At 28.7% G+C, this 142,825-nt stretch overlaps 14 protein-coding genes and 2 long non-coding RNA genes across 25 annotated transcripts; 5 read left to right on the top strand and 11 right to left on the bottom strand.

Moving 5' to 3' along the window:
* Positions 1–961: 961 nt before the first annotated feature.
* LOC149892551 (uncharacterized) lies at positions 962–1,641 on the bottom strand. Its single transcript, XR_016450146.1, has 2 exons — positions 1,427–1,641; positions 962–1,053 (listed from the first exon to the last, which is right to left on the bottom strand). It is a non-coding gene; the product is annotated as an uncharacterized LOC149892551 (long non-coding RNA).
* Positions 1,642–13,593: 11,952 nt separating this feature from the next.
* Positions 13,594–16,136, top strand: LOC145188628 (5-hydroxytryptamine receptor 1B-like). Its single transcript, XM_080065106.2, has one exon. It carries the CDS (start codon positions 14,500–14,502, stop codon positions 15,469–15,471), a length of 972 nt encoding a protein of 323 aa, XP_079921232.2. The 5' UTR covers positions 13,594–14,499; the 3' UTR covers positions 15,472–16,136.
* Positions 16,137–16,765: 629 nt separating this feature from the next.
* Positions 16,766–19,334, bottom strand: LOC149892550 (uncharacterized). The gene is made up of 7 exons (XM_090079903.1): positions 19,172–19,334; positions 19,052–19,080; positions 18,712–18,796; positions 17,889–17,945; positions 17,598–17,792; positions 17,311–17,474; positions 16,766–17,072 (listed from the first exon to the last, which is right to left on the bottom strand). The coding sequence occupies exons 1-7, from the start codon at positions 19,218–19,220 to the stop codon at positions 16,980–16,982; spliced, it is 672 nt and encodes a 223-aa protein (XP_089936029.1). The 5' UTR covers positions 19,221–19,334; the 3' UTR covers positions 16,766–16,979.
* Positions 19,335–20,397: 1,063 nt separating this feature from the next.
* On the top strand, positions 20,398–25,252 carry LOC149892549 (uncharacterized). Of its 3 annotated transcripts, XM_090079897.1 has the most exons (3): positions 20,546–20,570; positions 22,345–22,425; positions 24,406–25,252. In XM_090079897.1, exons 2-3 carry the CDS (start codon positions 22,418–22,420, stop codon positions 25,187–25,189), a joined length of 792 nt encoding a protein of 263 aa, XP_089936023.1. In that variant the 5' UTR covers positions 20,546–20,570; positions 22,345–22,417; the 3' UTR covers positions 25,190–25,252. The 3 variants fall into 3 exon arrangements, with proteins under 3 accessions (XP_089936024.1, XP_089936023.1, XP_089936026.1); XM_090079898.1 differs by lacking the exon at positions 22,345–22,425 and having other exon boundaries at positions 20,398–20,570; XM_090079900.1 differs by lacking the exons at positions 20,546–20,570; positions 22,345–22,425 and adding an exon at positions 24,089–24,222.
* A 2,938-nt stretch (positions 25,253–28,190) lies between these two features.
* On the top strand, positions 28,191–31,305 carry LOC149892548 (uncharacterized). 2 transcript variants are annotated; one of them, XM_090079901.1, is made up of 6 exons: positions 28,191–28,339; positions 28,550–28,575; positions 29,792–29,879; positions 29,974–30,159; positions 30,552–30,715; positions 31,093–31,305. In XM_090079901.1, the coding sequence occupies exons 1-6, from the start codon at positions 28,270–28,272 to the stop codon at positions 31,249–31,251; spliced, it is 693 nt and encodes a 230-aa protein (XP_089936027.1). In that variant the 5' UTR covers positions 28,191–28,269; the 3' UTR covers positions 31,252–31,305. The 2 variants fall into 2 exon arrangements, with proteins under 2 accessions (XP_089936027.1, XP_089936028.1); XM_090079902.1 differs by lacking the exons at positions 28,191–28,339; positions 28,550–28,575 and adding an exon at positions 29,287–29,407.
* A 296-nt stretch (positions 31,306–31,601) lies between these two features.
* On the bottom strand, positions 31,602–42,057 carry LOC145181187 (uncharacterized). Its single transcript, XM_090079905.1, has 6 exons — positions 41,845–42,057; positions 40,496–40,623; positions 40,112–40,159; positions 39,546–39,637; positions 39,376–39,448; positions 31,602–31,795 (listed from the first exon to the last, which is right to left on the bottom strand). Exons 1-6 carry the CDS (start codon positions 41,936–41,938, stop codon positions 31,751–31,753), a joined length of 480 nt encoding a protein of 159 aa, XP_089936031.1. The 5' UTR covers positions 41,939–42,057; the 3' UTR covers positions 31,602–31,750.
* Positions 42,058–44,460: 2,403 nt separating this feature from the next.
* LOC145184309 (retinoid-inducible serine carboxypeptidase-like) lies at positions 44,461–46,271 on the bottom strand. The gene has a single exon (XM_080059945.2). It carries the CDS (start codon positions 46,139–46,141, stop codon positions 44,831–44,833), a length of 1,311 nt encoding a protein of 436 aa, XP_079916071.2. The 5' UTR covers positions 46,142–46,271; the 3' UTR covers positions 44,461–44,830.
* A 3,371-nt stretch (positions 46,272–49,642) lies between these two features.
* Positions 49,643–51,943, bottom strand: LOC145187566 (deoxyribose-phosphate aldolase-like). Its single transcript, XM_090079896.1, has 6 exons — positions 51,673–51,943; positions 51,168–51,383; positions 50,896–51,081; positions 50,246–50,400; positions 49,948–50,135; positions 49,643–49,842 (listed from the first exon to the last, which is right to left on the bottom strand). The coding sequence occupies exons 1-6, from the start codon at positions 51,881–51,883 to the stop codon at positions 49,809–49,811; spliced, it is 990 nt and encodes a 329-aa protein (XP_089936022.1). The 5' UTR covers positions 51,884–51,943; the 3' UTR covers positions 49,643–49,808.
* Positions 51,944–67,930: 15,987 nt separating this feature from the next.
* Positions 67,931–71,097, bottom strand: LOC149892547 (synaptotagmin-7-like). 2 transcript variants are annotated; one of them, XM_090079890.1, is made up of 4 exons: positions 70,902–71,097; positions 69,665–70,530; positions 69,389–69,503; positions 67,931–68,423 (listed from the first exon to the last, which is right to left on the bottom strand). In XM_090079890.1, exons 1-4 carry the CDS (start codon positions 70,924–70,926, stop codon positions 68,116–68,118), a joined length of 1,314 nt encoding a protein of 437 aa, XP_089936016.1. In that variant the 5' UTR covers positions 70,927–71,097; the 3' UTR covers positions 67,931–68,115. The 2 variants fall into 2 exon arrangements, with proteins under 2 accessions (XP_089936016.1, XP_089936015.1); XM_090079889.1 differs by lacking the exon at positions 70,902–71,097 and adding an exon at positions 70,671–70,841.
* A 3,217-nt stretch (positions 71,098–74,314) lies between these two features.
* On the bottom strand, positions 74,315–81,235 carry LOC145184999 (uncharacterized). Of its 3 annotated transcripts, XM_090079877.1 has the most exons (8): positions 80,249–81,235; positions 79,904–79,984; positions 78,367–78,557; positions 78,035–78,225; positions 77,185–77,322; positions 76,955–77,004; positions 74,844–76,824; positions 74,315–74,412 (listed from the first exon to the last, which is right to left on the bottom strand). In XM_090079877.1, exons 1-8 carry the CDS (start codon positions 80,720–80,722, stop codon positions 74,405–74,407), a joined length of 3,114 nt encoding a protein of 1,037 aa, XP_089936003.1. In that variant the 5' UTR covers positions 80,723–81,235; the 3' UTR covers positions 74,315–74,404. The 3 variants fall into 3 exon arrangements, with proteins under 3 accessions (XP_089936003.1, XP_089936005.1, XP_089936004.1); XM_090079879.1 differs by lacking the exons at positions 79,904–79,984; positions 80,249–81,235 and adding an exon at positions 79,130–79,260; XM_090079878.1 differs by lacking the exons at positions 79,904–79,984; positions 80,249–81,235 and adding an exon at positions 78,819–78,959.
* A 916-nt stretch (positions 81,236–82,151) lies between these two features.
* Positions 82,152–83,101, bottom strand: LOC149892546 (uncharacterized). 2 transcript variants are annotated; one of them, XR_016450148.1, is made up of 4 exons: positions 83,021–83,101; positions 82,819–82,918; positions 82,619–82,690; positions 82,152–82,274 (listed from the first exon to the last, which is right to left on the bottom strand). It is a non-coding gene; the product is annotated as an uncharacterized LOC149892546 (long non-coding RNA). The 2 variants fall into 2 exon arrangements; XR_016450147.1 differs by lacking the exon at positions 82,152–82,274 and having other exon boundaries at positions 82,567–82,690.
* Positions 83,102–84,239: 1,138 nt separating this feature from the next.
* On the bottom strand, positions 84,240–92,901 carry LOC145181131 (exosome complex component RRP45-like). 2 transcript variants are annotated; one of them, XM_090079891.1, is made up of 15 exons: positions 92,689–92,901; positions 92,344–92,438; positions 91,541–91,660; positions 90,158–90,260; positions 89,764–89,861; positions 89,507–89,546; positions 89,296–89,378; positions 89,041–89,173; positions 85,798–85,886; positions 85,604–85,707; positions 85,434–85,458; positions 85,113–85,137; positions 84,784–84,910; positions 84,631–84,691; positions 84,240–84,401 (listed from the first exon to the last, which is right to left on the bottom strand). In XM_090079891.1, exons 1-15 carry the CDS (start codon positions 92,758–92,760, stop codon positions 84,293–84,295), a joined length of 1,284 nt encoding a protein of 427 aa, XP_089936017.1. In that variant the 5' UTR covers positions 92,761–92,901; the 3' UTR covers positions 84,240–84,292. The 2 variants fall into 2 exon arrangements, with proteins under 2 accessions (XP_089936017.1, XP_089936018.1); XM_090079892.1 differs by having other exon boundaries at positions 89,296–89,373.
* A 560-nt stretch (positions 92,902–93,461) lies between these two features.
* On the bottom strand, positions 93,462–110,811 carry LOC145181093 (trifunctional enzyme subunit alpha, mitochondrial-like). Its single transcript, XM_090079888.1, has 25 exons — positions 110,587–110,811; positions 109,196–109,237; positions 105,532–105,602; positions 105,285–105,326; positions 104,866–105,096; positions 104,235–104,354; positions 103,186–103,288; positions 102,564–102,633; positions 100,121–100,301; positions 98,533–98,589; positions 98,315–98,377; positions 98,128–98,223; positions 97,919–98,007; positions 97,717–97,804; positions 97,206–97,346; positions 96,990–97,107; positions 95,916–95,968; positions 95,536–95,685; positions 95,213–95,271; positions 94,922–94,977; positions 94,489–94,535; positions 94,180–94,235; positions 94,011–94,101; positions 93,853–93,907; positions 93,462–93,726 (listed from the first exon to the last, which is right to left on the bottom strand). The coding sequence occupies exons 1-25, from the start codon at positions 110,660–110,662 to the stop codon at positions 93,575–93,577; spliced, it is 2,307 nt and encodes a 768-aa protein (XP_089936014.1). The 5' UTR covers positions 110,663–110,811; the 3' UTR covers positions 93,462–93,574.
* Positions 110,812–111,560: 749 nt separating this feature from the next.
* Positions 111,561–113,726, top strand: LOC145186292 (eukaryotic translation elongation factor 1 epsilon-1-like). Its single transcript, XM_080062406.2, has 5 exons — positions 111,561–111,753; positions 112,333–112,530; positions 112,681–112,776; positions 112,916–112,975; positions 113,112–113,726. The coding sequence occupies exons 1-5, from the start codon at positions 111,640–111,642 to the stop codon at positions 113,178–113,180; spliced, it is 537 nt and encodes a 178-aa protein (XP_079918532.2). The 5' UTR covers positions 111,561–111,639; the 3' UTR covers positions 113,181–113,726.
* A 93-nt stretch (positions 113,727–113,819) lies between these two features.
* On the top strand, positions 113,820–115,604 carry LOC145186281 (U11/U12 small nuclear ribonucleoprotein 35 kDa protein-like). Its single transcript, XM_080062399.2, has 2 exons — positions 113,820–114,046; positions 114,268–115,604. The coding sequence occupies exons 1-2, from the start codon at positions 113,864–113,866 to the stop codon at positions 114,739–114,741; spliced, it is 657 nt and encodes a 218-aa protein (XP_079918525.2). The 5' UTR covers positions 113,820–113,863; the 3' UTR covers positions 114,742–115,604.
* A 2,815-nt stretch (positions 115,605–118,419) lies between these two features.
* LOC145181065 (two pore channel protein 2-like) lies at positions 118,420–136,003 on the bottom strand. Of its 2 annotated transcripts, XM_090079882.1 has the most exons (30): positions 135,790–136,002; positions 135,076–135,283; positions 133,756–133,814; positions 133,429–133,505; positions 131,790–131,855; positions 131,563–131,674; positions 131,364–131,480; positions 131,066–131,134; positions 130,499–130,536; positions 130,239–130,350; positions 129,837–129,957; positions 129,464–129,529; positions 129,255–129,319; positions 128,996–129,099; positions 127,817–127,904; positions 127,305–127,391; positions 126,988–127,107; positions 126,820–126,870; positions 124,131–124,172; positions 123,813–123,860; positions 121,703–121,741; positions 121,505–121,560; positions 121,087–121,201; positions 120,747–120,818; positions 120,458–120,552; positions 120,168–120,240; positions 119,989–120,074; positions 119,647–119,728; positions 119,007–119,087; positions 118,420–118,929 (listed from the first exon to the last, which is right to left on the bottom strand). In XM_090079882.1, the coding sequence occupies exons 1-30, from the start codon at positions 135,874–135,876 to the stop codon at positions 118,786–118,788; spliced, it is 2,580 nt and encodes an 859-aa protein (XP_089936008.1). In that variant the 5' UTR covers positions 135,877–136,002; the 3' UTR covers positions 118,420–118,785. The 2 variants fall into 2 exon arrangements, with proteins under 2 accessions (XP_089936008.1, XP_089936009.1); XM_090079883.1 differs by lacking the exons at positions 118,420–118,929; positions 119,007–119,087; positions 119,647–119,728; ... (7 more) ...; positions 123,813–123,860; positions 124,131–124,172 and adding an exon at positions 126,343–126,545 and having other exon boundaries at positions 135,790–136,003.
* Positions 136,004–142,825: the final 6,822 nt, after the last annotated feature.

The following is a 142,825-nucleotide window of genomic DNA, read 5'->3' as shown; positions in this document are numbered from 1 at the left end:
TGAGCTTTGTTGCCTAAAAAGATGGCATCAAAGTTTATGACGTCAGAAAAACCATCTTGAACTTTTTTAAAATGAATAAAACATTAAAAGACTAAAGATGAATTTTTTCGCCTGTTGAAACAAATCGGTGAAATGAAAAAGATGGAATAACATTTCGGTCCCAAATGAGTTAAAATTTTTTTGACAAGGTTAAGAAAACAAGTCGTTCGTTTAAGTATTCTATCATAAGCTTAAATCTTTAGGTGAATAAGATCAAAGTATTTTTTTTTTAATGAAATTTTTTTAAAATAACATGTAAAGCATTTATAATTCTTTCTCGGTGTATATAATTCCGATAAAGGCTTTTTATGGTTTAAAAGTTACTTATAGATACTCAAACTCTACTTTTGAAACTTTCAATATAAACATAGCAGCTGGATAGCTTTTCGGGGGGGGGGGAGCCACCTATATACGCTACTAGTAGATGACGAGATACTTTCCTTTTAAGATGATAATTGGATGTGATTTGTAACCTCAAGAGAACATATAATGACGTAAATATTTATCTCAGCGCATGTGTATCTTGCTGGGGGATTAAGTAGTTTCATTAAGATTTATAGACGCATTTTTCACTACGCGGTTGAACGCAGGAGTAGAATTTTTCTGCTTGATATAATAAAAAAAAACGCATGCCGAAAAATGCGTGTAAACATTTCCCAGTACTTGTTCGTATTTCTATACGTTTGAATGTAAATTAGGCATTCGCCAATTTGAAAGTTTGAAATAAAGTATTTCATTTTTTCAAATAAAAAAAAAACTTAAAAAATATTAAATAAAGAATTTAAAATTTTTTATTTTGAAAATATGAAAATCTTTATTTTTAAAAAATTTCATATTTGCATAAAAAAAAAAAGAGTTTCAATTTTTTTTTATTGAACGAGTCTTAAAAAATATGGAAAAAAAAATATTTCAATTAAAAATGTCAAATAAATATTTCTCTTCGATTTGATACTTTTTTACTGTGTTTAGCGTCTGACTTCAATCACCAATCAACTCGAAATCGTCTATCACATCCTTTAAGAAGAAAATTAAATTTTGATAGAAATAATATAGATATAATTAATATTAAAAAATTTGGCTAGAAATTAACTTTAGTTATAACTAAAATAAGTTACAACATTCAAGTTATTCATAATTAAAGTTTCAACTAAAAGTTTTGAAATATCAATAATTTTAATAATACAAATAAAAATGATACAAATAATTTTTTGATAGAAATATTAAAATAAAGTTAAAATAAAATATTAAAAGAAAGTTTTAAAGTGTCAATCATTTTAATAATACAAATACTTCTTTGATAGAAATGTTAAAATAAATGTGTAAAAGCGTAAATAAAAAAAGTAGTTAAAATATTTAAGATGGATGTACAAAAAAAAAAAAAACATACCATCACCATTGACGTCAATTTTTCGGCAACAATGCCAGCAGCTCTTTTGTAGTCCGCTTCTTTTTTCCTACCGTAATTCCAAGTTTTGTCAATGACACAGTTTACACATCCCAAATAAATGAGGGAAACCAAAAGGAAAAAAATGAAGCGCATTCTTGTGTTATTTGAGTGGTTTTATTTCGATTATTTGCTGATAAGGTGAATGAATATTTTTCTCTGACTTTCTTAGTAATAAGCTGGCTAATCTAAGAACAGAATTATCTTAATCCACTTTTTAAAAGACTGCGATACGATTGGCTAAAATGAAAACAATCAGGTGAAGTATGAAAAACCGGATTGAATTTATTTGATCTCAAAGAGAGGTTGGTTTTATGAGGTTTTTTTGAATATTGTTGCATGATACCTTGCAGAGACTAAAATTCATCGGTTTAAAGACTTTAAATAATGTCATTCAATTCTTCACTCTTTTAGAAGACGCTTTGCCGCCATTTTTCGCGCTTTAACTGTCATTTCAAAAAACTTACAACCCGAACAAAATCATAGCAATAAAATCTGCTCTGATATCAAAGCTATTTCCTGATTTAGATATCCTATTTATTCACTCACGGATGTTGTTTTTTTTTTTATTACATTTTATATGCACTTTAATGCTTTTTATCATTACTTATTTATAATTACTTATTTATCTGCTTTGTTTTATTGGAGAGTTAAAAAAAAAAAAAAAAAAAACTCGGAAAATAAAAAAAACTTTTAAAATAATTTTCTTTGTTAACTTTATGTATTTTAAAAATTTTCATCCTATAATCGGGCTCAATGGCGCACCCCTCAAGGTACAGACTTGTGACTTATTTTACTTTTCGTGCTTATTTTATTTCATGAAAATGCTGAACCATTTTACTTTACATTCTAAAAAATCCTTTTAAAAGCATGATTCTTAGTTGCATGCTTCTTTTATGGTTTGAAGTTGACGACCCTATTTTAACTTACCTCACCGGTACTTCCTTTAGTGTAAAATATGATAACTTTTAAATGTCTTCAACAAAGTATAAATTATTACTTTTCTCAGCGTTGAGATTTTTGCCAAATTCGATTAAAATCAAGGATTCCTTCTCAGGATTGCATCGTTTAGAATTTTTTCACTTCTAGTTATCAGAAAACGTACTGTTGAATCAATTTGTTTCGTATCTTAAGTCATTTTAACATTTAACGTTACTGAATTTCATTATTTTTCCCTAGCATAACAACTGAGGGTCGCTCACACGAATAATATTAAATAAATAGTTTCTGTTTTATTCAGGCCCTTATGTGCTGGCTAATCTTTAAAAATGAGACAGTTTGCATAAGATGAAAAAGAATTAGACCTTAATTTATTGATAATCTTAAATCTGTACATCCGCTTTCATATATTTTCTTTTGTCAAAGATCATGTTATTGATTGAGAACATCATTGAGTAAACTTTAAAAGGAACATTCATTAAAGCTTTAAAAGATGACAACATTTAAAATAGCGATTTTCACAGCCATTTCTTTTAAAACATTAGTTTGGACAGTGACGTCGCGAGCATAACTATCGTGAGTAGGACCCGGGGCATGAAAGACCCTTCCCACCCCTCGCTACGCCACTGAGTGGGGGATTAATATATTTAAGACAATAACAAGCTAAGACAAGGGCTAATAACCTTTTTTTTTCAAATCAGCTTTTGAAAATTGAATTATAGCAGGTTTTACTAAAGCACCAGGTTTTCTTTTTAAAAACTTGACTGAGGCTTTAAACAGTTTTTTACGACTTTCGCAACATTCAACACTTCTCGGTAGAAAACAAAAACTAGATGTAAAATATTTAGTTGCGTGAGTTTCCGCTTTTGGCTTATATACTTTTATATGCAATTTTTGTGGTATATAAGTAAGAAAAGAATGAATTCAACGTCAGCCTATAAAACAATAGACAGAAATAATAAACGTACGCAGTGCATACATAAAGATAAAACTTATACTAAATGCGCTGAGACAAACTTATCCGTAATATAAATTAAGAATTAAAAGCATATCAACCGTTAAAAAAACACACAAGAAAAATTATTTAAAGCATTTGAAGGAAATTTCTAAGCGAAGAAATTCAAGCTGAATTTGAGCAATTGTTTGTAACCACAAAAGCACGTGTGCAAAAATAAAATCACAAAGACGGACGATTAAAAGTCGTCTTTTAAAACTTTTTTTTCTGTAGGATCAACGTTCTTTTGTCTTTTGAATGGTGCTCACTTGCGTTAAAAAAAAGTTTAAACTAACACTTTGTTAAAACAATAAAACAAGAGATGTGAGTTAAATTGATCAGTTCCATAACGTAAGTAAGCGTGATTAAAAAAATGAACACCGTTTTTTGAAATTTCCTTTAAAAATGTAACTTTACTTTTATTATTAACTGTTGCTAAAACTTGTTATTAGGCAAATTCATAATGTTGTATAAAAGTTCAGAACTAATTCACGTACTTTGACCTTCAAAGTTAAAAAAATCCAAATGTGGATTTAGTTGGCTTGTGAACGACTCATTTACGTAATTGTACATTTATGTGCATGCAAGTAAGTTTAAATTGTACATGGTTGTTAATACAGTATGACTAACAACCGACATGAAACAATTACAATATAATTTTCTAGCAATTAAGGTCTTTTACTACAAACATTTCTCAGGTTAATGGAAGACCTCATTCACAGCAGCATTATTATTGCCATTGTATAGATATGTTGTAGGATCTACAGTTTTATTTGTATATATTTTGAAAAATATATAGGGGAGACCGCGGCTAGCTGGCTACAGTTTTAGTTTTTGAGCTTTGTGCATTTCTGGGTGAACTTTTTTGAGGATATCAAATTGCACTTCAAAAGAATGTGAATTCGGCACGCATGTTCAAGTGTCAAACATTACAAAAAAATAATTGGTGGCCCAAAAAGGGCCTCCAAAAAAGAAAAAAATATGTGCCAACTTACCCCGGCCCGGGGTAAGTTGTCTATACTCTCAGGGTAAGTTGGCACACCATATAAAAAGAGACAAGTTTAGCAACATTAAGCATATATTTCAAAGGCATCTTTTATATAAAAAGTCTCGATGATTTTTATCCAACAATATTTTTTGACATTAACTTTTATTGCCCTTAAGTCAATTAAATAGACTTTCCCTCTATAAAAATAGCATCAAACAACATTTTTTGTAACATTTTTAGAATTTACAGGCCTGTCTATTTTTTTTTTATAATTTCGCATGTCTGTAGATCTGTAGTGTTATATAACTTAAGTGAATTTACGGCTAATGCGAAAAGTTGTAAGTTGGCACATGTTGCCAACTAGCCCGGCGATCATTGTGGCAACTAACCCCAAAAGCTCTTTGTTCACAAAATGGCTTATAAAACCCCAAATACACAAAATGTGATTGGTTAGCGTGAACCATACAATGCCTAAACCTATTCGAGTTTACTTGTAGCTAATGCTATTGCTTTTTAAAATTGAAAAAGTAATCTAGTAACAAAAATTTTAAAATTAGTTAAAAAACACAAAAATCGCTCTAGCTTTTATGCGCATACGCATATAGCCCTGATACTACACTAAAAGATGAACTAGTTAAGTGGGAAGGTTTCATGTGAATTTTGGAAATTTCTGGGTGGAAAATTCCAAAGTTAAACGCAGTGTGTCAACTTACCCCTGTGACCAACTAGCCCCGGTCTCCCCTATATAGAAATTTAAAAAAAAGACTTACAGGGGAAAAATTTGTTTACGGGAAAGAAATTTATCCAAGAATCCAAATTTGCTTTCAATAAGTAGAGCCCCTAAGAATTGCCATTTTGAAGAGGAAGTCATTCAGGAAACTAACGAATCAGAAGACCCATATATTTCCTGGGTATCATAATCTGCATTGATTAAAAATTAAGAAAATGATAACTAATCATACTACATTTTTTACTCTTTGCTATTTAGGAAGTTATGTATGAATCCTCACCCTTTTTTGAATTTTCATTGTTTTAATCACAAATGAAGATTTTCTTTGTAAAATGCGGAGCGTTTTTATTGCAGAAAAATATGCAGATTTCATTGAGTCAGAAGTTGTAGTTCCTTGAAACGACATATATGGAAAAAAAAAATGTAAATGTTAATAGTAGGGGAAGCACTGAACATTTTGATCCTGTGGAGATTTAAGACATTTTATAAAAAAAAAGCTGATTTTGTTAGCGCTGGACACTCCGGTGCAGAATGGATGAAGGATCGGACAATGTCATCATTCCAATTACTTTCGGCTCCCCCCCCCCCCCCTCATCTTCGGTGCTTCTGTCAAATGCTCAACTTAGTTGAGGGTGAAGTCGTTGCCGGTTTGCAAAAAAATCCTCACTCTTCCAGGTATTCAGACTTTTAAAAAAAGACCGGTGCAGATCATTTAATGACAACAAAACAATCGGCAAATTCATATAAAGTACTGGTGAATTGGAGAGACCGGGGCTAGTTGGCTGCAGCGGTAAGTTAACACACTGCGTTTAACTTTGAAATGTTCCACTAGAAATTCACATTGAACCTTCCTACCTATTCATCTTCCAGTATAGTATCAGAGCATAGAAGCTATTGATATAATATTTTATAGCATATAGCGATTTTTGTGTTTTTTTACTAACTTTGCAACTTTTGTAAATATATTACTTTTTCCATTTTAAAAAGCAGTAGCATTAACTACAAGTAAACTTGAATAGATGTAAGTGTTTTATAAACCACTCTAACCAATCACACTTTGTGTTTTTAAATATTTCGCGTTTTTGGGGATTTGTAGGCCATTTTGTGAGCAAAAAGCTTTTGGGTTTAGTTGTCACAATGATCGCGGAGCTAGTTGGCAACATGTGCCAACTTACAACTTTCCATATTGCTAGCAAATTCATTGAAGTTCTATAAAACTGCAGATCTAAAAACATGAAAAGTTATGAAAGAAAAGTAGACAGGCCTGTAAATTCTCAAAATGTTGTAAAAAATGCTGTTGATACTATTTTTATAGAAAGAAAGTCTATTCGGTTGACTTAAAGGCAATAAAAGTTAAGGTCAAAAAATATTATTGGGTAAAAATCATCAATAGTTTTTATAAAAAAAGATGGGCTTGAAATAGATGCATAGTGTTGCTAAACCTCTCTTTTTATATGGTGTGCCAACTTACCTAGAGGGTATAGGTAACTTACCCCGGCCCGGGGTAAGTTGGCACATATTATTTTCTATTTTAGAAGCCCTTTTTGGGTAACCAATTTTTTTGTTTGTTTTTTAAATGTTTGACACTTGAACATGCTTGCAAAATTCATATTCTTTATATTTTTATTGGGTTTTTTTATAGGGTTTTTTTTATGGGTGTTTTTATATTTGTTTTAATTTAATGTCAATGAATTTTTGGGTGTTGTTTGTTAAATGATTTTTTGATTTATTAAATTTCTGTAAGTAAATAAAATTCGGATTATTTTGTATTTTTATATTTTCATTGCCATGAATTGGTCAGTGAAAATGCAGAAGGCAAAGAAAACAAAAAATGTGAACAGCTCTGAATTAATAAAGTCAACTATCTTTGATGGTTCCATAACTTTTGATGACGAAGATCTTCTTTTGTCAGAGAGTTTTACAGCGTCATTAGGTTTTTCCTATGCAATAGATAGCATGGTGAATAAGGCGGATCGACATGGCCATGTTTGAAAAACGGTTTCACAATTTAAAATCTATTTGCATTATCTCTCATTTTAATTTTAACAAACCTTTAAATTCTGACCTTAAATTCAAACCGTTAAAATCTGTAAATCCTTTATCTGTAAATCCTTAAAAAAAAAAAGATTTATTAACCGCTAACAGTAATTAAGCTCTCTTTTACTTCTAGCAGCTTTTTACATTCTTAGATGAGTATATTACTAAAACAAGTTCTGAAAAATTATTACTAATGGTCATACTTCTAAATCCTAAAAGTCTTAAAAGTATAATTCTAATCATTTGTAAATCTGCTTTTTTTTTTATTTATTTATTAACTTATTACTTACGGTTAATTTGTCAAATAATTTATTTTTAGTTTCAATTTCTTATACACAAATTTAAAATAAAATTTTCGAAAATTAGATTCTAGCCCACTGCGAAAGGTGACATAACACGCGTTGATAAAAATGAATTTTGAAAAGGAATGTTATATCGCAAGCTCAAAAACTTTTTGCCAATACTTTTTTTTTAGCGCTGATGTAACTCGGGGGAGGGATTTTGAATTAGCACTAGCAAATAGTCTTAGTAAAAAGCACTTCCAAAAGCACAAGCAAACAGTGGGTACAACCCCTTGGTAAGGATGTAGTATATTTACACAAAGGCAATAAAAACGAAATAAAAACGAGGTTTTTATTTACAATCCTTGCCACAGATGACATCATTTTGATAAAAAAAACTAAGGGTACGAAATTTATGTACTTAAAATCAAAGTACGAGTATGTGAGCCTTCCTCTTTTTTTTAGCTTGTATTTCTTGGGTATTGGCAGTATAAACTTTTTTTTTTTTTTTTTTTTTTTTGATCTGGAGTAAATTTCTCATCCCGACAAACGAATTTTTTTTGTCATCCCGACAAATCAATCTTTAAAAACTCCTTGCTAAAAAAGTTTGCGATTCTTTTCGTCTCAAAAATGTTCCATAGAGTTTAGGTCTAACAGCTATAAAGGTGAATAGAGTTGTTTTGATAGATTATACCGTATCCGCTCCTGCACTAACTATGTTTCGGATCATTGCCCTGCTATAAATGTTACTGCAGTCCAAGGCACAACGTGTTAACAAATTTCTGTAGACTGCCTCGCATAATCTGAAGGTATTGGCAATAGTCCAGTAATTCTCAATGCTATCCCTAGAAGCAGCCATTCATCCTTAAACCATTACACTTCCATGCTTGACGAAGGCAAAGAATTTTTTCGGATTAAACTTATTTTTGCATCGCAAAGCATTATTGTAAAAATTCTCCGTCAGCCACTTCAAAAAAAAAAAAATTGTATTTTCTTTTCATCATTAAACAGAACACTTTCCCAAATACTTAACTCCTTTATCGGCGTTGCATTTTTCACTTTTTTTTAATACACAGAATTGGGTTGCATTTTTCAATTACCTAAACTGTTCTCTGCAGTTTTTCTGTCGGCATGTATTCTGTAAAAATAAGAGCGGATAATTAGAAATTAAATTTTTAGAACAACAGCGCTATCAGCTCTGCTACTTAAAGTCTCGGAATGACCACAATTTCGTTTGTTAAGCTTATTTCCAATAGCTTTATTATTTTAATACTAGTCTTGACATAGGAGCAGTCTTCTAGAGATTTTTACAACTTTTTTTTGAAATTTATTTTCCTTCCTTAGCTGAATCAAATGATATAGGACCGACATTGCCTTGAGTGTGATTTAGACTTTTGTGGTGGAAATAAATACAACCTCACACTTTTTGCATAATAATTATATTATATTATAAATTTATATGCTAAGTTGTATTATAAGCTTAGTAAATTTATCAAAATATTTGTAATATTTGTAATAGTTCTCACTTGGGAGTGTTTTATCAATCTTATTGAATTTCTTTTCTATGAATTTTTTTGCCGAATTAAACGATATTGTCATAATATTAAGATAAAATCAGGATAAAATAATAAAATAATTGATAAAAAATAATAAAATAATTGATAAAACTATTGTGAATCAACTTTTTATCTGAAAGTTGAAGCATAAATAATTAAAAATTAAAGCAGAATACAGTTTATAAATTTAAAAGACTTTTTTTGAAAACTATTCAAATACCATGAACAGAAAAACAACGAATAAGTGATATTATATTTTTACAACAATAGATAAAGCAGCTTGTTACATATTGGAGTTGATGTAGTTGCCCAAATAAGTATAAGCTTAGAGAATGATATGCAGTAGATATACAGCAAACGATTCAAAATTTGTTTCCTGTTTACGTATATCAATCTAAATTCGTTTCTATGATATTTGCAAATAAAAAAAACTCTTACAAAAAATTCACAAAACAAGTAATTACAACCCATGGTTTTTTTTTTTTTGTTTTTTTTTTTTTACAAATAAATGCCCTTTGAAGTGGTTTGGGTACTAAAATACCAAAGGAAATAAGTTCTGAATAACAATCTGATCGACCAGTGTTTTTGGATTATGTAATACTATAACTATAATCTTAATAAAGCAGAAAAAATATTAAATTTTTAGTTTTATATTGAAAACTCTCTCTTATTGTGAGATTTGATAATTAACCCATTGAAAACTTTAATGAAATTTGATATGTGGAACTGTTCACCCAGAACAATCTATTCCATTCCCTGAGTAATCTATTCCACGCCCTGAGCGAATCCTCAAGGCGAAATATTTTTTTGAGAAAAAAATTTAACCCATTTGAAATTCTAAAAACAATTTAAAATTTAACAAGTTATGCGTAAGGATGCTTTATATTTAATTAATCAAGTTTCATCAAGAGATAGAAAAAGTTCACTTTTCCTTATTGGGTCTTTCCATGTCAAAATAATCAGTCTTCTTCAAATTTCTTCATTTTTCGTACAATAACAAGGTCAAATTTATTTGCGTCGCTTCAAAGATGTTATAGGATAACGACACTTTAAATTTTCCTATCGTTTTTAATTCTGTACAACCATTGTAAAGCCTCAGTATCCTAAGTCTTGTCAACCAATTAACGGTAAAATTAAGAGTAATGTTAACCATAAAACTGGTAGATTTTTGAATACTTAATTAAAAAATTATACTTAAAAATTATACTAAAAACTACGAAAAGTAAATTTGTGTTCTTATGAGCATTAGTACAAAATGAGTATATTTTTAACAATTTTATGTTAACGTTTTTTTTTTTTGAGAAGAATTACACAAAGAGCAAAAACTTATTCAAATTTCTCAAATCTCAAAATGTTTTTTTTTTTTTTTTTGTATAAGTTGGTGTTCATACCAAAATAATAGGTTAATAAAAAAAAGTTTTCAGCTACTTGGAAACTTCTTTTAACGTTGCAGCACACGTTAAAAGGTAACTAATACTACTAAAATTTTTTTTCGTTTGTTTGGTGTGACTGACAAAGTAAATTGAGAAAATCGTAAAAACTGCAAAAATATACGATGTAATTCACACGCAGCATTTAGTGGATGTGGCTAAGAAGTTTTTTTGGCCTATCAATTAGTTTTTTGTTATAAACCTGCTCAATTTCAGCGCTGTCAACAAGTGAGATTAAATCCTTTTATCATAAACATGATATTTGTAGTTTTAGAAATTTTTTTTAGTTGCTGGTTTTAGAAAGTTCACTACTTGAGCAGATTTCTACGAGCAAGACATAATAAGATTTCTTTTTTTTCCCGCAGAAATCGTTAATAGCAACAAAAAGTTGAATTTATAAGTTGTTTATTTGAAACGAATTTTCCACTGTTAAAAAACTACAACACATTTTTACATTCCCTATAGATTTCTAAATACGATACGGGGGTGTTCATTTTTTAAATTGGGACGTTCATTTAATAAATTGCAGTGTTAAATTTTTAAATCTTATTTTAAAAAAGAAACATACTACCCACTACTTTATAGTAGTATATATATGTAGCACATATGTAGTATATATATATAGTACTATATAATGTATATACTATACTGTACATACTAATATATAATGTAGTATATACACTTCTCACCTGATAGTTGATAGAATGGTCAAGTTTTATTAATATTGACCAAGTAAAGTTGATAAGTGAGATTGAAAACTCATTAACAGCTCATAAAAAAAATTGCTCTCTGTCGACAGATAAATAGTTAAAACTCATGATTTTAAACTTCTCATTTTGAAGTTAAAATCATAAATTTTAACAATTTATCTGTCTAAAGGGAACTTGAAGTATGAAATTTAACACGGCAATAATAGTTTGAAAGTGGACTTCAATACGTAGTCTCTTGACGTAATCGTACATTTAAAAAAATATATATCAACAATTTATATCTAAGCAGTCTCAGATCTAAGCTATAACTATAAATGTTCGAACCGAGTAGGTTCTTAACAAAGAAATTCTTTTGTTTTTTTAATTTTAATCTTTTGCGTTGAGAATTTAGACTTTAAGCTCAATAACTTCAAAGGCCAACTTTATTTCTTATGTCCATACTTATTTAGGATTTGGCATTTGTGATAAAAAAAAAAATGGGGGAAAAAAAGTTAATATCCGTAGAAAATGATCTGCCAATAAGTTCATCAAGCTTTGGCGATTGGAATATTAAAGATTATCATTTCAATGAAACATTGCAAATTAGATTGCGACAATATAATTTGTATATCTTTTTTTCTTTTGTAGTTTACATTTCTATTTTTTATTATTATGTTGGCTCTTAGCTGCGTAATTAGTTTATTGTTTCTAAGTAAAGAAATTCCTTGGTTCGAACAGTTGTATCTATATATAGTGAAGGCCGGTGGCTGCTTAGATATGAATGGTTGATATAATTCATAGAATATGCAGTTACGTCACGAGGGTACATTTAGCAAAACAGTCTAACTTCATTGTATGACTCATATAATTTACCTTAAACTTCTAATTTTTTTATACATTGCTTAAGTATCAGCATTTAACAATGTTAGAATTTTAGAAAAGACTTTTAAAAAAAGTTTACACCTATTTCTAATTTATTTGACATTATTATTTCTAATTTATTTGACAACAAAAAGAAAAATAAAGTAAAAAGGGTCCAACAAGCTGATTGAAATGCGTTATGATAACTCAATACAAAAATTTCAAAGTTTTTGAGCTGCCATGTTTTTAAAATGCACTGCTTACAAAAGATGAGATTTAACTTTTGTAATAAAATGAGTAAATGAGAAAAAACATAAATCCAAAAGCATCATTTAAAGTATATTAAACCCTACTATGTTATTTTTTACTCAGAATGAGATTGAGATTGTACATATTTACTTATTATTTAAAAAATTCAAAATGGCCTCCTTGTGCTGCATAAAAAATGTCAAGTTCTTATGCATTTTTTCTCATGCTTCTTATTGGATTTGCCAGTAATCTCTTCCTAATGATCTGAATGACTCTTGGTACTAACTGAACGCTTTCTTCCTGGGATTGGATTGCACAAGGTTGATTCCACCTTCTGATAAATTTTCCATGCATTGAAAACTGTTTTTCTGCAGAAATTTTTCTGTTTCATAAAGCACTTTTTACTTAAAACATCTTCAGAGAAACGATTTCAATGCGTTTTGTTTCAGCGGATATGTTTTATTGGATTTAAAATATCAAAACAAAACTTTTACCTTATTGAAAGTGCATCACAACACTTTATGGGTAAATATATATGCCACACACTGTAAATATTGAAATGATTAGCCTCTTTGGTTTCTTAAGGAAATCTTGCGAATGTATCTTTGAACTTTTTTTTCTTCTATTTTTTTTTATGAATGGGATTTTTATGTACCTGTAGACATTTTATTTGTATTATATTTTATTGTATCAGTAGACATTAAAAGCAGAGATGGATGAAGAACTGGTACAAAAGAAGCATATTGTTGTGTATCCAATGTAAAAAAGTTGTGTACATTGGTAGCTATTCATCTTTCATGTAGTCTAACTTGTTCTTTAATACCCGTGTCACATAAACCGTATTAACATTGATTTTTGCTAAAATGGTTTTGGCTTTTAAAGAAGAAGCATTACTTTAGTTAGCGAATTGGAAGTTTCTCTTGAATATAAGCATTTGAGATATTATTTAGTGAAAAACAAAAAAATCAATCCCGTTTGTTTTAACAAGAATAAGAATTCACATGTAGTTAATGTCATGAAAAATGAGCCTTAAATCCTTTTTCATATCAAATTTTTTGTTATACTTTGGATTTCTTCCATGAACTTTCTACCTCATACGGCTTCTTACTATAAAAAAGCAACATACTTAAAATAATGCTAACAAGAGAAAAATAATTATTTTGGTAAATTAATAATTTACAATTGTATAATTAAACTTATTTATATAATGCAATTTTCAAAAAATTATTTTTAAAGGTCTTGTTTTAGTGTTGGCTTGTATTTTGCAAATGAAGTACAAAATTTACAACCAGTAAAATCCTTTAAAAACTATTGCCTCCCATCAGCCGTTTCTAGCCATTTAGTTTAGTTACAAACGTTTATGATAAAACCACGAATGACATAGTCAATGAAAAATAACAAAGCTGGAAAGAAACTGTTGAAGTTTCGTTGTAAAGTAAATGACGTTCGTGATTCTTTTTCTCTTATCTCTGTCATTTTGTTTTTAATAACTTTTTTCTGTTTGGCAAATAAAATATAAAATTTTGTTTTGAAGACTTCAAATCCTTCTTCAGCTAACGCCTAAATCAAGTTTCTTTTAAATCTCTATATTTATCAGAAATAAGATTAAATCAGAAGTGATTTTAATGTCATTGCTATATTGTTAATCATTCAATGTGCTTCTCAGTGAGCGTTACAGAGAACAAAAAGCAACAATTGACAGCATCATTAAAAATAATGAATAATTAAAGCAAACTCCTGTTTCTTTACGTTCTTGTTTTAACCAACGCCGAAATTTACTGGTGAATCAAATTTCTTTTAAAGGCCAACATTCGTCAGAAGAAGATGAAATTAGAAAGTCATTTGAATGCATTCTTCAATGAGCGTCACGAAAAATAAAAAGCAACAACTGACAGCATAATTAAATAATAAATTATTAATTCAAACCTCTGTTTCTTTACGTTCTTCTTATTTTAATTTCGAAAAGCAATAGAGTTTTCCTAAAACTTTACAAAATGCAAAATAAAATGTATAAATAAAATCTGCAAATAAAAAACCGTTAAAATGATAACTTTCAATTTCGACGTTGTTATTCAAATAAAAACGAAAGTAAATTGCATCACAAAAAGTTTTCATTTTAAAAAAGTTCGTTTTTTAGCTTTGAATTACACATAAATAAATAAATACAAAAATTGTATATAAATTAATGTTGATTGTTTACATGTAGCTTGTAACCTTTTACAAAAATATCGTAAACTTGAGGGGGAAAAGAAAAACGAAGATATGATTTGCTGGCGTACAAAATTACTTCAATTGCCAAATATATCGCTTTTTGCAATCCTTCTTTCTCTTGCAACAGTTTTGGCAACTGCCTGCAACATTATAGTAATCATCATCATTGTTCAAATGAAGAAAAGATCGACATCTAATTATATTTTACTGTCACTTTCTGTATCTGACTTGCTTGTTGGATCGATACTTGGTCCGATCACCATAACACAAGTTTTAGATACTCAATTGCTATCAAACTGCACAGCGCATTTCATACGTGGATACATACTCGTTTTACTTGTTGGTTCATCCTTGTTAACATTAGCAGTGGTTTCTTATGACAGATACTTGCTGCTGACTAAGCTATCTAACTACAATCAGTATATGACAAAACAAAAGGCTTTCTTGCTAATTGGATTTTCGTGGCTTTTTCCTGGATTGATACCTATTGCTAAACAGTTTAATATGACAACATATGTTACTTTGCGTATCATTAACTGCACCCTCCCTTTGGTTGCTTTAGGCACTTTTTATTTTCTAATAACCATAGAGATTCGTAGAAAGGAAGCTGAGTTTTCCCACCACAGAGAAGTTCCACATATATTCAGCAACAACATTATTCCTATTAACGACACTTCTGGTAGAATAAGCACGTCACCGGAATCGGGTGTTATTTATTTACATGACGAGAATTCAAGAAGTCATAAGAAACACGTGCGTTTAGCGAAATCTGTAACGTTTTTAATCAGTTGTTATTTCACATGCATTTTTCCTTTAAACGTATGGATGATCTTAGAATTGGCAAAAGTAGAATATAGCATTTTGGCTCATCAAGTATTTTATTTGAGTGCAGTCTTCCTGATGCAAGTTAATTCCTGTATAAACCCTATCATATATTACTTAAAGCAAAATGACATAAAGAAAGGTTTTCGCAAAATTTTTAAGTTAACCTTATCAAAGCCCAATATCCAGAAACAGATTTAAGAGAGACAAGGAAATTTAAAAAGGAACAGAGAACATGTTTTTCAACAAATCGATAATAATAGCAATAGCTTATTGGTATGAACCACGATAATACCACTTTTACATAATAAATTATGTTAATATCTATCTATTTACCAAATAAATATTGGTCAGGAAAAGGACTTTTTTAAAAATGGTTTGAAGGAATCAAACGCAATTTTTAACCTTTAAATAGCTCAATGATGCGCCATGTTCGCCAGGATAGAGATAAAAGTTTAATAAAATTGTAAAAGTATCAAACAGATTATATGTGACAATTTTCGTATTATTGACGGTTTTCTCTTGAATTATTATGAAAGTACTATATCCTAACAATATAATGCACCTATTGTAACATATTATACATAGCTTTCATTGTTAATAACCTGAGGTTTGCTGTTTTTTTTTAAAAAAAAAATCAAAGATCGAAGAGTAAAATAAAATTTTGAAACAATCTTTAAACTCTAATCATGAAATTTTTAAGTTATGTGAAAAGTGGGTTATAAAACTTGTTAATATCAAACACTTTTTTCTGTTTTTTCTTTTAAAAAAACATGCGATCATTAAATATGCAATCCTCTATTTTTGGAATATTATAAACAGTTTTTAATATGGTTAGAAATATGTGAATTAAAAAACCGCATCAAGATCTCTTTTTTCGGAACAAACCCTTGAAGGTTTTTTTGTTGTCGACGACAAAAACAATTTAACGTAAGCAAATTTTTTTATTTCGTCAGGATTGCGTAACTAAGAAAAAAAATACTGCTTTATTATTCCTCTGGGAAATATTTTTTTCAACACAGATTTTTAATATTAATGTTTCGATAATATATTAACGACCGATTGCGACAAGCGAAAAAACATGTCTTTATATTAAAGTTTGACTGGAAAACAAGTTCCTATAGAAAACAACATTTTCGAAGTATAGTTGATGGTGGTATATGAGACTTCCGAGAATCTGTTGCTTATTTAAGATGAGTTTTAAAAAGTTTTCAGTTCACAATTTTTGATTCAAAAAAATGTCTATTTTTGATCCAAAAAAAGGATTATTAAAACTACTGTACACAGCAAAAAATAAAACTTAATTTCTTTTGGATATAAAATGTAGGTTTCTATTTAGAAAATAAGCTTTCTATTTAGAAATGAAGATTTCTAAGAGGCCATTCAAAAATTATGTTCGCCCTAAGAAAGGATTTATGAAAATAAAATAAATGTGAACAAAGGGAATGGGTATATGCATCACAGAGAAAGTTTGTTCAAAATCAAGGACAAAAGCTTTTGCATTTAAGGTATAATCATAAATTAGAGCAAAATATATGAATTTCTTTCATTTTCTCTCTTACAAACTTTTGTAGTTTTGAGACTATGTAAAAGATTTTGAATCCATGTAAATGATAAGTAAACGAGTAGACGATTTGAAGGAACCTATTACAAGTTTTACTTTTATCTTGAGATTAAAAAATTTCTCCTTTGCTTTTAACTGCTATTTATCACACACATTGACAAGTGTTGCTGTTCCGAGTTCTTCCTCCAGTGCAAGGATTTGAATCGCTGCAAACACAGTCACACTTAATGTTTGACCACTAAAAATAAGAAAAGTTTTATATGTGGCTAGAATGGAATTTTGATTTTTATTCATCATTTTCTTAATTTTCACTTCTTAATCTTTACTTCTTAATGTTCACTTCTTAATGCTCACTTCTTAATGTTTTTATTTCGTTCATTATCCAAGAAAGATTAAGTGTTATAGGCCGCATAATGAGTGAAAAAATAAAGCATTGGTTTAAAAGTTTGTATATTTAATTGAAAATCAACCCAGACCTGTTTTTTGTTGGGACATATTTTTGGCTTTGTATTACATACGCACTCGCAATTGTTAGGATCATACGATTGATTTGAAGAACAATGCTCCTGCTTAGTTTTGCATTGACAGCTACAAGAATCATGATTCCAGTATTCCACCCGATGCAAGTATGGCTTTTTACCTAAATAACGCCTCATGGGTATAAATAAACTAAATCAAATGAGACTTAAATACCAAGTATTTATTTTATCCAAAAAAAAAAGCCATTTTGCTAGTTAGGTTTTGCAAAAACATTTTTTCTCACCATCTGATGGTATTTTGTAAACGTCAATCGAATGTAAAGACTTTTTCAGCGCCACACATTCCATCAAGTCAGTATTACAACAGCCATCGCATCTGTTGACTTGTATGCAAGGGGGATAAAACATAAATGGATCTGTAGTTTCCTTAGGAATTGGTTCAAACTTTTGGTTTGGCTGACACGTTAAAATATCATCCACTAAAATAATGGAAAACTGTTTAAATAGTGATATGATCTTAATAGGTACATAGAGAAACATGTTTACAAGCACATAGTTTGGAAAGAACATCATACTAGGACTCGTTTCTCCATCCTCTTCTTCAATCATATCTTGTGTCAATGTGTAAGAATCTAAAGAAATATTTAAACTTGCTACACCGTATTAAGTGAGCAAAATGTTCACTTAATGTGGTATAAATTTGCATAATTTTAATTACGTAACTGCGAATAAATTTAGTTGATTACGGGTTTGAATTCATTACATTGATGATCATAACAGTTAATGTTAATACGTTTAACAATATCATTCGTTTAAATGCCGTAAAGACGTTAATTTAATGAAAAATAATTTAAATTAAAAACATTACAAAGATAGAAATTTCAATGGCTATTGCGTTAACATGTGAATTTAATTCAAGAAAAGCAAATATTTATGAGACATTATTTTAGAATTTCTAAGATTTTGGCATATTGGTTGGTTTTCAATTTTTTTTTTTTTTTTTTTTTTTTGCAATCCTCTTGATAGTTTTTTGTTTTTAAAACGGATTACTTCTCCACACCAATATAAACTTTTTTCCTTATCAATACTTATTTTTAAGGCTTAACAGTTTTTACGTATATAATCAACTAAAATAATTGCATGTGCAAGAAAATTTACTTTTTCTTTATTTACACTTTGCTAATATTTTTTTGAAGTTACTAACTTTTATTTGGATCCAAAAAAATTTAATTAAAAAAATAAATCAAAGAATAAAGCAAAAAAGTATTGAAAAACTTTTCCAGAGTTAAATTGTATTTATTCAATTTTTAGACCGTAAATCATAACAGCGCAGACGTGTTAAAACAATTATAAAGAAATATAAATATAAAGAAAACACATTTTAAATCTTTTCCTTACATCCTGACGTTTCAATGTCAAACTCTTCCAAGAATTGCGCCATTGTTTTAACTCGGTTTAATTTCTGGATTATAAGCCTGGAAATCTACAGGAAGATTTTAATAGGGAAGCTTTTTAATAAGAATCGCGACACAAAGACATAAAAACAAATACAGAAAATAAAATTTTTAAAAAGAAAGCGGTTTGTTCCTTCGACCAACTTGATTTATTTAAATAATATTTATGAAGTTTTGTTTGATTTTTGCACCGAAATCCATCTTTCAACAAGCCAAACATAAAGAGTTGGGTTCATTTGGTTTACACTTTACAAAATGATTGGCTAATTCGAATTCATACTTACTGTTTGGTTGGATTCTAACCGGCTGATTGCTAAAATAAGTAAAAAAAACAAACAAAAACAATAAATAAATAAAAAGTTTCTCTCATCTTCAAATCAATAAGAGGATTTTAAAATTGTGACCTGCGGCAAAAATAATCACAAACAATACTACTCCATTTCCAACATTCATTTCTAACAGTGATACGATGACCGATAACGCTGTTTTAAAAATTCACATTTAATGGTTATTGGCCGTTACAATATTTACCCAGATGAACATATAAGAGATTTCAATTCACATTTAAACAACAGACAAAGATTATCTGCAATTTTATACTAATCGGTTACTTCATTAACCAAATAGACGAGGTCATTTTTTTAAAGCAAGGGCTCACTCCAAAAAAATATCATAATGTATCATTACTAATTTTTATGCATGATTTTTTTTTTAAAGCGTTTGTCATTTTTTAATTTTTTGTCATGTTTCATAAGCACTTTGTGTACTTGTAAAAGAGACCTCTAAATATATTACGCTAAATATTTTTTTGCTTTTTGATTGATCATCGAGAAACGAACAAGTATGTTACTAATGGTAAACCTCAAGACCTTCAGAAATGTTGGTAAACTAAATAAGAAAACAAACAAAAACGTTAAGAGCAAGTTAAATAAAGCTGCCGAAGAAGAGTTTTAGTTGCTAGGAAACTTTTGTAAGCTTAAGAAAGAACTTTTTACAAATATTTTTTAATTATTTTAGCTTTTTTAAGAGCAGTTAAAATGATTTACTATGAGTAAATTATTTTAAATTTTATTCACTATTAGACTTCCCAGTTTTGCAGATAAAAAAAACTTTCAGCGCTAAACATAAATTGTAGTTTTGTGGTTAAAATTCTGTCGAATATGTGGTAAATATTCTGATCGTATTTTCAGAATTTGCTAGTTCCGGAAGAAAGTTATGGACAAAAAACTGAAATAAAAAGATTTCCTGCTTAATTGAATGCACCAGTTATTTTACTTATTTATATAATTATTTCACTCATTATTAACTAGAGTTAATTGCACATCTAGTCCTTATATAAATATGAGTCAACCACGTAAATTAATAACTTAAAAAAACAATTACTCACTTTGTTTCAGTCAATAAAAAGTGATGCACAAAATGATAAACAAAAAAATAAGGAATTAAACTGACGAGTTATGCTGCAATTGCACAAATAAAATATGCTGACTTATCATTATATAAATCATGATTTATGTATGGCATTCCAAAGGCAACTTATTCATTCAGGGTAAAAAACCCTGCAAGCTCTATTGGTACTGGAACAGTCGTCATTTTTAGTACTTTTACTGAATTTACATTAGTTGAAATGCCAAACTTGTTGATCGGGGTATTGGTAGAATCCGCAAACACAAGTGCTTGAACTTTTTGGTTAATTAGAACTTATGAAATAAACTCATTTATTTACGAATGGTAAATCAGGAAATGCTTGGAACTATGTTTTTATCAAGCGTTAGAAACATAGATTAAGCGAGAGAACTGCAGGTAAAATTGCATGTGTTTGATATACTTTACTTTAAAAATGTAAGCTTGGCGATGAGTTCTTTTGTACAAAAAATGTAGAGTGATATTGACTTTAGCTCCTAATCTTTGTAGTTAGTTGTATTAGCTAATCTATTTAATTGCTTTATTTCTACTAATTGTATAACTTTAATTGTATAGTTAATTAACACGTTTAACTTAAAAAGACAATCATTGTATAATTGAACATTTCTTTACATTATTTTAAATGTTTGTAACTTAAAAACTAAATAAAATTGTAAAATAAAATTTATATATTCCAGTCGAGCGGATGTTTCTTAATAAATCTAGAAAAATATATGAAAACTTTTTTCTAAAAAAAATTTTAATTCAATTTATTTGAAAACTGTACAACTAGACCTGCTTTTACTCAAAAGAAATTGAAAAACCCACAGAAAATACACACCTTGTTAATACCACATTCTTAGTTGTCTATTTTTAGTTTTTTTTTATTCTCGTATGAATCATGAGAAAAAAAATTGTTGTAGTTTTTCTTTTGGATTTTTTTTAGCATTTTCTGATAAAGCTCAAATTTTAATTCATTAAAGGCACTAACACCTGAAACAGAAATTGTTTAAGTTTCTTAAAATAATAATTTTGAAGGTATGTTCCCGAGATTCTACAAATCTTCTTCCCCCCCTTCCTCATACTAACAATAAAACCCGATTTATTTACAATATTTCAGCTTAAAATACTAGGATTAAACCGCACTTTATCATTTGTATATAAATATTTCTCAATTAATACATACATACATACATACATACATACATACATACATACATACATACATACATACATACATACATACATACATACATACATACATACATACATACATACATACATACATACATACATACATACATACATACATACATACATACATACATACATACATACATACATACATACATACATACATACATACATACATACATACATACATACATACATACATACATACATACATACATACATACATACATACATACATACATACATACATACATACATACATACATACATACATACATACATACATACATACATACATACATACATACATACATACATACATACATACATACATACATACATACATACATACATACATACATACATACATACATACATACATACATACATACATACATACATACATACATACATACATACATACTAGATAATAATTTTTTGCATCATTTTATATTTATTTTTAAATATGCAATGCATTTTTTATATAATTTTGATACTTAAAAATTATGACGTTTAAACATAAAAATTTTATCTTTAAATGACAAAAATTAAAAAAAAAAATGTTTTTAAAATGTGTTATTATGAATTAGAACTAAAGATTTCAAAATATTTTGAAAACTTTAATCAGAGTTTTGAAAATTCAAAGTTGCTGAAAAAAACTGATCTTCCGGAATGTTTTGATCGCAAAATTACGTACATAAGTTTGAATTACCAATCTCAAATTCCAATCTTTTAAAATAGTAAAATATCTTTTAAAATATAAGTCAAGGCTTAGATATTATTCTGATTATCAAAATAATAGCTTCTCACAAGAAATAATAATGCCTTCTGTTTTTTTATTATGATTATTGTTAAAGCGCCCATTATGTTTTTTTATCAAGAATAATTTCTATTCTTTAGAACTAATAATATTCAAATTTTACTTCTATTAATAGCAATAATTTAATCAAAATAGTTTTATAAATTTTTTTTGCAACAGGTGAAAAATATGCTTTTTTAGCTGGTTTGCTTTTTGACTAATTTCTGTGGGCAAAGGAAATCCTTTTAGAAACATGAACTTGTAAGTAGCGCCAAAAATATTTAAACTTTCTCATTTCGATGTTGAAAACTTACTAAAATTAAGTATTACATTTGTACCCATGTAACATTACTAGTAATATTACTATTTGATATTATCATTAGCATTTTTTAGTATTAACATTTATGCATCAATTTCTTTTTTCAGTAATGTACTGGATATGGAATTTCCAAGTTATTTTTCGGCCTAATATAAAGTTGAAAACCCCCCATATCCATACCATATCCATATATATTTACTAGTTTTTTTTAATAGCTCATTTGCAAATAAAGATTTAATTTATAAATGCGAGTGTCAATTAGATTCTAGTCTATTATAAATTTCAAAATGGAATTTCATGACTTACAAAACTAAATGGTCCGTTATAAATCATAGCGGTTTAAAATTTGTCAGAAAATTTTATTCTGAGCATTCGCAATCTACAATTAAAAATTTGCAGAATGTTAGTTCTACAGTTTTTTAACTGCTTGATATAACTGTTCTATATAGCAGGTTGATCTTTGTTGCTGTTAAATTATAATTTTTAAGTTAAAAATCTCTCATTTTTGACTAAATTTAGATGCGCCTCTAATTACTGATATACCTAAGCTACTGCGTATCGAAACTAAGATAACTTAAATATAGTTACGATAATATCTTAAATATAGTTACTATAACTTATCGTAACTATAACTATAACATTGACGATAATCAATATCGTATTGAAATATTATCGTATTGTCATAGTTTCGATGCGCAGGAGTTTATATATACCGATATAAATTGAAAAACGTCAGGCGACTCTCCAAATTAGGAGAGTCGCCTCATCTTGTTCTTGTTGTTAATTTTAATTTTTTTTTTTTTTTTGAGATATGCATGGATGAAATTATATATTTTTTCTGATGGGGATTTTCTCTTATCAGTGCTGTTATTAACAAATATATGCTTTCTATTCTATCAAAATGTTACTCAAACGGTTGATTATCAAAAGATTTTAAAAGTTATAATTGAAGTGAGCTATTATTGTGGTACCTGACCTAAAGAATCATTGCCCATAAAAACTACATCAATTGAAATTAACCAAAGCCACATACACAAAAAGATAACAAAATGAACCATAATAAATTTTAGGCCGTCGTAGTTTAATCAACATATTTTTAAACCGACAATATAATCTAATTTGTAACTTATAAAAACTTTCAACCTATAAGTTTGAACTTTTATCGACATTTTCAACTTTCAATCTACTTCATATATTTTTGACTTAACTCCATCAAATTTCCATTTCAACTGAACAACTTTAAGTAATGCACGTCTGAAATGAGCCGAACCGATCACGAGCATAAAGGATTTCACTAGCTTTTATTTATTTATCATAGTTATTTATTATTATCATAGTTATTTATCATAGTTATTTATTTATCATAGTTTATTTATCATAGTATCATAGTATCATAGCTATTATTTATTTATCATAGTTCGATAGCTTTTGAAGCTTGAACTCTAAGCTTAAAGAGCAAGATAAAGAATGTATTTACCTTTATGCTATTTAGAACTAATGTTAAGCAGAGTTAATATCAGAGTTAATTATGTGAAAGAGTTAATTATGTGAAAGAGTTAATTATGTGAAAACATGTTAATGTTAATTTAAATAATCGTTTTGTTGGATTTCTCGATGCTGCGTCGATAAAGTAAACAAGCTGTTCTTTTTCTTTAGAGTTCTTTAAAGTTTTAAGTTTCTATGTTAAAGCCTTGAAAGAAAACAATGATTAGATCAATGTTAAAATTAAACTAGAGCCAGTAAGTCAATTCGCATGTCTATACTAAATTCTGTCTTTTAAAACCATGTAAAATGCGTCGAAATAAAGAACTTTTATCATACTTTCAAACCCCTTAAAGTGTTCCTGCTTTTAGTTGTGTTAAAAAATTTCTTTATCTTTTCTAGACGTCATAAGGCAATAATAACGGTTTATTTTCGTTTAGATTTTTGTTGTTATGGCGTTCCTTAATGACTTATGTATACGCTGATTCCATAACGGCAGTTTTTAACCAATTGTACTTAAACTCGTATAGTATTGGTAGCAATATTTTACCTCCAGTTGAAAATGTATCAAAGCTCACTTGCATTCACCGTTGTACCGCAACAAAATCTTGTAAATCTGTCAACTACCATGTTAATAAAAATATATGCGAATTAATATTGACCGCATCATTGCAATTTCAAGTTCGTAACGGATGGCTGTTCATCACTTCAAATTATTCAAATAACTTTAAAGTTACCCTAGTAACACCACCACCTCCAACAGTAGTAATAACACCACCACCTCCAACAGTAGTTACTACTACAGCTTCAACAACACCGTTATTAACAACAGCAAAATTTTCGTTTGTAGAACAATCCTCCACTTACAACATGAGTTCAACTTATGCATTTCGTGCGATAGATGAATTAGTCATTAACAATGATACTGACTTTTGTGCAGTAACAGAGGAATCATTAGGTTCTTGGTGGAGGCTGACGCTAGCTAAAGAAACTATTATCAATACTGTAACGGTAATAACTGTCAACAGTAAAGAAACAAGCAGACTTGCGGGATTTAAACTAAAAATAGGTAACGCGGAAGGGAAATACACCGTGTGCGGATCTTTAACAGGAATAGTATCTAAAAAACTAACATGCAACTTGCGAGGGAAATATGTGGAGATCGGCGATAAAAAAACAGCTGACAAACTTATCTTGTGTGAGGTAATAGTAAAGGAGTTGTAAAGGTTTCTAAAGAACAGATTTTTTTCCAAAGACTATTTTAAAAATACAAAAATTTGTTTTAAATTACTTCTACTCTGGTTTTCTACAACTATTTTCTATATCTGAAATTTTATCTTTCTTTGCAAGCAGTTGTAAAACAGGATCTTCGGAGTAATGGATTTTAGACATAAACCTATTGAATTATGTACGAAATTTTAATCTTTACAGTTTTTGTGTAACCTTTTAGAGTTTAGAAAAATCTTAAAATAAAGTAAGGAAACTCAATGAGTTGTACTTACAACTGCATAATGTAAAAATCCCATCTATTTCTGGCCTCTAATGTATATTCTGACTTCATATACGAAATGAGGCTTTTAACTTAAAAAATACTCTTAACTGATAAATTTTTGCATTTGCTTAAACCGGATCTTCCTTTTAAGCAACAAAAATTGAGTAAAAATTAATTATTAACCTGATTATCTGAGGGGATACATTTAAAATAATTTAAATCAGATGTAAAAAAAATTCTTGTTATTCTGTTATCCTTTTCTCTGCACCATTTGCCCTTAAATAATCTTTGCTCTTGAAAAATCAGTAGTTTTTCTTCCTTGCTGTAATTACCTTTACATTTAAAATGTAATTTTTTAAAATGTATTTATGCATGCTTAATATTCATAATTTGTTATAAATGACTGGTACATAGCATGTTATCAAAATTTTATCAAAGTTTTGAAATTCTCCATCTAATAAAGATGTTGAAGACTTTTTCACAATGTGACAGGCATTTTACTGATTTCATTAAGAAAAGAATGCTAGTTTTTTTTTCTTGAAATTCCATTGATTTCAAGGATGATAGAGTTCTATTTTGGGCATATAGATATCCTGCAGAGTGATAAGTTAAAAGCACTACGAGGGGGATAAAAACATGTTTTTTCCCAAGCTACATGACTATAACAAAGTGATTATTAGACCAAAGACCACATGATTTGATTCTTTTAATTGTTTAATTTACCAGGTTGGCCAACTAAAAGGACATTCTTCAAAGCTCACTTTTTCAACGGATTAAGACTTTAAAGAATCATCAAGTAGCTTTGATAAACTATGCTCAAACTGTCTTAGTGTAGTCAAAAGAAGAGAAACACATCATTTTTCACAAGGCACCAAGTTAGAAAACGTAAAGAAAATGATAGCAATTGTTGAGGAAATTGCTTCCTCTGTAATAATTCAAAAGGTATCTTCTCCAAAGGGCACAATTAGGCTGAGCTGAGAAAGTGTCAAAGCTTTAACTATAACTCCAGGTCCCTCCAGAGCTCAGTGCATATCAAGAACCTGTCTAACTACTTTGGACAAGTTCAAATTAATACCAGTAGCTTTCCAGAGTTTGTTAGAAATGATTGTCATAAGTTTATGAAGAATATGGTTGTTTTGCAAAGAATTGTGAAAAGAGAAAAGATAGACCATTTGCTTGGCTTTGTTAAGACATTCCAACATTTTATTTAGTGTTATTAGCTCCTGCTTTGGAATGACATTAGGTACTGCATATGTTCAACATATTTAAGACTTAAGAATTTATATCTTCAACTCCAAGTTTCAGTCACCCTAAAAACCCAGGCAATGTTCATTTATGAAGTTTACATAAATTTATTCAGAAGTATATATCGTATTTTTTAAGTACTAAATAAAAAAATCTCAACAGCAATTTGAAGAAAAAGTAATAAACACCATAACACCACCATACAATAATTTTTTCAAAAGGAAATCATTTTATGTTTGCATGTATGTATTTTTTGAATGCCCCATTGTTCGTTTTTTGGTCCTTAAAGTTGAGGTTGGGACCAATTTTGGATAGGTGTGATAATTGCATTAAACAAATGTTTACTTCATTTTTTATTAAACAGGTGAAAAACTGACAGTGATAGGGGAATAGTATGAATTATTAGAAAAATTCTAGAACATTACTGTGTAAGAAAGCTTTCTTCACAATAGTAAATACATACGGTGGACGGTCATTGACGACAGGCGGAGCGACGCATCGGTCAAGGTCTTTTTAGTTGCAACTTATAAACATGTCTTCCAGAAATTCTACTCAACCAGGAGTCACCCCTGGAAATGGCCTAGACCGAGCAAAATGGAAGACGGCATTTAAACATGCGGACTCCACATCGAATGGAACATGACTACAAGGAAGAAGAAGATATATATATGAAATACGGCTTAATAAAAAGGTAGTTTTTATTTTTCTCGAATAATTGTTATTTGTATAATGCTCTTGTATCATCTCATTATTCAATCCTCGAAGTACTTCTAATATGAGCCTTTTTTTTTTTGAGTACTTGATTGATTTTGTGTAAATCAAAGTTAACGCTTAAAAAATTGGCTGCTTGTTCGGAAAAATACTCTGACGCAGTGCTGTAAGAACTGAGGAAGCAGCGAGTGTATATTTCCTCCTCCCTTTTCCTTCCCAGTCCTCTGATTTTCTCTAATAACCCTTTTTTGATTTTTTATCAAATAAAAATTTTTATCACGAAAGATTTAATACTAAAAAATATAAAAATTATTTTGAATCGGAGAAACCTGAATTTAGGAACCATTTGCTCTTTAATATTAAACTTTTGCTGTTTCTTGATTTGAGAACAATTCCAACCGTTTTGTTAAAACTTGTAATTGCCCTTTTTATTTGCCCCTCAAATCCATGTGACCTAATGTCATTACGACGGTTTAACAATTAAAGAACTTTAATAAACTTTTCTAATTATCTAGATTTGCTTTCAAAAGGTTTTTTTGTAAAAAATTTTAATTCAATTACTTTTGATTACAATCAAAATAAAGTTTGATATATCTAAATAATAAAACTTTAGACTTTTTATAGGAGCTGGTTTTATATCATGTTATATAAGAAATTTCAAACTACAATACAATAGTTATAGTTTTCGATCGTAATTTATATTAGTAAGATTAAGGCACTTTACCCCCTGTTTCATTTCAAGATTTAAATGATCTTTAAGCGTCTTTTAATTACCTAAGAATTTTGACAACTTTGATAAAAAAAAAAAAAAAAAAAATTACATGATGCTTTCTAAGATTATATTGTTTCAGTTAAAATGCGCGTAAAGTTTTATATGGCAAGGCAATCAATCTTTCTGTCATTTATATTTTTAATATTTATGACCGGTAAGTATAGTGCAGTCAATTTTCATTTATAAAAACTAATGCCATTCTTGCTTTAACTTTTTTTTTTCAACAAGAAAATGCTTATTAAGTTTAAATTTAAATATCTTATGATTTTGATCATAATGATAAGTATGATGACGGCGGCAGACGATGGTGGACGAGGAAGACCATAACGACAATAAATCTATTATAATCTTTTTCTTCTTGTAGATACAAATGCGGATGCAACTGATAGAGTGAGTACTTTTTTTTCATTTCGTTAGTTAATACAGAAAAGAAGAAAAAATATTATATTTAATTAATTATATTTAATTTTTTTTTTTTTCTTACACAATTTCAAATTAAGAGTGAGAGTGTCAAAGTTCTCAGATTGAAAATGTTTTAAAGCTTTCCAAAGCTTTAAATGTTTATGCAATTTTTTTTTTTATACTTTGCAAATAGCATTTCAGTGTGTTTAAAAAGTGGAAGTTGATCATTTTCTAGTTTATTTACAAGTTAAGCAAAAATGAGCAAATTAAAACACTATGTCAAGATCTTTTTCAGCATGCTTAGATCTTTGAAATCTTGAAAATTCAAATCCAAATAATTTTCCTTAAGCTATAATTAGATTTAGAATATCTTTAATGACAGCTAGAAATTGCAACTGTTGTTCACCGTTGTTCAGATTAAAATTTGAATCAATTCTCTCTTCACAAACAAAAATATTGATTACTATTTTAAGAAAAGAACCTCAACACTACATTAAATTTGTGAAAAAGATTGTTAAAAATCTAAACCATGCAATTTCACAAAATCTGGCACAAAATTGAATGTTTTCTAAGCATAAATAAAATCTTACCAAATTTATTTACTTTTTAATGTCAACAGAGTTTTAGGTTCTATCCGTAGTTATTTCTTAAACATTTATAAAGAGTGGAAACCAGCTCCTGTGTTGTTTTTTGAAAGCTCTAGCATAAGAACAGATGGATGGTATTCGTTGTTCGTCAAATTTCCAGAAAGAAAAACAGACACTTTGAAATATATTTTGTCATAGGTCTTGGTTCGCAGTTTTGATATTTTGAAACTGGGGTAAATGTAAATAAAGTATCGAAAATGTTTTAGGTTACTTACAGCTATTTCTGGCGCTAAAATTAATTTTTCTGAAGTGTATAATTTTATCTGAAAATATTTATAAAATCATATCATCTTCAAGTTAAACCTTTGAAAGTGTTAACATTAGCACCTTATATATAAAAAAGTTCTCGGTCGAGTTTCATACGATTGAACCTGGCGGTTACTTTGTTCTTGTGTGGACTTATAACTAAATTCTTTAAAATATCTATAGAATTATTTAAAAAATCGGACAACCAAGAACAAATAAAAACTGCGCTATTAATGACTAAAAATATTTCTCAAATAGGTTATTTTAAGTGAATAATTTTTTTCATTCAAAAATTTTTCCTTCTATTTTAGATCTCAAGAATTATTTGGGAAAAACTTCTCAGAATGAAATATGAAAAACAATTCATAAAAGACTCCGAAGTTGGAACTCTCATTTCACGTAACTGTTGCTGACTCCATTGCTAAATTAAATGATTTTAACCAGATTTTGACAGTAATCGTGATTTTTAATGGTGAGTGTCTTAAATTTTTAGAAGATGAAGTTTGCTGTGAACCACGGAACGTTGTTGAAGAGATTCCTTCAAGTAGTGATTCCGTCAATTTTTATCTAATTCCGAATTTTATTCCCGTCAGAAGGTGCATTGGTTGGTGCCACCCTTCTCATAAATGCGTTCCAGTTACAGTTTTATCGAAATCCGCAAACGTACATAGGTTTCTGGGTAAATATTTGAAGTTTAAACTAACAATGTATACCAATGGTTTACGGGCAATCTCTTGTCTCGTAACCCACAAAAAAAAAAAAAAGAAAAAAAAAAAAAAAAAAAAAAAAATTAAGTATGCAGATTTAAATAAAATTCGATTCGTCAAGATAAAAAACATCGCAAGCCACAGGTCAACAACTTAATTCGAAAAAAAAAAAAAGCAATATAACTTATCACCATGCTCTCAATTACAACGAATCTTAAATAGAATTCTCCTGTTAAATATAAGCTCTTCTGTTAACCTAGACATACACGGATTACAATTTTATACTATTAATGTTCCTTTATGAACGAAATTAAAATCGAATTGCTATTGTTTTATTATTTATTTTTTTTTAATTTATGCTTAGACAATAGGATTGATGTTTATAAAGTGGATTATTTAAATCATGAATCGTGCACGTGCGAATGCAAAATCAAACAAGAACATTGCTCGGCTTCACAAACATACGATGCACTAAACTGTATATGTAAATGTTCAAAAAAACCTAAAGCTTGTCCTTTAAACAAACAGGTAGCAAGAAAGATTTTTTTTTTATTTATATATATACATATACATTTCATGTTATTTTAAATACAGAAAATATCCGCTCCCATGTCCGTTATAACCGCGCAAAAGTATTAAAATTACAAGCCAAATCTTTTTTGTGCTTTTGTTAAACTTTACATTTGGAAGTGTGCAATTTAAGAAATCCTAACCGTAGTACCTTACATGATACATAGCTTGTCTTTACAGACGTGGAATATATTTTGTGCCATTTACATGAATCATATTTTGTCTATTATTCATTTTTTTAAATTCTGTCACGATTCTTAGTGTCATGTAGTAATAATTTTTCTCATGAAAATCATTTAATAACGTTCATAATGAAGTAACGAGCAAATGTTTAGTGGTCAAATATTGAGTGTGGATGTACATGCAGCGAACAGTCGCCGATATGCAAGAACGGGAAAACGTGGAATAAAGACAAATGCCTATGCGAGTGCCTAATAGAATGTTGCCCAAATGGAAAGAAGTTAGATAAGGATAATTGTTTATGTAATATATAGAAAGAAAGAAAAAGTGTTTTATGTAAGTATGTAAAAATAAAGATTTTAAGAAAAGATTTTGTTTTCTTTTTATGACTAAGAGTAACAGCAAGCTTGATCCCAAGAAACAAACTTTTTGAGATCAAACAAACCCTGCATTAAATACTGGAGATTCATACTTTTTAAAATGAATTTAGAAACCAATTCAACCAGTATATTATATCAACCATTTTTACGGGTTTATATACAACAGTTGCTTTTTTTTTCGAATATTAATACCTCCTATTGGCACACTTAATGCTTGTCAGACTGCAATCTAAAAGAGGATTCTGGATTACAGACGATTTGCTTTCAAAAATTCAAAAAAATCATTTCTCAAAATGTTTACTTTATTACTATGGAAAACTCAAAAAATATTTTGGAACATTCTGACTGTAAACTTCTCATAAGAACAAAATTTAATTGAAAACGATTTTAAGACGTTTTATTTACATGGATGAAAGTATTTTTTTTTCTCTTGTTACCACGGGCGTTTTTCTTTTACAGTTAGTAAGTAATCCTCGATCTAAAAAAAACAAAAATTGATAAAAAATCACATTAAACTAATGATGCCTTACTTAGGGAATTAATTTAAACAGTACAGAGGGGACACAATTTAAACTGCAAACAAAGATTTAACAAACAGTGGGTTGCATAAATATAGTCACTTATTTTTTTATGCAAAATTTTTGTTTTTTTCAAAATTATCTTTGAAACCAACAAATTAATATGATTAAAAGCGTATTACATGTGTTAATTGATTCTCTATCGAATGGTATATTATTCTAACTCATTAGGTTAACCAGTCTTGAGTAATTTTTAATTCAATTAGAACATACCTGTATTTCTAATGTAGCAAAAATATAGAATCTACTAAAATTTAACGACTTAAGTTGAAATATCTCAACGAAATGTTATCCGAGCGATCTAAAATTTGGTGGTTGATTTCTTTCGAACTATATAAACGTTCTTGCGAAAATAAAATTAAGTTATCATTTTTATATCTTCAGTTATTCACATTGGTAATTATTTGGTAAAGTAAAAAGACAAAAATGGGCAGAAAAGCTGTTTCAGACAACATACGAGGGCAAATTGTAAGTCTGCTAAAAGATAAAACAAAAAGCTAACGAGAAATAGCTCGAATTTGCAATGTTTCGCTAAAATGTGTACAAACAACGTTGAAAAACCACGAGCTACATAATGATGTCAATGATTTACCAAGATTTGGTAGGCCTTTAAAGCTAATTTCAAGAGACCAAAGTTATCTCTATCGAAAGGTTAGACAAGACCCTAAAATTTCTTACAGCGAACTTGCTGAAGGGTTTACAAATACACCTGGTAACATTAGTGTTAGTAGATAGAATATATAAGGAAAAGCGGGTTCTGGCGCATTGACCCATTCCCTATACTTAAGGATGCATAAAAAATGGTGAACACTTCATATCATGACAAAACCAATACAGTCGTCTTTAAAAATCAAGAAGAAGTATAAAAATAATCATGTTATTTATATACCAGTTCTTCAAGATGTTTATTGCCTTGTTTTGTAGTGTCCGATGGCAAGGGTGTGAATTCCATCATCTAAGATAATTCTTTTGTCGTCGTTAGCGCTGAGTGCGACCTTGTTAATTTCTTCAGTGTAAACGTCGTGAAGATGAGATCTGAAAACGTTCATTTCCGTTCATTAAGCAGTCACCACAAGGTATTGATAACTTCTTGAAAGTCATCCCCTTCCTGTAATTTTTTCAAGACGTAAAGGCACAAATGGCCACAATAAGAAGTGTTACCAAATTGTACTCTTTCACTGTTATAATAAACTGGACTTTTCAAGAAGTCGACCAGCTCAACAAGAGGAGGCTGAGCGTAAGAATCAAAACTATACTTTTTGTCACCGTCTTTAAACCAACACACCCAATGAAACCCACCAGTGCTTGAATCTCCTGTGTTGACAATTCCACATTCTTTTTTCATTGTCTTTTTTGGTAACTCATCCCTCACAAAAACACCTCTAAAGTTTTTAATTTTAAGCTTTTTCGCAGCATCTATTAATTGAAAGTTGGTCAGAGGCTTGTTCAGTAGTACAATTCCTTCAACGTTGATCATTTTAAAATTTAGAAAAATTTTAAAAATTCGAAGAATTTCCATGGATCTGAAGGATCTAAAAAATCTTACATTTCATCCTGTTCTATTTCATCTTCTTTCACCTCTAAATTCAAGTCTTCACACATCATGAGGCTATGAGGTAAAGATGCATTTTTTACGATGACGGCTTCGGACAGTTTAACTTGAATAGACACAATCGAAGGACCAATATACACCCCATCAATTCTAAGTCCTCCAATAGCATAACATCGTTGATTGATAAAATCATGTCCAGAAGATCTGACCAAATTTTTATTACTACGTTCCCCTTTAATTCCATTTTTTATATCAAGATTTGTTTTCTTTCTATAAAATGTAGTTGTCATGAGTAATTCGTCTTTCTCATTTTTCTTTATAAACGTCTTTGCATAAAAGACTGGCGCTGCTTCAGGATGCTCAGCTTTATATTTTAAAATACTCAATTCGTTTGAATTAATTTGCTTTTTTCTTCCTCCCTTTTTAAGTTTGGCTGACAATTTATCCACTTCGCCTCTAATAAACAAAGTAATTTTTTCCATTGTAGCAATAAACTTTTCATCTTGTTCAGTTTTACCCTTTTTAGCATCAAAGCAAACGAATGGCATGGAATAACCAGTCAATTTTTGTGTCGCTGGTTCTTTATTCTCGCATACACCATACGAAAATAATATAGGCGTTCGTATTACAAGAGGACCATCTCCAGTTGGATAAGAATATTTTACTGGCACTTTTTGATAGACAACTGGTTTGGTCGCCGCGTAAATTTCTCCAACTGATAATTTGCTCTCATCAAAATTTTCAATTGTAATAAAATTCATTTCTTTTATATATGCAAGATTTTTATTTAACTCAAAATAAAAATTTTTTTCATTGTATTATTATCCTAAACCTTTGACTAAGGAATTAACTTTATCATCATTTGAATTATTTCACTCATTTTACGACAGCAAAACTTCAAGTTATTCTTGGTTGTTCTCAATTTCACATTTTCTCTATCCCAACGATATTCATCTTGTACTTCTAAATAATCATCAACCAATTTATCTTCTAAATAATACATCTTTTTAAGGATATCATTCATATCATCTAAATTCTCTGCTTCATACATACTACAACGTAATTCATTCAACAACAATTGATACCTAGACATGAACATATCCAAATCATTATCTCTCATGCGCTTATACATTGCAATTTCAGACACATTTATTAATTCAATCATCTTATTCATTTCTTTTTCTATATGCAAGATTTTATTTAACTCAAAATCAATTTTTTTTCTTTTCATACTTTTTAGGATACTTTGAATTTTTAGATCCGTTTGCAGATACACCCAATCCGAATTTAGCTTTGGCTTTGATGATGGGTTCGATGATTTTTCGCTCGCTTATTTCTCTCTGAGTAGGATTTTGTATAGAATCCATTTCTTCAAGCATCATTCGATCTGCTAAATTTCTGTTTTGTTTGTCGTTAAAATACTTGTAAGCTAAATCGTGGTGATATGCAGCATTGTCCACTCTATCCACCGGTTTGCTCCACTCTTGATACATGTCTGTGGAAGTGAGTCTTTTATCCAAATTGGTGCCAGGTCCTGCAAAGTTCATCCCTGGAACGTGCATTTCTCCTGGAAACTTTGCCCATGGAAGCTTTATTTTTTTTTGAAAAATTGTTGATCGATTCCACCAAGTCTCCTCCGCTAAGCGCATTCGCAGAAACAAATTTGTTCTTTTTTATCCCGCAGATGGTGCAAGTCCCTTTAAGCATATTTCTATTGCTTTTGCTTACTGCATGGCGTAAGTTGCTCGTTTCTGTTATTTTTTTACACTTAACGCAGTACATTTTTAACATATATAAAAACCTTTTAAATATAAAAAATGGAAGTGATGAAATTGTCATGTAAAATTGGGAAAACCAAAAGAAACAACAGCGCGCTTTTACCTAGAAGTATACGCGGAATCATCGTTGGAAAGTCTGGTTGCGGAAAAACAACGTTACTACTCAATTTACTTTTAAGACCTGGCTGGCTAGATTACAGCCGCTTGCAAGTCTTTGGCAAATCCCTTTTTCAACCTGAATACAAAATACTCAAAAGATCATTCGAAAATAAACTTCCTAAAAAGGATATTGTTGATTTGTTAACGGATGATGTACAAGACGAAATGGAAAAATTGAATTTAAACCCTGAAGATGTTATTAAGGAAATTTCAAAAAAATATTCCGACAATGATGATATGGAGTGTCAATTCTTTGAAACGGCTGATGATGTACCTGAACCTGAATCCTTAGACTCAACCAAAAACAATTTGATGATCTTTGACGATTTGCAATTGACCAATCAAAACAAGTGTGAAAAATATTACATCCGAGGAAGACATTCCAACGTCGACTGCTTTTACCTCGCTCAAAATTATTTCGAGATTCCAAGACATACCATCAGAGAAAATGCTAACTTTATTTGCCTCTTTAAACAAGACCAAAAAAGCGTTAATCACATTTATCAAGATCACGTTTCCTGCGATATGAAAATAGAAGAATTTAAAGCCTTTTGCAATCATTGCTGGAATGAACCTCACGGATTTGCGGTCATCGATCTCTCTTCTAAAAAGAACGAGGGAAAGTACCGAAGCGGATTTGACGATTTTTTATTTTTCTAAAACAATTTAAAAAATAATTCTTATTTAAAAAATGTCAGGTATAATCATCGATGTAGATGGAAAATCAAGTGTTATCACCACTGATTTTTTGGATAAAATCGTTTTTGACGAAGGAAAAAGTTATGAAATGGCTTTTCTCGGTCTTGAGACTTACAACAGCATTCCAAATGTAAACAGTAAAAACAATTCTTTCAAATACAGCATGAACAATGGAGCTAATTGGGAGAACATTATCATTCCATTAGGAAACTATGAGATTAAAGGCATCAATGAGTATTTGCAAAAGTCTATTTTAAACACAATAAAAACAGCTCAACGTGGAAGTTATATTATTGCAAATAAAATTAATTACTCTCCAAACAACCTTCAAATTGGAATCAATCTTAATACTTTAAAATCAACCATTAAACTTGGCTTGAATTATTTGATTGACTTTAATGTGGAGAATAGCATCTCTTCAGTTTTAGGGTTTACTAAAAGAAAATTAAATTCCAATTCCGAATACGAGTCGGATCATATCGTTAGAATTTCAAGCATTAACACCATCAGAATCGTTAACAACGTTATCGGATCATCCTATATTAATGGAACCCAATTAAATTGCATTTACTCCTTTTATCCAAATGTTAGTCCTGGCTATAAAATCATCGAGAGACCAATGCATTTGATTTATCTTCCTGTTAAACTGTTTGAAATTTCAACAATGGTTACTCGCATCATTGATCAGAATGGAGATTTGGTTGATTTTCGTGGAGAGGATATTACAATGCAATATCATATTCGAGAAGTGAAATAAATAATTTTTAATACATAAAAAATGAGCAATTATCAAAATATCAAAATTAATATCTCGCAGAGCCAATCTGATAAAATTAAAAAAGCTATGCATGATAAAACCGATACTAGCATTAAGCTTTCTCATCAAGACTTGAACGGTAAACATGTTCTCGCTATCACTAATTCGCAATTGAACAAAATTAGAAAAGCGTATGAAGCTGGTAAAGGAGTCACTCTTAAATTGAGCAAAAGACAAATTGCATACAACTCAACCATTGAAGGTGGATTCATCGGAGCTCATCTACCTTTATTAGGTATGTTAGGTAGCACTCTTGCAACAAGAGTAGTTCCTGCTCTAGCCACCGGATTGCTAGCAGGTGTAGGTTCTTCTGCCGGCTCTGCTATGGTTGACAAAATTGCAGGAAGAGGAATCGTTTACTTGAAAAAGAATGGAAATGGAATGAAGATAAAAACTTTAGGTGGAGAAGGATTGTTTATCACCCCATGGACTAAAAATATTCACGGTGATGGACTCTTCATTAAAACTGGGAAAGGTTATCAATCTGTTGGAGCTGGTTTATTACTCGGACCTAACTCACCCTTTAATAGCATACCCTTTTTAGGTGCTATTCTATGAAAATCGCTTGTTAAAAAATTCGGATAAACTTTTTAAGAAATTAAAAAAATGATCGACTTTCAATGGATTGACGTAGAAGGAATTGTTTTACCTAATGAAGCTTTAACTAACTTTCAATTGATAAAGGCTGCTAAACAGTTAAAATTGAAAAACTTTCGAGGTGTTTTTGTGAGGGATGAGTTACCGAAAAAGACAATGAAAAAAGAATGTGGAATTGTCAACACAGGAGATTCAAGCACTGGTGGGTTTCATTGGGTGTGTTGGTTTAAAGACGGTGACAAAAAGTATAGTTTTGATTCTTACGCTCAGCCTCCTCTTGTTGAGCTGGTCGACTTCTTGAAAAGTCCAGTTTATTATAACAGTGAAAGAGTACAATTTGGTAACACTTCTTATTGTGGCCATTTGTGCCTTTACGTCTTGAAAAAATTACAGGAAGGGGATGACTTTCAAGAAGTTATCAATACCTTGTGGTGACTGCTTAATGAACGGAAATGAACGTTTTCAGATCTCATCTTCACGACGTTTACACTGAAGAAATTAACAAGGTCGCACTCAGCGCTAACGACGACAAAAGAATTATCTTAGATGATGGAATTCACACCCTTGCCATCGGACACTACAAAACAAGGCAATAAACATCTTGAAGAACTGGTATATAAATAACATGATTATTTTTATACTTCTTCTTGATTTTTAAAGACGACTGTATTGGTTTTGTCATGATATGAAGTGTTCGCCATTTTTTTATGCATCCTTAAGTATGGGAATGGGTCAATGCGCCAGAACCCGCTTTTCCTTATATATGATAGACTGTATGAAAATGCCTAGATAAGAAAGGCTTAGATTGTTATGTTGCCGCTCGAAAACCACTTTTGCATGTCTCAGATTGCCTAAAAAGATTAGTGGTGTAGAGAAAGACTTCACTGGTCTGTCGAAGACTGGGCAAAAGTTATTTTCAGCAACGAATCCAATTTTGAGGTGATAAATTGCAAGTCAAGATTAATCATCAAGAAGGTGGCTGGTGAAAAGTTCAAAGAGCGTTTTTGTGTACCAAGGATACAAGGTGGAGGAGGATCAATCGGAATATGAGGATGCTTCTCCCTTAAAGGAACAGGGTCATACAACATTTATAACGGCAGAATTAACCAGTACAACTACAAAGAGACCCTCGAAAATAAACTTTTGCCAATAGCCAGAGCTTTTTACAGAAGACAACAACAACAGCTTTTTCAGCACAATGGCGCAATGGCTTACATTGCAATCTTGGTTAAAGAGTGGGTTGATCAGAAAAACATTACGGTCATGCCTTGGCCAGCTTGTCTCCAGATCTCAATTCCATCAAAAACAATTGGCTTGGATAGACAAGAGATTGGTCAAAGAGAACATAGCCAGTGTTGCATAATTACAGCAGGCCTTAGAAAAGATTTGGAAAGAATTTCCAAGAGAATTATGCATCTGACTAGTTGAATCTATGCCTAGGCGTGTTTGTGCATGTGTAAAAGTTTGTGGTGCACATACAAAATACTAAAATGCACCCTGACTATATATTTTTGCTTTGTTTTTTTGTTTGTTTTTTTTATTAGTTTTATATTTTCCTCATAAAAAGTATCTTAAACTTTTTTTTTTTTTGAAAAAATTTTTTTCTTATTTTGTTTATAATACCACTGTTAAAAAAATTTAAAACATCTTAAATTATTAACTTTTTTGAAAAAATCATATTAAAAATCAACTGACTCTATATTTATCCAACCCACTGTATCACACATTAGAGCAATTTGACATCAAGTTGTCAAAATCAATTTAAATTAAAAAATATTTCAGATATGCTTAATAAAAACTAGTAATTTTTCTGTTATTAAAAAGCTTCACAAAAACCTCATTTTTTATTATATATATATATATAAAAAAAAAAAAAACCTTATCAATCATATCATCTTCAAGTTGAACTCCTTCCTTCTCTGCAAGTACAAGAAGATGCTCTACACCTCTCCTAAAAAAGGCAAATATAGTTTTCTTAAATTCAAACTAGATAGAAAAATATTTTTAAAAACAATAATATCAGAAGAAAAAAAAAAAAAACATCTCACCAATCCTTATACTTAATTAGCATCTCAAATGCTTCATTATATAATTCAAGACCAGGTAACTCTGGTGGCTTTTTATAATAACATGCTTGAATCTAGAGATAAGTAAATGGTTTACAGAATTAAAAGTGATAATTTCAAATAGCTTTTAAAAAAAAATGTATTAAGTATAAAATATTTTTAAAAACTAAGCATTTTTTTTTTTTTTGCCCTATTGCTTCAATTCTTAAATCCATTTTACCTTTTTTTTTTTTTAAACACATTGTATAATGAGTGAGTTTTTAACATTTTAGAATGAATAGAAGAAATAAAATTTCTAAATATGATTTTTTTTAAATTGCTACCAACCAATTGAATCATATAAAACAATATAATAATAATAATAATAATAATAATAATAATAATAATAATAATAATAATATAATAAAAATAATAATAATAGTAATAATAACAATAATAATAATAATAAAAATAATAATAATAAAAATAAAAATAATAATAATAGTAATAATAATAATAATAATAAGAATAATAGTAATAATAATAATAATAATAATAATAATAAAAACCTTCTCAAGTAGCTCTTTTCTGACTTTTATTTCTTCTTCAGAAGGAACCTAAAGAAATAATAAAGCAAAAGGTTGAAAAAGAAATAGCTTTTTGTTTAAACTATTGAGAGCCATAAATTATGTAAGCTCTAATATGCAGCTTTTGAGAAAAATTATATGGGAAGGTTAATGCTTCATTTCAAACTCAACTGATTTTTGACTACTCCTCTCCATTAAAGTGAGCACAGTTTTACAACTTTCCTAAACTTTCTGAAATGCTTGATCAGTCTTTTAAATTTGTTATCTGTATATATCTAAACAGAATAACACTTATGCATGCTCAATTATACCTACATGTGTATTTAAACCACAACTCTTTCGGTAAAAAGAAAAAAGGCTACTAACATTTTGCTCTTCTTGAAATGTAAATGAATCCATCAACTTGGTAAACCAATTTTTAGGCTTCGGTTCCTCTTCATCAACATCATAAGAATGCTGAAGTCGACTCACTGATAAGGATGTTAATAGTTGACCTAATTTATAAAAATTAAATTTCTATGAAAAAAATTAACAATTAGTTTGTAGCTAAGAACTTTTTTAACACAAAAGAAAAACAATATCGAGTTAAAATATCTACTAAAAATGACAAATTTCTGCTTCCAAGTTCATTTTTAATAAAGAAAAGAAAAAATAGGTAAAACTTTGGAACTTTTTAGAAACATAAGTTTGAGTATTAAGTTGAAAATCCTGAATATAAAATAAACCATAAAAATGTAAAAACATAAGCATAAAAACAGTTTTTAAAGGTTTTTATATCTAAGATCAGTGTTTTTATTATCCAAAGTTCCAAGCATATTTTGGAGAGTGCTTAAGAGGCTTTTTGGAACTCTAGTACTTATAATTATTTGTACTTATGCTTTAAGTAACAAAAGTTTCATCTATTTTAAATGTATGAAGTACTTTTTTTAGCAAACATATTATTCATCATGGTACATGTTTAGAAATATTCAAGAATGAATAACATGAACAAAATTTCACTATTACTTCCAAGATATCAGCAGAATAATTACAATTGGATATTTCTTATTCTTTATCTTTAACACTAAGTTCCATACTAAGCTACACTTTAAATAGACAGTGAGAAATTTCAAAAAAACATTAATATTAACAGTATCTTTGTTGCTTTGAGAAAGAATGTAAAGAAAAATAACAAGGAAATAAATTTACAACTACTGAAAAAAAGAGAAGATAAGACAAGTAAAATAAACAAGTTTATGGAAAAAATACAATTAGATTACATGAAAGAGCTTATCAAAATAGAGTAGCATTCATTATACAATAATTCAGCCCAGCTATGAACAAGGTAGATTGCTCATGTGTTTTCAAGAAACATCTCTTATTGTTTTTAGTTTATATTAGTTATTATCTTATGTTTTATTACATATTTTACAACATTTCATGCTGTAATATAATATAAAATGTTCATATTTTATAATTTTTAACACTTCAATACGTAGCATAGATGAAATATTGTATAGGCACTTAAAAATTTTTAAAAATGCAAGGAACAAAAATTTACAAAGCAATTACACAAAATTGATAATAGAGGAACAACAGAAATTTTAGTAAAATAAGCTAAAATTAGTGTTGTTCTTTTATCATCATTTAAATAAAAGGAAAGTAGGACCTAAGCCACATGGGTTTTGCAATGCAGTGACTAAAAAGCTTTGATTCTTTTGACATAAGGAATTTACCTTTTGATTGAAAAAGGCCATATACTGATTTTCCTGCAGGAAAACAGTATCGTGTTCTAGCAAACACTCGCAAAACATGGTTAGCAAAAACCATACCACTAATCTCGCTTTCTTCCTGTAAGGAATCTTGCCCTGCAACACGGGTTTTTAAAGCATAAACACATAAAATAGTGTCTAGATGCCGTAAATGTTGTTTCAGGCCGTATTTCTCATGTTCCCGTTGAGAAAGTGAAATAGGATTAATTTAATGGTTACGGCCCGCTAAAAAATTATTTTTCTGTAGAATAAGATTAACAAGTTGTTATTTTTAAGGAAACTACTGTTGATTTAATCCAAGTAGTTTCTTTTACATGACATACTGAATTTTTTAATTACTTCTTGGTCTAAAAACACTTTTTAACATTCTTCAACACTCAAGACAAGAATCGCTGTAGTACTTTCTGTCTTGCTTCGTCAAGACAGAAAGTGGTTAAGCAGGGGGGAAAAATGATCAAGGTTTTGTTTTGAAAAAAAGTTTCTGAGTAAATTAATGCAGCTCAATAAATTTTATTACTTTATAACTCCATTGAAGATTTAACTAAATGAACCTTTAAAATCCATAGAGATTTGAGTGATTTTGTTAAATCATTCGAAAATGAGCAATTAGCATTAAAATCACTCAAATCTGTATAAATTGATTAAAAAAAAAAAAACTCTACCTCTTTTTCGCTTGCTCTAAAATACGCTCACAGAAGAAAAGAAAAAAAGTTATCCAGAAGATGTTCAGTTTAATGAAAATGAATCATGATGATTTTTAATCTAGATTAATGTTTTGTATTTTGAAACTTATCGCTATGATACCAAGCATATATTTTAACCTTACTAGCTTGTCAATAAGATAATTTTCAGTTCAAGCAAAAACTCTAATCTGTGATAGGAACAAAAATAATCAGACATTTTACAAAATATTTGGAAAACCTAATCTAGAAAAATTATAAATAATCAGTGATGTGCTATGGTACTAAAGAGGTTATTTTGTGACCTAGTTTACCATGCACTTCACCAATGTTCTAGAGATGAGTAAAAAAAAACAAACAAGGTACTGCAGATTTCGTAACGCTGTATTATCATGGTGGAAAGTCTTTAGTGTCAAAGCAACAGGTGTAGATAATAGATTCAGTAATTAGCTTCACGCAGTAAGATCCCTAATGATGGCCAGCTAGAAAGTATTTTAGGTTTTGGAAATATGATGGTTTACAAAGCAAAGTGTGAGAGATAAACAACTTGTTGTGGTCACCTGCATAATCAGTTTACCACACGAAGTAGTATTGTTGAATTATCCAACTCATCTATAAATGATTCTCAGTGAGTTTTCCACTCACCAATTTGGAAAGCTTGGGAAAAACATCCCCTAGGCTTTGTTTACAGTTAGTCCCAATTTGCTTAAAATTTCTTTTGTGGCTGACAAGTTTTTTAGATGATATTTTTCACCAGTCTCCGAGCGTATCATCAATATTTACGACCGTCATTGGAGTGGCAATAAGCTCGCTTTCTAAGTTTCTCTGAAATATAGCACACGCTAGTGACAACATATAGTGTTCTACTAAATTCTATTTCCAAGTAAGCTGTTTTAAAAGCAATTTTCGAAAACGTTTTTCTCTCATTCATTTTATTGAACAGCTACTCTGCAGTTGGTATTGATCAGGTTCAATATATGGGTTGATTTTGTTTATCCGCACTAATTCTCACCTCTCAATTGGGCTTAGATACAATTACTATAGGCAAAGCCCATTCTGAATAAGAAACCTGTGTTAATATTCCCTTCATTTCCAGTTGCTTTGAAGGGCAAGTTGACATTTTTTGCATTGTAGACTTTGGGAATCACCCTCCATTGATTTTAGCCTGAAAATCTTTCATATTTCCTAGCTTGTCAGAGAAAAAACTTTTGTAGTTGTTTAATGGTTCCTAAATTACATGGTTTACTTCGAATCAGTAAATTTTTACTTCCATATATTGTGCTTTTTTAGTTTTGTTTTTTGTACACTAAAAGTAACTGATTCAGATTTCACCTTCTTTTGTGTAGGGGAGGCTGTGACTAGTTGCAACAGTTTTTTCTAAAGTATAAAATTTTTGTGAAACAATATGAATTACAAATTAGTAAATATGGAGTATTGCATTGCAAATTGTCCTAGAGCGGGATAAGTTGCAATGTTTTTTCGTTTTATTTTCACTATCGCGGGATAACAGAGTTTTATACTTATAACTATTAGTAATGGATTAATATGTCATAAAGATATATTTTATCACCCTGCAAAAAATTTAAAAAAATAAATCAAAATAATCAAATATGTTGAAAAGAAATATAGTTTTTTAAACTGGGTCCACTAGCCTTGGTTTCCTACCACAAAAGTGTTCTCATATAAATTTTATTATGCAACATTTTCAATTCAGATTCTGTACCCTTAAATCGATAAAAGGTTATGAATGCTGGATCTCAATCAGATGCACGAGGCTTCCAACATTTGGATAAGATCTAAAAATCATAATTTATCAAGATTTGTTAAATTTGAGTATTAACTGTAATTTTAAAATAACGTGTAAAAATATACAACAAATGTGTATATGAAAAGAAGTGTGTATGTCTAATTACATGTATATTTATTTCTATTTAAAAATTTAGTTTGTAACATGAACATTTAGGAAAACAATTTAAAAAATTATTAACATATAATATTTCGAATAATATTAACCAAATATTTTCAAGTATTTATACAAAATAAAAAAAAAAGGGCATATATATATGAAATAAAAACTTTATTGTTTGAATAAAAAAGCACTTGTCGAAAATTAGTTAAAACCAGTTTAAGAGCAGTTTATGTGCTTCAGATGTGGCAAAATAATCTAAACAAATTTTCTAAAAAACCATTAACAGATTTAGAAATTGCAATGTTCATCAATCAATTAACCTAATATTAAAATACAGTATTACATATAATATAAAAAACTATTAGTTATCATTATCTATTATCTGTTGCAACATTTCTAATGCCATTTCACCATTATCAGACGGAACCATGTGACCAGCATTCATAATATAATAAAGACTAAAGTTATCAAGCTTCTTCAAAAATGCCTGGGTGTCACCTCCTTTTTCTTTAACATACAAAGGTGTCCGTTTCTTATTTAAAAACTCCTCTAATTGGTTCCACTTAAGTTTTTTTATCCACAACTCAGCTCCTGGAGTATCACAAATCATGTCTAGCTGGCCTTGATAAACAACAACTTTTATACCAGAAGAAATTAGGATATCAACCTCTTTAATAACAGGCTTCATGAAATCTTCTGATTGGTATTTAAAGACATCATCTGACTGACCACCCCAGGTCACTGAATCAGGAATTATTGCAAGCTTTTTTCTTATTGGTCCATTCATTAAACTATTTAAGTTATCTTGATAATACACTGAAAGATGACGATTGTGTAATTTATTCAAATTAGATTTGGGAATCATATCTGGAACATTGTGTTGTAGAACATTGTATAAATTGACATTGTCAGTTAATTCAGATACTACTGATTCTGTTTCAGACCACAAATCTGTTGCAAGACTAAACTTACCTTCTGCAACTGCACTTGCAGTCTTATTTGATATATCCATTACGGCTTGTAAATCTTTTTCATCCAATAAATTGTACTGGTACAAATAAGGTCCCCATGTCAAAACTGAATCCACAGGTGAAATCCAAGAGTCACCCAAAGCAACACCTTTGAAGTTACATTCAATATCTTTATTTTGAATTCCTTTAAGTAGTCTAACACCAAAAGCTGAAGTCATTTTTCCACCATAAGATTCACAAGTAACATAGAATGGAATTGTTACAAACTCAGGTTTTTTACTGAGAAAATATTTAAGAAAAATGTAAAGATCTTCAGCAATTTGAGTAACATTTCTTGTGTATGCATCAGGATTTGTAACATAACTATAGCCAGAACCAACAGGGTTATCAACAAATAGGAGATTAGCTACTTTAGCCCAAGTAGTTGGCCTTGGATTTAAGTTGCTATCCAAAGGACCTATTTCCATGAAATTTCCAAAACCAGTAGACGATGCACCAGGGCCACCCTGAAGCCACAAAACTAAAGGTAACTGAGAACGACTCTTAGCACCTTCAGCCGAATATAGCCACCAGAAAGTGTGTGCATCTTGTCTGATATTGACATATCCCCAATCTTCAGCAGCAGAATTAGAGGATGTTGGAATGGTTGCAACATGCACAAAAATGAAAGTCAAAAAAGATATAATACAGGTGGCACTCATAACTGATTTTTCAAATTGATAAGGAGACCAGTTTTCTGCTCAACCGCCAGAAATAAAATTGGACAAAACTTTTAAAAAATGTGGAGAGCCCAAGCTGGTTTCCTTCGTTGATTATTTGTAAATAAGAATCTCAGAATGGAGAACGTGCGATATCACGATTCTATTTAATTGGGCAGGTTTTATTTTAAGTTAACCAGAATTTCTGGTTTTTTAAAATCGTATTCTTATTTTATCAAAATACTTTTATTATTATGTCTCGATTCTTTAAAATTTCCCACAGCCATAGAATTGAACTCATGTATTGGCTGTTTTTTAAAAAAAACGTTACGATTGTAAAAACCAAACGCAGGTTTTTTTGTTAACTAACACGCAGGACAGGCCTGCAACAATTTCATCATACTTTTAGATTGTGTGACTGTTTTTCAACGCGATCGGATAACATTTTGAGGGATTTCCGTAAAAATTTAACTAATATTCACAAGATTCAAAAAAAAAAGATTTTTTTTAAAAGAAAAGAAAAAAATTAAAACAAATCAAAAAGTAATATGAGGTATCAGCGTTATTAGTATTTTTTTCAATTAAAATTAAGAATGATTACGATATTTCTTTACTTTAGACAAAGATCATTAATAATTTGCAATGGAAAATGTGGTTGTGGGAGGAAAGATGGGGAAGAGTAGCTGTAAAAGTAAAATAGGGCCGTATCAACTGTTAAATCCTCAACTTAACGGTTTTGAGCTGCTTAAGTCGCAGCATGATTAGTTCGCACCATAGTGAAATCGGCTAATTTAACTCATCGATAATACTAGCAGGTGTAGCTGTGATATACTCTAATGTCAAGTGTTTCATTATCTTATTGACGGTTGATTGTCCTGTTAAGTGAACTCACGCTTAAATCTTTCCACAGTGCAGCATATAGCCTGGCCAGAGTAACCACGATGGCGGTGCACAAATTGAGTACCCACAAATGAGCTCGTACTTTGGTAGCATTTTTTAATAATTTCCAAATGGTAAGGAAGCGTCAAGCGCTGCATTTTAAAATTCCTCAATATGACACCTGAAAGTAAAAACACCTGAAAGTAAAAACAATATATATCAGGAGCCGAAAAAATCTCCATTGAAGAAACCATCAGCCCTATTGAGAAACCCTTTAGTAGTCCGCTTGTAGATAGTTAAGCTGAATTGCTACTGTGTTCAAGATCAAAACGGTTACACTTAGAACAGATGCATTTGTGTTTCTGAATTACTTGTAAAACAAACTGTTTCTCCTATTTTACTGTGTTGTTTGTATTAAAATTGTGCACCGGCGTCAATCTCCATATATTTAGGGCACCTGATCTTGCCTGATAGGTAAAATTCTTTTGCTTGCCGTCCAATGGAATTTCAATCTTCATAAATAGTATCTATCTTCGTTGGCTTTACCGTCCAAGATACTTTTATGTATCGTACCAGACTTTCGAACAGTTTGTTTATAGTATCCCGTAGTCTTATAATAGTGTACTATTATAAGACTACGGGATACTATTAAAGAAAACTTTACAAACTATCTATTAGGAAAATTGTTTATTATTGTAAAAAATCCAGATTTGATAATATCATATCTTAACCTACAAATGGGACATGGGGCAGGGTATGTAAAACCTCAAAGTCCTAGTGTGCATGTTTAAGAAGCTTAACTGTTATATCCGGAACATTTTATTCAACTTTTATTTGGTGAATTATAAACTTTTGCCCGAATATGAAAATTATATAATTTACCTGGTGATAATTTAAAATGGGTGCAATTTGTTTAGGCAATAAAGAGAGAATGATAGCATTATGATGCCATTATTCTTGCTTAAATTGAGCAGATCAATAGATGTGAGAGCCATTTTTGTCAAGAAGTAGTATAGCTAGATGATCAATAGAAGGATGAGACATTGAAATGAAAAGATGAACGAATTGAATAGACGGCTGTTTAATCATCCAGCCAATTCAGTTGCTCAGTCAATACAAGTACTAATGAAGGCTGTTGGTTCACTATTAATAGAATGATCTTGATTACCCCTTCTTGGAAAGACACATGTGGTACACTATAACCCATACTATTATAAGATGTGATTGCACCAACTTGTTTAGTATCTGTTGATACTAAATCGTAATAGATCTTAGATTTAAGCAATTATAAAGTTAGCAGATTCTCCTATTCCAATGAAAATCCTTGATTGGGTTTTTTGTAACCAACCGACGGCTTCTTTTTCTGTGTTGACACGCTAGCATTAATCCGATAAACGAGAGATTAAAATGGTAATGGTAATAATTAAAGGCAAACGATCTCTGTGAAAGCAACAGAAAAAGGTTAATAATATAATCTTTTTCCGTTGCTTTTACAGCAATAGGTTAATGTTTACCTTGATTGTTTTTCCTTTTACCTAGACGTACTTGCAGTCCGCTGGAAATTTTCACATGGTCATGCTATTTGGGCTCATCATTTGTTAATGTAATATAAGTTAGACTTTAGCACTCTGAATTTGAAATCCATATTGATTGAAAAATTTAGAACCCCCTAAGCTGAATCTACCTGATTTTTTATCGTTAATATGAGATGAACTTTTTTTTGGAAAAAGGGTTGCTGTAAAATTATTGTCAAGTGCAGCTATTCAGAAGGAAGTCATTAGGTGAAGATTCATGTGAATGGTAGTTTTTTTTAAACAGAAATTGCATCACTTACCAAAGTTGATAAAATTATTTTGTGCAAAAAAAAAAGGTAATAATTCTTAAAGGTTCAGAGAAGAGATCACTTCCCAAAACTTTTCCAAAGAAAGTTTAAGAAATCATTTTAAAACTTTTTTTGTATTTACGGAAATACCGATCAATTGGAAATGTAAAGATTTTCTGTAAAATTCCTGTTTTAACAGACTTAAGTGTTGATTGATTTTTTCAAAATCTCTGTATCTGAGATTTTAATACAGGTCCCTAATGCGTTTATAGAATAAGACGCAGGAAGACAACTTTATGATTGAATAGACTGACTGAAATTATTGTGCTAAAATTTATAAATACAGAAAAATAAAGGATAGCTCTTTTGATGCGTCATTCAAAAGTTCTTGTTTAGACATTACATAGCGCACGTGGAACGCAAGAATGAAGTGCAAAATATATTTTTTGCTATTCTAACTATCTTAATTTTATATTTGTAATAAAGTCCCTTAACAATCAACAATTAAAAATTTAAGTGATAAAAGTTTTTATGAGTTATCTTTTCATTACACACGAATCATATGGGAGAACTTTAACATAATATTTTTATTATTGCTTATTCAACTGCAAAACTTGTATATGCATTATCATACTCATCTTCTTTGTCACACAACCCTAATACAACATCACAATATTTGTTAAAAAATGATTTGAAAATTTTGTTCTTAGTTGTTCCTAACCATATTTTCAATCTTTTTTGGGATGGGCTAAAGCTTTAAAATAACATTCACAAAACTTTTTTTTTAATTTCTCTTAAAAAACGTTAAATGATAAAATTATAAGAAAATTATATATTATAAAGCTTTCTTTAAAAATATATATACTAATATATTATATATATACGCTTGATTTTATGTAAAGAGGACATTATAAAGCCCCATTTATTAAAAAATGAAAATTTGCCTTCATTATTTAAAAAAATCTTTTTTTAGGAAATGGCAAATTCGTGTCCAGCTGCATATCTAATAAAAAAAAAGAAAGAAAAGTAGAATAAAAAAAATAAAAAATATTTTAGAAGAAAAAAAATATTGTGCTGTATTGTAGAGAAATATAAAACAAGGACTTACCTTCCATATACATGATGATAAAGTTGACGCTCAATATCAATTAACAATGCGCTGGCTCCTATACGAAAAAGGTTGGGATATGTCCATTCATTACCAAGCTCCTCTTTCATTAAAGACAACCAAACAAGCGCATCTTTTGCAGAGCGAATACCTCCAGCAGGCTTGAAACCAACTTTGAAACCTGTACGCTGCATAATTAACAAAAGAAGAACAGCAGTTTTATATAATTTATAAAAAAATGAAAAAAAACTTAAAAAAGTATTGGTTATAAGAATAAAAAAAGATTTAAAATAATTACCTCATAATACTCTCTAATGCAACGAACCATAATCAAAGCCACTGGGAGTATTGCATTGACACCTTCTTTACCAGTTGATGTCTTAATAAAATCTGAACCTGCCATCATGGAAACCATACTGGCTTTGTAAACATTTTCTAATGAACCACATTCCCCTGAAATAAGTTTAAACAAAACATGGGGTAAACTAGCCTACTTATGTGGAAGAAATTAGCCTTAAAAAGGAAAAAAAATTATAGGTCATTAAAATAACACATTAAAAATTATACTACATTGTTTTTAATCTATAATGAGTAGCACCTTTGAGGACTTTAAAGTCTAAGGTTTTGCTGTTATAATAAAACAAATAAAAAATTAACTTTAATTATATTTTTTTTAGTACTATAACAGAGATGTACTTCACCTTAAGATCCTTTGATTTTTTGTGCAAACTAGTAAACAATATTTATTATCTTTATTGTGTTTTACAAGAAATCTCAATTTTACAAAATATGATGCACATATAGCTATACACTTATCTAACTATCTAATTGTATTCAAAGTCAGGCAAAAGCTTTCTGAATAATCAAATCAATTTTTAATTGAGAAAAATTACCTGAGTAACAAATCAAAGAATTAGCTGAAAGACTTCTGTAAAGGTAGAAAAATACCTGTGGCTAAGATTGTCTTGAGATGAGCATCACCACAAGCTTCTCTTGAAGCTCTAACTTCATTGTATACTTCTAACCAATCCCCTTTCATAACAAGAGCTCTTGACAACACAATATCAATCTCTTTGGCACCATTAGCGACTGCATCTTTGATTTCCAAAAGTCGAATATGCATTGGAGTTTGACCTTAAAATGTTAAAATGTAGCAAATACAGTAATAACGATAAGTATGGTATGGTAATAAGTGCTAGTATAATACAGAATGTTTCTACCTGCAGGGAAACCAGATGCTACAGAAGCAATAGGTATATCTGTTGCATGGGCATCACTTAATGCTTTTTTTGCATCTAACACTCTTGATGGGTAAACACATACAGCCCCACAAGTGATATTTAAATCTTTGACTCCTAATTTATCTAGAATATCATAACGTATGGGATTTTTTGATTTGAAACAAAGTCTACGAACATTGGAGGCTGAATCATCTCCTAAAAAATATATATATATATACATACATATATATATATATATATATATATATATATATATATATATATATATATATATATATATATATATATATATATATATATATATATATGCATGTACATACCCAGGTACAACATTACTTGTCTAATACAAACTACAGGAAAATCTATTTTTAGTTTGATTTTAGATTATCATAGGTATGGTATATTAAAAGTAGACAACAATTAGAATACGTTTTGTATTAGAATCAAATATAAAGCGTATGCATAAATGAATCTGCATTAATACCACCCAGTGTAGTTAAGTCTAAGCATGACACTGCTCTCAGTAGCCATGCTGCTTGCCAATCTTTTTTAATTGATCTTGTTTTTCCTAACGTTTCCGCTCTCGCCTTAACACCAGGAAAATTTATTTTAACATTTGAAAACCATGCTGAATCAAAAGGAACACCAGGATTGCGTTGGTTTAATGTAGCGGACATTTTACGAAAGTAGTTCATGTACCTGGTGGATTACACTAGTCAAGGCATCGGCGTTTGGTTTTTTCCGTTAATAACGAATAATAACGAATATAGTTCAAACTTGTGATTTTGGGATGACTTTACATAGTGAGGGGGTTTTTAGCAAAACGTTATATGGTGCTTTCATGTTTACTTTTTTGAAGTTTTTTCTTGCATTCTAGTTTATTAATCAAAAATTTTAAATAAAAAAAATATAAGCATGTTTGTTGCAATATTTTGACATAAACAGTTTCGAAAGTTACATCGACATGCTGTCAAACTTCTCAATGTAGGTATGTTACATGAAAATTTTAAAATTAACAAAAAGCTAAGTGTCATACATCTTTAGAAAGGGCTTGGAAGCAGTAATTTAATGGTGTAAGAACTTTTTCTTTAACTTAAAAGACTTAAAAATTACGAATTTTTTACTGCGCAAAAAATGCTTATAATGACTTAGAAGAAAAAAAAAATGTTCACGACCAAAGAGTCACTTGACTAAACACGGTTAGAGTTGATCACGATAATGCCAACCTAGCTGACCCAAGAACGCCACTCATATTGTGTGATAGCGTACACATCAAGGTACCCTGTGATGAAAATTTTGAAATCATTTTATTTTGTCCGCGGAAAATAACTTTATTTGAATGTTCAAGCTGTTTGAAACTTTGACTTCATAGTGCGCCAATAAAAACACTTGTAGAATGAGAGCCACTCTATATAATTTGATAAAGTTTGGTGCAAACGTTGCCTACAACCACACCAAACTTTGGATAAAATTTCAGTCGGATTGGTTCATGGGTTACGGATTTATGGCAGTTTTAGTTTAAATTTTGTAAGTTTTTTGCTACTTCTACCTCAAAACGTTTACTGTGATATTCGGTCACTATTTTCAAAATTATGGTTACATGAGTGTTCTACTAGGTTTTATTTTACAGACCAAAATATTGGTTTACTATTTAAACGTGGTTTGACTTGGCTTATGCATAGCGTGAAAATCTCGGCATTTCCTAAGGTATAAACTACTGCCAAAGTGCAAACAAACCCTAAAAAAAAGTGTAAAACCTGGTCGAGAGATAACCATTAGGTAAAACAAAAAAAAACGTCTCTGTTAACATAGTTTTATTGACTCTTGAAACCTTCTTAAAAAGATTTACTTTCAAACTTAAGTGATGAAATAACTATTAAAACCCTTTTTTTTTATATTATATTACCATTAAACAGTATCTGATTAAAATTTAAGAAATATTTTTTGATTTTCTCCACAAAAAACTTATTAATAAATAGCTTAATATACTCTTTTAGTGCAAATACTCTACAATACTATTTTAAATGTAATATCAAAGTTCATAATTTTTAAATTAACAGCGTTTAAGGATAAAGTTGGTTAAAATTTTCATTATAAACCGTAAGCAATGATTTTCTGCTCCTTCACTATAGAGCCCCAGGGAGATCTTTTGTGGCTGATGAAATCCTTGGTGTAGTAGAAGACGGTGTGAATTTTAGGTGTTACGCTTGCATCAGTTATTATTAACACCTTTTGAAATTTCCAATTCTTTCAGCGAAGTCCGGCTGTAGGATGAATCCAAAGCAAGCTTTGACAACTAAATTGAAACTTTCAAATGCTTCAATTATGTGAAAGATATTGGGAACCAAGTTTATCAGCAAGTTGCTGTAGCACATCAGCATTTTTAAGAAGCTTTCTGCATTCATTTCCGTCGAACTGGCCCCCTTGACATGAGCTAAGTTGAATGTGGAGAACAGCTGGCCACTTAACAGCTTCTGTCTAAGCTGTTTTAAGGATCTTAAAAAGATGATTGACAACTCCAAAGAGGAGATGCAATTCCATCGGTGGGATGATTTCCAAAATCAAAAAGTTGTCAGGCCCGCTGATGATGACAGGGCAATCCTTCGACCTGAAACCAAATCATGCATATTTTATGTTTATAATAAACTTTGTTTAGAAAGTTTGGTAAAGCTTTTAAATTATTCGTTTTTAAAGAAAATAGAAACTTGTCAAAAATATATTTCCTGAAATCTATCTAGTCTCATTTCTTAATAGTCAAGACTTTCTTTCAATATTTACATGTAAAAATTATTTAAGTATAAATATTTACCGGGGGTTATTGTAATTGGAGGCCACCGGATGCTTTAGCAAGTCGAATAGTTCCTTCCGCGGATAATTCTTTATTGGAAATAATTGGAGATGGAATTTGTTCGGCTGCTTTGGCATTATTTGCTGCTAAAGATTGAAGGTTTTTCCTGTTAACAACTACATTTTTTAACATACCTACAACTATTTAAATCAATGATACGTGTCACACTTAATGACAATTTAAAAGAGATCTTATTTGATGAGACAATCCTACAAACGATTTTTACCGCTCTTCAAAGGACTATTCTGCCCTTCATAATTTTTTTTCTCTTAAAAATTATTACACTTTTAGAAAAACTTTTGATAGAGATTTTCTCTTTTTGTGTCTGTGCAACAATTTTTTTAAGAGTTTTACAAATTTTGTTTCAAAACAACCCAAATCTGTAAAGATTGATTTTCGTCAGACTGGCCCTCGGAACTTTTTAGTGGTCAGTAATCTTAGTTATCTAAATTTTTAGTCAATATAACAAATATTTTATTTTAGTCAATATAACAAATATTTGGTTTTTTTCATTGTTTTTCTGTTGAAACAGAAATAAATATTTTTTATTTTCTATGTAGGTATTCTTAGGTATCCTTAGCTTTTCAATCATTTTTTAGCATTTTTATGCATTTTGGCAGTAGTTTATACCTTAGAAAATGCCGAAATTTTCACGCTATGCATAAGCCAAGTCAAACCACGCTTTAAATAGCAAACCAATATTTTGGTCTGTAAAATAAAAACGGTACCTGTAGCAATTAAACAATCATAATAAAAACTGTGTGTATTACATAGTAGAACACTCATGTAACCATAATTTTGAAAATAGTGACCGAATATCACAGTAAACGTTTTGAGGTAGGTGAGAACCTTAATGAATGGGACGATTATAGAATGGGATAAACTCAGATTCTTATAGAAGCATCGATGTAAGGATATTCAAACTCCTGTAACAAAGAGTGATAGAAACAAGAACTCAACTGACCGACTCATCCATCCTATTGCTCTATGACTATAATGACAATGGATGTTATTGTGTTTTCGAATGTAAAAAGTAATTTTTAGAAACGTTTTTTTTTTTCTGATTTTGCAGCAATTTTTGAAATTATGGAAAATAAAATTCCATGCTTAAATAGATAACAATCTCTAGTACTACAGTGAGTAAAACATTCAAGCTTAATCAATTGTGTTTTTGGTGTGACTAATCATTTTTGGATAAAGTGATGCGCATATTGAATGGGACAAAATACTACCTATCGAATGAATTTAACAAAGTATTATTTACAGCTCAGCAGAGGGATGCTGCAGTCCCTTACTTTTATCCCCATGGGTAATGGGTATTATTTACACACTTTTATACTGCAATATTTTACTTAAATAAAGATAACTAAATATAATATTCTAAAATGAGAAAGTTCTGCTTTGATTGAAATTTAATTAGAGTTAAAATGTTTAAAGTTAAAAATATTTTTTGTGTGGTCTTTATGTATGTATCTATATATTTAACTACATTTACAATTAATAAACTAATTTGAAAAATGATTGAATTAAATACGTCTATTTTTAATTCTTTTATGTTTGTCCCATTCAATGAGACATACTTAATGAATGGGAAAAATGTCATGCTCCAATAAAACTCTCTTTTTTCCAATAGCCAAATGCAAATCCAATTTTTTTGTTTTACTATATAATTGAGCAAGAGTCGGTGGTTATCAAACATATTTAAATATGTAAATTAAACAATTTTATCTACGTTTAAAAAGCATTTTGCAAAAACTGTCCTTGTTTCTATCACTCTTTGTTACAGGAATTTGAATATCCTTACATCGATGCTTCTATAAGAATCTGAGTTTGTCCCATTCTATAATCGTCCCATTCATTAAGGTTCTCCCTTATTAAGAACTTTGGAATTTCACATACCTACTTAATGGCTCTCATGCTGAAAGTATTTTTTCTAACTATGCAGTTGCAAATGTTATTGACCATTGTCTTATTCTTTAAAATCTTGTGTTTATATCTTACATAATTTTATTTACATAACGGGTCATCACTAAAAATCTGTACAAAGTTTAAAGGATTTTAACTTATTCCTTTTTTTTATATATATATATTTTATGTAAAAAAAAGTATTTTATAGAGAATTGTTTATTTTATTTAATTTTCAATCCGATTCTATTACTCCATTTTCTCTGACATGGTAAATTAAACTCTTAGTGTGTCCTACAATTTCTTGGATGACATTGGAAGCAACTTTGGTCAAACAATACTTAACTCTTTCTTTTAATTGTTAGAGTGTTTTTGCTTTCCAATTATTCTTGTGCACAAGTCCATTCAGTATCGACCAAAATTTTCAATTGGCCTGGATTCTGGAAAATTTGGCGGATTATCTTTTTTTGGTATAATTTCAATCTTTTCAGAAATTGCAAATCCAAACATTTGATTTTTCTGGAAACTTTATTTTTTGACTGTATTTAACATTTGATGAGTCAACAAAGTATTAATTGAGTAAAAGTTGGTATTTCCATTGAACTGTGATCTAAAGTGAAAAATGATGCATCATCAATGATCAATTCAAAGTCCCGGTAATATTGGTAAAGTCTATTGCAATATGTTCGAATTCTTTGCATCATTTAGGAGCTGTTTACATGAAAAGCGGGCTAGCTCGTTTGCAGAACCAGCCCGTTTACCGAGATCTCGACGTCGTCCTTATTTCAACTTAATTTTATTTTGCGTTTATATAAATAAGAGAGCTAGCCCGGCAAGTGAGATCTCACTGTTTTTTGCTGAGATCTCGGCAAACGGGCTAGCCTTGTCCATATAAACAGCCCCTAAATCATCTCGCTTCAGAATTTTTTGTTTTTTATAGCATTTGATAGCAGACTTACTTTTAAGTAATTTATTTACATTTGATGGCAAAATACTGAATTTACGAGTTACTTGCCTTTGAGAATTCCCATTTTGATGATCAAAAATGACTTTTGGCTTGGTAGCCTTACTTTTTGGCGTTTTTTTAGTTAAATGACCACTTCCTTTTTTTAGTTAAACGACCACTTTATCACCCGAAACAACTGTGCAAAGCCACCGCATACCATTGGATGAATTAACACAGCTTTAAAAATTTTAAACGGTAAAAGAAAATAGAAAAAGTTATTTAAAATTATTACTTCTTTTTAAATTGACTGTTGCTATGACACGATAAGGTATAGGCGTGCCAATTTGCAACGAATTTTTATCGCTTAAATAATCAAAAGGAAAAAAAACTATGTGAAGTCAAACCACGGCGCCCCTTTAAAACATGGCGCAGAATTGCTATTTAATCAAAAACATGAAATTTATTTTTACAACAAACTTTAAATAACTTATTTATGTATAAATGTATAAAGAGTTCTACTTTATAAGTATAAAGAGTTCTACTTTAGTCAACCTCAGAAAGTTCGATTGATCTTAAAGGACTGATATCGAAGTTGGTACTTAATTCGTTGCTATTGTTTTTAACTGAATAAGGTTCTTTGGACAGATGAATCTTAATTTCAGGTCTTCAGCTCAAATAAACAAATATATATGTAAGGCGTACATCTGAAGATAAGGTAATACAAACCTTTATTGCTCCAACAATGAAAAACGGTGGAGGCCCAGTTATGATCTTGAGATGTTTCTCATCAAGTAGGAGAGATGATCTTAAAAGGACCCATGGCATATTGAAGAAGGAGGGTTATATAGATATTTTGAAGAATGATGCAAATCCATTAGGGCTACGTTTATTTGGAATAGACTTTGTTCTAGATCAGGATAATGATCCCAAACATACTGCAACAGTATGTAAAGAGTTTATAGAAAAGAAACAACACTAGGCCTCGCTTCAAATTATGATACGGCCGTCTCAATCCACGGATTTGAACCCCCATTGAGTTACTACAGGAAGAATTTGATCGTAATGTCCAAATTAATTGTCCAACATCAGAAAATAATTATGCATTTCTGTACAAATAGAAATTGATTTTAAATACTAACGTGTTAATTATAATATTTTATCGGCAAATTACTCACAAAATATCTTTGAAAATTCAAATTATTTTATGAAAAAATACAAGAAAATTCATTGATTAAAAGTGACTTCAAACTTTTGGTCGGTAGTGAAAACCTTTGGTCAGTAGTGTATGTAAAGAACATTAAATAATGGAATGAAACAAACTTTTATTACCTTCCATAATATTTATAATTACTCTAATATTTATAAATTACAAAGATCAAACTAATAAGATTTTATGAAATGAATTTTACATCTTTAAGTTCATCAGTGATTTTTATCACTAATTAAATCAGTAATAACTTTAGAAAATGAAGACGAATCGTTGATAATTATCAGTACCATGGCCGCCGAGAGGGGGGTGGGGGTGGGGGTGGGGGTGGACGGGGAAATTCCCGGGGCCCTATGTAGGTACAAACAATTTTTTAAAGTATATTTCAAAAAATTTAAATAGTTTTGACTTTTAAAAGAGTTAATTAACTTTTATTTTTAACTTTCAATGACCAGAGCACACGTCTTTTGGTCCTGGGTATATAATTGATCATGATAAGGGTCCCTTAAGAAAACTTCCCCGGGGCCAGAAATTTCTCTCGGCTGCTATGATCAGTACTAATAATTATCAAACTTACAATTTTTTTAAAATAACCTGCAGATTTTAAATCTATAAAGATATTAAAGATTTGCATTTAAAGTCTCTGTAAAACCTTTGCAAAGATTTCGAAAAGTCTGAAACTCTAACCAATTTTTATCAGCCAATTTTATCTTTAGTTCTATAAATACAAAAAAGAAATTAAAAAACATTTTTCAAAAACTTTTTAGTCAATTCAACACTTGATTATGTTGAAAACATAATCAAGTGTTGAATTGACTAAAAAAAATCTGGTTGCGTGCAACTTTCTAGTTAATCAATTTCAATTGATTAATTTTGTCAAAACTAAGTTGATATTGAATTTTAGTGTCTGTAAACACTGGCAAATTAAAAAAATTTAAAAATCTCCGTTTCCTGATCTTAAGAAGGAGATTTCCTACAATCCTATTATGAGATTTTCATCTCATGTTTTTTCATCTCATGATTTTCTTCTCATGATAGGATTGTTTTGTTTTTTTAAAAAATCTGTATTAACTGGCCATGAAATAAGCGATCTGCAAATACAGATTTTTGTAAACATTTATAGGGTTGTGACAGTAAGTGAAGCAAGCAAGTGTTTGATTCATTGATGTTGCTATGAAATTTGTTTTAGGAATGGCCAGAGATCTCAAGGATAATCTTTATTTAGTTAATAAATTTCGGTGTATATTTTGGGTGTATATTTTGGGTGTATATTTTGGGTGTATATTTTGGGTGTATATTTTGGGTGTATATTTTGGGTGTATATTTTGGGTGTATATTTTGGGTGTATATTTTGGGTGTATATTTTGGGTGTATATTTTGGGTGTATATTTTGGGTGTATATTTTGGGTGAATATTTTGGGTATTTAACAAATAACCAAAAGATACACCTAAGTTTACAAAAGTTTTAAATTTCAATCTAAAATCAATTTTCAGTTTAAATTTGAATTTAAAAATATATTTGCAATTTAAAATCAATTTTAAACTAAAATCCTCAATTCACATGCCTTTTGGCTTACTTGTAAATTTTAGAACTTCTAAAACCTACGTTAGACAATGTTCTTTTTCGCTACAAGTGATGAATTTATAAAAAAGTAACTGACCGTTCTAACGCCTCACAGTGGTCAGAAAAAACTAAATTGTTGGAAAAATATTTTTCTTTTTTTTTTCATCTCAGTTCATATTTTTTAGCTTAACTACAACTTTTTTAATGAATTTTACTAAAAGCAATTATCTTGATTCTTTATTTATTCAATGGCTGTTTGTCTTCCGATCAACAGACTTTGATTGGGTTATGAAATATGAAAAATCATTTTAAAATTAAAACAGTTGTTTTAACAATTTAAAAAAGCAAGTCCTACAAAAAAACTTGTTGTCAGTAAATTTTTTTGACAAACAGAACAAAAAAATTTAAGATTCAATTGAAATGTTTCTTCTAAAACTATTTATATAAATGTTGTCATCTTTATAAAATTTTATGAACAAAGAATCTGGCAACCATTATGAAACCTACCAAATAAATATAGAGATAGGGCGAATCTGTTAACTAATGTAAATAAATTTTTAAAATTAATTAAACATATATTAATTGACCAAACATACTTTTGTTAACATATTTCAATTAATTAACTTAAAATGTTTTTATTAATTAAAAATATTAAGTCAAATAGGTATGTTTTAGTTAACTAAACATATTTCAATTAGTTAATTAATTAAAAATAATTAATCAAATAGACATGTTTTAGTTAACTTAAAATGTTTTAATGAATTAAATATATTTAATAAACTAAATATATTCTAACTATTTAACCTTCCGTCAACCAAACGGGTCCAATCGACCTATTGCAATATTACGTACAATATTTTTCACCTTAAATATGCATTGAAAGTTTTAAGGCTTCCTGTGCTTTTTTAAAATGGACTTTTTATACAATCAGTTAAAGTTTTTTTTTTAATATTGTTTTTTTTTATATATATATCATCACTTACCACTTTACGTATTACTCGATTTTATGCTGCAACAAGACGTATAAAAAGGTCGAATGATAAATTAGATCCTGTAAAAGAAATTTTTGATTTATGGAATCATCATTTACAAGATTCTTGTTTTCCTAACTGGTTTATGATAGTTGATGTAAAACTAGTTACATTTCGAGGAAACTTTAGGTACTATATACCAAATAAGGGAGATAATTATGGAATAAAGTTTTGGGCTATTTGTACTATTGGGCTATTCGTCACATCTTATACATGGAAATTAAAAGTGTACGCGGGAAAAAAGGAAAATAGAGAAATTGAAAAGATGAAGAAAGTTCAGGTTGAAATAATAAATTCGATAATTTTTTTAATCATATTCACTGACTCTTGGTTGGTAGAAGAAGAAGTCTCTTTTTAGCACAATTCGTAAAAACAAAAAAGAACTACCAATTGTTTTTAGAAATCAAAAGGGTCTCAAGACGTTCTTTAAGTTTATTTGTTTTTCCATAAAAATCCACTACAGTCTCTTATTGTCTAAAAAAGGCAGAATTGTTACATTACTTAATACCATGCATAAAAATAAAGTTTTTGAGCCAACCAGTCAAGAACCAGAAAATGATTTTAGTCTACAATAACACGAAAGGAGGTGTAGATAGCATGATTAAAATGGTATGAACGCACAGCGTAAAACGCATGATTCGACGGTAGGCACACGATCATTTTTTACAACATGTTTTGTATTAATGCCATGAATGCATTATATCGTGTGGTTATCATTAAATCCAGAATGCAACAAAAACCTAAAAAAATGGAGAAATCTACTTATACAACTTGGAAAGGAATTAGCAGCTTGTAAAGGTGAAAAAGAAAACATTGCTTCAACGAGCATTGCAAGATCACTTCGATCTGAAATTTCTGAGCCACCAAGAAAAAAGTGTGATGTAACATGTGTCTATCTAAAAAAGATAGAAAAACAATATCAAAATGTGTGAAGTGCGACAAATTTATTTTTGGCAAACATTCATTTCTTATTTGTACTTCATGCGCACAATAATAATAATTAGTCATAAGATATTTATTTCAATTAAATTAAATATTCATATTGTATTATTATACTCTTTTATTTTTTTATGTTACAACTTTTTTAGTAATAAATGTTTTCTATAAATACTTACAATCCGTAAAAAAAAAGTATTTAATAATAAAATCAGCTTATTTATTTAATAATTTGTCCCACTGGTCCAATGGACCCGATTGGTAAGTAATGCTATATTTTTTTGTCGGTAGACGGAACGTTAAGCATATTTTAATAAAAAATCTTTTATTTATTTGCACAATTTACAGTATTTAATAAAGATAAAGAGTAAACAATAATAAAGATAAATATCTAAATAAGGAACACAAAATATGCAACAAACATAATTGTAATCAGCAATCTTTGAATTTAACGAATTATAAAATGAATGAATTATCCCTAATAAACCAAACTTTTTTTTGGTAACTTCGTAGCCTCATGAAATTTCAAAGTTCAACTTTTTTCAAGAAACCAGATGAATAATTCAATTGGAGCTGACTTAGATTTATTGGTAAGATTTTTTATAGGTAATTATATAATTAAGAGTTCAACGAACACTCTTGGAACATTATTTATTCTGAATCAAAGTTATTTTATGAATTACAGTTATATAAAAACTAATTCTGTAATTATAGAACGATGGTACGTTTTATCGAGGTTAGTTTGTGAGATTTACTCGACAAGTTATTTTTTTCAACTTATATAAAATTCTACTACTTTTTTGTATTTGTATTAGGTGCCAATTTTTTTCAAATTTTCAGAGTTTTTGTAAATTTTTGAATTATTAGTGTTAGTTGAACAAAAAATATTCATTTTGGACCAAACAGCAATAAAACCTTATGAAAAATAGAATTTGCGCGAATTTTGGAAGTTCAATTTCTGAACAGTGCGTACTTCTCAGGAAACCTTTTTTTTTTTTTTTTTTTATTTTTTTTTTGTATTTTGAAAGTTTAATCAGAATTGTGATAAAAAGTAAAAATGAACGATTTCGTTTTAATTTTTGTATTTTGTATTTTTTATTTTTTTGTTTTTACTGATTAAGTCAAAGTTAGATGTGTAAATAGTTTTCTGGGAGCATGCTTGAGTTTTAAAATAAATATTTTATTTTACAGATAAGTATACATAAAACGATGTTATTTCAGGTGCTTCGCTACAAAATGAAAGAAAAAGAAAAAATGCCTCAAAGATTACGCAAAACACACTTGTATTTAAAACTCTTCTAAAAGTGCTTTTTTGCGAAAGTGCCTAATTATATTATTTCAAGAAATACATGTGACAGGAAACGGGATATCTTTTTTTTCAATCAACTAATTAAGAGCGATCGTAAGAGAGAAAAATCGTTTCATTACTCTTGCCACACTTTATCAAGCGTTGCCAGATCATGTACTCTTATCTAAAAATTGAACAGGCGATGCCAAGATGATAACATGCTGCTCGCAAACTGCTTAAGGTGGTACGCCAAGAAAAAAAAAAAGAAGCTATAAAGTAGCATACAGAAAGTTTGGTTTGAGTGTTATTTTGTTTAAGTAATTTACCATGAATATTTTAATTGATCGTAATGGCGGAAAAAAAAGAAAGTGTATTTCAAAACACAAATGATTATCTAGCCTAACGTTTAAGGTTTTAAAATTCATACAGTGAACACCTCATTATAAACCATTTTGTTCATCTGTTTTTTAAAATTCAAAAAATTTTTTTTTTTATGACAAATTTAAAGAAAGTTTGTAAACTTTGTGCTTCCTCTCGTAGATTAAAAGCAATCATCCAACTAAATCATCAAATCATCCAACTAAATCATCAGATCATCCAACTAAAACTTATGATTGACAATAGTAAAACCAAGGGTTGTCAAACCAATACTAAAAAATAATTCCTGAAAATTTCGTGTTTTGATTTTTTAAAAAATCAACTATTTAAAAAATAAAAACAAAAAGAATCATTTAAAAGGATTAAAACTCCTAAATGCCACCAGTTAAATAAAATTTAATTTTAAATCAAAATTTTTGTAACTGGTGGTTTTTAAAACTTATCGAAAAAAAAAACACATTTGTTCATCAAACTACTTGTAATGTTATTGACAATAACTTGTTTCTTAACACTGGAACCAGATAGAGTAACTGATAGATAGAGTAACTGATAAATAGAGTAACTGTTAGATAGAGTAACTGATGATTAAGAACGAAGACGGTAAACCAGTAGAACAATTTTATTTGGATTACATCCAATTCGTTCTCTCTTTTTTTTATGGATAAATATTATTTGTTGGGGACATTTAGCGAAAATGCTTACTGTATAGACTTCTACTTATAATTATGCAAGATATATACTAATATAGTTTAGACCGGGAAAATTCTTTTTTGATGGTTTTATGTTGTTGTCTCTCACACTAGAATAATTAGAAGAAAAAGTACAAAACCGTTTTGTTAAAACGTTTTAAACGTTTTAAACGTTTTAAACGTTTTAAACGTTTAAACGTTTGTTAAAAAGAGTTTTGTATAATAGTAGGACCAATTATCAAGGCCGATGTTAATAAAGTCAACAAAATGAATAATAACGATTAAAGTACAAACTCCGATATCAGTCATTTAAGATTTTAATCGAAACTAAAGACAATGAGATTTCAAAACTGCACAAAAACGCATTGTTTCGGGAACTGCACGAAAACGCTTAGTTTCGGGAAAGTCTTTGTAAATTCAGGTTGTACAGCTCAAATTGCTCGTTAAGGATATTTTCAGAAAAATATTTATGTGAATGGTTTTTTTAAAAATATACTTAACTAACAAGTTGAGCTTTGTCTTAAAAAAAATGCCAAACACAGCTCACATTTTTGATATTTTAAATAAAGTTTTGAACAATGAAAAACTCTTTGCGCATCTATTATCTTCTTAACGATAATAAATTTAAAAGATTATGTCTTTGGGAACATTTCCTTAAACCACAACAACAAAAAAACTTCGACGGGCAAAAATTTTAAATTTTTAAGAGTTTAACACCGTAAAAAAAAAAAAAAAAAAACTACGCAATTGCCATCCAAACATAACATAAGTTACATCACTTTATTGTGATTTATAAATAGTTGCCGAGAGCAATCAATTGTTTACATTGTAAGAGAAATTCTTTTTAAAATTATCGCGTTTCTCTTATTTACAGAATTCAATGACGATCTCTCCGTTATTCAATGAGTTTCTATGGCACCAAAAATGCCAAACGATCTGTAGCTTGTCGTCAACGTTGAACAAATATGGTCTAAAACAAGATGGATGGATACGACGTTGTAACTTAAGCAATTTTAACTAGTCTACTTTTTTGAAAAAAGTGATCTGCCTCTGAAAGCACCATTTTTGATGATGCATATATGATACCCCAGAAAATCGTTACAAACAGGTGTTACTTTATGAGTGAAGTTTGTGAGAAATATTTAGAAAAAATTTCAGAACAATTCGTAGGTGTAGATGAAAATGGGCGATCCAATAGGCATTGAGATTTTGTTGTTCACCAATTTCCGCTTTGGTTCACAATAAACTGACTGTGCACTCACGATAATAATTATTTAAAAAAATAATTTTTAAAAAGAATATTTAAGTAATTTATTAACAACTTACCAAATAACTAAAAATAATCTAAAATATAAAGCGTAAGTGGTCACACTCAAAAGTTTTTTTGAAATAATTCCAATTTATTTATATTTATTTATACTTAGAATCAAAAATTTAGACATAAATGTTATAAAAACTATTTTTAAAAATTGTGACACATAAGATTTTGTTGCAAATCTGAAAAACATGAAAAGAAGGTTGGTTTTGCCAAGAGGTATGGGTCTATGCAAATGGAGTTCTAGAAGAATCTTTTGTGTAAAGATTAGTCAAAATATAGTCTTCTGATGTAGCCCAAAATATTCGGCAAAAGGCGGAGAAGCTTGTAATTTGAGCAGCATGAGGTACTATAAACTTTGGTGGTGATAATATAATGGTTTGAGCCGCAATGACTTGGCGAGAAATCATACAAAATAGTACTTACGTAGACATACGTTAAGTACGTCTACGTAAGTATTATTACGTAGGATTATCATCAGTGCTCTCTCTACCAAGGTTTTCTTTTCTAAAAACTCTTTTATACTTAGTAGTACTCTACCATTATGTATAACCTGTTTGTTCCTTGTTAACTTTTGTTATATTGTTTTCTTTTCAAAAAGAAATCCATCTAGTTTCGATTAAGGATATGAACCACGAAAAAATTTCAATGAAATTATCTTGGTTATTTTGTTTCCGTAGTCCCGAGCGTTTAATACGTAGGCATTAGTCTTTTTCCCAAATTTTATTGAAGCATTGTTAAAGGACTATCGCTAAATAACGAGAACAAGATTTAGCGCTTAGATATCTGCGGAAATAATTGTTTTTTTAATCAGTTCTACAATGACGTTACTCTCAATATGAAAAAACATTTGATGCAATAATTAAATAGATCAGACAGATCATAAACGGCGACTTGACAGCTTTCAACAACTTACTGTAATCGGCAACATGAATATGCGAAAGAGTTATAAAACTGCTCAGATTTATTAAGGAAAACTTTAAACTTAAGAACGAAATTCAAAAAACTAATACATTTTTATTTGTTAAATTCAATTAATTGGTATGCATCTTCAGCTTCCAGAAAATTGGTTTGGTGCTGCAATCTATTTAGTTGCAGTATCCAAGAAACTATTTTATTCCTAAAGTTGTAACACAGTTATGAATGTAGCTAACAATGTTCATTACAGAAAGATGGCGTTAAACGTTTCGTTACTTGACTTAACATTACGACGCATTTCGCCCTTTAGAAATAACTTAAGTTGATAAAACTTGATATTCGAAGAAAGTCTGCTTTTTGACATTCCGTAATAGTGGTAATAAAAAATAACTGGAATTAGAGAAAACTTGAAACCGGACTGAATCTTCACTTTGAGCTAATAGTATAAGGGAATTTTTTGACTAGCGCTGAGTCAGCCTATAAGGCCAAGTGAATAAAAATGAGCAATAGCTTTTACTCAGTAATTGGTCAGCTTTACGTGAATAAAAACTTCAAATGTTTTCTTCATATTTTTATTCGCGTAAAGGTAAGCAATTTACTCAGTAATTGCTCAATTTTACTTGAATAAAAACTTAAGTAAAGTTGTTAAAGTTTTTATTCACGTAAAGCTGACCAACTACTGAGTAAAAGCAATTACTCATTTTTATTCACCCGGCCTATAGTCTCTGTAAACATTTTATAGCGCTTGGTCATTAGATAACGAAAAAAAAAAAAAAAAAAATCGTCAATTACATCACTCTTAACTTTTTTCTTTTCAAACTTAATTTATTTTCGAATTTTAGTTTCGAACCATTCAAGAGATGTATAAAATACGTCACAGTTTTTATATTTCATTATTGACCATTTATAATTTATAGTTTTGAAAAACCATGAAAAATATAGCTCCTCTTATATTTACATAATTCTAAAAGCGCAGCCGTCAGAAGAAGGTCAGTAAATTGTAAAAGCTAGAAATACTTTAGACAAGTCTCGATTAGCAAGTCGCAACTTGAAATAGCAATATCAATAAAATTGACATTTTACAGAATATAAAAATTACTGTGTCGGAAAATCCCATTATAAAACAAAATTTATAAAATCAAAAGAAAATAAAACAAGAGTTAAATTTAAATTGAATGGAAAGATACAGACTTTTTATTCAATTTTTTTTATGACGAATGATGCGCATGCAAAAATATTGATTTTTTTTTTATCTATAAATATATATGAACAATATCTAATTTTATTAATAAGCTTAACCACAAAATTTTCCTATCAAAGAATAAAAGTATAAAAAATATTCCATTAAAAAATTAAGTACATAAAACGTTTTAAAACAACAAAGTATAAAAGTAAAGATGAAGAAAAATAATATTTGAAAACACTAAAATAAATAGCCAACCTTGATATGAAAAATCAATATTTAAATATTAATAAATATAGGAATGTAATATTTATAAACTGCCTATATATGCTACTAAGTATATGATATATTCTGTAAATGCATGATATACCATACAGCATAAAAGTTATTTATATATAATATATATACATGTATGTATGCATATATATACATATATATATATATATATATATATATATATATATATATATATATATATATATATATATATATATATATATATATATATATATATATATATATATATATGTGCATACAACACAAATGTAATATCTTATATAAATTAAATTCTTGATTTGAGCAACCTGATCAATTAAAAAGTGACATTACCAACTACGTTGTTTGTTGGCTGCATTAATCAAACATTTAAATGATAATATGCAGTGTTGTTTATAAATACTCAAGAAAAGATTAAAGGGAACAGTAACCAACTACTAAAGTTAGTACTTAATGATCTTGTGCCACATAGCAATAGGCTTACGAGGATGGTTCATCATGTCTGTCCAATGTTTTAAAGACTGTCCTGCAGTTCTGTATCCTATAATTACTTGTCCAATTGCTTCATTAGGAAGGATTCTATCAAAATCAATTACAGTAAGTACAAAAGAGATTTCACGTATTTTATCAATTGGCACATCAAATTCAAAATTTTCATTCCAAACAGGATTTAGATCACGTTTCTTTATTGTTGTCTTCTTCTTGTCAATTCGCTTTCCAGAATAAATTAAATATATCTTTATATAAGGATCTAAAAAAACAAACAAATGTTATCTGAGAAATCAAAACATTTTCAAGCTTTGTTAATTTTTACTTTCATGTTATAAATCAAACAAAACAAAAAAAAACTCTTTGCAATTCATATTTTCAGTTTGATAACATGAACAAACACAGCACAACTAAATTAATATTTGCATGGAATGTATATCTGATAATGAAATTAGCATGATTGTTAAAGATTAACCTTTTTTAATTTACTTTAAAACTTGGTAAAAAACAAGCAACAGATTGAATTGAAAAAACTAAAAGCAACTTTTAACAAAAATTATCACAATAATACATAAAAACAACCTCAAAAAATGCATTTTGATAACAATAGTAACAACAATAATAATAATGATGATAATAATAATAATAATACTAATAATAATAATAATAATAATAATAATAATAATAATAATAATAATAATAATAATAATAATAATAATAATAATAATAATAATAATAATAATAACAATAACAATAATAATAATAATAATAATAATAATAATAATAATAATAATAATAATAATAATAATAATAATAATAATAATAATAACAATAACAATAATAATAATAATAATAATAATAATAATAATAATAATAATAATAATAATAATAATAATAATAGGAATAATAATAATAGTAATAATAGTAATAGTAATAATAGTAATAATAATAATAATAATAATAATAATAATAATAATAATAATAATAATAATAATAACAATAATAATAATAATAATAACAATAATAATAATAATAATAATAATAATAATAATAATAATAATAATAATAATAATAATAATAATAATAATAATAATAATAATAATAAGAATAACAATAATAATAATAAGAATAATAATAATAATAACAGTAATAATAATAATAATAATAATAGTAAAATACAAAAATGTTACATAAACAAACAAAAATAAGGGAACAAAATTATCTAACCACAACCCCCTGTTATATCCATCTTCTTTAGGTTTGTGCACTTAATGACACTTATAGATATTCTACAAGATGTGGGATTATAGCACATTGAGATCAAAAGATCACCAAGATAATCCTGAAAGATATTATATAACTAGATTAATCTTAGAACGAATAAATCACCAGGAACTAATTATCTTTTTAAAACGCCTACTAATTTTATACTTTTACTATTTATATTTATATCATTTCTTCTATTACTACTATTAGCAGGTGTATGGAAAACTAGCAACTTACAGTAGAACCTTTGCATGGTTTTAGTTTCTTAACAAATGGGACAGGTTCAGACTGTAACTCTATATCTGAGAGGGCAACTTCTATTTCCCCAATAGGATCATTTCTAGAAAATCTATCATAATCCAGAACTTGAAGATAAACAGACCTTTGCAGTAGTTTTTGATAAGGAAAACCTTCAAAAGTAAAAACTTCATTCCAAATTGGATTAAGCTTTTTTCTTTTAACACGAGTCTCTAATTTATTCTTCCTATCTGGAAGCAATAAAACCTTAACATATGGATCACTTGAACCTGACAAATCCTTTGCTGGTAAATTAACAGCCTTTTGAATAGTCAATTTTAAAACAAGTCCATAAACATCATAACTTATACTAAAATATATGGAACCAAGGTCCTCGCCTCTTTCAGTAGCCAGCTCTGGCTCAGCAGGTATAGAACTCCATGAAGATACTAATGAATCATATGACGCATGCAAATCTTTATTTTGAGGTTGTACATGCATACTTTCTAATCCACTTGAAGTAGGTGGGGGGTTACCAAACATGAATTTCTTTTGTCCCCAGCCTGGTGGGGTTATTTTAACTGATGACCCTGAGGAGGATTTTGCTGGTGAAGGATTAATTCTATTTGTGCTTCCATTATTTAAAAAAGAAAAATCATCATTTGGCATACTCTGATTGTTCAGCAATGGCTGTTTTGAAAGTGATTTCTCATCTACATATGAATCAACTTCAACATCTTCTAAATGGCTCTCAGTACTAAATTTCTTTTTCTTCTTTAAGCACCAAGCACAAAGTATTATAAATGAAAAGCTGCACACAGAACTAGCCACAGCAATTGCTGCAACATTCTTCCAATTTGTATAATCTAAATTTATATTGTAATCTTAATCAACAGCAATAAGGATAATAATAATAATAACATAATCAACAACTTAAAAGATAACATATTAATATTCCAAATGGTGATAATATCAAAATACAAGATAGTATCACAATTCAACTTACATTTACAAAATGTATCACTATGCACTGTTGAAATATTTTTCTCACTCATATCAACCCTACTTACCCACAAGTATATATCTATATGATTGACACTTATCACATAAAACACAAAAACCATGCAGATCAACATACAGAAGTCACCTTTTTAACACGCTGCGTGTTAAAAGCTTTTGACCTAAAAACATTCTTTAAATTTAATTTTAAATGTAAAAAAACAATCTGAAGAATTACCTAGTTGATGCTGCTTAACAGCCATATATCTTTATCACAGATATTTAAAATAATTCTTGAGAATGTAAAAGTATATATACATTATTTTTTATAATTTTTGTAGCCTCCTTGCTTTACGGATTGAAAGCTTGTCATAACAAACGTTATTGTCAGGGGGTCATATAATCTAATCGCACTAACTTTAAATACTCAAAATAATCAGCTCACACTGCCTTTACAACATTTAAAGTTATGGAGATTTGAATGAAATAGTCCTTTCTTAAGATTGTTACTACGTAACTAATGGCCAAAACTGAGTGGTTTTCAAGTATATTTAAAGTAAATAATATTTAAAGATTGCACAAACTTGTTTTTAAAACATGGGAAAGCAAGGCAACCGGAGCTTATTTTAATCCTGATAAAATGTATACCTTTTCAATAATACAAGAAATTGTCATTAAAGTTGCCTATATAATACGACGTTCGTGACGTAAACACACTGCCGATATTCACGACTTAAAAGATAAATTACAACTTGTTTGTATGGCATTTGTACCAAAAAAAAAAAAAAAAAAAAAGAAGACAAAACAATTTTAACTTTTAGTACTTCTTAATCACTGTTTTCAATTATTTGAATTAAAGAGAGACTTTTAGAAGAAATAGTAAAAGTTATGAGTGTAAAAATATCAAGAGCGTTATTTCTTACAATAAACTTGAAGAATTGGGTATTACTTCAAAGGAAAATGCCCCAAAAAAATGGCCATTAGAAACTACATTATTTAACCTTTTCATGCCAAAAACGGAAAAAAGGTTCTGCATAAAAAAACCGGTACCCACGAGGTCCTCATGCACTTTAATGAGAAACAAAATTTCCGGAAGAGCTATATGGCCTGGTCCAGATTTTTGAAGTCTGAAATTGAAAAACTGATTTTCTAAGTTGTGTTTAGCCTTTCTATTTTTTGTTTCTATTTTTTCCAGTGAACACATTCATACATTCGTAAGTGATGAAGTAAATTACCTGAAATAATTTTTAAAACATCAAGAAAAAATAAGAAGCACATTTATTGCTTATTTAAGCAGCACAAGTCACAAGGTTCAACTTCTTTTTCACAGGGTTTTAGAAAACCTCACTTGCATAAATTATGATTCTTGTTATGTTCATAAAAAAACAAATCCTTTTTAACAAAACTTGATTTTGTTTTTTTTTTTTAAGAAGCGAGCCTTCTTAAAAAACAAAACCTACTTTTTTTCCAGGATGTAATTCCGAGTGCGGCATTGGATTAAGGATCCAAAACTTCATAGATTATAACAGAAAAAACATCTTAAAAGTAAATTTTCTGTAACAAGATTTTCTGTCACTATCTCAATTTAATTAATCAAATGGAAAAGATTAACATAAAGAAAGCCTAGGTATGACTTTTTGAGCACAACAGCAGCGGTGGGTAGACAAGATTCAACTTCATAAAGACTAAAACACAAGAGGCACAAGAAACGAAGAATAATGAATAATCTTTTTTTATAAATACTTTCGTCATGTTAAAAGAACTTTTATTTCTTTGCATATTTTTTTCCGAAAACTATTCCACGTTACCTTCAGAATGCATGTGCAAATATAATGTTTGATTATGTTATCAATTGCATTAACAATATGGCATTTCCTGACATATCGGTTAAATTGAGTGGTCGGATGTGATATTTGTAAAGACAGCTTTTTGTTATTTGTTAAAAAAATGCGGCTCAAAAAAAAATCAATAATGTTTAGCAAAGATTCGAATTAGATACAAGTGGTTAGTTGCATATGTGTGGTTTTAATAATAGTTTCATGGTGTTTTAAATGAAAGTATCAAATAAATCGCTGCACGATAAGATATCATAATAGTATTAAAATTAAGTATCTTTGTTTGAGTATAATCGCATCAACATTAAAGTTCAGACCTCTATATCTTTTTCAATCCATCGCCTAAGCGATATATCTTTGGTAAACAAAGAGTATAAACTATTCTTTATAGATCGAGTATACCTCCAATGTTGTACAAAGTTCTCTTTAAGGGTTGTAAACAGGGTGGTCGAAACAAACCAAATGCTCAGCCTTCTTACCCCCCTGCTATCCTTACTAACTTAAAATTCAAATTAACTTATCTTTCGACAGATATTTGCTTTTTCTCACTTCTTTCTTTCTTTAAACATCTTTAACACGTAAAAAATAAGAATTTCAAAGAAACACTCGACTTAAAATTTATCCCCCCTGCGACATTTAAAACAAAGAAGTTTTATTGCATACGTTAACACCGGGAATCAGTGACCAAGAATATAGGAAGAAGCTAAAACAGATGAACAAAAAATTTAGTCCTAAATTTCCGAGTCGTCGGGAGGAGATACAAAAAGGTTTTGCCGGAGAGAAAATTAAACGTGATAAACAAGTCATGGAATCAACAGAGACGAAGTTAGAAGAACCGGCAAATTTTCAATGAGCTTTCTTTCGCCACATTTATTGATACCTCGATTGTTGGACAGACAATAACTTATAGTTAAATTTTAAGCGAGTATGGAAAACAGTTTGGAGAGGAAGTTAAGATTAACTACTCTGTGTTTCTTAATGAAATATTGTAATGATGTGAATGAACTGACTGAAGAATTGCTTCATATCAAATAAACTATTCTGCAGATGCTTAAACACATTTGAATTTTTAAGCAAAATTCCGAAACTGAAAATTACAGGAGTTATCATGTAATGAAAACAATTTTTGTGTTATGGAGAATTTAGTATAACAAACTTGAAGGTGACTTAGTACAATCCCAACAGGCATTGGACGTCCTTAGACGTCTAAGGACGTCCAATGCCTAATGGGATAAATTTTATACACAGCATTGTGGAGTACAAGATCGTGCATAACTTTTAAATTTGACTGTTGCAAGATGTTTTATCAGTACTTATTTTGATTTATATATCCATACAGCCAAAATATACAAGTGCAAATTTTATCAGAGATAGCAATAATAGTTAAATTCTCCTCCCGAGATTTTCTTTGCAAGTGACTAAGTTACCAAAAATTATCTAGGTAGTACAATCGGGACGACGGGGATAATTGGACCTGGTTCATGTTGTCTAGATTTCGCTATAATATGAGTCGAATATTATTTTTTAAGTAAGCCAAACAACTACTTGAAAAATTTTATATTTAAGTTCCAAATATTTTGAATAGAAATTACTGGCTTCAGGTCAATTCTAATGACGAGCACTGATGATGCCGAGACATTTAAGATGTCTTAATTTACAAACCGCATTTATCTACAAGAATAAAAATGAAAGCGTGGTTAAATAAGCAAATTTGACTTGGTGCTGTCAGCAGAAGACTAGCACGAGTATTTGCGTTTTCGTTTATAATTGCAAACAAATAAAATAAAAATATCGAGTATTTACAATTTATAAAAAATTTCGAAAGAGACTTCTTAATCATTATTCAAATGAAAGATCCGTCAAAACTTTTATTACATTAAGATTTCTTTGAACTAGAGCGATCGATCTACCAACCTGCAGAAAAAGAGAAATTATCAAATTAAGGGATTTTATTTATATGAGTATTATTCTTTTAAAAAAATATTTTTTTCCCTATTAACTAAGCCTAATTAGTTAATTGAACGAACTTTGGTTATTCAACGTTTTGGTTGAATTTGTTTTAACTTATGAAAGCTTTAATATTTTTTTTAAAAATAGATTTAAAAAGATAAGCTCATGGTCTCTAGTTTTTTTTAAAAAAAAACCACCAAAATTTTATATAATCTTAATTACGGTTTCACATCCGCTCTGCGAATACCGGATTTGAGATTTTTTTTTAAATAATAGGTTTCCTCTTTAAAAGTCAAATACAAAGAAATCAAGTTTAATGTGTTTTGAACCGTACCGTAAAAGTAATCAACATATTCCCATTAACAAACATTAAATAGACAAATTATATTACTTACAATTTTGTGATTTCAGTTCTACACCGTTATTCATCTGAACAACAGGGGACGAATCGATTTGCGAATTTTCATGAAAATTTTCCGAATGAAAAACTGTATTATGGGAAAAGCTTGGCTGCTCTAGTCCTACCAGTGACGTAGAACGAGTTTTTTCATCGAATGAAACTAACGAATTTGAATCGCCTAAGCTGAAAGTTGAACTACATGGTGAAGAAATGTCTGGTGGTTTATTTATACACTTCAGAACTTCCAAGAATCTATCGCTACCTGTGGTTGGAAAAGGCTGATTAGAAACAACATTGTTGTAAAACCCGTGCTCAGCTGCAACATCATTTACTGGCCTATGAACCCAGTTTGTAGATGTTGGAAAATTATGCTGCATAAAGGACGCGTTTAGCTCTTGATGTTGCATCTGTTGACTTTGACTAGATTCATGACTTGGAAGAAGCGGTCTCGTTTGGAACAATTGAGAAACTTTAGCATATACATCACCTTGTGAAAAGGCTCGCAAGTTATTAACAAATTCCTGCTCAAGAGCAGACTGTGGACACTCTTCTTTGCATTGCTTATCATTGTACTTTTGAAATGAATTCGAGTCTATTACATTTAGGTTTTCTTCACGCTGAGTGTTTGGAAAAACAATTTGTTCATGACCGACGGAAGGCAATTGTAAATGATGCATGCTTCCAGATGATATGTTGTTGATTTGCTCAGAAACCCCTTGAGTACTATTAACTAGTCCACCAGGATTGCCATGAAGATTATACATTTGAAAATTATTACAGACTGACTGCGACTGTTTTTCTAAAAACTCTAAATCGACATTTAAATATTGCAGTTGTTTAAGCTGCATCAGCTTCTGCAATTTTGTTAATTCTTGGACATAGTTTTTTAGCATTACTATATCTTTATCGATATCCTCTGCAAGGTTTAGTTGACTTGAGGATGTTTGCGATGAATGCTGTAGAGCATCTGTGGAGCGAGAAAATGAAGGCGGTGCCACGTTACTATTATAATCATTTAAATTTTTTAAATTATTTGTAAAATTAGGATTAGCCATTTTAAAATTAGGATTAGCCATTGAAGTTATTGAAAATGAGTTATGACAAAACTCTTTCTCTTCCTGCAAAACACTAGAGTGGTCTTGGGAAAGATATGAGGGATTTGTATTAACATTATTTGTCACATCAGAAAAATTCAGATAACCATGTAAATTATCATTATGAGCTATTTTTATTTGAGGAGGATTATCAGATTGGCATTTTTCAGCAGGAAGAGTTGTAGCGAGTGATGATAAAAAACTCTGGCCTTCAGGTAATGTTTTTAGTAAAGAGTCACCATAGCTTTGTGAAAAAACTGGTGAAGGTGAGAAAAGTCTATTTGAGGAAACATCTGAAGTTTGTACATTTAGATTAGACTGCATGTAGGATACCTTGCTTGGTAAAACGCTCCCAAAAACTCCAGCTGATACTTTCGGCATTGTGTTAACTTCATTGTAAGATGTTGTAGTTGATATTCCAGAGAAAAATTCAGAATTATGTAGCGCTTGAATTTCCCCATTTGTACTTGAATTTCCAGTAACAATAGAAGACTCTTTGTGATCAGCAGACATCTGATTTATCAAAGGTAAATTTACACTAGCAGAAACATCTGCTACACTATTTTTTTCAAGAGAATTGTTTTCGAGAGCTTGGATATCAGTCATGGTAATATCGCTTTCTCCTTTGAGTACTTTTTGAAGAGAGCCAACAATTCCTTTAAGATCATGTCTGCCATTAAACACCTGATGGATAGCTTGGATGAAACCTTTGAGTTGATCACAACTTTTACAGGTTTTTTTTGATTCAGCAAGATATGTAAAAAGAACTGGTTCACTTGTGCGTGGCTCTTTTTCAGAGCCAATTCGAATCTCAATATAAACTGAAACGTTTGTAGTCAAATGGGTTTCAAAATAAGCAGGAACTTTAAAAACACAAGCATGCTAAAAACAAATTTAAAAAGTTTAGATAAAATTTTCTTTAAAAGAACAAATTTAATTCATAGCAAAGTGAAAAAGTTAAACAATTCAAAAAGAAAAAAGTTGAAAAATTCATTAGAAATAATCAAAGTACCAAACTAGATTTATTTCTGTCAATATCTGCATATGCTTCCCATGTTCGTCCTAGTTATTTAAAACAAATCAGCCAATAAAAAAATTCATCAAATAACTAGATTGCTCAATTAAATTCAAAGAATATCTTACATATGTAATATATATTTCATGTTTCAGCTGATTAGTCATATTCTAAAAGTAAAGTTTGTAACACTCAAACTTTACTAATCTTACTACAAAGTTACTCACCATCATCATCCTTGGAAAAAAACCTGACTCTAAAACCTGAAGCAAATTTCTTTCCATGGAAACCCATTTCTTGGCCTCCAACAGGAGAACCCTCTGTATGGCTTGACCAATAGATCTCCGGATTACCAGATGGTGCAGCTAAAGAATATAATAGGATATTTGTATATTTAAAAAAAATAAAACAAACTTACTGAAATTTTTTTAAATTTAAATGTGCAGGGTGATCAGACCAAATGTAAACAATTTTTTAAAGTTGGTTATTTAACTCTTTTAGAGTTTCTATATATATTTTTGTGTTTAAGTAAAACTTCATACTCATGTTTAGTATTTTTATACATTTTGCAGATCTAATTTACAAATAAAAATAATTCACCACAGAAACAAAAAGTCTGAAAGTTTCTGAGCTATTAAAGCTGGAAAAACCCAAAGTGAGATTTTAAAGATTTTGAACCCTTGTGTTAGCTGATCTGGTATCTACAAAATCTAAAAATTTCTCAAAGAAACTGGATCAGTTTCTTAAAGAAACTGGATCTGTGCAAAGGTAAGAAACACCCTGATTTGAAAAAACCAGAATACCCAGCCATATCAAGAAAGCTCCAGAAAAAACCAGGAGAAATCCCAATAAAACCATAAGAAAATTGGCTTCAGCAGCAAATATCAGTTATGGTAGGATGCCAACCATGTTACAAGTTGATCTAAAACTAATAGCATTCATGTTTCCTTATTTTTACAAAGTTATTTTAAAAAAATTTGTTTGCACTTGGTCTAATCACCCTGTATTAAATGATATATATACTTAGGTCGTTACTAAGAGAGCACAACTAAATATCTAATTAAAAAAAAAGCCTACTGCACTGGAATGGTCTAGAATAAGATGTAAGTACATAACCAGGATGATTTTTGGTGGGTGCTATAGAGACTTGAAAGGCAAGTTTTGCTTCTTTCTTTTTGGTTTTCCAAGTGGAAGGATCAATGCCTCTATCTCGCAGCTCTTTATCTGCCTCCCAGTTTCGTACCCTTCTAATACTTAATTGATCAAAGCTGAAAAAATAGTACCAACATTAGAGTTATAAGTTACAAACTTGATTTAGTGTTAAAGAAAAGTAAAATTTCTGTTTATATACATTAGATTGAAAATAACTAAACTTTATCTTCCAAAACACTTAAAATATCTCAACACACATTGCTAACATTTCATCATTTTTGTCAACAGGTTTCATTGTCATTTGAATAGCTTGTACTCCATTTGGTAGTTTCACTTCTTTGCATGCAAACTTACTTGACCCAGGACCTGTTGCAGTATGTAAATGAGGTTCATTATCCCGTGTAACAACGAATACTGTGATCACTACCTCTCCAACATAACCAACAATCTATTTTTTAAAAAAAATATGAATACAGTAGCCTTGACATTTATTTTAATAGAATAATATTAAAAATTCAAATAAAAATACAATAGAAATAATATTCTTGTCTGTTTTTTGTTTTCAGCTGGGTTATAAATATCTTTAAAATCTTTTATTGCACCATTTTTTTTAGATGCATCATGACTAATTATTTGAATATACTTTTTTAACACCAAAGGTAAAAATTAATTTTATAGAAAGATTTATAAAAGGGACTGGAGAACTTACTATCCTTGTAATACATTTCTAATGACAAATTCAATAAATTGATTCATAGATAGGAAAAGAATTTGAAAACTGCATCAAAGTTAATATTCTTTTTTTTCTTGAATTATTTATGGCTGTTTTTAAAACTTTAATATTTATTTTAACTTTTAAACATATTTGCATAAAAGAACCGGAAGAAAAAATTTGAAGCTTTAAATAATATTTACTTTATGCACCTAATGAAAACCAGTAAATGTTTTCTTGCTAAACCAATAAAACCTATCATTTAAACTGGTGTTGTAATATCTTAGAAAAACAATTCAGGAATATACCTTTTTTGTTTTCCAGAAAGATGCTGCATGTACTAAAAGTGTTTAGGGAAATGCAGAATAATCTGTGAAGACTGACTTTTGTAAAAGAAGAATGCAAACAAGAACTAACTTTAGGTCTTTTATTGTTTTCTAGAGATATTTTCAACTACTTCAAAGTTATAAAAACCAAAACTTAATATTAATTATTTATTTGCTTTTATTAGAAAAATTTACTACAACAATTAAAGATTTAGTAAGGATATTAATAAAATATAAATTTTAAACAACTTGAAAAAACTGAGTCATTCTAAAAACTGGCCAAAAAAGAGAATTTAAGTTTATTAGTCCCAAACTTAACCAAAAGAATTTCGTATGGATAATGAAATGTAATTTTTGAGATACTATAGTATATTTGTCTATTTTTCAATAACTGTTCCTATCATAACTTTTCTCACCAATATGCTTTTTATAGCAACTTTTTGCATGATTAAAATAATATAAAGCAGATCTTTTAGAATAGGGATTTTACACTAGCTCAAAGTAACTTAAGAAATTGAAAAACAAAACAAAACAATTCAACCTTTTTCAAATATAGAAAGCAAAAAAATTCAAATATAGAAAATAAAATATAAACACAATGAGGTAAGTTTAATGATAAAGTATTTTATATTCTCTTAATAAAAATAAATTAGAAACAACATCATGAAATCAAAAAGCGCATTTTTGGTGTTTCAAAAAATCAATTTACATAAATTAAAATTTTAAAACTAGATAATATAATTTTAACACAAAAACCTTAATTGTTGGAAAACCATTTTCTGTAGTTCCATGAATAGGACCCTTACAACCTTCACTCTCATAGCGAGCACGATAAGTCTAAAAGAAAAAATATATATATACACTATACTTTTTTAAACCATACAAAGTTTAGTCAAAAATAATCATAACAGCTATCAATTTATGGAAACATAATATACCATTTACATCACTCATATAACTTTTTTAAATTGCAAAATACTGTAAAGGTTTTCAATTTAAAATCTTTTTTTTTCCTCCTCAAGTAATGCCAGGAAAAAAAAAGTATTTAATACCATTTCTTCATTGAAAGTATTTCATAGTAAATTAAATCTCAAATCTTACCACTTCTGGTTCCTCTACTATTTCAATAATTGGAATATCTTTAGTAACTATATCAATGACATCTGTTTGTTCTTTTACTTCATTTTTTACTTCTTTTATCAGGCACATCAATTCTTCTTGTGGTGACATCTCATTACCACATTTGTTTCTGTACCTAACATTTCCATCCATATGGGTATTCTGTATCTTAGAACCTTTATGTATAGTACTAGTTACTTCTGAGTTATTGCTTACATAAGTTGAAGTACCATCCTCTCCCATAGCAATTTCATTTGGGTGTAAATTTATATATGTTTTTGAAATTTGATCAAAATACATAATCTTTGGAAATAACAGTTCATCATTGCTAGTGCCATTGGAGAACTGAAGCAGCTGAGATTTATTTGAGACTCTACTTGCACCTGCTTCTACACAAGTGTTATTTGAGAAGGATGCAGAGGGCAATGGACTGATGAAGTCATGTGATTCATGCATTTAGTTAAGTCAATCCTGTTTGGTTTGTTATCAGTTATATACTGAACCAATTAAAGATAAGTAAAATACTTTTCACTTTTCCCAAAAAAATATAAAGATGGTATATATATGCGACACTTCACTAAGCAAATACTTTTCTGTTAAAAAAGATAAATAGATAAAACTAAAAACAGACAAAAAAGAAAAATGGGAGAAAAATAAATCTTATTCAGAAAAAGTCAAAAGTGAACTAAGGACAATTCAGACATAATATGAGGTTTATATATGGGTTTTGAAACTTATATTCTAAAAAAAAAAAAATTCTACTACTCAGAAGCAACATTTTTACAGAGTTTAGGATGTTTTGACATGCAAAAACTCAACAAAAAAAATTACTACAATCAAAAATTTAAAATCATAGCATTATAAAAATAAACCACATAAAGATCCTACTAAATAATGTTCAATATGCATGTAAAATTTTCTGCTTTTTTTTTGAAAAACCCGCAAAAAACAAAAACAAATATAAACTATGCACCTGGTTTCCCGATGCATGAAACATACGTAATATCTAAAAACGTTAAAGCTCATCAGTCTTATTACTTTTTTACGTGTGCCAAATCCAAATGTAAAAAACACGTGAGGCCTTCTAAGCTTAGATACGGGCATTTTTATAAAAAATAGAAAGAGTTTCCAGCTGAGCGATTTTTAAAAGTATAACGAACTTCTTATTAAATAATATTTTGGAAAACGAACGCAATCCCTATAACCACAATTGCTATCAAAAAATATTAAAATACCAGCTCAACCACCAAAACCACTCTCGTATGTCTTTCTTTGAACAAATGTTTATTTGAGTATTGATAATGCGTATGACGGTAAATAAATATTACTGTCATTAGTATGGCGACCGAGAACAGCTATTACTTTTTAAGATGTTCTCAAATTGATAACTCTGATGTACTATCGACTTAAAATATTTTTAGTTAATGTTGGTTTTAATTTTGCTGCAGTGGTTTGCTTGGGAACCCATATAATATGCCCTAACTTGTTTTGATGTTAAAAGATTTCGTTTAGCTATAATTTTTTTTTTTTTTTTTTTTTGAGTGACAACCGTATAGGGGGGGATGTGTTAATTTTTGTTGTATGTTTACTAGAAAGTGCAATATCTGACAAGCATCTTCTCTTTATTTACTTTTTCTTGATCACAACCCCACGGTTGGTTCAATCATCGTCTCGAAGCACATTAAGATCTTAACAAACTATATGGTTCAATATCTTAGCTAGTTTGCTGACCAGAGTTCACTGATCAGAGTTATTCTTTTTAAAAAGCTACTTTTGCTTGATATTTTTCTAAATGAACTCTTTCATCAAATGTTTTCGGCTTTCAACGCGTTATCTACATTCACGGGGTTTAGTCATTAAAAATCTTTACTTTTTATAATGTTAAGGACCGTTGCTTTCAACAAAGCATCCAGTTTTCCACTGAACAATTTTAGAATACTTCAATAAGTCTTCGATCTTGCTTTTCTCAGCAAACATAGCCAACATTATTTTTCTGCTGAAGGCATTTCTAGTCCATGAGAATAAAAATGTATTTTTTCAATTTCCACACAGAAATTAAGTTAGAAAATGTTTTAAAAAATCACCTTTTTAAATTACATATTTAATTTTAAACGCATTCAAATAATTATTTTCAAAAGCAACATTATAACATGCACCAGCATTATTTCCTTGAACATGCTTTTATTTCGTCAGATAGCAGACGAATAGGTCGTCCAATTTAAGAAACGTTTTTCATTATTTATTCTTATACTTTCATAAACCATTTTGCGTCGTTTCTGATTATTTAAATATATTTAGTCCTATGCTTGAAACTTTTCCGAATGCAAAGAATAATACATGAAGTAAACTTACTATTATTTCCTTTTAGCATCTAAATAGCATCAAAACAATAGAACTTCTTTTTTCCATACTTGATTTTTCAACCTGTTACAAAATTACACAGCTGTAAGTTAAAAATTTCTATATACAATTGTAAAGTTACTTATAAAAGCGTGATATGACATTAACTCTTAACTTTCAATTTACGTTTTGCTATGAATTGATATCTTTACCCGAATAGTAATCATCCGTCAATTCAGCCCCTCAGTTTAATCATCCATCAAATTCGACCCCTCAATTCAATCATACATCAGCTCGGCCCCTCAGTTCATTCTAAATAAGAACTACAAACAACACAAAAATTTAAAAAAAATTTCTTACCACTTTATGGAACATATTTCTTACTTTTAACATGTATATTTTATAATAAGATACCTAAAAACTTTTTTTCCTGCTCATTGATACAAAATTTAATAGTTTCTTCATTTACCTAAAGGTAAAAACTCTACATCTTAGCAAAAACCTGTCATTTTCCTAATGCATAATAGTTTGATAAAAACAAATTCAGCTTAAAAAATGTTTATTCATTAAATTATTCAAAAAATTATTGAAGTAGCACAACTATGATTTTAAAAATAATTAAAGATCTTCGTCATAATTAATACTCAGTGCTTGTAAGGGCCGTTATACATCTATGTAACAGTTGAGAAGTATGAGTCATACACAGTTACTAACCGTATACCTCCGTAAGAGCAATTAGTCATGCTATTCACAGTGATCTCGGTATTAGTATTAGTCATGCTCTGCTTTACGTTGCAGATTTAACTCCTAATTAGTTAGAAACTCTTCTTTTTTTTTTTAATCTACTTTCTTCTAAGCTCTACTTAGCTTTCTTACTAAGCTTTGAGTTTATAAAACGACTTTTATAAAACTTATATTCGAGACTGCTAGATTCAATCAACCCTTCTTAGATCGAGTGCGAAAATAAAATAACGGCTTGTCCTTCTATCTAGCCATGATTTTCATTTATAAACATTTCCATGGAATGGTGATACCTGAACTTAAACGTTTTTGTTTTCGGTTTTAAAACGATGGCTTTAAGGGATTTTCCTTATTCATTGGCTTTGCGAAATCTGAATAAAGAATGTAACAGTTTTGTCACAGAATCTTCCATCTTAATGCTAGGGTATTATCCTTTTAATTGGCCGTAGATTGACTAAACCTTGTTTAACTAGCTTTGCAAGCAAAAAAATCCCTGGGTACGTAGTTATCGATAGTTTCTGAAATCTTATTTACTAACAAAAAAATCATAAAACTTTGATAAGACAAAAGAAAAAGATTTAGAATTAAGAAACAAAAACACTAAGTTTCAAAAAATTAAATGAAGATTCGCAGAAAAGTTATTACGTCAACATTATCTTTAAAGGAAACACTATTAATAATTAATTAGTAAACGACAAATGATTGTATGAACGAATAGTTAACGAATAACAACTTATTTCTTATCTTTGTCGTTGAACACATCAAAAAAAAAAGAATTTGCTTACAGCAAAGGATACTGTAAGCTTAACAAAAAACATATTTTATTGAACTGAGATTTGTTATTACAAAACCTTGTAATGAAGGAAGGAAGGGGAAAAAAAAAAAAAAAAACTAAACAAAAAAAGTGCAGATATATTTGAATACTTAAAAAAAAAAAAAAAAAAATTACAAAATGACTTTCTTCTTTCTTTTCTTCTTCTTTTTGTTATTGGTACTTTTAACAACATTGATCGGTTCAGCGTTTTCATTGTTTAAAGTCTCCGTGTCAGAGCATCTAAAGAATGTGAAAAAACTATTTCATTTCTGATAATTACAACATTTTATAGTTATACAATTAGGCGACACTAACAACTAAGACCACAAATAAAAGGACGTATTTACAGTAGTAATAGATATATATCTTGACGAGCTGGATGGATTAATACGGAGCAAAAATCCTTATAAAACTTCTATTTCTAATATAATAACCGACATCATTATCTTTTTAGTCTAAAAAAATTTACTTTGAATATCCATCGAGTCGAGCAGCATCTAGAATTATGACGTCTTCTTCTTCACTGTTATCTACAAAAAAAAAAAGAAAATCATTATTGCAAATTGAACAAAAAAAGCCATTCTAAAAAGTTTCTTCAGCATTATTTTCATAGCATTATTACCTGAGGTGTGTTTCAGAGAGATTTTATCAAAAGCTTCTGATGTGTTTATATTCTCTTCGTCATCACTTCCATCACTGATTACCCATAAACTTTCACCACCAGACCCTATAGATGCAGTACCATATCCCTAAAAAAGTATTAAATAGAAAAAAAAAAAAAGACCCTTGCCACATACTTAGCAAAAATGACTTTTAACTTATTATTCACTGGTAGAGAAATAAACTACTAACCAATAAAATATCAACAAATGTAACATTAATACATACATAGAAGATATATTATAATAAGGGTAAAAATATATTTAATCAACGTAAAAGAAAAATACTCACCAATCTTTCAACTGTATTTGTTGAACTTAAATAATTTTAAAGATAATTTAATCAAAACAAAAAAACAAAAAAATTTAGAACAAGAATCTCGAGTGCAAGAAGAAGATAATTAATCGAATTAAATTAGGACAGGTGGAGTGCTTATATAAAGAAATCTCCATCACAAACTATTACAAAAGAATTATTCTGAGAGTAAAGTGTACACATGGTTTAGATAAGTCTTTTTGGTCGGATAGTATTATAGACATGAACCCTAGTAGTAAGCTACTGGAATACAAATATTATTGGTATACAAACATTATACTTAAAGAGAAAAGATACCACTCTGTTACAATAGGTTCTACTTCTAAAAATAGAAAAAAGAAAATTAATTTAATCCAAAATATCACAACTCTTTATTAAAAACAACTCATAAGCAATTTAGCCACCAAACTTCACGCTAAAATAACAAATGCAAATAAAAAAATAAATAAAATGTCATATCTATTTACCTTTTAGACAAACTGTATCAATGGATGTAGGCTCAGCCACTGTTTTTGTGATGAGGTTTGGTGGATCTTGTAAAGCAGGGCGCTTCTTAAAAGGTGTTGGAGCTCTATATACAAAAACATGTTAATAAATTACTTAAGTCTTGAAAATAACAACAACAACAACAACAACAATACTGTGTTATCAAACTAAATACCTATTTACTTTGTCTTCTTCAAGAGCAACTTTAATTACATTAGTGATCTCTGATGCCTTGATTGAAGCTATCTTTGCACATTGCAAAATCTACACAAAAAAATAGGATCTTGTAAATACTGATCAAAATTCAACAAGCTCAAACAGTTAGAATGAAAAAAAAAAAAAAAACATTATTGTAAAGTTTTAAATTACTTTCAAGTTTTTAAGTAAAAGTAATAGTTAAAACTAAAATATTACAACTAGTGTGGAGTAAGGTTGTCATCCGATTATCTGCATTAAAAACTGAAAATTTCAATGTTTTAGAATTATTAAGTATTAAAATATAAAAACTGTTGAATGGTGTTGTAAAGCAGAAAAAATGAATGTCATTATAAAAAAAACAACTGAATAAGACCAAAATACCCCTAACAACCTTCTCATATATTTGTACACTTAACCATAAAATTAATGCACCACTTACAAATTCTGACATACTTTCAAAAATATTATACTTAGGTCGTTAGAAAAGTTCGTAGAACTCCCCTCTAAAAAAAAAAAAAGAAGAGTTTTCTTTTAATTTAGTTTTATCAAATGTTCAAAATAATGTCCATCGTTATCTATACAAAGTTGCATCCTTTCAAGCCATTTGTCAAACGTTTTTTTATACTCTTCTTTGGGTATACTTTGAAGTAGCTTCGTTATGCGAGTTTTTTGACTTTCGACGTCAGTATCGTCATCAAGATTTTTTTTTATCAAGTCGAATAGCCAATAATCGGATGGAGCTAAGTCTGGTGAGTATGGTGGGTAGCGAATTATTGTAATTCCAGCTTGGTTTAGACAATTTGTGACGGTTTCAGTCACATGGGGTCGAGCGTTATCATGGAGAAATTTGAAATTTTGAGTGCCTGTTTTAGGTCTTTGCTTATTTATTTCGCATATAAGAGGTTTCAAACAATTTTTTATATAATATTCGCTAGACATGGTGTCTCCCTTTTCAACATAACCCAAATGAACAACACCTGTTGTTTTGAAGAAGATGTAGAACATGTTTTTCGGCTGAAACCTGTCGAATCTTACTATAGTTCTTGGACTTTCACCTTCACCGACCCAACTAGCGTTAGCCGACTTGTGTCCAACTTGTCTCAAATAAAACCACGACTCATCCCCTGTAATAATATCACATAGTCTCCATGGACCGTTTCTGAAAAGAGCTAAATTTTCCTTACATGCCTCAACTCTATTCTTGCGATTTTGATCGGTTAACTCGTGGGGTATCCAACGTGATGTTAATTTTCTTTTTTTAAGTGCGTTGTGAATGATTTCGTTGATTGTAAAGCGATTAATCGATGTCAGGGCTTCAATTATATCATGTGTTGCATGAGGATTTTCTTCAATAATGGCTCGCACACGTTCAATATTCTCAGCTGTATACGTGGTTTGAGGGTGCCCTGAGCGAGGATCATCTTCGAGACTCTCTACCATCTTTAAATAAAGTAGCCCACTTGGCAACTGTACTATATTTTGGAGCTTGGTCACCATGAACTAAAACCAACTCATCGGTTATGGCTTGTGCTGAAACTCCAAGTAGAGCACGGGTTTTAATATATGCTCGATATTCAAATTTATCCATTTTTAAATTTTTTCTTGAAAACATATATAGTAAAATTTAAATAACTTTTTTAATAAACATTCAAAATACTTCAACAAGTACTTAAAATGTTCATAATTAAACGCAGTTTAAAATGATATATAAATATTTAATTATTTCCTGTCTCATTGTATCTTTATAGATGAAGTTCTACGAACTTTCCTAACGACCTAAGTATATTTCCTAGATTTATCAATTACAAAGATGATAATGTTTGTTACGCCTTTTGTAGCTTTTATTCCATTTCCCTTATATAATTTTGAAATTATAGCAGCTTTTTTATAAGTAGCATGTTTTGCTGTAATTAAACCTCACTTCTAAAAGAAAAGTATGCATTGGTTTTAAATTGTTTTAACAGTAGAAAAGATAACTGTCAATTGAGCAACACATCTGTTCGCAATGCAGCATTCTAGACCAAATTTAAGTTGTGATGAATGTTGCAATTGTTACTTTGTCCAACGAAGGATTAACTTAAATCACAAACTTGGTAGAAGATTTTTAGTATCTTATACAACCGTTGGTAGGTCTCTACAAAGGTTTGTAGGGACCAATGATCACGTTAGACAACTTGGCCAAGGCAGACCATGAGCTACCAATGCAGTGGAGGACTGATTTTTAATGCTTGGAACACTGAGAGAACAGTTCACTGCTGCACGAAGTTTCCAAATACAACTTGCTGAGGTTTATGGAACTGCTGTTAGTTAAGATACCATAAGAAGAAGACTTCGTGCTTTAAATTTATGACCTTGGGCAGCAGCTACTGGTCCCAGATTGTCTGTAGACCACTGAACAAACTGGCTTTTGCAAGGAGGCATTCAATTGGGAAATACATGATTGGGGACAGGTCTTACTTACCTTGTAAGTTCTGATTGCTGCCCAAGAGTGTACAGAAGAGCAAATGAAACATATTTTGTTGTAAAATTTGAGAAACCACTTTATATGGAGGTGGCTCATTGATGGGATATCTTTAACAGCTCACACAGAGTTTTTTATTGTTGATGGTGGACGCCTGGCTTCTCAACAATACATAGCAAACATTTTAGAACCTTTTGTGGTACCTTTTGCACCATACATTGGAGATGTTAATGTTGCGGTTAAGTGTATTTTCTTTTAAAACACAACGGCAGTCCAAATTTTCCATTTACAGTATTATTCATATTTTAGTGTTGACATTATTCTCTTTTTTAATACTTAATGTTTTTAACTCTAGTACACATATTTTAGATTTATTTATAGATTGGCAACAGCACTTTTCTTTCTTCCAGTAATATTGTTGAAAAGGTTCTTTGTTTTAAACTTTACATAAAGGATAAAACATTAAATTAATAAAGGAGGCACCATGCTAAATAAAATTTTTAAATTTTTTAAGTTGATCCAATATACCTGATAAAAGTTTTAGGATAATTGGCTGACTACACGCTGAAAAAAAATTATTTTGAACTACAACTGTGCATAAAGAATGTAATACAACATCATTTAGAATTTGACACCCAGTTGCAAATAAGATGTTAAAAAATTGAACTTTGTTTTAAACCTTATCAAGACAATTTGATAATTACAACCAGAAAAAAGGTGTTTATAAAATATATTCTTTAAAATGCCACAAAAAAATACCTGCTCATATTCAAGAGAAACTCCACCACTCATTTGAGCGCAACACACCTCACCATATATGTTAAAAGCCATCACCAGCTTTCCTGATAATATACTCTCTTCTTTCTCCTCAGGGTCAATAATCAGCTGTTCGCTACCAAAATTGATGAAACAGTAAGTTTTATTGCAGTAAAAAATCAAATTTAAAAAGAACAGTAGAAAATATATTAATGATCTGCTAAAACTTTTGCAATAAAAACTCATTAAAAAAATTACCCATTTTCAATAAAACCAAATGTAGTACTGATAGGCATATGATGAACATTTAGTGGAACTGGTTCCTTTTCCTTGAAGCTGTGCTATGAAAAGATAAGTTCTGCTGAAGCATTATACATATCTGGAAACAAGTTTGTAAATGTTATTGACAAACTAATTTATGAGAGCAAAACTGTAGTGGTTTATCAATATATATATAAAATAATCTTACAATGATAACTTCAGTGCCTGTAACTGTGACATCATGACGTCTAAAAGAAAATTTTTAAATCAATAAACCATTATTACAATCAATAATAAAATCTGCCAACAAAGTGACAATTTTATGAAAGCTGGTATAGTCTTGAAAAATTGTTTAAAAAAATATTAACACAACACTAAAAAGTATTGGGCAAAAAAAAAGACATCTGCAAAAATAATAAAAACAAATCAAAAGTAAAACTGAAACAAGCATCTTCTAGAACTTACTTAAAATGAGCAAGGGAGGCAATTGCAGCAATACAAGAGCAATCCAAAATGTTACCACAATCGTTTAATACCACAACATCAACACGAATAGACCAAACCTACAGTAAAACAAATTTATTTTCATCAAATTTTGTAAAAAAAATGGAATCCTAAAAGAGACAATTTTTTACAACAAAGTCCTATATGTTTATTTAAAGAATCATACTTTTAGATAAGAAAAAAACAAATTAAAAAGCACTTGTTAATTCAAGAAGTTCCTAATGGAATATTATCTAATTAACAATTAAAATTTATTTAAAATGCAGTTTAGGTGGCTTTTAGTACTTAGATAAGTTATAAAAATATTTTATATGTGCATATATATATGCACATATATCTATGCTTTCCATATTACCTTTTCCCCAGCTACCATGCATAAAGATTCAACATCAATAGGTCTTGATTCTTTTAAACATCTTTCTATTAAACGATTTATTTCTAATCCCTGACTTGTCATTCTGAAATGTTATAAATTCACACAAAATTAAAACAAAACTATGATATATTAAAAAATACAAAATTTAATGGTTTATTACGAGTATAACCAGAAAAGTACAACCCACAGCTACTGAATATGAGCCTCAGATATTGGGATTGGTATAGAATCATTCTATGCTGCTTTTTATAGAGTATTTTTTTTTTTTGCTGTAGTTTCTAAAATAAAACAGTTCTAAGCCAGCTGGCTCTTAACAATGCTGCTGTTTCTAAGAGTTAGTTAACAATAATAAGATAAAAATAATCTTAATGATAATAACTCAAATTAATGATACACTATTATTATTAAAACATTGAAAAACTGGTTATATCTTTAACTGAGTTAAATTAAAATGATTCAATTATTAGAATTTCTTAGCATTAAAAACTAAAATTAACATGTGCAGCTTTTATTGCACTAGTTAATATCTCTGCTACAGATAATGTAAAAGAAATTATGCAAATGATTTTTATTTCAATAAACTGGGACAATTCTTAGAGTATGCTCATTTGCATCCTTCAATTACTTTTAGTTTGATTAACAGCAAATGATTGACAATAAACATAGTGTTGTCCGTTTTTTGGTTTACAAATAGTATCCTTTGAAATACATTTAAAAAAAACCCATTGTTAATAACATTAGAACTAAACATTTTCAAAAAATCAGTTTAAACACTTTTTTCTTTGTAAATAAATCCATTTTATTTGTCTCAATTTCGTCAACATCAATTAAATTAAGGAATATCACTAGTTGGTATAGAATTAGCAAACAAAATTGGTTAGGATAGATATACATGCAAATCAGTAGAATAGAACAAGCTGTGTATAAGGTACATCACGCTTGCAATTAAAAATAGATATTATTGAATTATATCTAAGAAGAAAAAAAACATTTTAGTAACATCTTACTATTATAACCAAAGGTTATTGCAAATTATTGCATAAACTTTAGAAAAAAGTTTTTAGTAAAGATAAAAACAAGCTGAAGAAAAAAGGTAAATTGTGGATATGCAAGAAGTAAAACTCATATTATTATGTATTTCAAAGCACTTATAAATACATATCAAGACAGCTTCCTTATAAAACTGTTCATGTAAAAATTAACAGGTGAGCAAACAATTATAAAGTATCAGCTTTTTTAGAATCTACACACATAATGTAAAAAAAAAATTTTCCTACATGCTCTTCTAAAACATTTTAAAACTAAGATGAATTTTGCTTTTAAATCACTAATAACTGTGATATAGATTTTAGTAAATACCACCTGCCAGCTTCAAAATTTGGTGATGCCATTGGTGATAAGTCTACATTTAAGAAAAGCTGTCCTTCTGTAGGTCGTGTACCAACAGGTTTAACTAATTCACAAGAGGTTTGAGCAAGAACTCTAAATTGAGAATAAAGAGAACATCTCTAAACTGATTCTAGACAGAAAACTTCAAAAAAAAAACAGTGTGAGCAAATTACAAAATAGTAGACCTAATTACAGAAATTATGCAAAAATTATTGACAGCTGACATTAATTTTAGCATACACTTCAAAACATTAGATCTAAATTATAATATATTTAGAGGAGAATTATATTACATTTTTAGCTATTTTATATAATAATTTCAGCATAACTTTAAATGGTAAGTATTATAAACAAAACGCAAATCTGTGTTCACTCTTACATTAGAGTTCTTTTTTTACTAAAAAATGGTTGCAAAAAAACTATTTTTTGGAGATTTTTATAAGAGTAACTAAACAGAATATGAAAATTTAGAATAAATTAGAGAGAACCACCTCAGCCTAGATATCACAATTACAAAATCAATGGGTATATCTTGAGCAAGTTTTGAATTTAAAAGTACATTTTTAACTCTCATTTTTTAAAGATTAGCAAACTACTTATTGTTTTAGAAAAATTAGCAAACTACTTATTGTCTTAGAAAACATACACTAAAAAACAAAATACTTTGCTTTGCTATTGTTTTAGGAAAACATATACTAAAAAAAGCAAAATTGAAGAAGTATTTAATCCCAGAAACATGTCACTTATTACTCACATTTTTTTAAAAAAAAATTTACCTTGTTTCCCCTAATTGCACTTCGCAGCAGCCATACTCAATTCCAAACTGAATATTTATGTTTCGATAATCAAACGCTTGCCTACCATCTAATCGCTACAAAAAATGAATTTGTGAAATAAATGAAATAAAATAAATGCAAACAAGAATTGTTTTGCTAAAGTAACAGTAATTACAACAAGATTGAATTGATTTGCTAAAGCAACAGTAATTACAACAAAGTAATAAAGTTAAAGTTCTCTTTTAAATTGTCTAGAGACAATGTTTGTAATGGTAACTAAAACATGAATAAAATAGATTAAAACATGCATAAAATAAATTCACCATGTAAAAAAATTATACTCACAATTCCACTTTTAATTGACTTTAACACAAAATCTTTCTCACATGAAGTGTATCTAATAGATGCAGCTTTCATACTTAATAAACTAAACGTATTTTAGGGTTAAAACTGTTTTTAATAACAATTTTTTTTTAAGAAAGTGAAAAATCTGTTGTAAAGAGAAAATTTTTACAAAATGCTTTCGCTTGTTTTTAACTGTATCAGTTAAAAATTTTCATCTAAAATTAAAGAAAAAGTCGAAAAAAAACTTTATACTTTTTTAAATTAAAATAGTAAAGCATAAAAAAATATTATTAACATAAAGAAGATACATAGATGATAATCCTCAAAATGCAAATATTGCTTTTTAATGCATTTGGATTGTTATTACAGCATCCAGAGGCTAAAATAGTGTTTAAAGATTGACTATTATTTAAAATGGAACTTTCATAAACTCCATTAATTAGCATGACTTAGTCCTTACATCATTCAAAATTTAATATACTGCAAAAAAGAGGATTGCTGTGTCATTATTGATGCTAAATGTTTGTTTAAATAAAAGTTATGCCTTTAAACTAAATGTAAAGTAAGAAGCTTGAATTCAGGTGACATTTTTAAAAGAAACTAAATGGTTGTCATTTTGACTAGACAATTACAAGGTTTATTGAGTACATTCCTTTTTATTAAAGTCCTGACAGATAAATAATATATTCTCAAAATATAAGCGTATGAAATTTAGACAAAGAAAACAACATTTAATTACTAATGGCACTTAAATGCAGAGAAAAATTCAAACATTCTGTAAGAATATATTTTAAAATAAAAATAATAACAGATAAATTACAAATTCAATAAGGCAATAGAAAAAAGGGACACATTTTACACCATGAGCTAATTGTTACAAATCAGTTCATTTTACATGAAACTTTTTTGAAGGATTTTTAGCGTGATCTAAAAGAAGTTGAGCAGGTTGAAATTGTGATTCTCCAATTAGCTTTTGAAACTTTTCCATAAGTTTTACTAAATTGCCTGCGCCATATGTGTCCACAAAACGAAAAGGTCCTAAAAAATATTTGATAACAAATGTAATAGCATGCACAAATATTACACAATATTTTAATACTGTATAGTACTTATGCAAAAATTTCAAATTTTTTCAACTTATAAATTTAAAATATCAAAATATACCTCCATGTGGTGGAGGAAAACCTAAACCAAATACAGCACCAATATCACCATCCACCTGCAAGAAGAAAAACTGTTTCAATTTTTCAGCTTTTGAAATCAGTACTAAAATTAAATTAGAAGTCCAGCAAAAAAACAACATTTTTAGAACTAACACTTACAGGACTATTGAGAATGCCTTCTTCTAAACACAGAACTGCTTCATTTGTCATCCGACTAACTAGACGAAGCGCTGTTTCTTCATCTGAGAGACTAAAATAGACAACTCATCAGAAGAATGCAAGTGTAAAAGAATTTTTAACAAACAGGATTATTTAAAATAGTACTTACCCAGCTGCAGGTGTTTTTTGGTACTTTTTAACAATATCAAGGGCACCTTCATTTAACTAAACAAAACAGTAAGCATTAATTTAATCTTACCATCAAAGAGTATTCTCATCAATTATAGGTTAAAACAAAAAACATCAACAATACTAATTTCAATCAAGAAATTTTTTTTCAAGCTAAAAAATTTAAAAGAAAAAACTGAATGATATTTTTTTTTTTACTTTATTTTATTTACAAATCTACTTTAATTAAAATGGGTTTTAACTTTACCATGCAACATAAAAGCCTGTAAAGTAGAAAATCAAAATATACCTCTCTTTTGTCTGCATATTTGTAAAATCCCTTCTTTGATTTTCTGCCTGAAATAAATCAGTAACACTTTTGGAAATAATGGCAAAAATGTTATATAAAAAAAAATCCTAGGATGTTTTCTTGGCAACAATTGCTACAACAATTGTAAATTTGCACTATTTGAAATTCCAGTTGGCATAAATTTATATGTAAAAACCCTAAAAATGTTAAATATGAAATAATCAAGGTGCATACACAAGCATAAACATTACTCCAGGCTACTCCTAAGTTATAAATCAACAATAATAAACAATTGAACAAATTCTTTTATTCAAAAGAAATAAATGATTAAAAACTTTTTGTAAAAAAAATTTAGGATAGAATAATATTCTTAATTCTCATTAAGAGTATAACTATTCTTCTTGATGTAATTTTTCAAACACATACACTATACCTAAATAACCTCTGTCCACCATATCATTTAGCAATTGAATACTCCCGCCAACCATTCTGAAAAACAATTATACAGTTAAATCAAAGACGACCAGGGTGCAACAAATAGATAATTTAGTTATTTTCTTGATATGCTAAAATATGTTAAGATTAGCATTTTTTGATTGTAAAATTTTTTTTTATTCATTCAGACAGTTCATTGTTGTTCATTTTATTTAAAATTAAACTGTTTACTTAATGTTTAAGAAAGTTACAAAATGAAGAAAGTTTTAAAGTAATACTATTTTCATACCTCCCTTTAAAGATTTTACCCAGATGATTAGCAATATGAGCAGCTACATCAATACCAACCTAAAAAGATTTAATTAAAAACAAATATCATTTTCTAAAAAAATTTAAAGGAAAGAAAAAAAAGGGCTACTTTTAACAACACTTAACATACTTCTTTTAGTTTACAACTAATTGAACAGTCAAATAAGTCAGTTGGTCAGCTGTAAGTAAGCTGTAATCTCACAGTAAAGTCAGTCAGTCAACTGTAAGTTAGCTATAATTTCACAGTAAAACACACTTTTAGTAATTTTTTTAAAGCTATAAATTTATCTTAAAACTAATCACCTCATCCATTAATGTTATACATCCCACAGGAAAACCAAAGTTTTTAGAGCGTTGATCAAGATCACGTGGACTGATGCCTTCAGTGAGAAGTTGAAGAGCTTCCATCATAGTTGGCATAAGAATTCGAGTTGTATAGAATCCAGGCCCATCCTTAAAAAATCAATTAAAATTTTTGAGAAGTTTTTCAATTTAAAGAAGATTTATATAAATGAAAAAATAACTACATGCACACATGCAAGTCAGATTATGTGTAATTTCAATTCTGAACATTCCAAATGTATTTTAAAACAAAATAAATACCAAATATTTAACTAGTTTACAACAGCAAATTGAGATACAAATGGCTGATGGATTGCAGAAAACATTTTACAACGACTTACCTTAACAACAATAACAGTTTTTCCTTGCTTTAAACCCACATCCACAGCAGAAGCTAGAAAATAAATTTTAAAATCAAAAAAAGATAAACTTTAACCAAAGCTAAACATCTTTTAAATTGTATATTTGAATTTCTTTCAGAAGCAATATTTTCCCAAGAATACTATCTTGGTTTCAATTCTACCATCAAATAAAAAAAATTTCAAAAAATGGCTGCTAGCTTCTTTTAGCTCAGCTTTAGTTAAATCAAAACTCAGTTATCATACAGTTTAGTTCTGTCTTGTTGTTAAACTAAAAGCTGTTCACTTTTTTATAGGATGAAACTCTTCTTTATATATTATTTTTATCATTACCATTCATTAACATTTTATTCAACTTTTTTTATTCAAGAGTGCTTTATACTTTATTAAGCAATTATATAGAATTATTTTGTGACTATGGATGTTACTTCTGTTGTTAATACAATTTGTATTACAATTATCATAAGGTAACTTACAACTACAGTTATAAATTAAGATTTATATTATATTAATGCTATATTATAATCAATATTATATATATTATAACAAGTTAAAAAAAGTGATTAAATGGAGGATAATCAAATGTCTGCCTATCCAACCAACAAAGCAAAAAAAGATACACCCTGGAACAAAAAAAAAAAAAAAAAAACAACAACAGAAACTGCCATCAAAATGCACATTGAGGCCATTGATTTATTAAACAAAAAAACAGGAGTTGGTGGGCAAGTAAAGACACATGAACAAATATATGCTTGCATCATTTGATTAGATTACTGAAAAGTCATTACTGAGCACAAATCACTTTATGTTTTCCTTTCATTTAACACTTTATTTCATTTTGTATTTTTGGCTGAAGTTTAGCTTTATGCCAGTATAAAACTTCGAATACCACAAAGTTTCCATTCTTCACCATATATTATGTATACATGCACACACTTTATTAAGCTGTTACTTAAATAATTATATGCTATATAAATCTGATGTGCTCACTATCCAAGATTGCTTCAATAAAACACAGTTCACAGATTCAAGCTATTCAATGTGAAAAATACTTACCAATTGTATCCTTCGAGGTTTGTGCTGTTGTAATAATTTCAAGGAGCGGCATTTTGTCAACAGGAGAAAAATAATGCATTCCAATTACCTTTTCAGGCCTTTTACTAACAGAAGCAATCTAAAAAACCCCAATAAAAAACATTTAAAACTATTATTATAGGAAAATATTTATAACATGTAGTTTTCATAAATAAAAAATAGAAACATAACTCATACTTCAGCAATAGGAATAGCAGATGTGTTTGAAGCAAACACACAATGTTCAGGTGTAACAGCCTCAACTTCTGTTAAAACTTTATGTTTAATTTTAATATCTTCAAAAACTGCTTCAATCACCATATCAGCTTTTGAAAAATTCTAAAGACAATTAAAAACTCAGGTTGTCAACCAGGCTCACCACACAGTTTACAATGGAATCATTATTGATATAATTGCAAAAATTCTCAATTAAATAAATGAGAAAAAACTTCTCAAACATTACAAAAAAAACTTCACAAATTGATTAGCTAAAAACCATTATTCTGCTCTTAAATTCTGCTTTTAACCAATTGAAATAAAAAAAAAGCATATATAACAAAAAAAATAGCAGATTCTAGTTCCTTAAAATGTTTTTTTTTTTTTTAAATACTTACATATAGAAAGTCTTCAGAATTGAGTTTTTTGTGTTTTTATTTTTAAAGTATTGCCTTGGAATTAAAATATTAAATCAGCAAGATGAAAAACTTACTGAATAATCTAATTGAGCTGCAAGTCTTGACATAATAACATCTCGCTCAAATGAAGTAATTTGTCTTTTTGTTGCTCTTAAGTTCATACTAAAGTATTAAACAAGATTCAAGTCAATAAAAAATTTTTTTTCTAAATAAATTTTTACTTTTTTTTCTAAACAAATTCATTATTTTTGTAAAAAAAAAAAAATCCTTTGTTACTTTTTGTAAATTTGATCTATACCACGAGATAAACCATCTGCTGTAGTGTCTTTGAGTATAACTTTATGATGGGCTTTGTTTATACTAACCTGAAAAAAAATATTTATTTACACTAACCTGAAATAAAATATTGCCCAAAACTTTACTAATTTTGTTAAATATAAAACAAAATAATTCTAAAAGACTTGAACAATAAGTTTAGAGCTTACCTCAGCAATTCCTGCTCCCATAAGACCAGCACCCAGAATAGAAATGTGTTGAGCTCTGTGCTTTGGTTCACCAAATCGATTTTTCTTACATTCAGTCTATCAAAAAAAAAAAACTTACTTTAAATCATAACAAAATTTTAAAAAAATTGTCATGGAAAAGAAGATTTTGAAAAAAAAATTTTTTTACTTGGCCATTAAACAATCCTATTAACGATTTAGCCTCTTTTGACTGCGTAAGTTCTCCAAATCCCTATAAAAAAAAATTACAACAATTATATATATATACTTTATATATATATATATATATATATATGTATATATATGTATATATATATATATAATACAAATATCAATCTTAAAGAAATTTATTGTGTGAATATTATTTTCTTCTGTACAATAAAATACCTGAGATTCTTCTTTAAAACCAGCATGAATACCTTTTTCTAAACCAGTTTGTGTTGCCTATTATAAAGAGAAATTTATATCATTAATATATATTATAATTTACATAACTTTGTTTAATTTACATAATGCAGAACTAAGTTTAAAAGAATGATTATCATATACTGTTTTGTGTTTGAATAAGTTTCTTGCTAACTTAAAGATAACTCAAAACTTACTTTGCAATAGTCTCACCTATTTCAAATCTACTATGAATTTTTTTTCTTTCTAAAACACAACTAAAATCTATGCAAAAAAAAAACTTACTACAACATAATCAATTTCACTGCTTTTCAAGTGAGAAGTGAATTTGATTATGTTATAGTAAATTATAGTAAAAAAAAAAAGGAATATTTACTTATAACTTATTACAAGTAAATACATTAATGAATATTTACTTGTAATAAGTTACAAGTAAAGACTTTTTAAAAAATTTGTTACTAGAATAATATTTTTTTATTTAACTTAGATATTACTACATTATGGAGAGCTTGATACAACCAATTGAATTGCAAAAAATGACAATATATTTAAGATTTTTTGTTAAGTTCAAAATTGTCTGCCAAATGAAATTTTTCAAGAATAAAACTTAAGAGAAAAGGATTTTACAGCATTTAATCAATCTGGCCACCATCAGCTGCAATCCACATGACTGACATTTCAAATCACTGCTTGGTAATAACAGCCTTAAGGGTACCAATTTTAGGATGCTGATGATCACAGACCTCAGCCTTAATATAGAGCCACACTGAGAAATCAAGGAGGTTCGAATCAGGAGAAGAGGATGACCAGATGTACCTTGCCTAAAAATTCATGTCCTCAGATAGCCAAGTTTGCATAGTAATTGCCATGTGATAAGGAGTGGCATCTTGAACAAAGAAAACTTCTTGTTGATCAGGGAAGGTGGTAACAATCTAAAGAAGGACATGAGCCTTCAAAACTTGGTCCAGATACTCTTTAGTGCCCATCCTTAAAACCGTTGTCATTTTTTTTTTGTTTTCTCAAAACAGTTGTCATTTTTGTGATGCAATCTGTATTGCAGTAGCTAGCTTTTGTCCAGAATGAGGTAACATGTTGTTTTGAATATAAAAACAATGTTTTGTTACATATAAAAAACGTATGTCACATTTCATTTTCAAAAGTATTAGAACACTTTCTAGTCCAGCCAAAGTTTAGATTCATTTAAAAAAACTCAATTTGATTGGAAAATATGCCAAATTAACAAATTAATAAAAATAAATAAAGCATACCTTTACCTACTTAGTTTGTTAAAAAAAGAAACTATCTAATAATCACAGCATTTTTTCACACAAGTTTTTACTTTTATACAATAAGTATGCTTTAGTAGTAGTTAGGAATTAAGAAATAAAGAACTAAATAATACTATAGTTAATATGGTTATATCACCATATTCTTCAGAATTAATTTGATGAAGCTTTTATGGAAAAAGTTTGACAGAAAAAATTGTAAACAATCTTGCTATTCATAAATAATGATAACCAATAATTTGCTGAAAATAATATTAATTCATGTATTCAAAAATAATACTTACTTTAAGAATTTTTAATGGAGCAGGATACAAACCAAGGGTTTTCTTCATCACTGTTTCCTTAGCTTTCTTGAAAATGTAATCTCTTAATGGCCCAAATGATAATGGAATATTATGTTGCAGGCCTGCTAAACTAAACCATGATTTATTTTCTTGAACTTTTATTTTTCCAGATGCCAAATCTCTAAAAAAAAAATGCTAGAATGGTGATAAATAGACCTTAAGGCCCAACTTTTTTAAAAACAAAAAAAATTTCCCCACTCCCTCCCCACTTTAACAGTAAACTGTGCAAACAATCAATATATTCATTCACTTATGCATTTGTGATATAAAATATTAATAAAGGTATTGATGAAAAATAAATTCAAAACTAATTAATTTTTTTACTAAAATCCAAAATCACTGAGCAAAAAGTGAAAGAAGAACTTTTGAAAGCAATTAGAAAATTTAACATGAATATACAAATAGCAATCATTAAACTGTAGCTTGTTTCATGGTTGCTTTTTGAAGAAATAAAAAAAATTCATTAATCATAAAAACTGCATGGTTATTTTTAGCAGAAAAAATAGTTATTAATCTTGAAAAATATTTCCAGAAAATACAATGAATGATAATCAAATTTCTTTATTACAAAATGATTCTTCTATGACGATTTGAACTTTCTTTTTTAATTTTTTTTTTCTTTGGGAAATAAAATGGAAAGTAAAAATAAAGATTGCTTTTTTTATTTTGACATTTCACAACTAAAAAACATTTATTTTAAATCAAACCACAATGATGTGATTGTTGCAATTTAAAAAAGGAAAAATTTTTTTTCTTCTTACATACCATTAAGTAACAAACTAATTTACATCAGCAATTGAGTGGCATTTTGCAATTAAGAACAACCTGACTATGTCTCAGCATGGAGTTAACAAGCTTAATGAAGACATCAATTAATATCTCATTTTGAGGTTTTTTCAATTTGTACAAAAAAATTTTTTTGTTTGTTTGATAGGTTTTCTTTTTTTAGGTTTTTATCTAAACGACCCCAGAGGTATTTGATTGGATTAAGACCAAGATTTTGTGATAGCCATTCCAGAACCTGAACACTTTTTAATTAGAACAACAATTGCTTAGATTTTGTGTTGTGTTTTTTATTACTTTATCAATGATATCCTTATGCATAACGTAATCTAGGATACCATCATTAGGACAGGTTGATTTTGCAATTAGAAGTTTAACATTACATAGATTTGTCTATTAAGTAAAAATAAAATATTTCAACGCAACAACATTCTTTGATATCAAATTCTTGTGATCTGAATATTGTTCTCTGTGATGATAAAATTATCAAGTAAAAAAAAGATAATTGTTCTGGTATTCATCTTGTTTTCACCTGTGGTCCAGATAGAAAGGCAGATACAAAATTAAATAAGTCTTTTAACAATTGGTAAAATTATCTCAAGAAGAATATATTCTATGTTAAAACAAGCATTATTAGTATTTTACTAGCATAATATAGCATATTAGTAAGATTTTTTGTATCCTATAACTCAATTATCAATCAATATTTAGATTCTTGTTAAAGACAGAGTATAATCAAAAGACTAGAGAGGAAAGGTTGGACCAAATGGATCATTTCAACTTAGCTCAGTTATTTGTGATTGAATTACTTTAAGAAACTGTGCTATCAGAACTTGGTTAAGAATCTTTCAATTCTAGCTCCAGTGAACTTATGCTCCTTATGCTGTATCATTTATAAAACATCAAAAGAACATCACAGTAAAATGTAAATGTCTAAACTCTAGCTGTTAGTTAAAAAAGTTGAAAATTAAAGTTTGATGAGAGTTTTATGGAATATACCAAACTAAGTTCTATCAGTTGAATTTTATCAGTTAAGTAAACTCAATTCAGCCAACGCAAATCTTATAAGAAAACAACAGTTTCTTGCCAGGACACCTACCAAACAATTCCAAACTACACATACATTGTTCCACTGTTATAAAACCACAATTTATTTAACTTCACTACCAATTCTGTATCTCTTCTTTTGAGCCAATACTTGACAATCCTAAAGAAATTCTGCCTTCTCTCTTGTTTTTGACACATTACAATCTTGTAATACATCTACAAGTTGTAACTTGATGATGAGATATTCTTCTTAAAAATTCTTGAATGATAAGCTCCTGTTTCTCCTGCAAAATTCTTTTGGTCTTTATTTATAGCTTATTTTTTGGTTTAAAAAACTATTCTAATCAAATAGAGGTTGTAAAAAGTGCTTAAATATAAAACAACACAAATATTCGACTGTATCTTACAAACTTTGATTAATTTTTTTTAAACTTTTGAATTACTACAATAAAAAATATAGCAATCAGAATTAACAAGCAGTATTAACAACAAGCTACTATAAAAACTACAGTAAACTTAAAAGTTACAAAGCAATTAAAAACTTAAAACTTACTTGGCAGCTTGAACAGCAACATCTTCTAATAAACGCATTGTGTTTGTTTTGTTATCACTAACTCCAGGCCCTTAAAAACATATGATTCATAAATGTTAATACAAACAGAACAATTGTAATATTTTAGCTAATTCAATTAAAAATAAAGCAATAACCAATGCATTTAGACCTACAGAAAAGACCTAAAAGAAATAACTGAATTAAAATTTCTTCATAACTACTCCAACTTCTAAAATTTTTTTCAAGCAATTTTTTAAGTATTTTAAGATTATTAGATGTCCCTTTCATTACAAAATTATTTTTTTCAACTTCTTCATATTAAGTTTTACTAAAATTTGAGGCTTTGAGGCACCACACAAATTTTAATAAATACTATTTTTACCTTTGATTTTACACACAATACATTTTGTGAGACCCATAAGTATTTTTTTCTCACTATTAAAATCAAACCAAAAAGATTTTTAAAAATTCCTATTATGGATGATCCACCCTAAAGTATACTCATTGTAATGATTTGTACATTTAAAAAAGGTTATTGAAGAAAATTTTTAGCACCATTAACAAAAAGAAAACAACAAAATAAGCCACCTATATCAGTAATTAGAAAACACTATGTTCATACCAAGTTGATCAACAACATGATCTACAAGACCAAGTTTTTTTGCTTTAGGAGCGTTGACAGTTTTGCCAGTCAGCATCATGTCGAGGGAAGTAGGTAAGCCAACCTGCATTAAAATGTTTTAGTAAAATTGCCATAAAAAATATTCAATCAGTTTAGGTCTCTTAGCTAGAAAATAATCTCTTTAATCAAATTGCCTTTAAATAATTATTCTATAACCCTAATATTACTGCAACTAGATTATAAGGTTGACTCTAAACTACTAAAAAGAAATTTTAAAGACTAATCTTGTTTAATTTTCAAATCTTCTTTTTGAAACATCCTAGTCAACTAATATTGGTCTTTCACCATATAAACTTCATTTAAATGAGCTGCTGTAATTCTATACCAACCTTGCAGATTGAGAACCTTTTTGTATATCTGTCTATAGACTCAACAAATATTTGTAAATGTAGAAATACCACCTGTTTAATTAGAGCAAGAACTTCATAAGGAAAAAAATAGAAAGAATAAGTTATAGCGATCTCCAAAGCCTAAAAAATTTTGAGCATGGACAGAAAAAAAAAAGAAATAGATTTTTTCTCTTTCAACAGTTTATAAAAATTTAAAATTATATTTGTTATATTACAATTTTGTTTGTAAAATTTGAAATATTATCATTCAAAAAGAATTTTTTTTTGTTTATTATATGATAAGTAATTGTGAATTAAGTTAAAATTTAAAAAGTCCAGCAATTTAATTTTGTTTTATATCATTAAAGTGTGTTTCTAAAATTTTTTATTCGTAGTTTAATTGTGATTTTAAAGTGAAAGCAAAATTTCAAGCATAGATTTCTACAAATGTTCATTAGTATGCACAATTATTTCACCAAATGATTAGTGTTTAAATCATTGATTTGATTAGGAAATGACAGTTATGATGCTCAGACTAAAGCATCAAATTACCAATTCCCTTTTAGTGACAGACCTGCATTTAAAAGCTAATTTAATCAAAATTTAAAAAAACACATTTGACATGTAAAAGATAAAAGTTAATATGACAAATAAATTTACCAATCTGGGAAGTCTTTGTGTTCCACCAGCACCAGGTAATAAACCCAACATAACCTCAGGAACACCTAAACCAGTTTTCGGACTATCAACAGCAACTCTATAATGGCATGCCAATGCAACCTAACAATGTAAAGGTATTTTGTGTTAACATATTACATAACTTACAACATATATAACTTTCAAATTGTAATAACTTCATATTGAGTAATTTTTACAGAGTAAAATGGCATCACCATGTTATATCAACAACACTTACATAATAATTTTTCTTTTCTTTTTTTATTTGTGTTTGCCTCATTATAAAAATATTTATAAAAAAAAAAGAAAAGAAAAGAAGAGACTAATTAAAAAGGTAAATAACTTTTATTAGAGTCTGAGACCAAAACACAAGACATGCTTATCACAAAGTATGCTATTTTTGTTGAAGAACTACACCAGAGGTTACAAAGAAAGATATCTTCCAGAGAACACAAGATATCACAAGACTTGGAGTGTTAAAATGACTGTTCACATCTTTTACATAAAACTTTCAAATTTGATGATGCATCTTGTTGTAAATGACCAAAAGAAAAAAACAAATAAATAATCATTTATATCAAACTGTTTTAAAAAATTAAATAAACAATACTACCTCCAACCCTCCTCCAAGACAAGATCCATTAATAGCTGCAACAACTGGTTTTTTACTTTCAACTATCATATTCATTATCTTCTGCCCTTCAGCAGACATATTTATGCCTTGCTCTAATGACTTTGCAGAATTTACCATATTTATATCAGCACCAGCAATAAAACAATCTGGTTTACCAGATATTAAAACAATACTACTGACATTTGGATTGTGTGTAACTTCTTTAAAAACCTAAAATCAAAATAAGAAAACTAAATTCAAGATAACCTAATATAAAATGAATAGGTATTATTAGTTGATGGGTGCAGTAATAGATAATCATTAGTTGGAAATCTAGTAATAGATAATCATTACTCGTGTAAGTAAAAGTTATATTGGTACCAAGTACAAGTTAAATATTTTCGGATACAAGTACTAACCTGAACTGTTTCATTTATTACATTTTCTGACAAAGCATTCACCTAAAATCATCAATCTTATCAATACATTGATTTCTATTAAGGCTGCTTTTATTACTAATATATTATGTTCTTGGACTATATAATGTTCTTGGTAAATAAGGAAATAACAATACCTTAATTTAAAACAATAACTTAATTTAAACGAATAAATTGTAACTTGCAACATAATAGAAAATAAATATTTCCATGTAAAAACCTAGCACACCTTTGAACTTTTATCATTAATTGTGACTACAGCAACATTGTCCCTTACAACATAGTTAATCAAATTGCGCTCTAAAAATAAATTAGATGTAAAATATTTTTTCAGTGGAAATTAGAGTGACACAGTAACAAGAATTTTTTACTGTATTGATAACAAATTTTCTTGCAAATACTTTACTAAATTTTCTATAAATAAACTATTACCTACTTAATCACATTCCTATTAACATTAAATCAAATATTTGAGCTCCATAAAGTATGTTTGAAAAAACATTCAAAAGGAAAACAAGCAGAAACAACTTTTTCATGAGTAAAGAATTTTACAAGAACAGTATACATTTTATTTTTCTTTATTTTACTGCAAATTAAATTTCTAAATAATGAATAGAAAATTAGACAAGTTCAGTAGGCTGTATTAAAATGACCATTTTTACAGAATAACATTTTTTTACTGTAAAAGTAACTTACTTTACACAAAAATTTGACTTATTTGTAATTTTCTTCTATATCTGCTTTAAACTTCTATTGTATTGATGTAAACTAGCAAATCATTTACTTAGGATATCTAAATTCTATCTTAATTGTTAAATTTGTTTTTACAAATTAAGAAGTAGTTTTTCAAGACTGTTTAAAAAATGTGCAAAGTTAACCAGGGGTCTGGGTAACTTTGTACACCATGAACAAAATTAGAATCGCTTTATATGTATGGGATTGGTGCAAAGTAACTACTTTTTTTCTTACTTTTTAAAGGACTAACAATTTTAAGGCTAGTTTAATTAAAAACAAAAGATTAATTTTTTTAGTATTTTGCTTAATAAAGAATATAACATGTTATAAAAAAAGAATACTGAACACAACCAACAAAACCAACACAAAACACACAAAAAAAGTTCCTTCATATGTGGGTAAATTAGAATAAAATAAATTGAAGATTTCTTTTTTTTTTTAATAAAAAAATCAAAGTTAACAAAACAGGTTTCAAATCCCATTAAAAGTTTAACTCAGGCACTATTACATTTTCTTCACAGCCTTCAATAACGTTTGAAGAGATGTGAGATGATAAGTTATAAATTAGTAGCCTTGTAAAGAACAAAAGTGGTAAAACTTCACCTGCTGAATTCCTGATACCATTACAAAAATGCTTTGTCTTGGAAGTGCTTCTTTTATTTCTAAGGGTATTTACTGTATCTTTTTACCAAGAATTTTTTTGAGCCATGGTCAAGTAGTCAGTTAGATTATAGTTGTATGTTGCCTGGTAGAACTTTTTGTATGATTTTGCTATGATGTTGAATATATTCTGTTAGAAATTCTTCATTAGTATTTGCTTATGGTTTTTTTAATGTTTGGCACAAATTTGTTTTCTATAGGTGTCTTAGTAAAAACGAGTTAATTAAATCAGGCCCAAGAAAGATTTTACATTCATTTACTTTTCTACCAGAACTATGGAGATAATTGTTCATCATGTGACATAAGCCTATTAAATATATTGATAGGAAATTATATATAGCGATAGGAAATCCAAAATGACTTAATTAAACAGTACTTTTAAAAAAGGCAGTCTCCTCTAATTTGGAAAAATAATATGGCTTACCAGGTTTTAATTCAAACTTTCCTCTCAATTTGAAACAAATTGTTCTTTGACTAACACTATACTTTGCAACAACTTGCTCTTTTGTCAGCTTTTTGGATTTTACATCTTCAAGATTTGTAGATTTTTACTTTTTAGATTTTAAATCTTTACATTTGGATAGATTGTCCTCTGTAAAGTCTTTTTATTTTTTGGTCTTAACTTCCTTTTTGTACAGACTACATCTGGTAAAAATATTACTATTAATTTAATTTCACCCTGACTTACCCAAAAAATTAACTAAAGCTGTAAAAAAGAATGAAATAACTCAGTTCATATAAAATATTAGAATGAAGTTTTAGAAAGTATCACTTTTGGATTAGAGCATCCCGCCATCAGACTCAGCAGGAATCTCATATGAGATTTACAATGGCGATGCACTGGTTTATACGCAAAAGTGCATATTTGGATTTTTTTCCATCATAAAAATACGCGACCGATGGTCAAAATAAAGTACAGTAATTAATCGGTAAAACCTTTATAGAAATTTTGGAAAAATAAAAACATCTGAATTCTTACGAGGTTTCTTGTGGTACGATGTAATTCGATGATTTATCACGAGATTTCACTGCAAATACGAAGTATTTCTAATAATACGAGGTATTTGATTAAATTGTGATGGTAATCTGTAAAAAGAGTGAATTAACTGTAAAACTGATTTAGATTTTACGATTCCCTCCGCAATTAAACACTCCATCGGAAATTAATTTTTTAAGGAGAAAAAACTAGTAAAGCTATAAAAGCTGTAATTTGATTAAAGTTTTTATATTTAGTTGCTACAAACCTATTAGGGATAGCTATTTTACTTATTTTGAAGTAAAAAAAGTTAATTTTAAACAAATATTACTTTACATATATTACTTTACAAATATGTTTACATTTAAAAGTAATTCATTTTTTAAAAAGTAGCATAGTAAAATAATATATTACATGTAAAAATTATTTACATAAAGTTAATTTTAAAAATGTGTAACTTTTACTTGTTAAAGTAATTTATTATTACTAGTAAAAGTAATTAACATAAAAATGTTATCTACTTTTTCTTTGTCTATATATATCAATTTAAAAGTAAGTCATGTGAAACTAATTTACTTTAAAAAGTAATTTAGATTTAGATGGTTTGAGAAATGTAGATAAAATGTAAAAAAAAAATAAAATATTTAATCTTTTTATTTTCCCATATTTTACAATGGTTTGTAGTGGCTTGCAAAATTTTTCTGTAATTTTGTGAAAACCTCGTAATTATAGATAAATACATCGGTAATTTCAAAATATTACTAGTTTACACTGTAAATACGATTTATTGTGAAATTATGCAAAAATATTGTACAATGATGCGTAAATCTTGACATATATCGGAGAGTGCGTGAAATTCTCTGCATCGGCCTTGGACTACATCGCACCTCTGATGTGATACCATTCCTCACCATTGTATCACATTGGAGTCACCTTTATAAACTATTTCTCACATCGGAATTTAGGCATTTACGCAATTTCCAATGGCAGGATGCTCTATTTTGGATGACTAACAACATTTGTGGTAACTGTACATTTTGCAAAGTTACCCCAATTTCTACCAAAAAAGTACTTTAATTACAAGATTGTTAAACTTAAAATTTTTTTTTATCAACAATGGGTTTAACACTTCGTATACTTTAAACCAATACCATAATAAACACTTTAAACAGTTTATTCACTTTTGAGTTCAATTCTGATCTGCTGTACAGACAAAAGTCGCAAGAAGTAATTTTTGTTTTCAACTTCTATATTTAAACAAAACAACTTGTGTTGCCAAAAATCCTGTTTATAAAACTGTTCTACATGGATTTCATATTGACACTAGAACAAACCATTGGATTCCAAAGTGATTTGCATTTGTAGTTCAAATTTTTAGTAGCTAGAGATTAAAACATCTTTGACATATCCTTGTGCAAAGTTAGGCACTTTTAAAGTGCCTTTTAAATTTTTGTCAAGAATATTTGAAACTAAACTTTTGAAATACTCTACTGTTTAATAAAAACTAGAAAAGTACAAATACCTTTCAATTCTGTGCTGTACATTTGCTTCAAACTACCCCATTCTAAATGATATATTGGATATGGTTATATAAAAGATTAAATTCATATTATAAATTTATCTAGTCTTTATTATCAATTATATTTAGTATAAAAAAAGCTACTGAAAAATAAACTCTTATCTTCGTTAAAAAAACTAAATATCACTAAGTTTCATATTTAAGATTGTAAATTATGTTATTAACACTATATAGCACTTTAGCATAGGTTAATTTCAATATATATATATTTTTTTCTCCTTAAAAAAGAACTAGCCTAAATTTTCTTTAATTTCTGACAAAATATGAGCCATTTCAACAATTAACTATTCTTCTAACTGTAAGTATAAACATTAAAGCACAGTACTGTTATTATTCTCGGTCAGCTAGGTTGGCAATCCGATATTGTTAACCTAGCTGACCGAGAATGCCATATATATGGGGTGATAGTGTTCAGATCCCAGAGTCAACTGGTGCAAATTTTGAAATCTTTTAGGTACGTCTGTGGGAAAAAAGTGACTTTGAAGTTACAAAAACAGAAAAAATTTACCTTCTTTTTTGACATAGCAAAACTGCTATAAAATCCATACCAATAATCATAGAACAGTAGAATTTGGTGGCAATGTAGCCTATGCCAATCCTAAGATTCAGGTAAAATTTTATTCTAATCCCTGTAGTATAACAAAAGTTATGGTAATTTTAGTGTTGATTTTTTCACTTTCAGTACAAATCTTTTCCAATTATAGCCCATTGCAAGCCCCTAGGCCATGATGCAGGTAACACATTGCTCTAGTTGAATATACCAACAACTTTATAAAATAAGGATTTTCATGTTTTTACCAAAATTTTTGGTTTAGGGGGGTCAAAACTCTTGTTCTTGATTGAGCCCTATTTACAGCATATGCATCTTTTTCTATATAAAACCTTACATAAATGTGCTGTTAGTGCCCCATAAACATTCTTTTAACTAACCCACTACCTTAGAAGTTAGTTGAGACATTTTAACAATTATTTTGATGAAAATTATAACAAATCTTGACATTTATTACAAATTATAAAAAAATCTTGACATTTTGCATGCTCTGTCTCCAAAAATGTGGCTGACAGATGACTACTTTTCAGGCAGACAACTATATTTGATAATTTGCAGCAAATAAAAAATTGATAAGGGAAGCAAAAACAGAATACTGAAATAGCGTCTTTAAAATTTTTTTCATAATTGTAAGAACTAAAATTAAATTTCATATTATTTACACATCATATTTGAAGGCAGTGTCTATAACTTTATTAAAACAAACATATAGTCTAATAATAATTTGATTAAAGGGTGAACCTTTTTCTGGATTTAAGACATAATTATAGAAATGAAAACTCACCCAAGCATTGCCTAAAACTTGTACTTGGTATAGACAATAGCCTTTTAACACCACTTTTTGCTTGAGATGAAAGCATTTTCAAAATAAACTATATTTTTTTAAATACTAAACAAAAACTTGACCACATTAATACATATAACAAAAGCTGGCAAAAGATTTGTGGGACATGCTTCTAAATTGTAAAACATATATCACCAAGAGAATCTTAAGTCCAAAGTGCGCAACGGTTAATTGAGAGATACTCTGCGGAACAAAATAGTTTTAATTGACATTATATTACCGTTTATTACTATTAACTTAAATTTTTAACATCAAGTTTTTACTCTACTGAAGTTTTGATAAAAAGATAATAATAATAATAATAATAATAATAAGCAAAATTAAAGAGCATTTAACATATAAATTTTAACTTCATAATGCTCTTGTTTTTGAGAGTTTCAGGTTTTAAACTTGTTTGAATACGATGGGCAAAATTGTTTCTTTAAGTGACTCAAAATGCACCGAGAATTGGCTAGTAAGACGCAATAAAACAAAATTCTGAAATACTTCGTCGCAAAATATTTTCACGCTTCTCTTAAAAATACACTAAAAAATGAATGCGTAATGTGAAAGATTTGATAACAAAAGGTTTGATAAATACTTAAAACTCGCGGTCATATCCAAAAACGCATAAGATTGAGTTATTTTCTGTGAGCCGTATAAATGTTTTGCTTCTTCCGGAGCTTTCCAGTTTTACTATTAACTTTTTATGCTTCATTCTGATCTCCGCTTTACTCCCTTGTAATTCTTAATATGAGTATACACTGCATAATAATATCACCTCATATTATTTGATATATATTTTTAAAAAATTGACATACATTATTATGATAAATATTTTAAATACGCGCCTAAAGGTACAAACTGATTGATATCTATACCCCCATAGGTACAAACTAATTGACTTCTATACACCGGTGTAAAATCCCGCATATAATTTTTGACATACCAGCCACGCAATTATCTTGCTATTACGGCGCTATTGTTCCCAAGTTGTTTGTTGTTATATGCATTATGGCCTCAAAGGTGCTTCATCTTAATGGTTTTGAAGAACTAAATAATCTAATTGGGTATCTTCACATTGATCGAAATCATCTTAAAGTTGAAAGAAAGAAAAAAATTAGCGAGGTATTTATTTCCCTCTAAGAATTGGTCCGCTTAACCTTCTCACTCTGCAATTTTCTAAAAACATTTTAAACGTCAAGATATGAGCTTTTTGAGTGATACCTTGAAATACTGTGAAATTGTGATATACACCTATGGTATCAATAGGTAAAAATAATAAGTTGATTTTTAAAAAAGAAATCATATTACTAAACAGCGGACAAAAAGTGGTATTATAAATCATATATTAAGAAGAGAAAACCTATCTGTCAAACTTTATGAAAGAATGTAACTTTTTAGTATTAAAATAGTTTGATAAATGGTCTACATAATTGGATAATTTTGTTTGCTTAGAATTTCTATGTATACTAAAATTACTAAAATGTTGACAGTCAAAATGTTCTATAATGTAGTACATAAATATTTCCAAAGTTCTTGACAGTTGATGAAATAGTCTTTAGTAGATTTTTAGTAAATTTAGCAGTTTTTGTACATTTTTTATCATTATTGATTCAATTTTGCATTTTATAACTTATATTTTTTAAAAAAAAGATACACAATTTGGTTGTATGAGTAGACAAATGGTTATTTATACAATTTTAGGAGGGACCTGTTTTGGTTGATGGTAGTCATACAATTTTAGGTATTATTACAGTTGCAAAATCATTAGCTCGTGAATCTTCAAAAAAGTATTTGCTAGGTGAAAATGAATTAGAACAATCTGAAGTTGATCAATGGTTATATTTTTGTCTATCCAATATTGCAACTGTAGATAGCTTAAATTTTAAAAATGTATTGAAGGTAAGTTGTCATTATATATTTTTGGTGAAGTCTATATATAAAATATGTTTTTTCCTTTTATTTTCAAATATGAAACTTATAAATTTTTATATTAGTTTTTTTTTTGTCTTAAAAATCTTTTAAAATCAAGTTTATTATTTTTTTACTTAGGATTTGAACCGATATCTTGAACTTCGCACTTATATTACTGGATATAATTTAACATTAGCAGACATTTTGTTATATATCTATATTCATAAGGAATATGTAAGCCATAGTTTTTAGCTTTGTCTAATCTTGTATTGAGCCAAATATGAGAAATATAGCTATAATATTTGAGGAAACATGTTACTTAACAGAGCATTTATTTGTTTTGTTTTGCTTAAGTTTGTTTTTATCTCTATAGAAAAGTATTTCCTTCTCTGAAAAAGAAAATTACATGAATGTATCTCGTTGGTTTAATCAGGTGAATATTGCTTTATTTATTTACAATATTGCTTTGATTTAAAAAATGATTTATGTAGTTTGTAGCAAAGGTATTAGAAATATTTATTTTCATTTTATCCATATACACCTTCTCTATTAAATTATTGTGAATATAGGTACAACATGTTCCTCATTTACAACAGAAGCTGCAGAATGTGTTATTCCATCGTACCAAGCTTTATTGAGCTATGTTTTTGATGTGTTATTATTGAAATAATAAATTGTATTTAACAAACTGTGCATCTGTTTTAGCAAACTGGTTTTTTAAAAAGGTTAACTTTAAGTGTATTAGTTTCTAATGTTCTTTGAATTGCTATCATATATTTTAAAGTAAAGAAGTTAAGTAAATTTTTGATATTAAGTAAAAATATTTGTTCACACTAATCGAAATCTTTTTATCCAAAAAAATTTGTTCTAATTTTGTGTTTTTAATTATTGATTTTTCCATCCTAGTTTCTAAACTTATTTAGATAATGAAGTACCTTTTCAATATAAAATAGTTAAATAAATATACACTTGCAATCAAGTAAATTACTTGTATCTAGTTTAGTAAAAGTTTTACAGTTTAGTGTTTTTTTGCATTATACACAAATTGGGTTGAGTTATGCTTACTGTTTTAACTATATGTATAACTACTGTACAAATGGATTATTTTGTCAAGATGTCTTTAAAGCTAATCTCTGTAGAACAATAATAAAAAATACCTAAGTTTATGGTTGGGTTTGATGTTACTTTTAATTTTTTTAAATATTTATATTGTTTATCTAACAAAATATTTTTTTTTAAATATGTACATTGTTTTCAGGATTATCTTGGTTTCTTTCTTTAGTAGATGAAGTAGCAATTTTATTTTAAACTTGAAAACAACATGGAAGATGAAGAGAAATCTATATGTTTACTTCCATATGATCTGCCTACATTTGACAACTGGAGTCCAATTGCTACATTTTATCATCCGCTTATGGCAGGAAGCATTGATGGTACTGATACAATGCCACACGATAAGGCTGTAATTCGTGCATCAAAGTCAATCTACAAACCAAATAAAAAAGTGAATTTTAGTACTAGTGCTATTTTAACATTTTTTAAATTTAAAGAAAAAATTTTGTCTTATATTGCTTTTATTTAGTACATGCCCAAACATATATTACTTTAACTTATGAATATCTTTTTATTTTATTTAATAAATAACTTAATTTAGGATTTTTAATCATTTTATAGTAACTTTTATCTTTCTACTATTGGTCAAGTCACGCTAAATTTTGTTTTAAGGTTACTGGGGATCCGCACAAAACGCTTATGGTACGTCATCTATCTTTTGCTACAAATGAAACTTCTCTTAAGCAGATCTTCCAGCGATTTGGGGAAATTAAGAAATGTCGCTTGGTTAGAGATGTTATTACTGGTATCAGCCGCCGGTATGCTTTTATTGAGTTCAGTCATGAGCGAGATGCAAGGTATGCTTCTCGAGAAACAAAAGAATTAATAATCGATGAATGCAAAGTAACAGTTGATTTTGAATGTAGTCGTACTTTACCTGGATGGATTCCTAGAAGATTTGGCGGTGGGTTTGGTGGCAAAAAAGAATCTGGACAGCTTCGTTTTGGAGGTATTGAGCGACCTTTTCGTAGACCAATACCATTAAACTCAAAGCGTGGAAATGATAATCGTGGAATTAAGCGAGACATTCCAGCAGACACAGTTCTTAAAAGAGAGGAAAATTTTTCTAAAAAGCATCGTGTATGATATAGGTTGGTTCTAGTCATATTGGCTTTATTAGTTCACGAGATAATGTTTCAGGAATACTGCTAGATAGTTATACTTTAAACATCTATGGCTAAGCTCTAAGATCACATTCAGCTAACTAAAGTTTAACAAATATTCCCAAACACCATCCATCTAAAGTACAATGGTTGCATCCAATAATTCAGTTTCTTTAACGTCCTCACCAATAAGTATCTAAAAGCAGCGTTAAAACTAATCACGACGTTCTGCTGAAATTAGTAAATTCATGCTACGAAACACATTTACTCGGAAAATAAAAAGCTTTAAATGATAATCTGTCGAGAAATAATGGTTTCGAAAGCCATCATGAAATTCTGAATACTCATCGTTTTGTTAATCGTTTGAATTAACGTAAGCCTTGTCCGAGAATAAGTATTATACAATATTTACATTCGAGTAAATTGCCTTGAAATGTTGTTTTCTGTCTCAGAGATAAAAAAAAGTAATCGAAATTATTTAGACTTTTGTTATTATAGTTGAGTCCAATTGATGCGTGCTGGCCACAATCTATCAGTTCTATCTTTTTTTGTCAAAATTTTCTGCGGAGTTTTTTTTTTTTCTTTATCTAAGAAAAGACTTGCAATGCTGAGAAAAAAAATAAAAAGCTGCAGATCTGCATTCGAATCTTTCATAATTTAAAAACTTTTTTGCTTCAGTTCTGGCTTGTTAAGTCTTAGATCTTTATCGTCGACTATAAAAGAATACACTTAGGCAGATTTTTTTTTTTTTCCTTTTAATGCGTCGGAAGTAACAAATGTGCTGCTTATTCTGTGGAAAGTTGAATTAGTAAATTTTTGAATGTCGAATAGAACTTATCTAATTTTTATACTTTTTTTTCGTGTGAACTATCTAAAGTGAATTATTTTAAGAACTTTCAAAATTTAAAAATCCTTTTAAATTTTTAAAAGAATTGAAAAGTCAGTAACCCCTCGTGACAAAAATTTGGCGCAAAATTATGGCTGCTAGAAAAATCAATCGTCTGAAAGGTCTCATGAACAACCGGTCTGGAACTTTAACAAGAAGAGTTGCGATTGAATTCAAGTGTGATCATTCCTACATCGTAAAAACATTTAAAAAACAAAAAAAAACATTTAGAGAAAAAACGAATTCCTGATTGCACTGATAAATATAACTGTTGCAAGTGAAATGTGCAAGAATTTGTTGCAAATTCAGAAACCGTGACTTAATCACTCACGATGAGTCATACTTTACATTTAAACATAAAAATTATGGATTTTACTCAGATGGATCGAAAAATATAAAACAAGAGCAGAAGCAAATCTGAAAAAAAAAGTTCTTGTGTGAATTAGCACATCCCCTCGCGGAATCTTTTAAACACTTATCATTCCTGCGGACTTGCAACTGACCAAACATAAAAGTGTTTGCATCATTTAAAGATTAATTCTTTTTATTAACGAGCATCACAGCGATAGTAATTATGTATTTTGGTTCTCTTTGATTAATAAAATCAATTTCTTTGAAAATAAGTCATCAAACATCGAAACAATGTTTAGATCAAGGTTTTGCGAGGCACGGGGTGTAGCAGTCTTCAAGTGGCTCACAGATGGATGTTCTTTAAAGCACATAAGTTACTCCAACCAGCGTCATAGAAAAAAAAATCACATGGATTAATATATGAAGAGACAACTGGCAATGCCCCCTAAGGAACAAAACCATAGAAATTTTTTCTACAGAAGGTCTGAGAGCTCCTAAAAATGGCATCCTTTTGATTGAGTTTCGCAGGCCGACCTTTCAGAAGTTTTAATCGTCAGAGTCTTTCTTGAGGATCACCTGATGTGTAAAGCTAATTCTTCCGACATTCGAATGGTGACATGTAGATCATCTTTACCAATTCAGTGAATTGAAATTTGTGATAAATTGTGGTCACGGGTTTTATTCCGCTGGGAGCGCGCTGGATTTCAACAAATTCTCTCCCTAATCAACTGAGTTCCAAAGAATTCTCTCCCCAATCAATCGTTTCTGATGCACAAGAAGTTCCCTTCTTTTTTCTTTGATAAATTTAGTCTTGAGGAACCAATGGTAGGTGTTATAATAGTCTTACGTTGGTTTCTCGTGATTCCCAGCTTCTGTATAAAAATTGAAGGTTGATCTCCTTGTTGGAACAAAGCGACGATTGCGATCTCTTTCATTCATCGCTGCAGTCTGAGAAATAAAGAAAATGTGGTCTTAAATAATCTCTTTATCCTTGGCAGACGTTTTTATCATTGAATATGATTGTCACATATGTACCACTAGCATATGACGTTGAACCGTAATAGGCTTACGTAATATGTTCTCAATTAATTGTAATTTGCTGTAATTATAGCATATTACGCTGACATGTAATATGCTATTTATAGGTCTCCACATGTGACAATTATATTCATTTAATGGTTACATAAATTTAAGCTGAACCACTCTCTACCTGTTAAAACTTTAAAATTAAAAGACTTTAGTTGGTTAGATATATATTGCAGCTATTTACTAATCACATTACATATGGCAAAAGTTTACAAGAATCTCAAGTTTGTGAAGGTCATACGACTTTAGTCTCTTAAGTTTAAAGAGATTGTATAAGGTCTATAAGATTTCTATTAAGATTATTAAGTTTACAAGATTACAGAGTTTTTTTTTTTAAATATTATCAGACAAAAGTTAAAAGCAAAACGCGAAAGCTGACTTAGTTTTATTTTTTTGTTTAACACAAATTTATTCGTTTACTTCTTGCTTTTTTTTTAGACAAACGAAATGTATTTCTGACCGAAGTAATATTGCGTGTTGAAAGCCATTCTTGATTATATATATATGAATTTTTTATTTCTCTTAAGTAAAATTCGTGTAACTGTATGACTTTTATAAAATATTTCAAAATTACTATATTGAGCACTTTGATCCACCGATCGATTAACCCCGCATAGTGAATGATCTGTGTCCCTGTAGGTATAGTTAGCACATTGATGATAATATTTTCTATACAATTCGTAGCTAACTTTTTTAAATCGTTATAAACCCAATACAATCATATTGACAATACATAATTGTGTGAACATTCATATGGAAATTTCGTTAAAAAATTACTTGAAATACTTTACCATGCAGAAAATCACTTTCGATGATAAAAACTGTATTTTCTATTTTTTTATATCTCGCTGAAGACTTTGAAATAATATAACGAATACATGATTTCAGGTTACATAAATGTTAATTATATTTCAATGTCACTTTTAATGGGGCAGATCTAATTACATATTGTGAACTTCACACGTTAAACTTAAAAAAATTTGATTGCTGGTTCATTTTGTTCTAACACAATCTATAGTAATGAATGGACCATATGGGGCAGAACTTGATACAGGTGATTTTTTAATATTATACTGTTCTTTATGTCTTTAGTGCTCCATTATTTTAAAATAAATATATGATATCTTGCCTTTCATGCTTTTATATCAGCCATTCACAAAACGATTACCCAACGTATATTTTTATCTCAATCCTTGATCCTTTCCATACATGTCTCCCCCAAAATAGTTTCACAGTCCCAAATTGTTGTTATTGCTCTCGGAAGGTATGATACCCATATAAATATTAAAAAAAACAAAAAAAACAACAACAACAACAAAAAAAAACTGACACAAGTATAAAAAAAATGCATAAAAAATATTTAAAAAACAGGCAGTATAAAACTACAGCATTTGAACTTGCCATAAACAAGATAAATTTTGGAATTTAACATTTTAAAATATAAACTAGGTTAACAATCTTAAGAAATAAAATTGTGTTAAATTATTAGGCTGAAATATGCATTTTCTCAAACTCTTTTACATCACTAGGTAAAATATTAGTCTCTCTAAAACGATTTTTACTAGAAATATTCTAACCACGAGTGTTCTCAGCTCATTTTACTTAAAACTTAATTAAGCGCGAGTGAAGATTATATTTAATGTCAAAAGTTATTTTGCGATCTATATAACGACACTAGAATTAATTTTAAAAACTTATGATTTTTTATTCATTTTCTAAATCTTTAGCCTTGAGCAGCGTATATCGTCGTAAGTACTGGTGAGAATAAATTTCTTTTAAAATTTCTTTCTCTGTCGGTTCTTTATATGTCGCACGAAACCATTCATGCACACGGAAGTGTCGACTCGTCTAAATTAATGAAAAAACAAATGTAGTTATAAGCTTTTCGTTAAAATACCTAAGAAAACAGCAAAATGAAAAAAAACCTCTTCATTCTGCGCATATTTTCGTTTTTTATGTTTCTTTTCATCGATGATCAATTGACGATCCCATTGCGTAATAAAAGCCTAAAGTGGAAATTCATTTATTTAACACATTTAAAAATTATATTGTAAGAAGTATTTCTCTATCTTAGCAATCTACTAAAAAATAATAAAAATTATAAAAAAAAAAAGCATAACTTTGTAAATTCTTTAAATTCATTTTAAATGAATTCAGTTTGTGCTTTAAATAACAAAATAAACATTTCACAGATTTTTCTTTTTTACATGCGCGTCAAACTACATGATTGTTTAATTTGCTAGAAAAATTGAAACTTGTCTAATAACTAATACATCACCCGTAAAACTCTGACAATGTTATTAACATTTGAACGATGTTGTTAACATTTGAATAATATTATTATTATTTGAACAGTGTCATTAAAATTATGGAATCTAAAAATATTTACCGTTCTCAGCACTAAACTCTCCGACCCCCTCACTCAAACCCCCTTATCATTATTTTTTTATTGAGTGATTTTAAAAAATTCAATCCGATCTTAGAGCATGAACGTATCCATTACTAATATAACGAGTTGTCCATTAATAAAATTGTGTATCTTAATAATTGACACCTTTTGCTTACCTCGATTACCAATGCCACAAACAAGTTAATGCAAATAACAACAGATGTCAACCACCATAACACAAAGTATAACTGAGTATATCTAAAACAAAGAAAATTAAAGTTTTTTACTTCCAAATGTTAAAATTCTTTCATTTGAAGAAACATTTGATAAAAGCAACTTAACAATAACAAACCTGAAAGATTTTTGAAAATAATTTTTAATTCATGAAACAAAAATCCAAATAAAAAAGAGCAGATTCATTTTGTACATTGTGTGATCAGTTACATAAGTTTACAGATAAAAAAAAAAAAAACTTGCATCAAACATTTTTTTTCCAGTGAACTGGTATTTAACTTTACCTATTGTTCATTGAAGTGCTGTACGCATTCAAGAAAATATACCAATTATTTACTACCATCACATCCCATAAAACCACTAAAGAAGCCTATATAAATATATAAAAATTAATCAGAAGATTTTTATCTAAGGAAAAAACACTATACACACACAATCTCAACTAAGACATGCACGCTCTTACTGCAAAGTCATCAAAATTATTTGCGTAGTAATCCAGCTGTTCATACCCACACGTGATGTTTGGGTTAGTGATTCTAAAATAAAATTATATTGTTAAATATAAGGCTGAGAACTTTGTATAAAGCTTTTACATACTATTTATCAGAAATTATATATTGCTTTTTTAGACTTTTATAAACATTTAGTAAAAAGAAGAGAATTAAAATACCAATTTGGTGCAAAAGCTCATCTTCAAATTAAAAAAGGTTAAAAAAAATCAGCTCAAGAAAAATTTTTGAGATAAGAAAGCACCTGTAAGTGTTTAACGTGCCATTTACAAGAGTGGGTCTTGGACTTTGTTCTTGAAAGATCATCATTCCAATTAGAGCAAACACATAGTATATTACCTGAAATACATAAAATTGCTTAAAAGAGTCAACTAAATAATTCAACAAGAACTACAAAAATGTAATTAATAAACTCGTTTAACTAGAAAAAAAAATGCTAGTATTACATATGTTTGAGTCTTGGTCTATTTTGATGTAATTTTAAAAGAAGAAAATTAGTTAAAATATTTAATTTAATGAAAAATGCTACTTACAATAACAATACCACCAAATGATTTTAAGTTCTTTGCCAGATCAACCATTGCTTTAGCAACCACGGAAAGAGGCTTAAATTAAATATTAATATTAATTTTTTAGAGAAAAAATTTTTACTTTTGATAGTTTAATCTCGTCTTTTAATTATTTCAACAAAAAATAGTACTTTTTTTGGAAGAACTTACGAGCCAAATAAAACTAAATATTACTTAAAAAGAAAATATTTTGTTAGAGGTTTTAAGCCTCAGGATCAGTTATAAAAAAGCCTTAAATAGTAACATAATTAAAAAAAGTGTAGACTTAAAAAAAAAAAAAAAATCAACAAACTGATGAATTTACCTTAATGCTGGGAATGATTCTCAGGATTCGTATAATTATCAACATATTTGTGATGCGAAGTAAATTGTATACAGACAAAGCCATAAGGTCTTGACTACGAGAAATTATCTCTTCTCTAAGCAATATGAAAATATTTTGCTTAAAACTACTTTTATTTTTCAAATGAGCTATAACCTCTTTTTATTATGCGCTTTCATTAACAGTAACCATTTCAAAAGAAAACCTTTTACTTTTAAAATAATATTGTTATAAAGATTACAAAATTTTTAATAAACAGTATAGATAATTATATTATTCAACAAATGCTGTTTTTCTATTTTTTTTTTTTTTTTTAAATCTAAAAAGGAACGGTTATTTATTTAACCTTTTTTAGATTAAAAAAATTTTTTTTTTTAAATAAGCACACAATTACACTTACTTAGTTAAAAAGGGAAATGGTCCACCGTATAATGCTATAAATATTATCTCCACTATCTGTAAAATAATTGGACAGCAAAGTACTTTTAAAAATTTTATTTAAAAACAAACTTGTCATTTAAAAGGAAAAGAAAAATTTTCTTTTTTTTGCTGAAAATATTATAAAATATTATGAAAGTACCAAAAAAAATTTGCTTACAACAAGAGCCCACGTAACAATGCTCTCAAACCAAACATTCTAAAAAAAAATTCATCTTTATAATTTTATGACACTGGCTATTTTTTATATTGTACAACAAATATTGTACAAATTTGAAACAAATAATCAAATAACCATTTAAGATAAATTTCAATGGGAATTTTATTAAGTGAAAAAATAATTTTTTTCCTTTTATTTTAAATTTTTCCTTTTATTTATATCTTTACAAAATTTAATGGTCACTTGTTTACATATAATATAGAGCTAAATCAAACAGAAAATATCTTTGATTTTCATTAAAAATTGCCACATTTCTACTTTAATCTTGTCTTTTAACCCTTTCATGCGCTGGGTTGTTTTAAAACAACAAATTAAACTAAGCTTCCCCAATTCAAATGGTGCATTCTAATTGATTGAAAACATATTATTTTAAAAAAAGGAGAGTTGAAAAAGGCTGTAGAAAAAGTCTACTTTAACATTTCATAGTACCGCTGTCATTTTGTAGATGATTTTTTATGGGTTATGTTAGTTATGGAAAAATAATTGGTGCATGAAAGGGTTAATAGTGTCAACAATTATTAGCCCTTTTTTAGTGAAAAAAACTTTAAAGTGAAATAATAATTCAAAATTTTTTATGAAACTCTGAACCAAAATTTTACCCAAAGCATTAAATATTATTTATCACTATCATTATAAAGCGCTTTCAAATAAAATGATAGAAAAATAGATGCATTAAGATTAGATTAAAAATAGATCCATTAAGATTGTTTGTTAATTCTTTTTTCAAAAAAGTAATTTAATAAAGATCTACTTTTTTTTTTTTTGCATTATAGAAAAAAATATTTCTTTACAACTAAATTCTCACTGACAAGTCCACTAGGTCATTACTTTTTTTAACAATTCCTTTTTATAAAGTGCATAAAAACAAAAACATACTGGAATCTGATTTCTGTTTTATTTTCTTCTCAAACCAACTGTTATAACTACTTTATTATGTTAGCTTGATCATTTTCTATAAGAAAAAAACTGCTAATGAAGACCAGCTTAGTTGCATTTAAGTTTTTTTTGAGATTCTTGAAAGTTAAGATACATAGAAACGGGTGATAAAGCAGCAAGCAAATCAACAGGCAGATAATTGGTATAAAGGATTGTTACAACAACACAGAAATAGTAAGTAGCCTATTAATTTCAGAGAATAGTGTCAAATATACTATGAAAATACTAACACAGCAAATTACAGGTGGTACCCAATGCCATCAAGGATCCAGAAAATGAAAACTATGGAGAGTGAGAACAGTCTTATATTTTATCAAAACTGTCAACATACTGCATAAAATATGTTTCGTCATATACAGTTACAAAAATTTTACTTAGGAAAACTATTGGTGTTTATACAGCCATTAAAAAACCCATACTGATGGCTGGAGATTCACAAGAATAAAGTGGAATTAAGAGAGAATTGCATGGTCTTAGGAAACAAACAAATGATGCTGATTTTAACAAGATATGCTTCTGCCCACACAGCTTGCATGAAACAAAATGAAATAAAATTAATACCCTGACTAGCTTTATAAATAGATTTGAATGCAGTTGAGTATATTTGGGCTTGGATAAACAAAGAATTAGTCAAGGCTCAAATAAGGTCTGTAAGCAGATGCCATTTATAGAAGAGCTCCAAAACATGAAATGATCTTGTTAAACTGATGTAGAAAAAGGAGATATTTTTTAATTAATTAATTTTAAATGTTTACTTTGATGTACTAATTTAATGTTGTACCGATTTTGATTAATCACAGTTTTTTTAAAATATCACCCATTGTTTTTTGATAACATTTTAAAATACAGCTGTATGTTTTAGTGTGACACCCTGTTGCAAGATTTGTCTAAAAACAACTTTTCTTGTAAATAAAAGTAAAATTAGGCCGATATTGTCTTTAGTTTTTGACTTAAAATAAACGTTAAAGAAAAAAAATCCTGATGTGCATTTTTTTAAAAACAATATATGGAATAGTTTTCATTTCATTCCAATTTTTATATGAAAAATTATATTTAAAAAAAACTGTCTTTATTTGGATTAGGGTGAAAAAAGTAAACCTATTTTAAAATTTACCTTATGTGAAAAATATCTCTTTGCACCAATAAAATAAATCATTAACACCTAAAGAAATAAAAAAATAATCAAAATGAAATTTTTTATTTTTTTTTTTAGTTAATTTTATCAATCAGAACAACTTTTTGATGAATGAAGAAATCAAAATTAATCCATTCTCTAAACCTTTTCAAATAAGAGTTTAATATGAAACGTCAAAAAACACCACTTAACAGACTCAACACTGATAGAAAACTGACTTAATAGGCATTTAATCAAACAATTATTATGAAGTAAACTTAAGAAGATAGGTTTTTATTTGTAAAAAATACAACTTACCTGCTCAATAGCAAAATATGATATGAAGCAAAAGTTGAGAACCTAAATAAAATATTTTCTCAGTAGTTTATCCTCAATGTGACTACTAGTTTTAAACTTTATTGTTTTAATATTTGAAAAACGGTTGTAATAAATTTATATGTAAATGATGCCAAGCATAGAGTTAAATGGATCAGGATCTGGTTTTTCTCTGATCAGGATCTGGTTTTTCTCTGATCAGGATCAGGTTTTTCTCTGATCAGGATCTGGTTTTTCTCTGATCAGGATCAGGTTTTTCTCTGATCAGGATCAGGTTTTTCTCTGATCAGGATCAGGTTTTTCTCTGATCAGGATCAGGTTTTTCTCTGATCAGGATCAGGTTTTTCTCTGATCAGGATCTGGTTTTTCTCTGATCAGGATCAGGTTTTTCTCTGATCAGGATCAGGTTTTTCTCTGATCAGGATCAGGTTTTTCTCTGATCAGGATCAGGTTTTTCTCTGATCAGGATCTGGTTTTTCTCTGATCAGGATCTGGTTTTTCTCTGATCAGGATCAGGTTTTTCTCTGATCAGGATCAGGTTTTTCTCTGATCAGGATCAGGTTTTTCTCTGATCAGGATCAGGTTTTTCTCTGATCAGGATCAGGTTTTTCTCTGATCAGGATCAGGTTTTTCTCTGATCAGGATCAGGTTTTTCTCTGATCAGGATCTGGTTTTTCTCTGATCAGGATCAGGTTTTTCTCTGACCAGGATCAGGTTTTTCTCTGATCAGGATCAGGTTTTTCTCTGATCAGGATCTGGTTTTTCTCTGATCAGGATCAGGTTTTTCTCTGACCAGGATCTGGTTTTTCTCTGATCAGGATCTGGTTTTTCTCTGACCAGGATCAGGATCAGGCTTTCTCTGTTTTATTTCTTTTTTTGATATTACCTGCACTTTTTAACATTTTAATAACTTTTAATACTTAATAACTTTTTAACAAGAATTTTTTTCTTTCTTTAAATTAAATGAGGATTTTTATTACCTGCAGTTTTTATGTATAAATGCCAGAAAAGTGATAGGGTACCAATAATAATTCTATTATGAATAATATATATATATATATTTTAGGTGCCCTAAGAAGTCTATTCAGTCTTATTGCAGAGCACCGCGGAAAAGCAATTAACAGGAATTCACTCCTCCTTCCTAACTGATGTCGCAAAACTTGCCTAAAGGTGGATTTGAACCACAGATCCCTTACTTTTTAGGAAAAATAAACTATCCGTGTGTTTATGCAACTGAGCGCAACCTTTGCTTAAATCCAAAAGTCGATTTGTATAGTTGTTTGCTTTTTGTATAGTCGATAGCTTTTCGTATCTAAACCATATCGGTTTCATTGAAATTTTTCAGTAAGCGTTATTAAAATAAAAAACTTCATTTTTTTAGCAGAGTAGACAGAAAACCAATGTAAATAATTATTATCTCACAACATTTTGGGTTTAAATTTAAAAAAAAGTTTCTTTCTTAACAAAAGTAGTTACAAGTTTTATTTATTTATAATTAGTTTCAAACTACTTTACAGTTTTAAAAAGTGCTTAAACAAAGCACAAATTCTATCGACAATTATTTTTAAAGGACTTTACTTTGGTAAAGTAGTTGTTTACTGCTCATAAACTAGTTCATCATTTCTAATCAACGCTCTTTCTATGATAAATCTAAAAAGTTAATAATAACAGAATCACTTATGCAAAAAAAAACTTCTACACTAAAATATCATTTATTTATAAATTTGGTACATATTGAAAAAAATTTGAACAAATAAATTCTCAAACATACAGGTCTAGCCAGGGGGTGATTTTATGAGTAAAACGAGGAGGGTTAGTCCTTCAAAAATGACGAATGTCTTATAAAAAATATTAAACTGTAAGTCAAATGTTAACTCCTTCTCTTTTTAGGGGAGGGGGCAACAACCCCCTTTCCATACAACTCATGAAATACTTTAATAAACAGTTCATCATAAGTACTTTTTTAATGGGATAAAAAAAAATTGTTTTAAAACTATAAATAAACAAAAATCGCTACATGCTAAATAAACATTAAGGGTTTCATTAAAAGTTTTATATTTAAGAAATATAAAACTTATAATGAAATATGATGAAAAGTTTAAACTTAAAACACTTTATTTTCTATAACTAATTTAAAAAAAATAATTAAATAAACTGTTTCTCTAACAAAAAACCTATTAGATCACAATTGCGATTAAATGCTTTTACTTATATTTTCTGAATAAACATCACATAAACAATATCAAAAGAAAATTTAAATATTCTAAACAATAAAAGTTTTGGTTTAACGTAAAACTACTGAACGGGTAGGCAAATGGACAATTCGCAAGTAAAATCCGAGCTGCGTAACGCTTCTTAACAAGGTGCAACATTCAAACTGATACACAATCTGGCCAACTAAATAAAATCAGCAAAGAAGGAGGTTAGTTTCCCGGTTAAATGCTCTTTTTTAGTGCTTTATGATAAGATCATCAGGTCTTTTTTAAGCATATTAATAACCAAAAAAAAGTCCTGGAGTCCTAAAATTTTTATGGACTCCTAAGACTCTGGGCTAAAATAGGGACTCCATGGACTCCAACTCTGGACTTCACATCCCTGATAGAAGCAGTTTTTTTTGTTTTGTTTTTTAAATTATAAAATAAAAGAAATTTCAAAACAAAAAAAACCTTACTGATAGTTTATCTCCTGAAAATGTTGCATCAATAGATGTTGCTAACTCCACCTTTTGATAAAATAGCAAAACTATTTTACTTCAAACCATTTACATAAACCTCATGATTATTAAATTTCATAATTTATTTGTCTCAGCATAAAGGAGAATATATTTAAAGCCACTAACCGTAACCACAAGTACATTTAGCACACAAATGAAGTCACCAAAATATTGAAAATAATTGTGCAACAGAATTGATTGTATTTTTTGTAATGTAGGATGTTGAAATTCTCTACAAGGATGTCTCTAAAAAAATAAAAATATTTTAAACAATAACTACTACTGACCTCATTATTTTTAACGTTGTTGTATCACCTCTCTTCTCCCTATAATTTTTATCCCATAGATTACCTTATATTACTGTGCCATTTTCAATAACTTGCAATTTTAAGTAATTCATGTATAAAACAAAACAATTACTTTGGCTTAAAGCAAAAGTCTACCTTTTTAATTGAATCTTTGAATACTATATCAAACAGTTCTTGAAATTGGCTGGCATTGATAAAGTTTGTATTGGTTTTTACCAAAAACTAATTTGAATCAATAAAAGATGAACAATCAAAATGTATTTACAAGAAAAATAACTGATATAAAATGTAACAATAAAAAATCAAAATGTTTTTTTTTAACTGATTTTATAAATGGACAGACGGTCTATAGACGGTCTATCTATACAAACATTAACAATAATAGTTAATGCTACAAAAAACAAGGAAATACATGCACCAGAACAAGCACTTGAAGATATCTGACACAAAAAGTAATTGCCCATTATCCATAATTGTTAATCACATAAGTAACAACTGTTAAATAAGGTAACTTGTGTAATGAATACAAACTCCAAAAAGTCATTACCATAAAAGAATTTTTAGCAAAACTTATTGAACAACATTGTAAAACTTGCAAATGTTATAATTAAAATAGAGAACAAAAACAAATACTTATATATTTTTACCTCTTGTAACACAGGCATATATCTTGACTTTTTGGAAAAACGTATATCCTTTAATACATCTTGCACAAGTGAAACTTCTATACAGCTACTACACCAAAACAATAAAATATTAAATTCATTTCAGATGTAACACAAGATCATAATGATAAGTAGGAGATACTACAAAAACTGCAGCTACACCACAGTTATAAACTACAATTATAACTATAGAAAGTAACAATTTACTAAAATACTCAGGACATCATAAACTTCTAAAATTGATTTTGAGTTAAGACAATTTTACAAGCGAAGATTTTAAATACAATTAAAGGAACACACAAAAACTGCCTAAGCAGGTTTTAGGATATTTTTCATACTTTAGAAAGAAAAAGAAAAAATTCCATAATGCAAATGTACAGGCCACATATTGGGCCTGTTCCAACCAAAAAAATTTTCAGATGCTTTGTTTAAAGTGACAAAAAGTTTAAGAACTTTTTTGATTGTTTGTTTTTTGTACTTTTTATTAACAACAAAAACAAAAGTCAGATTATACCTGCAAATAAACACTGAAAACTAAACTCTTAATCTACAATAAATGATTTGTAATTAAACTGTGTTCTTTTACTGTAAATTTGAAATAACAGTAAAAGAATATAGCCATAAATACTTTACTGCAATCTGTGTTTAAGTTGTCATGAGCTGATGAACTTTATTTCAAAAGTAAAAACATTTAAATTTTTTAATATTGTAACACCTTCAGCATCAAATTATTTTGTCTAGAAAACCATAATAATTGTATCTTACATTAAAAATATACTGTTATCTTTTACAGAGTATTTAGCTATTTAATTTTACAGAACTCTACCAGAATTTTTCAATACTATGTAAATATCTTGTAGGCACTTGTATTAATTGAATGTTTGGTTTAGGGGTGACTTTTTTATAAAATCATTACAATTGCATTACTTTTAAAGCAAAGTTAATTGAATGGCAACAGGAAAAAATGGTTACAAAAAAATCATAACCTTAATATACATTCATAAATTCCATTAAAATGAGGATTTGTAATATCAGACACTTGTTAAAGTCTTAAAAATTGGAAGAAAAAATTAAACTAATCTTATAATAAATGCAGCTCAATTATTTTAATGAAATTCACAATAAATCAGCTTAAAAAGTATGTTATTAAAATGAGAATACCAAGCAGTTCCTGAAGGAGAATTATGATAAGAAACACCAAGCAAAACTTCAAAAGCAGCTCTGATGCCACATCTTCTTCTAATAAAACTGCTTTGCATTGTTTGCTAAGCCATAATAAAAACTCTTACATAACAGTGATAAATAAGAAGGAACTACTTTTTTAAAAAAAGAAAAAAAAAAACCTGTATAACAAAGATCTGTTATATACTGTTAATATCAGCTTAACAGAAAGACAGCTTATTTAAAGTGAGTAACTTACAGTGAATGAACCTTTGAATTGATTATAAATTACAGCAAGTAAAACATTCATGAAAAAGTACATTCCTATAAAAAAAAAGTCAAAACACAAGATGACTTCTGAGAAATCAAATTACTTACAATCACTAAAAGTTTTATCATAAAATTGTTTTTAATTTAAACTATTTACAATATAAAAATAATATTTTTACATAAAAAATATTTATTTACCTATTCCTAGAAACAAGATAAAAAAAATTGCATAAAATCTATTGTCTGAATATGCAGGCATCATCACTAAAAAACAACCAACAGAATGCAATAATTTTTAACATAACTTAAACAATTACAACAAAGAATAAAATTATGATTCAAGTTTTATATTTCTGAAAAAAATTAATTTTATATTAAAGCATTAAACGCCACCCTTAACAAGATAACATTGCCTTTATCAATTACTTGAGCAGAATTGCGGCTTGTGAAACCCCAGAATATTGAAAAATCTCAGTAAGAATGCAGAGGTTTAATGTTTAACTGACTTTTTATTACTTCATTTGCATCTTGAAATATTTGGTAAAACTGTTATAGGAAAACAAATAGTTACCATCTGGGTTGTTTGCAGTAGTCAATAATGTAATAAGTGACATGATTGCGGCACCAAGATCATAGAAATATGCTTTTCCTTCATTCTTGTTATTTAACATATCTAGTGATCCTTTGCTACTCTAAAATGAAAAAAAAAAATTGAACAAAAAAAAAAAAAAAAACAGTTTGTAGTTCTCAGCTTATTAGGTAATTAAGTGTTAACAAAATGACAGGAATATCTGGCATGCTATATTTATCCACTTTTAGATGAAACTTAATAGTTACTCTTACTGATTGTCATGCTGTATGTTTAGTAGTTGTTTAGTTGTGACATAAACAGAGGAACAACTTAAGATGTAAATTATGAAATTACAACTTTCTTTAGTCATAATTTTGTAACAATTATTTCAGATAAACTTACTGTGTTATTAACAGAAATTATGACTGATTGCTTGTTAAAATCTTCAGGTGCAAACAATACCATACCAAACATTGTAAAAAAATACAAATGAAGTGCCAGCAAGAACAGTACACTAATAAAAAAGCAATAAGTACACATACATACAAACACCTAAATTAATATTTCAAACTTTATATCAAAATAAAAGACAGTTAAATAAAAGTTACAATAAAGTGTATTTTTCATATTTTACAAAGTAGTTTTTTTACAAGAAGCATTACCTTAAAATTTGAGGAATAGATCTTTGTATGCTATTAACCTAAAATAAACTATGTTTTAAAAAAAAACTCAATCAGTATTCGCATTTTATGAATACCAACTTTTCTTAAAGACTGACACTAAAGAGCAGCAATTTTTGTGAAACAGAAAGTTTGATGGAAGTATTTTTATTGTCACAAAATAGGAGCAAAGTTTTATTGGTTGCATGAAAGTTAGTAAAAGATACTTATAAAAATGTTAAACAAACTTGACATCTTTATAAATAGTGAATTCATTTTTTCAAATTCTTATAAGACTTACTCTAAGTTAAAACATATCAAACAAGGCAAAAAAAAAAACTTTTTCCTAAAGTTTGCACAATTTTTATTTTGAAAACATTGAAGCAAAAAGACTTTTATTTTTATTTCAAATACTAAAATTATTGCTCTTAAGGTCATTACAATGATTTGATTTCATTGATTGCAATGCAATCATTGAGAAAGGTTTTAGAGTAAACTACAAAGAGTGGGACTCTTTTCTTTGTTGCTTTGTAAAAACTATAATAATCAAAAACTATAATAGTCGCTAACTGTTTTTTTCATCAATGAAGAATTCTGTATGAGGAAGAAGGGTCTCAGTAGGCGTCGGATTCTCCATTTCTATATTAAAATTATTACATAAAAGTAAAAGAGTAAATAAAATTGTAAAACAAACTAAAATACTTAAATTAAATTGCTAAACAAAAGTAAACTTTGTTTAAACTTAAATATTATGTTAAATATTTAAATATATTTAACGTTTTTTATATATTTCAATATTATAATAAATATTAAAACCTAAATAAATATTTGCAATACTGAGAGAGATTTTAAAAAGCATATATTTTACCTCATTACATATATGACCTAATGAAACAAACCAGTCAATATACGAAAAGAGCAAAACAAATCCAAAAGCAAGTAGCCAGTAATTGTGCTTGGCATGTCTTTTGCCAAGTATAACAATCTAAAAGTATATCAACATGTTTTGTGACCAATTAATTTTTGTCTTTGTCATCAGGATGATAAACTGTTAGATTCATTTTTACCTTGCATATTAGGTCTACTGACATAACAATCAAACAAAGCAATTCTATAGATTCTGTGACGCCGCAAGGGAATTTATATCTATCACCCCTCTTTCTAGGGTCTGAGGACCATCTTAAATAAAACAGTTCAATTGGTTGTAGTTTTTTCTTTCTTTTTTATAATAGGGAGTCATTTTTGTAAAATACAAAAGAAAGAGAAAAAAAAAAAAGGAATTAATAGCACTTACGTTAAAGAAGATGGTGGCTCAAAAAAAGGTAGAATAAGAAGTATTGCTATTGTATATCGAAACAGCCTAAAAAACAATAAATCATGCTCAAAAATTGTTTTATTAAAAAAGTATTTGCTCTTTTCATAACTTAAAAAAAAATTAATGCATTATAAATTTAATTCATTATGTTTTACAAAATACTTGTTGAAAAAAAATTATGGTGGGAATTAAGTCAGATTAGCAAATTTTAAAAAAATTGGTATTCATTTTGCAACTTTGTGAAATACATAATCTATATTTTGTTTTATGCTCATACCATGTTTTCAGACTGAAATTTTTCTTTTCAAAAAATGGTAAGAGTAAAGACTAGCCATAAAAAAATGTAAGTTTTTTCTTCATCACTATAGTTTAGTTAATTTGAGATCGCCCATCAGCAAGATATATACAGGGTGTTCAAACAGTAACCCACAATTTTAACAAAAGCTAGCAAAAAGAAAAAATAATCAAACTACAGTAAATTTTATTTCAAAAATGCAACTAAATTAGAAATATTTTTTGTAGTTTATAATAGATGCTCAAAATGGCCTCCATTTTCTCGCACAACAGCTTCCAAATAGGCCACCAAATTGTTGATAGCTGTAGCTGTTTTTTGCTGTGAAATGTTTTCTATTGCTTGCTCAATGCAATTAACTTATTCTACTTTAGACCACATAATGCAGCTCTTAATATTTATTTTGTGATTGATGTAGAAGTAGCATTCACTAGTCCAAAATACAGAAGTTCCTCGTTTTAAAACAGCCAATTAGCAAAATTGAGTTGAAGTGGTAAGCCTGTTGCTTAAAACTCCTGTAGCATGGTGAACTTGTAAGGAAACATTTGAAGCTTTTTGCGGAGGGTATGATGAATGGATGTTTTAGGGATTTTGTTAAGCGGAACAGCAACATGTCTCCAAAGCAATATAATGCAATGATTCCACCACAACCAGTTTTAATTCTTCTTCTAAAGATAGGCAACCTGATTTCTCCTGGTCAAGAACACTGCCTGTTTCTTCGAATTTATCAACTAATCTTTTGATATTGTGTGTGGTGAATGAGTCTTTTATTAAACCACATGCTTTTTTGAACTTTCATAGTACTGCTGCTGCACTTTCACCCCCACTTCCATAATAGCATTTGATAATGAAAATTCTATCTTCCATAGAAATATTGTTCATGGCTGTATTCTCAAAAATAGCAATCTACAACATAATATTCATTCTTATATATATGTTTAAAAAAAGAACATTCTAGAAATATTCCCATTGGTTAATTAGTAACAGACAAATGAAACTGTGCATTATTTATCAAACACCTTGTATTATTCTATTATTTTATAAGGTATCTTTTTTATGAACAACCAAATTGACAGCATCTGATGTGAATTTTGTGCCATTTACTTTAAAAACAAAAATGGGAAGCAAAAACTGATATAAAGAAATTTATTTTGAGATTTGTTTTGCAACTGTGTCATGCAATAAAAATAAGTTATATTTTAATGCTAATCATCATTATAACTGTAAAGAATTAAACTTAAACTGTAAATGTTTTACAAAAACTCAACGTTTATGAATTTTAAAAAAAAAAAAAAAGCCAAAAAATATATTGTAGAATTTTTTTACCATTGAATATATTTTGAATGATATAATCTATATCTATACAATGAGATTTTATCAACTTTGTGATGTATAGATCGATGCTAAATAAAAAACAAATAACATTTATGATATGTTGACAGTTTAACAGTGAAACAACATAAATTTAAAAACAAGCTTTTGAAAGAATACAAAAATTTAAGTAATAGAGGAGTAATGATAAACAGAATAAAACTTTTATAACACACAAAAAACATTTATAAAAAAAAGAATAAGGAAAATTTTTTAATAACTATATTGCCAATATATTTTTATCAATTAAATACCCATAAAATTTAAGTTTAATTTTCTTACCTCTATTGCATCTTCTATAAATACTACTGCTTGTAGATGAGCCCGAGCCAAACGAGTATCTTAAATACAAAAGTTCACAAATAATTTTTTATTGTTGAACTTGATTATTTTAAAAATTAAACTTTTAGAAAATTACACTCAAATGGTAATAAAAAAAATTGTTTTAAAAAAAAAGACATATTATGATTTACTAGAAAAAAAAATTCATAGCCTGAAAAAAAGCAAATCTCTCATTTGTTTTTTTTTTTCATTGATTTAACAAGATTGTTGCATATTTTGGTTGGAACTCTTCTCCAAATGGTATCTACTTATGAACCTTATTTGGACCTAGACTAATTTTTAACCCATCTAACCTCAAATAGATTTGATTGTAGGCAGAAACAATATTTTTATGGCAAAACTGTCACCTTTCAATTTGGAATATGCAGTTCTCTAGGGTTTCTATGTAGGTGTGTCAATTGGTTGAATTTGTATAGATATTATGTAAACCTACCCCATTTAAATAAACACAGCCCCAACACTCCCTCCACCACCTTACAACTTCGGTACAACAAAACATTTTCTATATTTTCCAAATTTAAATCTATTAACAAGAACTTTTCTATTTCTACTTATTACTTTAAAGCTATTATCATCACTGAAAACTACTTGCTTCCAGATTTCCATAGACCAAGTAATTCTCTCCTTACACCACCTTATTCTTGTGAGCCTATCTCTGGCCATCATCATTCATTTTTCTAATAGCTGCGTAAACACCAATGTTTTTTCTAGATGCCTATGTCATTACTTAAGTATTTCTGAAGCAATTCTTAGAAGATAATCTACTTGCTATTTTCCTGTTGCTAATCCTAGAGCCATTTATCATAGCTATTGCCTCTCACTGTTGTTTCATTTACTGGTTTTCAGCCCATTTTTATAAATCTTAACTTTCATATCTTCTCAAAGCCTCAAAAAATAAGCTGGTCATCATTAGCAAATTTATGAAACCTTTTATAGAAAATGATTAAAATATTATAAGCTAAAAAAATATTTATGAACAACAGTTGGTTTAAGAAGAGGTTTGTGCACCTATTTTTTTTTTTAACAACATTTTCCAGTATATTTTTTTGTATGCAATTAATAAAACTGAATTAACAAAAAAAGTAATAAACTTTCTAGTTTAGTTAACTTTTTTAGTGACATTAGTTTGCAAAAAAAAAGTATGTCTTCATGGTCACTTTTTTATGTTTTGAAAAAAAAGAGTTAACAATTTTTATGCACTTATTTTTTTTTTAAACTAATGTATAGCCTCATATAAAAAAATTGCCAAATTATATTTACCATCTGATATTTCTTGAGAGGAACATAAATTGATATCCATATCCATTGAATAACTTAATGAGTTAATGCTATTCATAATAGGTACTATAGGTACAGAATCTGATATTGATTCTGATTCTGAAGCCATATTTGGTGGTAAGTTTGTTAATGAACCATAGGTTTTGCCCCAAATTTGGATTTCTTGAAGATCACTATTTGACATTAACAACTAAAATTAAAAAAGTCCATAGAATATATTATCTGTATATAAACTTGTGTGTACATTTGTATGCATATATATATATATATATATATATATATATATATATATATATATATATATATATATATATATATATATATATATAATTTAATCAATATGTAAACAGACTTCTTTTGACTATTTTATTTTTATTTCTTGTAATTTGCTCTCTGATTTTGTTGTATGTTAAACTTACAAATTTTTTCAAATATTAAACAGCAGACGCACATGGTAAACGAGTGATAAGGGTTAATTAAAAGGGAAATGTAAACGTCCAGAATGCTACAATAAATTTATAGAAATACTATGCTATACTGTTTCATAAAATGTATTAATTCAGTTAAAATGTCATAATTAAAATGCCAATATCATAAAATATTAAATATGGTTATAAATTTATTTACGTATTTTACGATAAAAGTGAGTTTTTTTTTTACTTTTCTACTAAAGCTACTTTTTAATTTTCTACTTACACTGACGTTGGATTTCTTGAACTTAGCTAAAATACGCGCAATATAATTTTTGTTGAGGACGCATTTAAGAGATGACTTATTAAACATGATCTTTTTTTTGTAGATTTATGCAGAATTTTGATTTTTTTTGCAATTATCTTTTTCACAATTAGATGTCCATATTAATAGTCTTGAGAAACTAAAGAGGTGCAAAAATGAAACCTTGTAGATCTCAAAAACTCTTTAAAAATTAATAATATAGTTGAATGATAAATTATTGATCACGATAAAACCACATAACTTATCAGAATATTTGAATGGTGTAAGAAGTTGTGACAAGCGGGGGTATGTTTTAGGTCAGCGCTGGCCAGACTCTTTGAAACGAGAGCCGCGTTCAAAAATTTCGCCAAGAAAATGTTAATCTTTTTTTAAAGATGTTTTGCTAAATAGAAAATTTTTTTAATTAAATATGCTGGCAACTGGTGGCGAAGTAAATGTTGTAAAATATTTTATAAAATAAAATTTAGATTTTATGGAAATAAATTTTTAAAAAGATTTTCGTACACAAGATTTGTTTACTACTTAATACATAGTAATAGGATTTTCAAAAGCAAAGATTATTCTTTAAATGTAAATTTGTTTACAATTTCAAATTCCCTTGAGAATTTTCTAAAGTGCATTTTAATTAAGCTATATAAAAATATGATCCACTTCTATTCAAGAAAATGAGTTATGTTAACTAGAAAATTAGTTAAATAATTGTTCAAAGAGGCATTCGCAGATCATAAACGTTTTTAAAAAGTAACAAAATTACAACGGTTATGAATTTTCCGAACTTTACTGTTAAGTTTCCTAAAATCTGGCTTCAAGCTTGTAGTCCAAAGAAACTCTGACTAATGCTTGCTGTATAAATCTATTTTATTAGGGTTAGCGTAAATAATGTAAAAATAAAACAGAAACAACACTGTATTCTCTTAGAGCTTTGGTTGGCAGAAAGCATTCGAAAAATATTGAGATAAAATTGAACTGAGGACGAGCTTTAAAATGTACTTTCTTATCATATTCTAAACAAAACATTAAAACAATAAAAAAAAAAACTTTCCTAAAAAACGAATATCAGAAAATATCAGAAAAGCACTAACCTAAATATTTTAACATACAGCATTTTTCAATTGTGGCTAGTTTCGGTCTCCCCGAAAAGAGCAATTCTAAAATTATTTATCTAAATATTTCTTTCTTTAAAGAAAAAAAAGAGAAAAGTATAAAACTAACTATTTGATAAAAGAAACTGATTTGATCTTTAATTTAATTGGACAAATCTCATAGTGGAAAATAAAGATTCACATGCGTGCTATAAAACTAAAATTTAAATAAACTAAATAACAATTTCTCTCAGTTGAGGGTATTTAACTTCAGACACTATCCTCCAAAAATCCGATAAAGTTAGTGTTTTACGCTGCATCAGGAAATTTTGATCTTCTTGGAATTCTAATAGTTCTATTTCAAATTGAAATACTTCTTCATGGATGTTTAATGGAATCGGACAACTATCACTAATAATATCAAATTAAAAAAGGATTTACTATTTATAAGTCCTTAAAATGATTTAAGTGCAAGCAAGTCTTTGCTAGTGTAATGTCAATGGCAACACTAACAAATTGGTAATTCCTTTTTGAACATAGTCCTTGTATCTGGACTAAAGTTGAATCTCAGCCATCATAATCTGAAAAATATAAAGAATAAAATTAGGCAAAACAAATGTTAAATTAAAGTCTTAGATATGAAATTGCATTATGCAGCTTTTATTGCTGTTAATATGTTGAAATTTCTGCTTATTATTATTCAACTTAAAGGAAAAATATATATTTCTTTTTCAGGTCATTTTCTTGTCGTACAATCACTAAAATTATAATTTAATGGAGAAGGGTCAAGATAGCAACCTAATTTCATAGGAGAAGACATTTCAAAAGTAATTTTTTAAAAAACCACTTAAGTGTTAATACCAGCGAAGATTACCAATTATTTGGATAATTTATCAAAGTTATTTGTATGAGACAAAACGTCGGCAGGAATAGTTTAATTCTTACTACGGAAGCATATTGGAAAGTGCGAGTAAAGAGCAAAATTATTTAGTAATAAATGTTGAAGTCCCTTCATTACCTCGTAAAAGGGAGCGTCCAAACTGTAAGTCAGACTGCAATATTTCAATCACTTGTATAAGGGTGTCAAAGTTCTAAGTAATCTGTAGGTAAAATTATAGCGAAAAAATGTGAGCAATCTATGTTGAATTTTAGGTTGCAGTTAACAATAACAAGCGTTTGAACATATTAGAAGAGACTCACAAAGTACTGACAGATGATTTCTCGAAAGATTAAATCAAATTCGTTAAGTAAAAACTAATTAGTAAATGCTAAATCTAAATATAGTTTAGTCAATTTTATCGGGTCTGTTTTCTAATGCTTGGAAATAACGTTTCGCAGAAAGATGTTTGCGTTACCTTATATTTTACATTAAAATAAAAGTTATTCTAATTGTATAAGAGAAATATTTTTTTCTGGGTGTTTACTTATTGTTCTCACATGATTATTATAACCGTGCAGCACTAAGAAATTTAACATAAAGTAAAATATATTGATATTTTAAAAAGATTAATTAGGGTATTTATCAAATATATTTACAGCAAAAGGTATGATATATCTATTACTGCATATTTATCAAAATATTGATATATTTACATCAAAATAGTTTCATAAACTATTTAAGAAATAACAGAATTCAAAATACTCTACTGCTATCAGCAAAAAGATCGGGGAGGTCAGTTGAAGGGAAAAAATATTCCTCGGGTGTTAGTTTCTCTCTTGGCCAACATTTTACTGTTTTAAAGATTTGTAAATAAAAATACAAGTTCCAATCATTTTTTGTTTTTATTCGAAGTTCTCTGCTCTCCATTTAATGGTTTTCGCTTCATTGAATTTAAAGGATGCTTCTTCAAAGTATTCGAAGAGTTTTGCCTTTGCGCGTTTGACATTGGTTCCTTCAAAGGATTTGAAGGTGTCTTTTTCAAAGGTTTCGAAGAAGTGTTTTTTGAGCGATCTGATACAGCTTGATTTAAAGAATTTGAGTTTGTTGCATTTTTGTTATGCTTTTCCTTAAGCTCATTAATTTTTTTCAAAAATCTGTCAATTGTATACTGCTTTTCAATTTCAAACTTTGATCTTAAGTGTTCCTCTAAATCCTGGTCGGTAAATAATATTGGTTTTTTAAGGATATTAACGCATGCTGAAATAGGGTTTTTATCATTTTCTGGCAGGAAATTTTTCAACTGAATATTCTCAATCGATTTATTTAGATCTTCCAATTTTGTTTCCTTCATGCGTAAATGTCTGTAGTAAATATCTTTTAGCTCATCTGCAGGTCCTTTTTCAACAAACGAAGACCCCTTCCTTGAAAGATAAGGCATGAGCTTTTCTTTATTTTCATCTTCAAAATCATTTAAAATATTATTCGTAACAAGGTACGCCGTGCACTGGTTTTCGAAAAAAGTTTTCAGCGAAATTTTAGCTTCCAGCAGTACAATTTTATCTACGAATGAAGAGCTTTCATTTGAGAAGACTTTTTGAATAATTTCGTGCTGTTTTTCTTTCATTTCTTTAAAAGGTATTTGTGAAAGAAAATCGAGATACTCGTTTAGAATCTTTCGTTCAAAGTCTCTGTCTTCGCTCTCAATATCTTTTACTAAATCCGTTATAACTGTTGTTGGAGCATTGTCATCAGCAGTATTGTTAGATGAACGTATTAAATTCAAATAGTGCATAACTAAGCCACACGCAAGATTGAATGCAGTAACAGAGAGTTTTTCCTTAAATTCCATATTCAAGTTTTCTGTTCGGGTATTAGAAATACAAGGTAAAGTAGCTATTAACCTATTTGTTGAGCTTAAGTAAATTTTATAAAAAACCGAAACACACTTGATTGTTTCAGTTATAAATGTAACAAGACTTTCAAGGCTATTCGTAAAATTTTGTTCTGCTTGAGAGAGCAATTTATTGCACTCAAAATCGTAAAAATGTTGCATTTCTTTATACTCTTTTTGGATGGAATTGAGAACTTCGAAGATTTTTTCGTCGGGAAATTTGTTTACTTCTTGCAGATCATTAAATAGAATCTCTTCACTTTCAAGAACTTTACGCATCAATTGTTTAAACGTCGAAGTAAAATGTTTCTGTAGTCGTATGGCTTCTTGTTTGCACGAGTTTAATAGAAGATCTGTAAATTCTTCGGCTTGGTGGCTGTGCATAACAAATAAATTTTCTTCGTACGCTTGCGCAAACTCGTCGATTTTTTTATAATTTGAGTTCATAATTTCTTGAGTTAACCTGGTCCTCTGATTCACTTGTAAGTTAAGAAGTTGGTTGTATAAAACTTGATGCTCGTTGTGCAAAAAACGTGCAACTGATTGAATTTCCTTTAGAAATGTTAAGTTTGAATCCATTAAAGACTTTTGAATTCTATTTTTGTGATCAACCAAAAGTTTCAATGCTTTTTCTTTATTATTTGGTGCATTTTTTTGCTTCTCCAATATTCTATTTTTCACTAACTCGAAACGAAATTTAATATTTTTTACATTTTTATTGATCACAATTCTATTTTGAACGCTAATAATTGCTATAGATGAAGTGACCTGAGGGAGCTCAGAAACAATAGCTAATAACAGCTTTAAACATTTAAGATTAAGCATGAACAACAGGTGTGGTATATTCTTCAATCCAGGCGATTTTTCTACTGCATAGGAGTTCTCCTCGATATCTGCCAAAAACGATTTCGTTATATTTGCTAAGTTCTCACTTGTCATTAAAAAACCAGCTAGATCTTTGCAATGGCACTCTTCCAACCGTTGCTCATTTTTCGCTTTAATTTCCATAACAGTTTCTTCTGAGATTAAACAATCTTTGCAAAGTAGGTTTAAAACGAAGTTAGTAACATCACAAAAGGTGTTGGCTCTCAAACTAATAATTTTCTGAATGTTATAATCAAGTAAAGATAATAAATCTAAATGTAGCGATGGACTGGTGTAGTTATCTTTTGGCCAAACGAGGTCTTCTATTATGCACGCGGAATAAACTTGGAAAGAAGAGCTTACACAGAGCATTTGGTTAAGCAATATGGAGGAGTCGTTAAGGCACAGATACATATTTTCATTAGCGTTTTTGCTTTCAATGTAATTTGTTGTTAGATTTTCTTCTCTATCAATATAACTTTTGTCTAAAAGTGTGTTGCAATGTTGGATGTCATTACTTTCTTTTTCGTCATCGTCTTCAGAAAAACTGAATTCAGAATCGGTACTGAGTTCATCGATATCTCTCTTTGGTTTAATATCAACTTTAATTTTTTCAAAACTTACTTTTTCATTTTCTTTTGACAACCGAAATGCTACATACTTTAGTAAAAACAAAAAGGCGACAATCGTGCTAAAAAACGATATAAAAAAAACAAGTACAGCGTACCAATCAAAGTTTTCAACAACGTTTTTATCTTGATAAACTTCTATTGATAATTCTTTTATAGGCATCTTGAATCTAAGTAATAATTGCAATCAATGTTGGCATCTGCTGTGATCAAACTGCTTTTGTGTTATCACTTATGAATACTTAAAACATAGTAGAACAAATAAATGTTTTGCCGTTGGCTAAATAATATCGCATCTTAAATTTATTGAGCTAGCTCTAAAAAACCATGATATCTAAGAAATAATACTCGCATTTGTTAAGCTCATTTTTCTTGTTATAGATTCGTCACGCAATCTTGCTTTTTGAAACCATGAAACTTGCGTGATCAAAGAATTACTGAAGCTATTAAGAGCAACCGCATTAAAACAAAAATTATTGCTTATATTTCTTTTACATTACTTTGTGAATTTTTAACAAATTCTTGGCATGTTTTTATTTGAAATAATTCTTAAATACGCTGAATCAAACTGATTAACATTTGAACGGTTTTTGTTGAACAAGTTTGGTTGCCAAGACAATAAATAAAGTTGCACGTGCAAACCTCAAATACCGAAACTACTGATCTTCATAACTTTATGGCTCAAATATCAAAAGAAAAATTGGGTTGTTTTAACTGCTTACTCCCATTAGTTTTTTTTTTTTCAAGTTGCAGAATTTAGTAAAAATAAATAAATCTAGTTTAAAAAAGGACAGGAATAATGTTCTTGCCAATTTGTTCTTTTACCGTTTTCAGTAATTTATTTTACGGTAAAGCCCGTTTATCCATGTCCGATAGCTAGTGATTACACAAATGGTGTAAAGGATTTAAGAATTCGATTCTTTTAAAATTATTGACTTACACAACAAAGCCTATCCACTCCGGAGTAATATCATATAACTCTATGTAATTTTATCGCAAAGCATTCTGGGATGTCCTGCCGGACCATTGAAACTTTATAATATTAAATATCAAGTTGTTTTCTTGCATATTTCTTAAAGAATTTTGACATTAACTATAGCAATGCCATCATTTTGTGCTGCTCTAAACTGTGGAAATAAGAGTGGAAAATGCTGTAAAGATATTTCATTTTTTCGTTTTCCTAAAGACGAAAAAAGGCAAGCTAATATCAATATTTTACTTAAGTACTACTTACTTTATATTTACAATTGAGTTTTAAATTTTAATTCATTTAGACGTAATTGTAATTATTAATAGGTTTTTTCCTTTCTAACTTTTTATTTCATTAAAACTTTATGAAATAAAAATTGTAACTTTTGAATATTGTAACTTTTGAAAATAAATGCTCTTTTTAATTATTAGATGTAAAAAGTGGCTCATCAACTGTCGTAGGAAAGATCTAGACAACACACCTTTGGTATTTTTAAACAAAAATTTTTATTTGTGCAGCAATCATTTTGAAGACACAATGTATTATCTTACAAATAATGGTGGAAAACGTCTCTTACAATCAGCAATTCCTACTATTTTCAATATACCAAATCCTCCTCCATTTGTTGGTTGCAAGAGGAAACCACCATTAGAACGACATCCAGTCCCAGTAAAAAAACGT

Source organism: Hydra viridissima, unplaced genomic scaffold (genome assembly GCF_058129835.1).
Source record: "Hydra viridissima isolate aposymbiotic clone 2 unplaced genomic scaffold, HvirCarnegie_v1 scaffold_2, whole genome shotgun sequence".
Lineage (NCBI taxonomy): Eukaryota > Metazoa > Cnidaria > Hydrozoa > Anthoathecata > Hydridae > Hydra > Hydra viridissima.
This window is presented reverse-complemented; position numbering and strand designations above follow the sequence as displayed.

Coding starts and splice junctions, on each gene's coding strand:
- LOC145184999 (XM_090079877.1), bottom strand. CDS start 80,722: ATGCATGAATCACATGACTTCATCAGTCCATTGCCCTCTGCATCCTTC. Junction 77,005..77,184: donor TTTTTCCAAGGATGATGATG/GTGAGTAACTTT, acceptor TTAAATAACTAG/GACGAACATGGGAAGCATAT. Junction 76,825..76,954: donor ACAGAAATAAATCTAGTTTG/GTACTTTGATTA, acceptor ATTTGTTTTTAG/CATGCTTGTGTTTTTAAAGT.
- LOC145186292 (XM_080062406.2), top strand. CDS start 111,640: ATGGCCTCAAAGGTGCTTCATCTTAATGGTTTTGAAGAACTAAATAAT. Junction 111,754..112,332: donor GAAAGAAAAAAATTAGCGAG/GTATTTATTTCC, acceptor ATACAATTTTAG/GAGGGACCTGTTTTGGTTGA. Junction 112,531..112,680: donor ATTTTAAAAATGTATTGAAG/GTAAGTTGTCAT, acceptor TTTTTTACTTAG/GATTTGAACCGATATCTTGA.
- LOC145181131 (XM_090079891.1), bottom strand. CDS start 92,760: ATGAAAGCTGCATCTATTAGATACACTTCATGTGAGAAAGATTTTGTG. Junction 91,661..92,343: donor GTGCAATTAGGGGAAACAAG/GTAAATTTTTTT, acceptor TTCTCAATTTAG/AGTTCTTGCTCAAACCTCTT. Junction 89,379..89,506: donor CAGGCACTGAAGTTATCATT/GTAAGATTATTT, acceptor ATCTTTTCATAG/CACAGCTTCAAGGAAAAGGA.
- LOC145181187 (XM_090079905.1), bottom strand. CDS start 41,938: ATGGTTTTTGCTAACCATGTTTTGCGAGTGTTTGCTAGAACACGATAC. Junction 40,160..40,495: donor CATTTCAAGAAGAGCAAAAT/GTTAGTAGCCTT, acceptor TTATTTCTTTAG/GTTCCTTCTGAAGAAGAAAT. Junction 39,638..40,111: donor GAAAAGAGCTACTTGAGAAG/GTTTTTATTATT, acceptor ACTTATCTCTAG/ATTCAAGCATGTTATTATAA.
- LOC145181093 (XM_090079888.1), bottom strand. CDS start 110,662: ATGCTTTCATCTCAAGCAAAAAGTGGTGTTAAAAGGCTATTGTCTATA. Junction 102,634..103,185: donor TCATGTTGTTGATCAACTTG/GTATGAACATAG, acceptor TATGTTTTTAAG/GGCCTGGAGTTAGTGATAAC. Junction 94,236..94,488: donor AATATGCAGACAAAAGAGAG/GTATATTTTGAT, acceptor TGTTTTGTTTAG/TTAAATGAAGGTGCCCTTGA.
- LOC149892547 (XM_090079889.1), bottom strand. CDS start 70,800: ATGTTGATCTGCATGGTTTTTGTGTTTTATGTGATAAGTGTCAATCAT. Junction 70,531..70,670: donor TAGTGATACATTTTGTAAAT/GTAAGTTGAATT, acceptor ATATAAATTTAG/ATTATACAAATTGGAAGAAT. Junction 69,504..69,664: donor AACCATGCAAAGGTTCTACT/GTAAGTTGCTAG, acceptor AATATCTTTCAG/GATTATCTTGGTGATCTTTT.
- LOC145188628 (XM_080065106.2), top strand. CDS start 14,500: ATGATTTGCTGGCGTACAAAATTACTTCAATTGCCAAATATATCGCTT.
- LOC145187566 (XM_090079896.1), bottom strand. CDS start 51,883: ATGAACTACTTTCGTAAAATGTCCGCTACATTAAACCAACGCAATCCT. Junction 51,384..51,672: donor AGACTTAACTACACTGGGTG/GTATTAATGCAG, acceptor TATATTTTTTAG/GAGATGATTCAGCCTCCAAT. Junction 49,843..49,947: donor TATCATCATGTATATGGAAG/GTAAGTCCTTGT, acceptor TTTTTTTATTAG/ATATGCAGCTGGACACGAAT.
- LOC145184309 (XM_080059945.2), bottom strand. CDS start 46,141: ATGAGTGCCACCTGTATTATATCTTTTTTGACTTTCATTTTTGTGCAT.
- LOC149892550 (XM_090079903.1), bottom strand. CDS start 19,220: ATGAATGTTGGAAATGGAGTAGTATTGTTTGTGATTATTTTTGCCGCA. Junction 18,797..19,051: donor GGTTAGAATCCAACCAAACA/GTAAGTATGAAT, acceptor ATCTTCCTGTAG/ATTTCCAGGCTTATAATCCA. Junction 17,475..17,597: donor TTACAAAATACCATCAGATG/GTGAGAAAAAAT, acceptor GGCGTTATTTAG/GTAAAAAGCCATACTTGCAT.
- LOC145181065 (XM_090079882.1), bottom strand. CDS start 135,876: ATGTTTAATAAGTCATCTCTTAAATGCGTCCTCAACAAAAATTATATT. Junction 124,173..126,819: donor TTTCAGGAGATAAACTATCA/GTAAGGTTTTTT, acceptor TATTTTATTTAG/GTTCTCAACTTTTGCTTCAT. Junction 123,861..124,130: donor CATATTTTGCTATTGAGCAG/GTAAGTTGTATT, acceptor TTATTTCTTTAG/GTGTTAATGATTTATTTTAT.
- LOC149892548 (XM_090079901.1), top strand. CDS start 28,270: ATGCGCGTAAAGTTTTATATGGCAAGGCAATCAATCTTTCTGTCATTT. Junction 28,340..28,549: donor ATTTTTAATATTTATGACCG/GTAAGTATAGTG, acceptor TTCTTCTTGTAG/ATACAAATGCGGATGCAACT. Junction 30,160..30,551: donor AAACGTACATAGGTTTCTGG/GTAAATATTTGA, acceptor ATTTATGCTTAG/ACAATAGGATTGATGTTTAT.
- LOC145186281 (XM_080062399.2), top strand. CDS start 113,864: ATGGAAGATGAAGAGAAATCTATATGTTTACTTCCATATGATCTGCCT. Junction 114,047..114,267: donor TCTACAAACCAAATAAAAAA/GTGAATTTTAGT, acceptor TTTTGTTTTAAG/GTTACTGGGGATCCGCACAA.